Genomic DNA, 144179 nt, shown 5'->3' with positions numbered 1-144179 from the left:
GAATGCCAGAAATAAACCTTTCAAGGATCATGATTGGCAAAATTTAAACAGCCAGTTCAAAATTGTTTTAGAAACCTTTAAAAGCATTGCATGCGCCAGTATGCGGCGTGAAATCAGGTTGTTCGTCACAATTTTTTTTTAAGTTTAAAGTATTTTACGCATAGTAACCACGGAGCTTGTAAGTGCTCAATAAACTGCTTAACATTCAGTGATGATACAATTGGAAATTGGGGGAGGAGTTCTGCAGCAGAAGTTTGCAGCTGAGGAGCAGGTAGGGAGGTAGCGAGATATCGCGGGCGGGGGTGGGTGGTGGTGTCTAGTGGTGGTCGGGGGGCGAGATGGTTGTCGGGGCGGAGAGGGGGCAGTCGCCGATTGCAAGATGTGAAGCAGGTAAGCTTGTTGTGCCAGGGGAATCACTCCTGCTCCTCCTGGCCCACAAGCAGTGCTGTCAAGGCACTAACCTTATGGATCCAGCCCTTTTCACTTCCATTTACCTGCCAGGTTTCCCGAGTCCTGGAAAACCCAGCCAATATTAGTTAAAAATGAAAAGATTGTGAAAATGAAGGCACGCAGCCTCCTTAAATGCTTTTACCGACCGACCCGCCGCCTTGGTCGCCCGCGTCCCCGTCCTGCCTCTGTTAAAACCGGAAGAGGATGGGTTTGTGGTGGGTTGGGGTCAGGTTTGAAATTGTTAACATTTTAACTTCTCACCCGACCCAAACCCACCTGTTTAGGGGGGTTAAAATGACCCCCCAGTGGGTCTGTTGGTGGCCATTTCCTTTCACCCACCATTCCCTCCTTCCTACTGGTGAGCCTCTCCCCACCCCAATGTTCCCTCTGAGCTGTGTGCGTGCGCGGGCACGTAGCAATCTGGCAGGTACCGCGTAGGCCGCTCACAAGCTCTCAAACACCGCGCGTGTGCGGCCGCGGAAAAAATGCTACGGCGCATTGAAAAAAACTGGCCACGCGCAATTTTAGAGTGAACATTGCCCCACCCCCAGTATGAACAGGTCCTATTTCTGAGATGCCATCTGTTCAATTTTGGACCCAGTTTTTGGGTGGGCTGACTAAAATTTTTTAAAGCATGCACTGGGCACAGTTGGGTCGAATTTCTCACCTCCCAGACCAGTTGTGTCAGCGCAGGGAGATCGGGCAGGTAGGCCTTAGACTTCATTCTGGTCCGATTCCTAAGGAGCGCAATTTTCCAGTGGGGCTTTTTAAATGGGACACGAGTGCTCTCTCAGAAAACATGCGTGAACCTCAATCAGCTCCTGAAATGTATGCAAGTTAGTAGGGTCATCGCTGCAGTGGATGTTTGTGTGAGTTTCTTAATGGTTTGGTCTGGAGACACTTAAGCATGGCGATGGATTTCTTTTCCTCAGCTGATGAAAAAAAAAACTGTGTTGAACCTCGGCAAACAAACTAGCGGACAGGAGTGTGAATAGAAACAACCCTGAGCTAAAAGCAACTTAAGGAGTGCCTACTTAAAGTAAAGTTATTAAGTAATGGGATAGGCTGCCACCCAGTGCCTCAAATGTGAACTCAATGGAAAGAATTCAAAAAAGAAATGCACAGACTCCTCATTCACTGGGAAAGGGAATAATATAGCATTAAGGGAAGAGAATTACTGCCCATCTTCAGGCAGGTCCTGGTGAGCTGGAGCAGTAGATGTAGAATGGAGCCGCACTGGCACTTCACAGAAAATCACAGAAACCCCACAGTGCAGATAGAGGCCATTTCGGCCCATCGAGCCTGCACCGACACATATCCCACCCGATCCCCATAACCCCTACACCAACACATATCCCACCCTATCCCCGTAACCCCACGTATTTAATCCCCCTAACACTAAGGATCAATTTATCATAGCCAATCAACCTAACCTGCACATCTTTGGACTGTGGGAGGAAACCGGAGCACCCGGAGTAAACCCACGCAAACACGGGGAGAATGTGCAAACTCCACACAGACAGTCGCCCGAGGCCGGATTCGAACCCGGGTCCCTGGCGCTGTGAGGCAACAGTGCTAACCACTATGCCACCGGATTCTCCTCTGGAAATAGCAGTGGACGGGGAATATACCCGCCCATATTTGGGTGGCATATACAAATGAACTCTTAATGACGGAAATATGTTATCCGATGTATTCTCCAGCATTAATGCCTTAGCGACGCTGTGTGTCAGGGATGTTGTTGCAGAGGGAGCTTTCAAATTGAAATATCTGTGATAGATCGCGCAATGTAATGCAGGGAATTTTTAAACAATGTTAATTTTTTTACCTTTTTTTGTTGTTCCGAGTTCGTTTCTTTCCCTCACCGGAGTCAGGTGATCTGGCAGGGCCCGAAATATTATCAGGTACTCAACACAAAATCATTATTAGCCCTACTCTGGAAAGTCTCTGCACCTTTCCTCACATAAGGTCTACGAAGGCATTAGCCTTGACTCAGTGGTAGCACTCTCGCCTCTGCATCAGAAGGTTGTGGCTTCAAGTCCTGTTCCAGAGTACTGAGGACAGTATCTAGTGGACACTTCGGTGCAGTACTGAGTGAGTGCTGAGCTGTCTGAGGTGCGTGTTTCTGGTGAGACGTTAAACCGAGGCCCTGTCTGCTCCCTCAGGTGGATGCAAAAGATTCTAGGGCGCACCTTTGAAGCAGAGCAGGGGAGTGCTCCCTGGTATCCTGGCCAATATGTATCCTTCAACCAACATCACTACAAAAACACATTATCTGGTCATTATCATGCTGCTGTTTGTGGGAGCTTGCTGTGCGCAAATTAGCTGCCGCGTTTCCTCCATTACAACAGTGACTCCACTTCAAAAATACTTCATTGACTGTGATCCAGAACCAGGGGTCACAGTCTAAGGATAAGGGGTAAGCCATTTAGGACTGAGATGAGGAGGAATTTCTTCACCCAGAGAGTGGTGAACCTGTGGAATTCTCTACCACAGAAGGCAGTAGAGGCCAATTCATTAAATATATTCAAGAAGGAGTTGGATATATTTCTTAAGGCTAAAGGGATCAAGGGATATGGGGAGAAAGCAGGGATAGGGTACTGAATTTGGATGATCAGCCATGATCGCATTGAATGCCGGAACAGGCTTGAGGGGCCGAATGGCCTACTCCTGCTCCTATCTTCTATGTTTCTATGGCCTAGAAATTGGGTTGAGGCGCCAAACTGGCGCCAAGTTCGCCTGAGCGCAGAATTTAGCACAGCATTCGAGTCTTCAGCGATCGTCAGATATTCAGTTTCATTGCCCCTAGAGGGACACGGGGCGAGGCTCGAGGTGCTCCGCGTCCCTCTTAGGGCGCTGAAACTGAATATCGCAGTGCAACGTGCCGCAGCGCCACACGCTGTGGCACAGCACGCTGCGGTACTGCAGGCCTTCCTCCCATTGTTAAGGGGGAGGGGCCTGCAACAGCGCGAGCCCCGATCGCGAGTGCCGGCAAAAGAGCCCGGCACCAAGGAGAAGTGCCGGGCTCTCGGGAAACAGCCGGCAATGCCGCGGCGGGGGAGTCAGGAGGCCGGGGACGGAGGTGCTGGCAGGCGGCCGCCGAAAAAGGCGGCTGCCCCGCACCTCCACCTTAACTTGCGCTGCTGCCGGCACAGTAAGGCCCCGTGAACCAGGCGCGGGTAGCGAACGGCGCAACTGTGGCGTTCGCAACCAAATATCGAATGGGGCGCTGCGCACACCGATGACGCCATCGGTGGCGGTGCAGCGCAAAAGGCTAACGCCACCATTATCACCCCAACTCAATATCGCGGGAGGCGCAGCCAGTGGCGCTACAGCCACTGACTGCCTCTTTAGGCGCTAATAAGTGGCGCTACTCACCCAATTTCTCCCCCTATGTTTCTAAAGCACTTTGGGACATCCTGAGGTCATGAAAGGCGCTATAGAAATGCATATTCTTCTTTACTTGTGGTGTTATACTCGTGGCACTATGGTACCTCAGGACAGTGACCGTTCTTCGTGTGAGTTGACTGTGGAGGGTATCACAGCTGAGTCTGATCCCGTCTTGCGCCAGTGTCCGCACGCTGTCCAGAGGAGGTCACAGGTTACCAATCAGTGAAAGGACGAGCACCTGACTTTTCCCTCACCTGGCCCAGGGGTTCTGAAGCCAACTGCAGAACCCCAACGGCTGAAATAAGATAACTCAGCACATTCTCGGAATCAGGCCTGGGACCTTTTCATCATCGTGGCCCAGTAGTACTCTGAATAGCGTCTTTTTTCACGAGGCTATCGAGGGATCTGAACGTTCCAGACAGTATTGCAAGAGCCTCATTAAAACTTCAAAAAAAGATGCAACTTCAACAAGCCTGCAATTTCCTGAAGATTGCCTGCGTAATGTGCAGTCAGTGCTCTGGGCTCCATAAAGGTTGATCACAATGGAAGGCCGGTCTTGCCTTTGACTTAAAGCTGGTACAGAATTGATTCTCACGTAATTGCATTTTTTTTTAGTTTTTGAGTTCGTTTACTTTGCATCTTGTTGGGTGCATTTGTTTATTCTTTCATTTTTGACTTGGAAGGTGTGAGTATGGCAAGGCGTTCAATGGTAACTTGCACCTTGAATATGCGCCCTGCTCGGTACAGGTGTACATGAGATGCACTGTAAGGGTGCAATAACTGGGCACTTAGAAACTAATAGTAACATTGGGCAGAGTCAACATGGATTTATGAAAGGGAAATCCTGTTTGACAAACCTATTGGAGTTTTTTGAGGATGTAACAAGTGGAGTAGACAAAGGGGAACCGGTAGATGTGGTATATCTGAATTTTCAGAATGCCTTTGATAAGGTCCCACACAAGAGGTTGGTGAACAAAATTATGGCACATGGAATTGGGGGTAATATACTAGCATGGATTGAGAATTGGTTAACAGGCAGAAAACAAAGAGTAGGGATAAACGGGTCTTTTTCAGGGTGGCAGGCTGTGACTAGTGGGGTACCGCAAGGATCGGTGCTTGGGCCCCAGCTATTCACAATCTATATCAATGATTTGGATGAGGGGACTAAATGTAACATTTCCAAATTTGCTGATAATACAAAGCTAGGTGGTAGTGTCAGTTGTGAAGAGAATGTGAAGAGGCTTCAAGGGGGTCTCGACAGGCTCAGTGAGTGGGCCAGAACATGGCAGATGGAATATAATGTGGATAAATGTGAAGTTATCCACTTTGGTAGAAAAAACAGAAAGGCAGAGTATTTCCTAAATGGTGAAAGATTGGGGAATGCAGATGCTCAAAGGGACCTGGGTGTCCTTGTACATGAGTCACTGAAAGTGAATGTGCAGGTACAGCAAGCCATTAGGAAGGCAAATGGTATGCTGGCCTTCATTACAAGAGGATTTGAGTACAGGAGTAAAGAAGTTTTACTCCAATTATATAGGGCCTTGGTGAGACCATACCTGGAGTACTATGTACAATTTTGGCCTCCTTACCTAAGGAAGAATATACTTGCCATAGGGGGAGTGTAATGTACTCAACACACGGACACACGGACACAGGATGTATTCCTTCAGCCATCAACATGAGGCTTCTTTATTTATTTCCTTTCTCTGTTTACCCTCCGTCGCCCCCTACTGGGGTGGAGGGTAACTATCACCACACCTCCCTTTCTAAACAGACTTTGAATACTATTCCTTTACTATTAACATTTCAAATCACCTTCTTTCAAATCATTACTTTTTTACTGTGCTTAAGAAATAACAAACTCTAACAAACATAACATCTCTAATGCACAATGTATCTCTTCTTTTTGTTTTTGTTTTTAGAGAAACACGAATAATGCAAGCAGAGTAAGCTTGGAGGGACAAGGTGACAGCCTGAACCCTCCACCAAGTACCTCGGGGATTATTCTGACCCAATGAGGTGTCTTGGTTCTTAAGCTATTCATGTTGCAAAGTCCTGGAGGTATGAAGGAGGATTGCGGACCCTTTCAGGGTATCGTCTGGAACCTGATGGAGGTGGGGTATCCCCTGTGGGTGGAGGAGTTCCAGGACCTGCATCCCCATTGTAGTCATCGGGAATGGAAGGCTCATCAGCAGCGTCTGGGGGCTGCTGGGTAAGTGCGAGGTGTCTGCGGTTCCTGCGAACAAACTGGCCCTGGATATCAACCAGATACGATCTTGGGGTGTTGGCCTGTCCTCGCACAATGCCTCTTTTGCAGGAGTCACGTATCCACACATAGTAACCTGGAAGGAGTGGACACAAGGGCTTAGCTCTGTGGCGACTGTTAAAGTTGGCCTGTTGTCTTAGTTTAGATTGTTTGTCCTTGTCTGTAAAATTCTGGAGGTCGGGCCAGCCTGGGCATTGTTGTACTTTACGTTGTAGTTGACCGCTTAATCCAGGCCACCAGACAGAACACCTGGCTCGTGCTCTGCATTTTGTGATCCCTTGATGGCCATCATGCAGTTTGTCCAGAATGTCTTTCTGCATTGATGCTGGAATGACCAACCGGCACCCTTGTAGCAGCAATCCTTGTGCAATAGTGAGGTCACCTGAAACGGCCGCGTAAGGTCTAAGAGCATTGTCAAGTTTCGCATGATCTGGCCAGCCCTCACGGTAGTATGTGAAGACCTGACGAAGTAGTTCATCCATTTCCTGTTCTTGACGAATTGCAGCCAGGCGTTTCTCGGTATGGGCAGTGCAGTGAGTATTGAGTGTACATAATTCTCTATGCACTGCACCTCAGGGGAATCATCCACCGGCGGCTGGTAGGGAGCCCTGGAGAGGACGTCGGCAGTTGCTAGGCTCTTCCCTGGCACATGTGATATAGTGAAGTGAAAGTGCATGAGTCGCATCCGAAAGTGCTGAATGCGGGGGGACAACTCGTCCAGGTTTTTAGATCCCAATAGTATAAGGAGGGGCTTGTGATCTGTTTCGACCTGGAATGTCATGCCTATTAGGGAGTCTCTATAGCGCTCACACGCCCATGTAATGGCCAGGACCTCTTTTTCAATCTGCGCATAGCGCTGCTCTGTTTTTGAAAGGGCTCGTGAAGCATAGGCTACAGGGCACCAGTCAGTGTCAGGTCTCTTTTGTAAAAGGACTGCACCAAAGCTAAATGATGAGGCATCAGCTGACACTTTAGTGAGTGCATTGGGGTCATACAGTGCAAGGCCTGGTGGGGTGGTTAGCTCCGTCTTTATCTCAGTGAAAGCTTGGGACTGCTGGGGTCCCCAATACCATGAGGTCTGCCTGTTGAGGAGATCCCGGAGTGGCTTGGTTTTATCGGCTAGATGGGGTATGTATTTGCCCAAGTGATTGACCAGGCCCATGAAGCAGCATATTTCAGATACATTCCTTGGCGCGGCCATGTGTGCGAGGGCCTTGACTTTGTCAGGATCTGCTCTGACACCGGTCCCATCGATGACCTGGCCGAGAAATTTCACCTGCGTTTTGGCGAATTCACATTTGGAGTTAAGAGTAAGTCCAGCTTGCTGTAGTTTACTGAGAATTGCAAAAAGTCGCTGATCGTGCTGTTCTTGGGTTGCGCCAAACACCAACACATCATCCATTTGGCATAAGACACCATCAAGTCCCTCAAGGAGGCGGGACATGCGGCGCTGGAAATGCTCAGGGGCGGAGGATATTCCAAAGGGCAGTCTGTGGAAACAGTAACGTCCGAATGGCGTGATGAACGTGGTGAGACGTTTTGACTCCTCCGACAAGGGTATTTGCCAGAAACCAGATTGAGCATCAAGCTTTGTAAAAACCTTTGCATCTTTCAGCTGCCCCAGTGTGTGCTCCACGCAGGGTAAGAGATGCAGCTCTCTACAGACACTTTCATTGAGTTTTGTTAGGTCTACGCAGATTCTGATTTTTCCGTTGGGTTTTGGGACTACAACCATTCCGGAGCACTAGGCTGTGGGTTCCTCAACTCTTGCAATTATCCCCAGTTGCTCCGTGTGGGTGAGTTCCTCCTTAACTTTGGACATAAGGGGGAGCGAGACACGTCGGGGTGTAGAGAGAGCAAAAGGTTTAGCATCCGGCTTGAGGCGAATGTGATACTCCTCTTGCAGTCGCCCAATGCCTTGAAACAGTCTGGGGAACCGTTGTCTGACCTCCCGTTCGAGGTCCGTAGATACTGTCTCTGCTACTTGTGGGTCCAACCTGGACACCACACGCAGGGAAATGATGGCGGGGCGACCGAGGAGCGCTGTTCGTAGACCGCGTACCACACGGTAGGCCGTGTGACCACGGGTCAGCGTAGCTGAAAATTTTCCTCTGACATTCAACGGGACTTGACCAGGCCCCTGAAGAATCTTAGTGGTGCTCTGAAGAGCCTCTTGACCTAGGTCGTTGTAGAGGCACTCCAGGATGACAGTGACATCAGCCCCTGTATCGAGTTTGAATTCAGTCATGTGACCACACAGGCTTAGGGTGATAGTCCACGGCTGGTCCTGCCCATCTCCAATTGACCCCAGGAACGCTATCTCATTGTCGTCATCCTCTGATATTTCAGCAACCGCAGGTGTGGATCGGCAAACTGCAGCAAAATGTCCCTTTTTCTGGCAATTCCTGCAGCTAACATCTTTGGCTGGACAGATTTGTCTATTGTGTCTACTCCAGCCACACCATCTGCAACTCCGCTTTTGTGGTTGGAAATGTGTTCCAGTTTGAGTTCCAGTGCGAGGCCTCTGTACATATTCATGTGAGTCAGTTTGTCTTGATTTGGTAGAAAAATGTTTTTGGGGGGCTGATTGTCGGGGGGCACTTATGGTTTCAATGGACTCCTCCTCCTCATTACTATCTTTCCAAAGCATTGATTGCTGTTTCTTTATTGCTTCACTTTGGAAAACCTGTGTTTTTGCTTTGTCAACCGTGAGGTCTGGATCCATCTGTAATTTTTCAGAGAGTTTAAGATCCCTTAGTCCAACAACCAATCTGTCACAAATTAGTTTGTCCCGCATAGCTCCATATTCACAGTGTTCCATGTCCTATGAGCTCATATAGCGTTTTGATGAAGCTATCACCCGATTCCCCACTCTCCTGCACGCGCCTATGGAATCTTGCGCGTTCGAATATCAAATTCCTCCGTGGGATGAAATGATTAGACAACTCCGTTTTAACTGTGTCATAGCTTTTCAGTTGATCAGCCGTAATATTCCTGCACCGGACTATCGCTTCAGCCTCTGCTCCCATGGAATATAATAGCGTGTTGACCTGTTTTTCCTGTGACTGGCGATAGGGCCGGTGAATGGAGTTGAGGCAGAAAATCAGCCATGATCTCATTGAATGGCAGGGCAGGCTCGAAGGGCCGAATGGCCTACTCCTGCTCCTATTTCTTATGTTGTGTGAGGACTTAGTATGACTGAGCAACAAACTGGTTGACAAGCAACACATTGTGGCATGAAATCATGAGTAGCCTACCATTATATTTGGGTGGTCTTACCTCACCATAATCCTTACAGTTTGCCCAGATCCTTTTTTTTTATTCATTCATGGGATGTGGGTATCACTGACAATGCCAGCATTTATTGCCCATCCCTAATTGCCCTTGAGAAGGTGGTGGTGAGCCACCTTTGTGAACCACTGCAGTCCCATGTGGTGAAGGTGCTCCTACAGTGACTTTTTTGTAGCGGTCTGGTGGAACTGAATGGCTTGCTAGGCTATTTCAGAGAGGCAGCTAAGAGTCAACCACATTGTGGTGTGTTTGTTGACACATATAGGCCAGACCAGGTGAGGACAGCAGATTTCCTTGACTAATGGACATTGGTGAACCAGATGACTTTTTACAACATCCCGGTAGTTTCATGGTCACCATTACCGATACTAGATTTTTATTTAATTAACTGATTTTAACGTCACCAGCTGCTAGGGTGGGATTTGACCTCATGTCTCCAAGTCATTAGTCCAGGCTTGCTGGATTACTAGTCCAGTAACATAACCAGTATCCTACCATTCCCTTAATCCTGACAGTAGTGTACACAGCATTGAAACTGGCCCCCAACACCCGCTGTGCTCTTGAGTACCAAACAGGACAACTCTCCTTGTGCCTCCTCATGTCAGGCACCTCCACCTCACCTACCATGGAACGGAGGTCGGGCGCTGCACTGCTCCATCATTTTCCCATGACTCTGTTTCTTGCCTCCAGATCGGGGGTTTCCTTTCATTTCTGTTTTTGGTGGCACTTTTGGTGTTCCCGCTCCGTGCTTTCAGGCTTGGAAAAGCCTGGCAGTGGGTTGAAATGGCATTTTGAGCTTTTCAAAAGGCTACAAAAAAAATTTGCTCCTTATATGGCTACTTACCATGAAGTGGCTGCATCCTTTCGGAGTGCAACTAAAGCATGATCTTGCGGTCCCTCCATTAGGCCAGCTCCCTTGTGCAAGGCCAAAGCTGCAAAGGAGGCTATGAGTAGTTATGCAAATGAAATAACCCCACAAATTTGCAGGCAGTCAGCTCACTGACAAGTTGTCTAGCTTTGTGTATGCAGCTGGGCATTAAGCCTAAATTTAGCCTGGACCGCAAAATCAGCTCTTCCTTCTATTTCTAAAACTATATATTATAATCAAGAATTGTGGAAAATGTAGATTTCTCATTTATATCTTGCTACACAGCAGTGACCTCGGTGGCAACAATACATGACCCAGAAATTTGGGAGCGCTCATTTTTGGGCTAAAGGGGGATGGTAAAGGGTAAATACCCTGTGCCATAATGGTGCGGTCTGAGGCTTCCCAGATATTGGGCCTCGGACCTCATTATATTGGAGTAGGCCAGGCCCAACAGACCACAGGCAAGGACTGGAGAATAAAAGGTCAGCTGCTAGTGTCGCAATGGCCCTGAGGTAAGTGGATCCGAGGGTCGGGGATCTGGCAAGACAACGTTGGGCTGAGAATCTGGGCTGGGAGACTTGCATTTATGGCTGACAGGGCTCCAGGAGCTTTGGAAATCGGGGGTCAGGAGTTTGGTGGGGAGGGGAGCACTGGGAGTGTGAAAGATCAGGGGTTGGGGCTGGGAGCGTGGCCAATCGGGTGGTCCGCGATCAGATGTTGGTGGAGGAGGCTGGGAGGGGGAAGAATTGAAGGTTGGATGCAGTGGTGATCGGGAGGGGGGAGGGGGATTAAATGTGAGGTCGGGAGGAGCAGGAGTGCTTACATTCAGGTAAATTACTTACCTTCTTTGTTACAGGCGATCCCTAGGGCTAGTTTCCCCGATGGCACAGTCTGCCTCAGGGCAAACCAATCTTGGAGAGGGGACTTCAATCAGACATTAGGCCCCTTATTTGCATATGCTAAGGGCCTAACGTTTGCTTCAGGCATGGGTAAAGGACACCTCTTGTTTGTCCTTACCCAATATGGTGCGTGGTGTACTTCTGGCTGGAAGAATACACGGTTTTCCCGCACGCTATTTTGGGGCCTTAGGCATTGCACGATGCAATTTTAATGCCATTGTCTTTACATGGCCCCGCTCCGAATAACAGTACCAAAAATTGCTCATGTCACACAATGTAGAGGCTGGGCTGATAGGGGAATTAATCAAACCGGTAATGCATTTGGGGAGGGCTAACAAGGCAAGGGAATACACAATGAATGGTAGGACACTGAGAAGTGCAGAGGATCAGAGGGACCTTGGAGTACATGTCCACAGATCCCTGAAGGTAGCAGGACAGGTAGATAAGGTGGTTAAGAAGGCTTACGGGATACTTGTACGATAGCAAAATACTGCAGATGTTGGAAATCCGAAATAACAACAGAAAATGCTGGAAAAACTCAGCAGGTCAGGCAACATCCGTGGAGAGAAATTTGAGTTGAAGAAGGGTCCAACCCGAAACGTCAACTCAAATTTCTCTCCACGGATGTTGCCTGACCTGCTGAGTTTTTCCAGCATTTTCTGTTGTTCTTACGGGATACTTGCCTTTATTAGCCGAAGCATAGAATATAAGAACATGGAGGTTATGCTTGAACTGTATAAAACACCAGTTAGGCCGCAGCTAGAATACTGGGTACAGTTCTGGTCACCACATTACAGGAAGGATGTGATTGCACTGGAGAGGGTGCAGAGGAGGTTTACGAGGATGTTGCCTAGCCTTGGGGAATTTTAGCTATGAGGAAAGATTCGATAGGCTGGGGTTGTGTTCTTTGGAACAGAGTAGGCTGAGGAGAGACCTAATTGAGGTGTACAGTATAAAGTTATGGGGGACCTATATAGAATGGATAGGAAGGAACTATTTCCCTTAGCAGAGGGGTCGATAACCAGGGGGCATAGATTTAAAGTAATTGGTCGGAGGTTTAGAGGGGAGTTGAAGAGAAATGTTTTCACCCAGAGGGTGGTGGGGGTCTGGAACTCACTGCCTGAAAGGGTGATAGAGGCTGAAACCCTCATCACATTTAAAAAGTACTTGGATATGCACTTGAAGCGCCGTAACCTACAAGGATGCGGACCAAATGCTCGATAGCTCTTTGTCGGCCAGCACGGACAAGATGGGCCGAATGGCCTCCTTCTGTGCCGTAAATTTCTGTGATTCTATGAATATGAAGATTAACACTGGCAATGTAGCTGTGCTGCCTCAACACTCAACGTGACAGCCTCCTTTTCTGGCACGGTCATCGCGGAGCCCTTGAACTGATGCAGCTTGCAGGAAAGCATTGCTGGAAGTCCCCAGTGCGTGCAGTGTAAACAAATAGATAACTAATGATGTATTTAAATCACACTCAGCACACTTCTCTGGAGGTACAGCAGAGGTTATACTATTGTCAATCAGCCACCCTGTTCCCAGCAGGCTAGTCATTTAAGTACAGAACCTGAACAAGTTCATCAAAGTCATCTCGACAACTGGTGCAACTTAACTTTAAATTTTAATGTACGTCTTCACCTCGGTGTCAATATGCCTGAGTATACACATTTGTAATTTAAGATTTACAGAAATGCTCGAGACATTTTTCCTACATAATGAGCAGTATTTCACAACGTTAAGTCAGTAATCGCAGTTGAGACGACTAATCATGCACACTGCGTCTGAATAAGAGCAGAGCTTTGAATCGGAATGGAGATGCAGTGGGAGGAAAATGCTCCAGAGGGAATGTTACAGTGCACTTGGTGTTTGAGATCACTGCTTGCCAGCAAGGTCATGATTTACATGAAAGCATAAAAAGGAAAACTACAAACAGTGTAAAAATTAAATAAAAACACTGACTTCTGGAAATACATGGCGGCATCTGGGCAGTTTCAGGTGAGAATCCTGACTCTGGAGGAACATTAACCCACCTTCTCTCTTTCAGATGCTGACAGCCTTGCTCTGCAGTCTCACATTCTATGTAAATGAAAACGTGTTTAATTATTGTTACGTCCGTGTATAAGAAGACACAGACTGCGGAGAACGGTACAATAGATGTTTACTCAACATGGCTCACACTGCAACTGATCTGTACAGATTTCTACTCAGCGTTATATACAGGTGTGGTCACTGCCGGTACTACAGTATACATGAGCTGTAAAAAGTAGTTCCCCCCTTAAAGGTACATACATTACAATTATCAGTTACAATAGAGGCACAAGATCCCCTAAATGCCTTTGTTGCCTTCATTCCTTGATCTCCTTTTGATTTCTTGCATTGTCTTTAACATTTTCCCTGTTATTTCCACTTTCTCCAGCTTGCCACCTCGGGCCCCGACTGTCTGACAGAAAATGGCGAAACAGGGCGAGGTACCTTGGCTCTTGCCAATGTGTATTGCAAAATTTGAGGGCGTAACGAGAGCCACCTCAGGTCTCTCAAGCTCATGGGGGAACCATCCCAGCCACACATCTCTCAGCCTTGTCTCACTCAGAAAGCACTTTTCATAGGAGCAGCAAACTAGGAGCTAGAACAAGCAAGTTATCTGGCACAAGGGTGAGTCACAGTGTTAAGAAGTAGTTGTAGATGGGAAGAATGCACTTTTTCTGGCACTTCCTGGTGGATGTTGTTGCTTAAAGTAAGCATGGCTTGATGTCATAGAGTTGTGAGTTCATTTCTGTGTGTGTTTCCAACGTTTGGGAGTTGGATGATGGCAGGGGAAATGGAGACTTCTGTCTTATGAAGGAACTTGGCAGAAGTCTTAGTGAGGGATTTGAGTCATGAGAGCTGGAATGTTAGATTGTTACATGATGAAAGAATCATGGCAGCTCCCCGGGTATCTGGCATTAATATGTAGGATCAGCTGATTAACATCACACACTAGCTGCACATTGATGCGACGGAAGCCCTTTCTGTTCATAAAATAAAGAGGGCTTCCATCAGGGGGCTTTTGAGTGGCATTTCAGTTCCGACAATTGCTCTCTGCACATGTGAGAAGCCAGCCAGCCTATAAAACTGGATAGCTCTCGTTCTTTGCTTCTCCGATGCCATTGGGAAGGAAATGAATTGTGCAGGCCTCCTGAAGAGAGCATCATTGACCTTCTTGATGCAGCAGTCAGCTGCTAATGCTAATGTGGTACAAATCACCTAATATTGCCTGGAAGGGTCTAGATGCAAAGAGGTTTACAGTCCAGATGCAGAGACGTTGGTGACTTAGACTGGTATAGACAATGGTGAAAATGGGCTGCAGAGCATTGGTCAGCAGATATATTTCCCCAATAGCATCCAGGAGGAAGTGCAGCTTTCTGAGGATCAAACATTCAGAGGTCCAACGAAGATCTTCTTTGTCTGTACAACCTGGCGATAGACTTGCTTATGTGTAGGGAAGAGATTCTCACTAAGATGCATAACTCTAAGTGCCTCTAATCTGGCGTTGTTGCATATCCTCATCTTCCTCCTCTTCACAACACAAAATAAAGGTATTCTCATAGCAAAGTCCAGAGTGCTAAGCATTAGTAAAAGTAGCAGCAAAAGTCTTGACTCAACCCAAAGTACTTTAAAGAACATTATACATGCTGTGTCAGCCGTGGTTCAGTTGGTAGCACCCTTGCCTCTGAGTCAGAAGGTTGTGAGTTCTAAATCCCACTCCAGGGACTAGAACACAAAAATCTAGGCTGACACTCCAGTGCAGTACTGAGGGAGCGCTACACTGTCGGACAGTGCTGCCTTTCGGACAAGACATAAAACCGAGGCCCTGTCTGCCCTTGCAGGCGGATGTAAAAGATCCTATGGCACTATTTCAAAGAAGAGCAGTGGAGTTATCCCCAGTGTCCTGGCCAATATTTATCCCTCAATCAACATCATTAAAACAGATTATCTAGTCATTATCACATTGCTGTTTGTGGGAGCTTGCTGCTGTGTGCAAATTGGCTGCTGCATTTTCTACATTACAACAGTGACTACACTTCAAAAAGTACTTAATTGGCTGTAAAGCGCTTTGGGATGTCTGGTGGTTGTGAAATGTACTATATAAATGCAAGTCTTTCTTTCTTTCAAACAAGCACCAATTTTCAGTATGACCACACAAAGTGGGCTGTATATAGTGACACCACTGTTCCCGGCCAGAATGAAGATGATTGGATAATTCCCCTGTCAATCACGCCTGGTGACCACACTGCTGTGAGTGACTGGAATGGATTTGATGCACATAATTAGTATGTAACTATCCTCTACTCACTGGATTTTGCTGGAGAAATCACCTCTGCTTTTATCGGAGGACTTTGCTGTAGTTTCAGTCATGAGTTCGGTTTGCTGTAGCTCGTAGATATGCATTTTAAATAGACTCTGCGGACTGTTTGGTGTAGTGCGTTGTTTAAATAGACTACCTATGCTGAGTAAATAGACTCGATTTGTTGTAAAATACACTCTTTGCTGTGAGTCCGGCTGTACGTCTCGCCCTGCCTCCGACTCATTGGCTGACACAGTGCAGTCAATAGACACTCTACACTAAGTGGTCTCCTGAAAGCTGTAGCTACCTCAGGGATATTGCTGATTTACATGGGGAGGCAATCATTTCCATTGGGTATTCTTTGGGAGGAGAACATAGGTGCTAGCTTTAAAGAATCTATTCTGCTCTTTTTATCACCCAAATGTGCCTCAAAATAGGCAGTAACTCAGAGAAGAACTCCCCCTCTCCTCCATCTCTGCCTATGATGCTGCGCAGGTGGAGTGAGTATACTCACTCTCAGACTTTTAGTCGCTCTCGCTGGAGAAGTGCCTCAACCTGTAGTTCTACTAAGGAAATAATACTATTGCCACAAATTTACCCTTGGAAGGAAACCGCAGCCATTTTATTACATTTATAACCTGATTGATTGGCAATCAGGAATCAACACTCCACGTCGCATTATAATGAAATTGCACCATACCCACCAATAGGAGATTGTTAATATGAGATAAATTCTCACCATAGAATTGGTGTCTCCCATCATTTAACATTAATTTTCCCAAAGCTCAAGGAGCCGCTGTTCACAGGAAAACTCAGAATTTCTTTTTTTTTTTAAAAAGCAAAGGAACATCGCCTATCTCGCAGTTTAAACCTAATATCAAAGCGATTTCCCGGAATGTTGGAAGGACTAATGGCTCAGCTAAGAGATCCAAAATCCTTGCATATTTAAACAGAGAAATGTGATATCGCTCATCTACAGGAAAGTCAATTGACATCCAAAAACTGAAAAAAAAGATGAGTCAGGAGGGTGGTAGAGGTTAACTACCACTCGCAAAGTCATCATGCAACAATACTGTTTCAGCAAACCATTCCAGAAACAATTCAACATGAATGCTGAGACATGGAGGGAAAGTTAGTAATGTTTAATGTCAGGGTAGGGGCAAATATATAGAACACAGCCAATGAAGGGTCTGAAAACACACCCTGCAACCTTTCTGGTACAAGTGGCATTCGCTTTACCTCAGCTTGTTGGGCACCCATAGACAGCTTGCATGACCATATTAAGAGTTATATATTCAATAATGAACCAGACAACTAAAGTCAGTTTTGCCTGTTGGATATTTGGAAACTAAGCAATCCCAAGGCTAGATACAATTCATTTGCTTATCAATGTGTCATGTGCACACATAAGATAATCTATCTCTTCATTCAACTATTATTGCCTAAATTTTGACAGAAAGTGCCATTTGGCAAATGGTTATATTTTTTGGTGCATGCAAATCTCAAGTTAATATTTACTATATCAGAGGTGGCAGTTACATAAGATAGAGAAAAATTTTGTACATTTCTACAACTTGAGACTGTAAAGTTCTTTGGGAATAATAGGTTGATTAATGTTTCCCCGAACCTGCTTTCAGAGATGACCAAGGCAAATCCCTGAGGCGGTGCAGTATCTTATCCTTGCTCTCAGAAAAAGGTACAACCACAAAAGATGTCACACTAAAGCTGTCACAGGAACTATTTCCAAAATTGTGGAATAAATAGTAAACTGTTAAAAATTATGCTGCTGGGAGACGGGTGACGGAGTTTATCAATGATACAGACTATTCTTGGTGGATTGAAGCTAGTGGACCTGGTACTGTTGACGATTAGACCAGGCAAAATAATGCATCAGTAGATAGGTGATGGGTAGAAATATTAGGGCTGAATCTTCAAGTTTGCAATCTTGGCAGGGGACCTCACAGGCTTACACTCTGGCCACACTTACTGGAAAATCACAAATATGCTGCACAAACTCAGAACATCACCTCTCTGGTGTCGTAACTCCTGAGCCCTCAAAATCTGCAGAGATTCCAACGGATCTCCACCTTACGTTGGGCAGGAACCAACTGGAATGCCTGCAAACTCAGCCAGAACGTGCCAAGTCCCAGTCGTTGGCCACAGCTTCTGGGAGGGTCTTGTGGGAGCAACGTCTCTGTCCACACCAACAAGGCCATCAATGCAAGGGCACTGGACCAGGAGTGGGGATGGCCTAAGTCAGGAGTTCCTGCCCCTAGGCCCTCGGTTGGGACCAGCTGTTGTTTCAAAGCAGGCATGCCTGACCTCACCAGGGGTACTTGGCCAAACCTATGGGATTTTGCTGTTGTTTTTCTTTATTCGTTCCTGAGATGTAGGCATCACTGGCAAGGACAGCACTTATTGCCCATCCCTAATTGCCCTTGAGAAGGTGGTGGTAAGCCGCCTTTTTGAACCGCTGCAGTCCGTGTGGTGAAGGTACTTCCACAGTGATGTTAGGGAGGGAGTTCCAGGATTTTGACCAAGTGACAATGAAGGAACGCTGATATATTTCCAAGTCAGGATGATGTGTGACTTGGAGGCGAACTTGAAGATGATGGTGTTCCCAAGCGCCTTCTGCCCTTGTCCTTCTAGGTGGAAGAGGTCGCGGGTTTGGGAGGTGCTGTCAAAGAAGCCTTGGCGAGTTGCTGCAGTGCATCTTGTAGATGGTACACACTGCAGCCAAGGTGTGCCAGTGGTGAAGAGAGCGAATATTTAAGGTGGTGGATGGGGTGCCAATCAAGTGGGCTGCTTTGTCCTGGATGGTGTCGAGCTTCTTGAATATTGTTGGAGCTGCACTCATCCAGGCAAGTGGAAAGTATTCCATCACACTCCTGACTTGTGCTTTGTAGGTGGTGGAATGGCTTTGGCAGTCAGGAGGTGAGACACTCACCACAGAATACCTAGCCTCTGACATGCTCTTTATGTGACTGGTCCAGTTAAGTTTCTGGTCAATGGTGACCCCTAGGATATTGATGGTGGGGGATTCGGTAATGGCAATTTTGTTGAACGTCAAGGGGTAGTGGTTAGTTGGAGATAGTCATTGTCTGGCACTTGTGCGGCGCGAATGTTACCTGCCACTTATCAGCCCAAGCCTGAATGTTGTCCAGGTCTTGTTGCATGCGGGCATGGACTAATTCATTATCTGAGGAGTTGCGAATGGCACTAAACATTGTGCAATCATCAGCAAACATCCCCACTTTTGACCTTATAATGGAGGGAAGATCGTTGATGAAGCAGCTGAAGATGGTTAGGCCTAGGACATTGCCCTGAGGAACTCCTGCAGTGATGTCCTGGGGCTGAGATGATTGACCTCCAACAACCACAACCATCTTCCTTTATGCTAGGTATGACTCCAGCTAGTGGAGCGTTTTCAACCTGATTCCCATTGACTTCAATTGTGCTAGGGCTCCTTGATACCACACTCTGTCAAATGCTGCCTTGACGTCAAGGGCAGTCACTCTCATCTCACCTCTGGAATTCAGATCTTTTATCCATGTTTGAACCAAGGCTGTAATGAGGTCTGGAGCCGAGTGGTCCTGGCAGAACCCAAACTGGGCATCAGTGAGCAGGCTATTGGTGAAAAATTGGTTGTCAAATTCGCTGCTGCAATTGCCAACATTACAACAATAACTGGAACAGTTTTTCCTTCAAATCCTGTACGGCAGAGCTAAAAGAATCCCATGGAACTTTGCTTATATGGGCGAGTTGTGGTACTTTATATATCCAAGAGAAGCCAATGGTAATAGTAAATAAGCAAGGGGTTTTGTGAACTGAAACTGAGAACTAATCGATGAATAGTTAATTATGAATCCAGATTAATTGAGTAGAAATCAAGATATTTATTGCATCTCTTAATTAAGAAGTTTATCATTTTGAATGTGTTGTGTTTAGTGCTGCAACCAGCACAAGGATCTTAAATTTCCTCAAACGGTTCAATAGCTTCTCCAGAGCTCGGCTACAAATTGTGATTCTTACATTTGCTGCTGTCTAACAGGTAAATAATAATTTTTCCCCAGACATTTATTTATCTGAGGATTGACTGCAGAAGCCTTTTTGCATCACAAGAATACATTTAGTTAAGAAATACAAACTTCAAATATTTTAATTACACTTTCTGACGCATTTAAACACAGCCAATCAGTTTATTTATGTGTCGCTTAGCTCTCAGTCTTTAATTAGTTCCAAAATGTAAATGGTTTTTCTTTTTTCCAATTTTCTCTTTATATTTTAACCAATAAATGTGTATATAAGAGCAAGTTATTACCTAAATGGAGAGAAACTGCAAAGTGCTACAGTACAAAGGGATCTGGGGGTCCTGGTGCATGAAACACAGAAGGTTAGTATGCAGGTGCAGCAGGTGATCAGGAAGGCCAGTGGAATCTTGGCTTTTATTGCAAGGGGGATGGAGTATAAAAGCAGGGAAGTCTTGCTGCAGTTATACAGGGTACTGGTGAGGCCACACCTGGAATATTGCGTACAGTTTTGGTTTCCATATTTAAGAAAAGATATACTTGCTCTCGAGGCGGTTCAGAGAAGGTTCACTCGGTTGATTCCGGAGATGAGGGGGTTGACGTATGAGGAAAGGTTGAGTAGGTTAGGCCTCTACTCATTGGAATTCAGAAGAATGAGAGGCGATCTTATCGAAACATATAAGATTGTGAGGGGGCTTGATCGGGTGGATGCGGTGAGGATGTTTCCACTGATGGGTGAGACTAGAACTAGGGGGCATAATCTTAGAATAAGGGGCTGCCCTTTCAAAACTGAGATGAGGAGAAATTTCTTCACTCAGAGGGTGGTAAATCTATGGAATTTGCTACCCCAGAGAGCTGTGGAAGCTGCAACATTAAATAAATTTAAAACGGAGATAGACAGTTTCCTAGCAGATAAGGGAATTAGGGGTTACGGGGAGTGGGCAGGGAAGTGGACGTGAGTCTAGGTTCAGATCAGCCATGATCCTATTGAATGGCGGAGCAGGCCCGAGGGGCAATATGGCCTACTCCTGCTCCTACTTCTTATGCTTTTATATAAATGCTTATTTCTTTCTTTCCACTCTCCTTGTCTGGTACACACTTTATCACATATACCTCCATAGCTGGTGTTGTTGCCGTACTAGTTACTTTTGCTTTGCGGGGAAAGATCATCCCTGTTCTGATTTTGCTGAAGTGCCACAGGCCGTTCAATCTAGAGGCACAGTTGGTTACCTAGGACACCCAACATTTTGGCGAGCCCAAGTTCAAACATTCGTTAAGGATGGGTTCCAAATGCAGCATCCCTAGCTGGGAATCCAATGCTTCATTACTTGAGCTACCAAACTACCCTTTGAATATGTCTCACCCACAAAAACAGCCTTTGTGCTGTATAATCACGAACCCATGTAGCTCGCCCATAGATACAACCTATGTACAGTATAATAATTAACCCTGCAGATCACCCGCAGAAGCAATCGTTGTACAGTACACTGACAAGTCCTGTATCTCTCACGTGAATATATCCTCTGTACTAATCTGTATCTCAACCACAAACACAACCTCTATATTAACTTTGTATCTCAACTTCGTATGGTAACCCTCTATCCCAACCACAATTGCAGCCTCTGTATCAACCCCACATCTCACACGCAAACACAGCCTTTGTATTAACTCTCTTTCACACCCACAGACATAGCCTATGTATGTAGTAACCCTCTATCCCACCCACAGATACAGCCTATGTATTAATCCTTTATCTCTTTCACTCTATACCGTCTCTGTACCAACTTTGCATCTCACACATGGATACACCATTCTTAAGCTTTTGGCAGTTTCAAGATAATGATTTAATCTTTCTTACACTGAAACATAATTCATGACTGATACCAAAATATTTCTGTCATTCTGACCATGTAACAGTATGAGAATAGATAGAGTCATAACGGTACAGAAGGAGGCCATTCAGCCCATCGAGTCCATGCCGGCTCTCTGTAGAGCAATCCAGTCAGTCCCATTCCCCCGCTCTATCCCCGTAGCCCTGCAAGTTTATTTCCCTCAAGTGCCTATCCAATTTCCTTTTGAAATCATTGACCAGCTCCGCTTCCATCACCCTCGTCGGCAGCGAGTTCCAGGTCATTACCACTTGCTGTGTAAAAAATTCTTCCTCACATCCCCCCTGTATCTCTTGCCCAAAACCTTAAATCTCTGTCCCCTAGTCCTTGTACCATCAGCTAATGGGAACAGCCTTTCTCGGTCTACCTTATCCAAACCCATCACAATCTTGAACACCTCTATCAAATCTCCCCTCAACCTCCTTTGCTCCAAGGAAAAAAAGCAGTGGTCCTAACACTGACCCTTGGGGAACACTACTGTCTACCATCTCCCAGTCTGAAAAACAACCATTTACCACGACTCGCTGTTTTCTGTCCTTAAGCCAATTTCTTATCCAAGCTGACACTGACCCTCAATTTTGTTAACCAGCCTTTTATGTGGTACTTTGTCAAATGCTTTCTTAAAATCCATATAGACAACATCTACTGTATTCCCCTTCATCAACCTTCTCTGTTACTTCATCAAAACATTCAATTAGATTAGTCAAACATGATCTGCCTTTTACAAATACTCTCCTTAATTAACTTAAACCACAATCATTGGGATAAAGTTGGCTGAATTTTATCAATATTTTTTGGATGTTTTAACCTCTGTTTCTATATTGTATAAAATAGAAAGACCTTGCATTTATATAGCACCTTATCACATCCTCTTGCCATCCCAAAGAGCTTCACAGTCAATGGATTCCTTTTGAAGTGCAATCACTGATATCAGCAAGGTCACACAAATAACAAATGAGATGAATAACCAGTTAATCTACTTTTAGTTACGTTGGTTGAGGGAGAAAGCCTGACTAAGATAGCAAGTGAACTAACTGCCTGCTCCTCTTTGAACAGTGCCATGGGTGAGGCGGGGTGGGGGCAGCGGGGTGTTGCTTACATCCACCTGGGCTGCAGGCAAGTCCTTGGTTTAATGCCTCATCCAGAACATCTCTGACAGGGCAGCACTCAATTGATATTTTCAGATGTGCAGTGGAGTTTAAACCCCATAACCTTCTGACTCGGGCGAGAACACTACTAATGAGCTAAAGAGACAATTAATAACTTCATCAGATCTTCTTGCTGTCCACCTGGTAAATAACTCATAGATTTTTATTTATTCGCTTATGGGATGTGGGCGTCGCTGGCAAGGGCAGCATTTATTGCCCATCCCTAATTGCCCTTGAGAAGGTGGTGGTGAGCTGCCTTCTTGAACCGCTGCAGTCCGTGTGGTGAAGGTACTCCCACAGTGCTGTTAGGGAGGAAGTTCCAGGATTTTGACCCAGTGACGATGAAGGATCAGCGATATACTTCTAAGTCAGGATGGTGTGAAACTTGGAGGGGAACTTGGAGGTGGTGGTGTTCCCATGCCCCTGCTGCCCTTGTCCTTCTAGGTGGAAGAGGTCGCGGGTTTGGGAGGTGCTGCTGAAGAAGCCTTGGCAAGTTGCTGCAGTGCATCTTGTAGATAGTACACACGGCAGCCACAGTGCGTCGGTGGTGAAGGGAGTGGATGTTTAAGGTGGTGGATGGGGTGCCAATCAAACGGGCTGCTTTGTCCTGGATGGTTTTGAGCTTCTTGAGTATTGTTGGAGCTGCACTCATCCAGGCAAGTGGAGAGTATTCCATCACATCCTGATCATTATCAAGAATATGACTACATGCTACCTAAAGAGGAAAAATAACATTTTCATATGGAGGGGTGTTTCATTTATAATTTGCTCACAGATAATGTTCCCTTTAAGCTGGGCACGTGAGCACGACCGCTCAGTAATCTGTAAGGTCCCGCGCAGGCCGCTCACAAGCGTGTCCACTGGAAATGCCGCGCATGCTCAGAAATTTAAAGGGTCCGCCCACTGAAATAAACAGGCCGCGTGCAACGAAGCGCAGCTTAGAGGGAACATTGTTCACAGGTGCTATTACCGTGACAGGTTTGTCGGTTTCTTTTCTCCCTCCTCTCCATTTCCTTTTTAGGGATGACATTTGACTTACAGATTTGTTAAGCTGCCACAGCCTGGCTAGCAAACAGGGCTCTTTTTATACTATTTCACTGAATAAATATCAGATCAGAATGTTCTGCTAAACTAATGATTGTTAGCGTTTTTATTAACAGTAAAAAATGGCTCTGATGTAATCAGTAGCAACACAGCTTCTCCGCTGTGCGTCTCTGATAGCAGCTATTAGTTTATGACAGTGCATGCAGTAAAATAAAAGAGGCACTAAAATCTAAAGGTTAGACATAAAGAGTAGAAATATCCCAAACCAGCTGCACATCTGCTACCTGAGGATCTATAACAAGTAGCTAATATGACAGCAAGGGGGTTTCAGGTAACATATCAAACTGTCTGGGGCAGGGAGAGCCCATTTCAATGATAATTTCCCCTGAATGTTAGACCAGTAAAACATTCTTGTTTGAAAATTGCACACACCCACAAAAAACTACTTTTGCAGCGGTGATGTTTTTTTCTTAAGATGGCACTGCCTTTAGAAAACATTGTTGCATTTGAAATGTAACCGCATGCCTCTCAAATTTCCCTTCCTGTAGCGACAGATCAGAGTGTTTCTGGTAATGAACCGCAGCAAGGGGTAGCCCTCACTAGCCTACTTAAGTACGATAGTTGCGGACGCCATGGTGGAGCCTACGCACTTGTTGTCCCAACGTGTTGTGCGTGGACTGGTTTTATTCTCATGACTCCTTACACGGCGAGTTCCCAATCTCAGCTGCATTGTCTGGGTATAGAGGGGGAGGAGAGGCCTGGGTAAATGGCAGTTGTTTCCCTATAGAAGAGGAAGAAGAAAAAAATCAATACATGAGTGACCCTCCCTCAAACGCTGTTCTTATACAAATCCTAGTGCCTCACACCTGGTTCAGGTCACCTACCCTCCTTAGTTACGTTACCAGGAGAGTTATGGGAAAAATAAAATCTGGAAAATAAATACTTACATGCAGGCACAGGTCCAATATTTTCTCCTCCCATTTTATTTCCTCTCCTCATCTCCTCTCCTGCACGTGTTGAGTCTATTTGCTGGGGTACAGTTCCACAGGCATTGGGGTGCCCTCCAGTAATTCACCCGGAAGGCTATTCTTCATGTGGCAGTTTGACAGTGAGTGTTGGCGAGCTATTTTACCTGAGAGGGGAGTAGGAGGGAGGAACATCACAGCAAATCCAGACCCTGTCTGCACAGCAATCGTGAACCCTGCCGGTTGTCCTCTCCCTAACTCAGAGGTACCGCGGCCAATTGTAAACTTCTAACCACCACCCAGCTAACAACAACAACAACATTTATATTGTATTTGTATAGCGCCTTTAACGTAGTAAAACGTCCCAAGGCGCTGCACAGGAGTATTTTAAGACAACAAATTTGACACCCATCCACATAAGGATAAATTAGGGCAGGTGACCAAAAGCTTGGTCAAAGAGGTAGGTTATAAGGCGTGTCTTAAAGGAGGAAAGAGGCAGAGAGGCGGAGAGGTTTAGGCAGGGAATTCCAGAGCTTAGGGCCGAGGCAACAGAAGGCACAACCACCAATGGTTCAGCGATTGTATTCAGGGATCCTTAAGAGGGCAGAATTAGAGAAGCGCAGATATCTCGGGGGGGTTGTGGGGCTGAAGGAGATTACAGAGATAGGAAGGGGCGAGGCCATGGAGGGATTTGAAAACAAGGATGAGAATTTTGAAAAAGATTTGAAAACAAGGATGAGAGCTAACCCACCACATGCCAGGAATTGAACCTGCAACTTTCAGCTATTTACTGGATAAATTTGCAAAGCCATCCAATTGCATCTCCCCACTTTTAGACCCCTCCAAGACAACCTGGCTCTGCCAACCTGTAACTAGGCAATGTAGTTATTGCCTACAAATGATGTGTGGTAAACCACTGTTAACCTGTACATGCCTGTGTGGTAAACCACTGTTAACCCTGTACAAGTCCAGGCATGTCTCAGCCCCTGGCTCCACCCCTAAGCCCGGGTATAAAGGTGACTCACCACCCTTCCCCCGGGAGCTCTTAGGATGGATTCACTAGCAGAGGCATGCTCTAGTTCTTAGTCAATAAAAGCCTACTTCAAGTCCATCTCGTAGCCTTTGGTATTGTTGATAGCGCATCAATTTTATTGACTAATTTTCAACATGGAGCAAATCTTGAAGCCGGAACGTTTAGACCTGGATCCTCAAGCAGCAGATGCAGCCAATAACTTTGAACACTGGCTGAGCTGTTTCGAAGCCTTCCTGGAGGCCTCCAGCACTACTGTCACTACAGATGACGCGAAACGGCTTGTCTTGAACTCACGGGTGAGCCACCGAGTCTACTCGATCATCCGAGACGCCACTACTTACGCGGCCGCCATCGCGTCACTAAAGGGACAATACGTGAGGCCTGTTAACAAGGTCTACGCCAGACACCTCCTGGCTACCCGAAAACAGCGCCCCGGGGAATCGGGCGCTGAATATTTACTGGCACTGAAAGTCCTCGGCCGGGACTGTAATTGCAAAGCGGTGACGGCCAAGGAATGCACGGAAGACCTGATCCGAGACGCCTACGTAGCCGGCATCAGGTCCAACTATACTCGGCAGAGGCTGCTGGAACAGAGGGGGCTCGACCTGCAGAAGACGGTGGCCTCGCTAACTCGTTAGACGTGGCCCTCCAGAACATGGACGCCTACCCCCCTGACCGGATGGCCACGTGGATGCCACGGGAGCAGCCATCTTGGGACCCGGTAAGGCCACAAGCCGCCAGCAGCCCAACTACAGCTGCAATGACCAGAGGCCAGAAATGCTACTTCTGCGGCCAGGCCAAGCACCCCAGACAGCAATGCCCAGCAAAGGACGCGACCTGCTCCAAATGCGGCAAGAAAGGCCACTACGCGAGAGTGTGCAAGGCGAAATCGACCCCCATTTCCAGCAGCGCCGCGTGTGAACCGTACAGGCCACCATTTTGGACCCCACCAACCACGTGTGAGCCGTGCGGGCCGCCATTTTGGACACCACCAGCCGAGGGGGAGCCGCCATCTTGGACACCATCTCGGGACCAGGCCCTCGGCGCGGGCGAATACTACAGCGACCCACCGACCTCGACGATGGCCTCCATCACCCTGGACCAATCTAGGCCCCATCAACTAGCCAGGTCCATGATGAACGTAAAGGTAAATGGCCATGCCACAAATTGCCTTTTCGACTGCGGAAGCACGGAGAGCTTCATCCACCCCGACACGGTGCGAAGCTATTCCCTATCGGTTATGCGCACACGCCACCAGGTCTTTATGGCCTCAAAGTCCCATACGGCGGACGTCGGCGGCTACTGTGTAGCGACTCTGACAGTGAACGGCGTGGAGTACAGAGAGTTTAAATTCCTCGTCCTGCCACAGCTCTGCGCTCCCGTACTGCTAGGATTAGACTTCCAGTGCCATCTGGAGAGCGTCACGATGGCATATGGCGGGCCCCTGCCCCCACTTACAGTCTGCAGCCAGCAGAATTTAAACACGGCGCCGCGCAAAGTATGCAGCCTGTCCACCCTGAAGGTCAAACCCCCCCCGTTGTTCGCTAATCTCGCCAAAGACTGCAAGCCAATTGCTACTAAAAGCAGGCGGTACAGTGCTGGGGATAGGAGCTTTATTAAATCAGAAGTACAAAGACTCCTGAGGGAAGGGATTATCGAGGGCAGCACCAGCCCATGGCGAGCCCAAGTGGTGGTAGTAAAGACCGGCGAAAAACAGCGCCTGGTTATTGATTACAGCCAGACGATCAATCGATACACGCAATTAGACGCATACCCACTTCCCCGCATATCTGACATGGTCAACCAGATAGCACAATACCGGGTATTCTCGACGATTGATCTGAAGTCGGCATACCATCAGCTCCCCATCAGGCCTGAGGACCGCCAGTACACGGCCTTCGAGGCTGACGGTCGCCTCTACCACTTCCTCCGAGTCCCCTTCGGCGTCACCAACGGGGTCTCGGTCTTCCAAAGGGAGATGGACCGGATGGTTGACCAGAACGCGCTGCAGGCCACCTTCCCCTATCTAGACAACGTCACCATCTGCGGCCATGATCGGCAGGACCACGACGCCAACCTAGAAAAATTCCTCCGTACGGCCCAACGGCTGAATCTGACATACAACAGAGAAAAATGTATGTTCCGCACCGCGCGCCTTGCTATTCTTGGCTGCGTGGTGGAAAACGGAGTCATCGGCCCCGACCCCGACCAAATGCGCCCCCTCCTGGAACTACCCCCCCCCCCCACTGCCTAAAAGCCCTGAAGAGATGCCTAGGGTTCTTCTCTTACTACGCCCAGTGGGTGCCCAACTATGCAGACAAAGCCCGGCCCCTCATCAAGTCAACCTCCTTCCCCCTGACTGCAGAGGCCCGTGCGGCCTTCACCCTCATAAAAGAGGACATTGTGAAGGCCACAATGCACGCAGTGGATGAGTCCATCCCTTTCCAAGTGGAGAGCGATGCATCCGACTTCGCCCTCGCCGCAACCCTTAACCAGGCGGGGAGACCCGTGGCCTTCTTTTCACAGACCCTCCAGGGCCCCGAAATTCGACACTCCTCAGTCGAGAAGGAGGCCCAGGCGATAGTGGAGGCTGTACGGCACTGGAGGCATTACCTGGCCGGTAAACGTTTCACCCTGCTCACTGACCAACGGTCAGCAGCATTTATGTTTAACAACAGACAAAGGGGGAAAATCAAAAATGATAAGATATTGCGGTGGAGGATCGAGTTATCCACCTACAACTACGATATCTTATACCGGCCCGGGAAACTTAATGAGCCCCCAGATGCCCTATCCCGTGGGACATGTGCCAACGCACAAGTCGATAGGCTACGGACCCTCCACAATGATCTCTGCCACCCGGGGGTCACCAGGTTCTTCCACTTTATTAAAGCTCGCAACCTGCCTTACTCCATCGAGGAGGTCAGGACCATGACCAGGAACTGCCAGGTCTGCGCCGAATGCAAACCGCATTTTTATAGGCCAGACAGGGCACACCTGATTAAAGCCACCCGCCCCTTCGAACGTCTCAGCGTCGATTTCAAGGGGCCCCTTCCCTCCTCTGACCGCAACACGTACTTCCTCAATATTATTGACGAGTACTCCCATTTCCCCTTCGCCATCCCCTGCCCGGACATGACCAGCGCCACAGTCATCAGGTGCCTCCACGACCTGTTCGCCATATTTGGCTTCCCCAATTACATCCACAGCGACAGGGGCTCGTCGTTCATGAGCGACGAGCTGCGCCAGTACCTGCTCGAGAAGGGCATAGCCACGAGCAGGACTACCAGCTACAACCCCCGGGGTAACGGACAGGTAGAGAGGGAGAACGCAACGGTGTGGAAGACCGCCATGCTCGCCCTAAAATCCAAGGGCCTCCCAATCTCCCGCTGGCAAGATGTCCTCCCCGATGCGCTCCACTCCATACGATCACTGCTCTGTACTGCCACAAACGCCATCCCTCACGAGAAGATGTTCGTCTTCCCCAGGAAATCCACCTCGGGGACATCACTACCGCCATGGCTGACGTCTCTGGGTCCCGTCCTGCTCAGGAAACACGTGAGGAGCCATAAGACGGATCCCCTGGTCGAAAAGGTTCACCTCCTCCATGCCAACCCACAGTACGCCTACGTGGCGTATCCTGACGGGCGGGAGGACACAGTCTCAATTCGAGACCTCGCACCCTCAGGTACCACCCGAAACACCATCGATCACCATCCACTACCTCCACCCACCACCACTACCCATGACGCACCACCGGGGTGTCTACCATGAACTGACGACATGCCGGTGCCATCCCTACCCCGAGAGGACGACACGCCAGTGCTCCGTCCCATGCGAGAAACGGCCGCGGGCAAAGAACCGCCGCAACCGGCACCACGAAGATCATTACGGCAGACAAGACCCCCGGAGAGACTTTCGTATACGAACTTTTGAAACACTTCACCCCGCCGGACTCTTTTTTAAACGAGGGGTGAATGTGGTAAACCACTGTTAACCTGTACATGCCTGTGTGGTAAACCACCGTTAACCCTGTACAAGTCCAGGCATGTCTCAGCCCCTGGCTCCACCCCTAAGCCCGGGTATAAAGGTGACTCACCACCCTTCCCCCGGGAGCTCTTAGGATGGATTCACTGGCAGAGGCATGCTCTAGTTCTTAGTCAATAAAAGCCTACTTCAAGTCCATCTCGTAGCCTTTGGTATTGTTGATAGCGCATCATGATGTAGCCCACTCTTTTGAAAGGACTTTAGGGAAATCATTGGACGTATTAACTTATTTTATTATTACTTCTCAGAGCTGCTGCATCCCTTAATTGAATCTTTTTTGGGGGCTTGTTCCTGTGATTCAGTTTCTAAGTCGGTGCTGCACTTCAACTGACCCAGAGAGACTCACCCAGACATTGTTCTAACTTCTCTATCTGCAGGGAAAGCACTTATACCCAACTTGGAGACGACCCTGATGTTATGGACAAGTCTAATAGCACCTATGGGAAATGAAGTTTGCTCCACATTACAATTTCTTACACCACTGATTTCAAGCATTTTCCAGGTAACGTTTGGGGAATAGATTAAGGGTTGAAAAATGGTAGATAATTAAAGTATCTGCTGGAAGCAAATGACTGCGTACCTTTAAACAGTTAAAAAAAGCACTTATTTATTGTGTGAAAATTGCAAATAAGTAGAAATGTCGTAAAGATTGTATCTTGTAACATCGTTTGGTGTAGGTGTAATTTGGCTCTAAAGCTGAGCATTAAAAACATGCAGACACAGCAGGGAAGATGTGCCAAATGGAAAGGAAAGCAAAGTGATAACCATTTAAAACTCACCAATGAAACAATTAAGATGTAATCATCTTTGAACAGAAAGTGCAGCTATTTGAAGAGAAATTATCCCTCTTTAGTGAAGCTTGAAAATACTCTTTATTAATCCCCAAACATCAGTCCATCTGTCTGTCTCTGTGAACATCCATAAGGGATGGATAACAACTATGGTGCCTCAGCTATAAGGATACAGTTTGGTGAACTGATAGATGACTAGAAGTTAAAGCTTTTTGAATTTTTTTTCAAGGACATCAAGACTATTTATGTGTAGGGAATTCATAAAAAGGCCTTTCATGATTTTTTAAAATCAGATCTCACTATAGTCTACCAGTAATCCAATTTTGCAAAAATTGCTGCTTAATTTTGTTGCACATAACAACAATTTGCATTTATATTGCGCCTTTAATGTAGTAAAACATCAACAGCGTTATCAGGCAAAATTTAACATGGAGCCACATGAGGGAGTATTAGGACAGGTGACCAGAAGGTTTTAAGGAGGGTCTTAAAGTAGGAGAGAGAGGTAAAGAGGTGGAAAGGATTAGGGAGGGAATTCCAGAGCTTGGGGCCTAGATAGCTGAAGACGCGGCCGCCAATGGTGGGGGCGACGGAAATTTTAATTGATGAGAGATTGAGTAACATATTGATTTAGAGCACTGCCCTTTCATTCCTGGGGGTGATGGTTCCCATAAGAGGGCGATGGTCTGCTCTATCTGATAACTGGATAGCATGTTGTTTTAAAACATTGTTGTTTGACCTCTGAGTCCTGGGTTCTAATTCAGTAGAAACAAAAGAATGAAAGTCTTCCTTCGCTGATCGGGCACTAAATGGGGAAGTGTGATAGAAGACTGTCTGGTCTCCTATGGGACCTGTATTGACAACCGGCCAAGACATAAGAGAAATATGCGACTTCTTTGTGGATGGAAACTGAGTGGTTGAGTGGGTTTGAAACACAGGCCCCAATCTTATCTCGGTGGCAGGGAGGGAGCGGCGGGGAGGGGGTGGGGGTGCAATTTTGCAGTTGGGAAACCCAGAAGAATCTCCTGAATCCAGCAGTCCTTGCCTCCCTTTAGCCGTCGGGTTTCCCGAGGCCCGGAAAACTCGGCCGGCCAGGGTTAAATTTAAAATGGTGGTTAAATATGAGGCACGCAGCCTCATTATAACAGTTAAATGGATGAATCGCCTCCTGGGAGTGGGTTGGTTGCCCGCCCAACCCCCGCCCCCATCCGACCTCCTTTAAAACCAGAAGTGGGTGGGTTGGAGGCAGGTTGGGATTCAGATTTTTTAACACTTTAACATCCCACTCGATCCAAACCCACCCGTTTTTGGGGGTTAAAATTCCCCCATAGTTCTTCAACCTCTAACGCCTGGGGTTTCAATCTGTCCAGATTGAAGGAATGAAGATCTCCTCCCCTTGGGCCGGCTCCCAATCAGATAATATGTTGCCCTTTTAATCCTGCAACTTGGGTTCAAATCACACCCAGAGAACACAAGAGTCTCCTTTCTCTGACAGATACTGATAAGTCTGAACTTGGAAGTTTTTCAGACGAACTCACTTCTTTAAATAACTTGCTGAGAAACTCCCCCATGTAGGCAAGTCGAGAAAATGCAAGGTCGAATGAATGTTTTATCTGATACAGTTAGAACTTTTTCCTGAAGTTTTTTTGACATGCCTTAATTTTACTTGGAGACCCCCATACTTATCTTGGCACATGCACAGGAGCCAGGGCTATGATATGTTCATATACTAAATACATAATTGTGTTCATCTATGTTTGGTTTTATTCATTCATTGGATGTGGGCGTCGCTGGCAAGGCCAGCATTTATTGCGCATCCCTAGTTGCCCTTGAGACGGTGGTGGTGAGCCGCCTTCTTGAACTGTTGCAGTCCATGTGGTGAAGGTACTCCCACAGTGCCGTTAGGGAGGGAGTTCCAGGATTTTGACCCGGCGATACACTTCCAAGTCAGGATGGTGTGTGACTTGACTGGGAACTTGGAGGTGGTGGTGTTTCCATGTGCCTGCTGCCCTTGTCCTTCTAGGTGGAAGAGGTTGCGGGTTTGGGAGGTGCTGCCGAAGAAGCCTTGGCGAGTTGTTGCGGTGCATCTTGTAGATGGTACACACTGCAGCCATGGTATGCTGATGATGGAAGGTGTAGTGTATGTAACTGTTCTACCTTTAAGAGAACTATCGTATGTAACCGTTCACCTTTAAGAGAACTATTTTAGGTGTGGCACTACTTTATCTTGGCTGCTGTATACTGTAATACCGACGGTGACCACACCAGTATATAAGTGCTGTGTCAGGATTTATTGGGCAGATTCGCCCTGACCTTCGAATAGTAAAGCCCTGTTTAAGTTACTCTTGTAGTCTGTGTATTACTTCGCTATACAACCCACAGACTTTACAGTGGCGACGAGTTCGATCTTACCCTGCGGCAACAATACTTCTGAAGAAGTAAACGAGCGTCGAGAAGAGGCACCCGCCCTCGTCGTTTTGCTGAGAGAAAACTCGAGTCTGCAGACCAAGAAAGGAGGAAGATTTCAAACACGAAGTCTTCCATCAGCAACAGGCACGGATTGTCCCTTCTGCCACGGTGGTGAGTGAGCCGATCAACACGAGAAGCAAGTCGGCCACGGTGACTGTGAGTAAAGGGAAAATAGAAACAAATAAACGGAGGATAAGGGCGGTGCACTCGACCACGGTCGAGGGGGAAAGGAGCCGGACAGAAGTCGGGCCCAGAGGCGCTGAGACTGGGGCAGCGTGGAACAGAAGCCGCGGTACAAGCGGGCTGGGGAGCGTTGTGAGACGGCTAGACCGCGACGGCGAAAGAGGCCGGACAACTACCGCGACCACGAGGCGCTGCGACCGGGATCGTAAGGCGTGGGAAGATATAAAAATAAATAAGCCACGGAGAACTCAGCCACAGCCGGGGAGGAAAGCACCGGACTGCGAGAAGCTGGGAGGCGCGATTGGGGTGAAAAAGGCCAGACAGTGACTGAGGCCACGAAGCGCTGCGACCGGGATCGTAAGGCGCGGGAAGAGATAAAATAAATAAATCGCGGAGAACTCAGCCACAGCCGTGGAGGGAAGCACCGGACTGCGAGAGGGCTGGGAGGCGCGATTGAGAGCCGCGCGAGCGGGAGAGACAGAGCCCGAGCGAGAGCCGCGCGAACGGGAGAGACAGAGCCCGAGAGAGAGCGAGCGAGAGCCTCGCGAGCGGGAGAGACAGAGCCCGAGGAAGGCTGAGCGAGATCCAGCCCAGCGGCTGAAACTGTTCGCCGCCAACGGGTTGTACCCAGCACCGGCTGCCCTGCCGAGAGAAGGGAACGCGCTGAAGCCGACGCGCAGGCTGCAAACCCGAAAGCCAGCGGCCGTCGCCCGAGGGAAGCTTACCCCTCCTGCCAGGGGAAGAAACGCGGGAAGCCGCCAGTAGGCGGGGAAGAAGACAGAAGCAGGAACCGCCATTTTTAAAGTGGGCGGGGAAAGAAGATAAGCGCGGGAAACCGCCATCTGGAAAAAAAAAAGTTAAAGAATATTGTTGTTGTTTCTCAGGAAGAGTGTGAAGATGCCTAAGCATAGTAACAGCAACGGTTTCAATGCCGAGGTGGAAGACTGGCCCACGTATGTAGAACGCATCGAGATATATTGTACGGCTAATAAGATAGCAAATTATGAAAAAGCTTTAACCTTATTAAACTCAAAGGGTGCGAGGACATACGGGTTATTGAAGCATCTCCTATCACCAGCTAAACCGGCGGATCAGTCTTTCGATAATATTGTTGCTGTCCTGAAGGATCATTTTAACCCCGCACCGCTGATGTTAGCGGAACGATCTAAATTTTACGGGAGAACGCAACGAAAAGAGGAAAGCAACGCGGAGTACTTGGTCGAGCTGCGTAGACTAGCGAAATACTGCCAGTTTAGAGGAAATCTGACAGAGGCATTGCGAGACAAGTTCGTGTGTGGATTGTCAAAGGAAGGAACGCAAAAACGACTACTCGAAGAGAACGATCTTACACTTGATAAGGCTGTGCTTATTGCAGCATCGCACGAAGCCGCAGCGAGAGGCACGGCGGAAATGCAGCGGAAGACAGCGGTACTCAGTGTGGATCAAATGACTTCGGGTACAACGAAATGTTCTCGTTGTGGGAAGACAATACACGACCAGAACCAATGCTGGGTTAAAAACCAGGACTGTAGGAAATGTGGCAAGCTTGGCCACATAGCTAAGGTATGCCGGTCAGGAAAGAAGAACAACAATAATAAGTCACCGCAGAAGAAGTACAGAAAGGTACATGAGGTGACTGGGAAGAGTCCAGATGAACAGAATTCGGACTCAGACTCCAACAGCAAGGCACTGGGTAGTCTGAGGATTCATAATGTGAGTAAAGAAGCTGACCGACAAACTATCTGGATCACACTACAGATTGCAAAAGTCCAAGTGAAGTTGGAAGTGGACACCGGATCGGCGGTGACGGTCATGAATAAGCATGATTACAAAAAGTTATTCAAACATATTCCCCTACAGGATACGGAGATAGTATTGCAGACATACACGGGGCACAAAGTATACCCCATTGGAAAGAAGTGCCATGGAAGTGGAGCGAGGACTGTAAAAAGGCCTTTCGCAGAAGCAAGGCGTTGATTACCTCTGAGGAAGTGTTGGCTTATTTCAACCCAACGTTACCTCTTCGTCTAGCTTGTGATGCTTCCCCTTATGGAATTGGAGCAGTACTTTCACTCAAGTTACCAAATGGCTCGGAAAGGCCAGTCGCATTTGCGTCCCGATCGTTGACCTCCGCGGGGCGAAATTACGCTCAGATAGACAGGGAGGCCCTCAGCCTTGTGTGGGGAGTAAAGAAATTCAATCATTACCTGCAGGGCAAGAAGTTCACATTACTGACAGACCACCAGCCGTTGGTGTCCATATTCAACCCTAACAAGGCCGTTTCCACCATGACAGCGCAAAGGTTACAGAGGTGGTCCGTGTTACTTGGGGCACACCAATATGACATTGAATACAAAAGCTCCAAACAGCATGGAAATGCTGATGGGTTATCGCGCCTACCGTTGCCAGTAGTAGAAGAGGCGGCTACAATGGACCCGGTAGAAATGTTCCACTCATCCATAGTAGAATGTCTACCAGTAACCAATTCGATGATCGAGAATGAAACAAGAAATGACCCGACTCTCTCACGGGTCTACGATCTAACAGTGGAGGGATGGCCAGCACATGGCGAACCAACACTGCCAGCATTTTCGCAACGGAAAGAACAGCTGTCAGTGTGCCGAGGAACCTTGATGTGTGGATCGAGAGAGGTGATCCCACCCAAACTTCAGCATAAGGTGCTAAAGGAACTTCACGAGGGGCATCTGGGTGGAGTGAAAATGAAGAACCTAGCAAGAGCGTTTGTGTGGTGGCCAGGTATTGATGGAGACATCGAGGAAATAACCAAGAGTTGTCTAGGATGCCAGAAGGTCCAAAACGCGCCACCACAAGCTCCTCTGCATCCATGGGAGTGGCCCTCATCTCCTTGGCAAAGGGTACACATCGACTTTGCTGGTCCATTTATGGACTCAATGTTTCTAATAGCGGTGGATGCACACTCCAAGTGGCCGGAGGTAATAAAGATGTCCTCCACCACCACGGAAAAAACCATCACAGTATTAAGGACCATGTTTGCCAGGAATGGGCTGCCGGAACAGGTCATTTCTGATAATGGACCACAATTTGTGTCCGAAGAATTCAGGAAGTTTTTAAAAAGCAATGGGGTCAAGCACTACACGTCAGCCCCATACCATCCCGCCACCAATGGCTTAGCTGAAAGGTTTGTCCAGACCTTCAAGAAGGTCATAAAGGCCATGGGTAATGAGAACATCAACTTACAACATAAGGTAGATAGCTTCTTGTTGGCGTACAGGAATGCAACACATGCGGTCACAAATCAAACTCCCGCCATGATGTTTTTCAATAGAAGACTAAGATGCCGGCTGGATTTGATTAAGCCAAACGTCAGAAGGGACGTAGAGAACCGGCAATTCCAGGGCATGAATGAAAGGCCAACTAGATCTTTTCAGACAGGTCAACAAGTTTTGGCCCGGGACTACCGTACCGAGAAATGGCAGCCGGGAACTATTGTAAAAAGGCTAGGGCCGCTGCTGTATACAGTGGACATTGGTGACAGCATAATAAGGCGCCATGTTGACCAGATCATAGGGTCATCCACAAAGAGCCAACCTACTCCACAACCTTACACGGCTAATGTAGAAACAGAGATACCCAGAGCACCTACCTCCGATCTGGTAATACTGGAATCAGATGATCCTGACACTGTCCTTCAAGCTGAATCGGCCTTGCTGGAAGAACCTACTACCCCGCCGAAAACTACTACACCACCGAGGTGTTATCCGGACAGAGTCAGGAGACCTCCAGAGAGACTGAACCTGTGAACTGTTTTACATAATTTGTATATATGTTCTAATGATATGGTTAATGGGGAATAAGTATGTTGTAAGCTAAAAAGGGAGGATTGTAGTGTATGTAACTGTTCTACCTTTAAGAGAACTATCGTATGTAACCGTTCACCTTTAAGAGAACTATTTTAGGTGTGGCACTACTTTATCTTGGCTGCTGTATACTGTAATACCGACGGTGACCACACCAGTATATAAGTGCTGTGTCAGGATCTATTGGGCAGATTCGCCCTGACCTTCGAATAGTAAAGTCCTGTTTAAGTTACTCTTGTAGTCTGTGTATTACTTCGCTATACAACCCACAGACTTTACAGAAGGAGTGAATGTTTAAGGTGGTGGATGGGACGCCAATCAAGCGGGCTGCTTTGTCTTGGATAGTGTCGAGCTTCTTGAGTGTTGTTAGAGCTGCACTCATCCAGGCAAGTGGAGAGTATTCCACCACACTCCTGACTTGAGCCTTTTAGGTGGTGGAAAGGCTTTGGGGAGTCAGGAGGTGAGTCACTCGCCACAGAATACCCAGACTCTGACCTGCTCTTGTTATGTGGCTGGTCCAGTTAAGTTTCTGGTCAATGGTGACCCCCAGGATATTGATGATGGGGGATTCGGCAATGGTAATGCCGTTGAATGTCAAGGGGCGGTGGTTAGACGCCCTCTTGTTGGAGATAGTCATTGCCTGGAACTTGTGTGGTGCAAATGTTACCTGCCACTTATCAGCGCAAGCCTGAATGTTGTCCAGGTTTTGCTGCATGTGGGCATAGACTGCTTCATTATATGAGGAGTTGCAAATGGCACTGAACACTGACCAATCATCAGCGAACATCCCCACTTCTGATCTTATGATGGAGGGATGGTCATTGATGAAGCGGCTGAAGATGGTTGGGCCTAGGACACTGCCCTGCGGAACTCCTGCAGCGAAGTCCTGGGGCTGTCATATATATAGATCAGTATAGTTGTCTTGTAGCATTTTTTGTAGAAAACATATTCTCCCTTTTATTAAGTGCAGCGATTTGGACAGTCTGAACTTGGTCCCTACCAGGCATGAGCTGATAGCACAAAACTGTCTGATAAATCTCGACTAAATCAAACAATCTCAATCAGAATCTGAGGGTTTTGCTTTCAGCGTTAAGCTTAACGCTGGCCGGAAACATGCAATGGTCAGCAATGTTAGGAGTGCAGCAGCATGCTCACTTATCGCCCACTTCCCGACCTTAGAACTGCTATAAGAATTTTTACTTGCAGCAGTATTGTGCTGAATTCATGCGGAACAGCAATTAAATCAACAGTTGGGTATTTAAGAGTGCAGTGCCCATATTGCAGCAGCAGGCTATTGTCGGTTTGATGTGTTAATCTCTCTCGGAAGGAACAGGTGTTGCTGGAGAGGCTGCAGTGAGAAAACCAGAGATTTTTTTTATATATGTGTTGAGCCTCTTCCAGGCGAGCAAGAGGGATATCTGCAGCGTCAACCAATTTACTGTCCACAGCTGCATCAAGGATGTAACGGGTGCTTTATTCAGTAGGGCCAACGACTTCATTACTTTTGCCACTGACAAACAGAAGCAATGGGAGGCAGCAAAATAATTCTGCAGAACTCCTAGCTTCCCTGGAGCACAGATGGGTCAGGTGGATATGGTTCCAGTTCTTCCACAACTACAGTGGCACAGTAACTGAAGACTTCATTTATTCATAAGAACATAAGACGTAGGAGCAGGAGTCGGCCATTTGGCCCCTCGAGCCTGCTCCGCCATTCAATAAGATCATGCCTGATCTGATCTTGGCCTCAATTCCACTTTCCTGCCTGCTCCCCATAACCCTTGACTCCCCTATAGTTCAAAAATCTGTCTACCTCCACCTTCAATATATTCATGTAATATTGTTCTGTCTAGAATTTGTATGCTTTATTTTGAACGGGTTAATGACTCTGTTAAAATAGCAGACAAGAATTTGAGTACAGGAGCAAGGATGTCTTACTACAGTTATACAAGGCCTTGGTGAGACCACACCTGGAGTACTGTGTGCAGTTTTGGTCTCCTTACCTAAGAAAGGATATTCTTGCCATAGAGGGAGTGCAGCGAAGGTTCACCAGACTGATTCCTGGGATGGCAGGACTGTCGTATGAGGAGAGATTGGGTCGACTAGGCCTGTATTCACTAGAGTTTAGAAGAATGAGAGGGGATCTCATTGAAACATATAAAATTCTGACAGGGCTAGGCAGACTGGATGCAGGGAGGATGTTTCCCCTGGCTAGGGGGTCTAGAACGAGGGGTCACAGTCTCAGGATACGGGGTAGGACATTTAGGACTGAGATGAGGAGAAATTTCTTCACTCAGAGGGTGGTGAATCTGTGGAATTCTCTATCACAGAAGGCTGTGGAGGCCAAGTCACTGAATATATTTAAGAAGGAGATAGATAGATTTCTAGACACAAAAAGGCATCAAGGGGTATGGGGAGAGAGCAGGAATATGGTATTGAGGTAGAGGATCAGCCATGATCATATTGAATGGCGGAGCAGGCTCGAAGGGCCGAATGGCCTACTCCTGCTCCTATTTTTCTATGTTTCTATGTTTCTAAGAATATTATACGAAGGAGTTAATCATCCATCCACTAATATCAGCAATAATCATTTTTAAGCTATTGAAATTCAAATGGATAGTGTCTTATTGGCCTATTCTTTGATATCAAAGTTGATAGCTGCCATCGGTCCGTAATGGTATTGTTGTAGCTAAGCTAAACACAGTGAAGGTTTTTGCGTTAGAAGCAAATTTTGAGGAAATAAAGATTTCAATGACTCTTTGAACATCGTTGATGCTTTTTAGGTTGACCCAACCCAAACTAATCCACCTCAGCCTGATAGGCTTTTCCTTAATCAAAGAATACTTCTGAAGGTGCTTTACTTAAGCCTGAATAGGATCAGCGTTTGTCTATACGTAAATGGTTTGCGCTCAAATCTGTGAGGGACTGTCTTAAGGGATTTGATGATGTGCTTTACAATAGGCCAAACCTTGCTGGAGTGGGCGTTAGTTAAACTTTTCCCTGCACCCTTCGGCTTGAATATAATTTGCAGTGTAACCTGCTGGCAATGCAAGCTGATAATGGCATGGCGAGGGCAACGCGGCATCTGGGACCTTAGTGACTGACGGGACCAATACTGTATCTCCTTAACCAATGAGATTTAAGAATTGAGAATGAAACAGAGGAACGACGGAGAAGGAGGGTGAATTAGAGTCAAATCAGGTACAGACAGAGAGATAAAGAGAGGGAAAGAAAGATTGGATTAAGAGAGAGAGAGAAAAATGAGACAGAAAGGAAAAGTAAGAAAAAAATGTAAAATTTAAAATTTAGCATTTTTAAAATCGCTAAGAAGAATTGACTACATGCAGGAATGAGACTCAACAGTTTAAATTGTTTCCTTTCTGTGCTGAAGAGATTGACTGACATTGCATTCACAATTATACTGTTAAAGGGAACTTGTGCTGTTAGTTATGAGCGCTAACTTTCTGCGGTGAGTTAAATGAGCAACTAATGTGCCAATCCAGCAAGTTCTTAAAAATAACGGGAAGGTTGAGGGCGAGATGCCGTTTGTGCAAAGCAAACAGCGGAGTGGCGTAAATCGACCAGCAAGCTCTGAAGATTCGCAACTCACGGCGTATCTCTTCATCCCCTGAACTTACTGGCCAATTTATGCACTAATAACGGCTTGCGTCGTTAACACCTCATTATTTTTCCAGGAAGATTTGGCCCAATGTGTTTGCTGCTGCACCAAATCATTTTTTTTGGATTACACTTCATTATGCCACTGCAGCAAAGTGTATTTTTGAGCCATCTGATGGCAGTGTTCCAGACACAGAAGCACAATTACAGATGTTTTAAACAAACCATCCAAGGCTTGACAATAGTTTGTGTTTAATCTTGCCTCAGGCTAAGTATCTAAGCAGCCAAGTTCAGAACATTACAAAGATTTTGTAAAGTTATTGAGGCCGACCACTGCAAAGACATTTGCTTTACAATGTAGGAATTGTTTGAAAAAGAAAGGCAAGCAGTAATATGTTAAACCACAAAGAATGTCCCTTCCTAAATGGGATGGTGAAGCAGGAGCCCAGGTTCAGATTCAGAACTTTAATTTTCAGGTGTAACAACAGAAAATGCTGGAAAAACTCAGCAGGCCAGGCAACATCCGCGGAGAGAGAAACAGAGTCAACGTTTCAGGTCGAAACCCTTTGTCAGGACATGAATATATTTACTTTTCAGGTCCCCAGTTCTCAACGTGAAGCCGATATTTCGACTTTGCACAGCGGCCATGCTTCTTCACAAACTGTCCCAGCGTCTTTAGACACACAAAGGCCATGTAACCTCCTGAAGTAGAAATGATTATTAACGGTCAGCAAATGTGAAATTTGGATACAAGTAAATAAATCAGTAATTGCCCAGGTCAAACTCATTTGGCTTTGAATTGAAGATTGGCAGAAATGCTGGAGGGGATTGATGTACTTTGTAATATGGTGACTTCAGTCTGCCCAAATCTCTTCATTGGAAATGGAGAACCATCTGCCCCATTCGTTGAATAGAATTTCTGCAGCTGATCTTATGCAAGCCATATGTAAGACCATGTGTATCCAGTCTGTTGCCAGTTCAGGCCAGATTGGGACTATGTGTGTGCCATGAGTAAATGATAAGGTTATGAAAAGGATATAAGCAGCTTCATATGTAGGTTATGAACAGCTCATGTAGATGCTTTTTGGAGGTCGCAAGATCTTGATTGAGAACATTAAAAAAAAACATGGAATGAGAAAAGATCATTTTACCGATCGAGCCCATTCCTTCACGAGCCAAGTATAGTTTTCTGATAGGGAATGATAATACGATGGTGGATGCTCAGGTGCAGAGCCCTGATGCCTGCAATATGCCAAAGGTGCTTCACTGGGGCCAGCCAGCATGAAGTGTGCTGAGAGCCTAGGCATAAACGGCCGACACTGTGTGGGAGACGCATCCACAGAATGTCAGCTTGCTCATTTGGCAGCATTGAATCAAAAGGTTGTGGGTTTTGAACCTTGCTCCAGGACTTAAGCATCTAACAATTAATTGTCAGAAAATCATGTGCAGTTGGTGCCTAAATTTCAAATATGAGATTCCAGCCAGTGAGGTTCCCCACTGTGAGTGTAAGGTCAGAAAATTATCACTTTATAAGTCCATCCTATTTCCAGCCATAAGTACACAGCTTAGAGGAGATTCAAGATGATGGTTGAAAGGATTTTCAAAAAACATTTTGAGTGTTTTGATTAGTTTGTAATTGTTGTTAACTGCCTATTTTTGATTCATAATTTTTGGAACTTCATGACTGGTGACCTTCATTCCTGCTCGTTACTTTCTGATTGGTTCATTCCATACCTGTTCAATTATGATTTGCTGTTGTATTGTTAATATTATACTTGAGTCAACCAGGTGCAAGTCTGACACAGAAATGAGCATAAAGACGATGTGACACCTGAATTGTGAGGGCCAAAATGTACATTATACATAACAGCCTAGGCTTTCAACGCCACCCCCTTGATTTGGCATCTCTCGGTGGAGGAAGGGGTGGGAGGGAACGAGGTAGGACCTTCATCTCTCACAGAGATGCCACATTGCCTTTCTGGCCTTGGGCAATTATCATATTGGAGGCTGGTTCTCTGGATCCAGCGGAGGCTCACAGCAAAAAGGGGACAGGCTTTTAATGCAGCAGGCCTCAGCTGCGCCTTGCTTTTTTGGTATTTGCTTTACCCCCATCCAACACCATTGGCCCTGGGGAAGGCAATGCTGCATGAGTGCTTCCACATTCTCGGGTTACCAAAGGATTTCTACTTCCCCTTCCATCTCCTGTTAAATGCTGGAAGCCTGGGCCGAAGGGGTTACCTTTGCACCCAGCATTTGAATTGATGCCATATTTCCCTTGTTTGCATTCTATATTATTATACATCCCACTACATGGTGGATGTATTGTGCCCCAATGGAATTGGTATTTGGAAAATTGGGGAGGTGGGATGCGGGAGAGACACTTCAAAACAGTGACAAAGCCTAGGCCACTGTTTTAATGCAGATAGATGCTCTCCAGTCTTTACTCGGAGTCTAAATTAAATAATCTGTCTAGAATTACATTACCCATTTCTCAACAAAGTAACAGTGGCAAAAAAATGGTTCATGGTGAAATCACAGTCCATGCTCTGGGATGAGAGGAATGTCCTATGATGAGAGGTTGTGTAGAATGGGCGTATACTCTCTGGAGTTTAGAAGAAACACAGAAACATAGAAGGTAGGAGCAGGAGTAGGCCATTCGGCCCCTCGAGCCTGCTCCACCATTCAATGAGATCATGGCTGATCATCCAAACTCAGTACCCTGTCCTGCCTTCTCCCCATATCCCTTGATCCCTTTAGCCTTAAGAAATATATCTAATTCCTTCTTGAATATATTTAATGAATTGGCCTCAACTGCCTTCTGTGGTAGAGAATGCCACAGGTTCACCACTCTCTGGGTGAAGAAATTCCTCCTCATCTCTGTCCTAAATGGCTTACCCCTTATCTTTAGACTGTGACCCCTGGTTCTGGACTCCCCCGCCATCGGTAACATCCTTCCTGCATCTAGTCTGTCTAGTCCTGTTAGAATTTTATAAGTTTCAATGAGATTCCCTCTCATTTTTCTAAACTCCAGCGAGTATAAGCCCAATCGACCCAATCTCTCCTCATACGTCATTCCTGCCATCCCAGGTATCAGTCTGGTGAATCTTCGCTGCACTCCCTCCATGGCAAGAACATCCTTCCTCAGATAAGGCGAACAAAACTGCACACAAGGTGTGGTCTCACCAAGGCCCTGTACAACTGCAGGAAGATATCCTTGTTCCTGTATTTGAATCCTCTCGCTACGAAGGCCAACATACCATTTGCCTTCTTAACCGCTTGCTGCACATGCATGCTTACCTTCAGCGACTGGTGCACAAGGACACCCAGGTCTCTTTGCACTTCCCCTTCTCCCAATCTATTGCCGTTCAGATAATAATCTGCCTTCCTGTTTTTGCTACCAAAGTGGATAACCTCGCATTTATCCACATTATACTGCATCTGCCATATATCTACCCAATCACCCAACCTGTCCAAATCATACTGGAGTTTCTCAGCATCCTCCTCACAGCACACATGCCCACCCAGCTTTGTGTCGCCTGCAAACTTGGAGATATTACATCTAGTTCCCTCGTCTAGATCATTAATATATATTGTGAATAGCTAGGGTCCTAGCACCGATCCCTGCGGTACCCCACTAGTCACTGCCTGCCACTCGAAAAAAGAACCGTTTATTCCAACTCTTTGCTTCCTGTCTGCCAGCCAGTTCTCTATCCAAGTCAGTACCTTGCCCCCAATCCCATGTGCTTTAACTTTACACGCTAATCTCTTATGCGGGAGCTTATCGAAAGCCTTCTGAAAGTCCAAATACACCACATCCACTGGTTCTCCCTTATCTATTCTACCAGTTACATCCTCAAAAAATTCCAGTAGATTAGTCAAGCACGATTTACCTTTTGTAAATCCATGTTGACTTTGTCCGATCCTGTCACTGTTTTCCAAGTGCTCTGCTATTACATCTTTTATAATTGACTCTAGCATTTTCCCCACTACCAATGTCAGGCTTACCGGTTTATAATTACCCGTTTTCTCTCTACCACCTTTTTTGAATAGTGGGGTAACATTAGCTACCCTCCAATCCATGGGAACTGTTCCAGAATCTATAGAATTTTGGAAGATGACCAGCAATGCATTGATGCGCTATCAATTACTCATAAAAGACTGAGAGTTAGAAGAGTAACTAAAGGCTTTTATTAACAACAGAATGGAGGTCTGCCTCGCGTGGTCGACCGGTCCATGATACTAAGGGCTGGGGAGCAGTCACCTTTATACTAGGACCTGTGGGAGGAGTCAGCCGAGGCATGTCCAGGCATGTACACAGTGGAATACAAACAGGACAAACAGGAATACAAACAGTGGTTTACCACATTCACCCCTTGTTTAAAATTGAGTCCGGCGGGGTGAAGTGTATTAAAAGTTAGTGTATTGGAGTCTCTCCGGAGGTCTTGTCTGCCGCTGTGATCTGCGTGGCGACGGCAGGGGTAGTGAAGTTTCCGGCGTCGAGTCCAGCGTAGGCTGTGGCACAGGCGTGTTGTCCTCGTAGATGTCGAGCGGGTCGCGGGGCCCAGGCCTGCCGTCTGCTGGGGCTGGATATCGGATCGTGGGGGGGGGTGGTAGTGGGTAGTGGGTTACTGCGGCCCCCGAGGGTGCAAGGTCTCTTATGGAGACTGTGTCCTCCCGCCCGTCCGGGTATGCGATGTAAGCATACTGGGGGTTGGCGTGGAGGAGGTCGACCCTCTCGACCAGGGGGTCCGTTTTATGGGTCCTCACGTGTCTTCTCAGTAGGACCGGCCCTGGGGACGTCAGCCATGGCGGTAGCGATGTCCCCGATGTGGACTTCCTTGGGAAGACAAACATTTTCTCATGAGGGGTAGCGTTAGTGGCAGTGCAGAGCAGTGACCGAATAGAGTGGAGCGCATCGGGGAGCACATCCTGCCAGCGGGAGGTTGGAAGGCCCCTAGACTTTAAGGCTAGCAGGACGGCCTTCCAAACTGTCGCATTTTCTCTTTCCACCTGTCCGTTCCCCCGGGGGTTGTAACTGGTGGTCCTGCTTGTGGCAATACCCCTAGTTAGCAGGTACTGACGGAGTTCGTCGCTCATAAACGATGAGCCCCGGTCGCTATGGATATAGCTGGGGAAGCCGAACAGGGTGAAGAGGTTGTTCAGACATTTAATGACCGTGGCACTGGTCATGTCCGGGCAGGGGAAGGCGAACGGGAAACGGGAGTACTCATCAATAATATTGAGGAAGTACACATTGCAGTCGGAGGAGGGGAGAGGCCCTTTAAAATCGACGCTCAGGCGCTCGAAGGGGCGAGTGGCTTTTATCAGGTGGGCCCTGTCTGGTCTATAAAAGTGCGGTTTGCACTCAGCGCAGACTTGGCAGTTCCTGGTCATGGTCCTGACCTCCTCAATAGAGTAAGGCAGGTTGCGGGCCTTGATGAAGTGGAAGAACCTGGTGACCCCCGGGTGGCAGAGGTCATTGTGGAGGGCCCGCAGTCTATCGATCTGCGCGCTGGCGCAGGTGCCACGCGATAGCGCATCCGGGGGTTCATTTAGCTTCCCGGGCCGGTACAAGATCTCGTAGTTGTAGGTGGAAAGTTCGATTCTCCACCTCAAGATCTTGTCATTTTTGATTTTGCCCCTCTGCTTGTTGTTAAACAGAAAAGCAACTGAACGCTGGTCAGTGAGCAGGGTAAATCGTTTTCCGGCCAGGTAGTGCCTCCAATGACGCATAGCCTCCACAATCGCCTGGGCCTCCTTCTCAACAGCGGAGTGTCTGGTCTCCGGGCCTTGGAGGGTTCGTGAAAAGAAGGCCACGGGTCTCCCCGCCTGATTGAGGGTAGCGGCCAGGGCAAAGTCAGACGCGTCGCTTTCCACCTGGAAGGGGATGGATTCGTCCACTGCGTGCATGGTGGCTTTGGCAATGTCCTCCTTGATACGGTGGAAGGCTAAGCGGGCCTCTGCCGTCAAGGGAAAAGAGGTGGACTTGATCAGCGGACGGGCCTTGTCCGCATAGTAGGGGACCCACTGGGCGTAATAGGAGAAAAACCCTAGGCACCTCTTCAGGGCCTTGAGGCAGTGGGGCAGTGGAAGTTCCATAAGGGGACGCATCCGGTCGGGGTCGGGGCCGATGACTCCGTGTTCCACAACACAGCCAAGGATGGTGAGGCGGTTTGTGCGGAATATGCACTTCTCCTTGTTATATGTCAGGTTTAGGAGTTGGGCGGTGCGGAGGAATTTTTCGAGGTTTGCGTCATGGTCCTGCAAGTCACGGCCGCAGATGGTCACATTGTCCAGATATGGGAAAGTGGCCTGCAACGCATTTTGATCTACCATCCGGTCCATCTCCCTTTGGAAGACGGAGACCCCGTTGGTGACGCCAAAGGGAACCCTAAGGAAGTGATAGAGGCGGCCGTTTGCCTCAAAGGCAGTGTACTGGCGGTCCTCAGGGCGGATGGGGAGCTGGTGGTACGCTGATTTCAGGTCAATGGTCGAGAAGACGCGGTACTGCGCGATCTGGTTGACCATATCAGCTATACGGGGGAGTGGGTAGGCGTCCAGCAGGGTGTAGCGATTTATTGTCTGGCTGTAGTCGATGACCAGGCGCTGCTTCTCGCCGGTCTTAACGACCACAACCTGGGCTCGCCAGGGGCTGGTGCTGCCCTCAATAATCCCTTCTTTCAGGAGCCGCTCCACTTCGGTTTTAATGAAAACCCTGTCCCCGGCACTGTATCGCCTGCTCTTTGTGGCGATGGGCTTACAGTCAGGGGTGAGGTTAGCAAACAGTTGGGGGGGGGTGACTCTGAGTGTGGAGAGGTTGCACCTGGTGCGCGGCGGGCAGTTTGGAAGCTGCTGGCTGCGGACTGTGAGTGGGGGTAGGGGTCCACCGTACGCCATCGTAACACTTTTAAGGTGGCACTGAAAATCTAACCCCAGCAGGACGGCAGCGCAGAGGTCAGGCAGGACCAGAAGTTTAAAATGATCGTACACGGTCCCGTCTACTACGAGTGTCACCACGCAGTAGCCGCCGATGTCCGCTGACTGGGACTCGGAGGCCATAGAAATCCGCTGTTGCGCAGGCAGGACTGGGAGAGAGCAACGCCGCACCGTGTCGGGGTGGATGAAGCTCTCCGTGCTCCCAGAGTCAAAAAGGCAGATTGTATCGTGACCATTTACCTTAATGTCCATTGTGGAACTGGCCAGTTGGTGCGGTCTCGCTTGGTCCAGTGTAACGGATGCCAGCGTAGGGGTCGGTGTGTCGCTGCGGGTATCAGATGAGGCGGTGTCGGGGGCCTGCTGCGTCCCGGCTGTCGTCCAAGATGGCGGCGTCCATGATCCCCATGTGGCTGGAGGCGTCCAAAATGGCTGCTGTACCGGTGATTCGCACATGGCCGGGGAGGTCCAAGATGGCGGCCCGCATGGCCCACACGCGGCGCTGCTGGGGTTCGGGGTGGCTTTGGCCCTGCAGACGCTAGCGTAGTGTCCCTTCTTCCCGCAGCCCGAGCAGATCGCGTTTTTTGCCGGGCAGCTCGCTCTGGGGTGTTTTGCCTGGCCACAGAAGTAGCATTTCTGGCCTTGGGGCACTGCTGTCTGGCCTTGGGACACTGCTGCGGTAGTTGGGCCGTTGTTGGGGTGTGGCTGGGGTGGCACGGCGCTATGAGGCGGTCCTACCGTGTCCCAGGCTGTCATTCCCCGCGGCGTCCACGGTGCAGAGGAGTAGGCATCCATGCCCTGGTAGGCTGCATCCAACGATAGTGCGAGTTCAGAGGCCTTGTTGAGGTCGAGGTTACTCTGCTCCAACAGTCGCTGTCGGGTGTAATTGGATCTGTGGCCCGCTACAAAAGCGTCCCGGATAAGTTCCTCTGTGTACACGGCGGCCTTTACATCCTTACAACCACAGGCCCGGCCAAGCACAGACAGTGCCTGAAGGTATTCCACGGTCGATTCCCCAGGTTGTTGTTTACGACTCCCCAGGAGGTGCCTGGCGTACACTTCGTTCACTGGGCGCGTGTACTGGTCCTTGAGGAGCTTGATAGCGTCCGTGTACGAGGTCGCGTCTTGGATGACCGAGTACACTCGGTGGTTCACTTTGGAGGTCAGGACATCCAGTTTGTCCTCGTCCGATTTGATTGCTTCGGAGGCGGTCAGGAATTTTTCGAAACACTTAAGCCAGTGAGTAAACTTGGTGGATGAGTCCGCCTCCCGATGATCTAAGTCTACCACATGCATCTACTATTTCTAGGGCCACTTCCTTAAGTACCCTAGGGTGTAGATTATCAGGCCCTGGGGATTTATCGGCCTTCAATCTCATCAATTTCCTTAACACCATTTCCCTACAAATACTGATTTCATTCAGTTCCTCCCTCTCATTAGACCCTATGTTCCCCGACATCTCTGGGAGGTTATTTGTGTCCTCCTTTGTGAAGACAGAACCAAAGTATGTATTTAATTGGTCTGCCAGAATGAGAGGTGATCTCATTGAAACATACAAGATTCTGAAGGGGATTGACAGGGTAGATGCTGAGAGATTGTTTCTCCTGGCTGGAATGTCTATAACTAGGGGGCATAGTCTCAGGATAAGGGGTAGACCATTTAAGACCGAGATGAAGAGGAATTTCTTCACTCAGAGGGTTGTGAATCTTTGGAATTCTCTGCCCCAGAGGGCTATGAATGCTGTGTCTTTGATTATATTCACAGCTGAGATAGATAGATTTTTGGACTCAAGGGGAATCAAGGGATATGGAGGTTGGGCGGGAAAGTGGAGTTGAGGTCGATGATCAGCCATGATCTTATTGAATGGCGGAGCAGGCTCGAGGGGCCGTATGGCCTACTCTAGCTCCTATTTCTTATGTTCTTATGAATATGGTCATTGACCTGAACTCTGATTCTCTCCCCATAGATGCTGTCTGACCTGCTGGCTGTTTCCAGCATTTTCTGATTCTATTTCAGATTTCCAGCATCCGCAGTATTTTGCTTTTAAAAATGAACATCTGCATCTGCGAGGGTGGTGAGGCAGAACATTGAAGTGCCAGTGAGTCGTGCCACGGCTGAAGGGGAGACAGGGCTGAGCTGCACTCTTGCTGAGTTCCTGACACCAGTTTCAATGTTGTAGGGAGACACTAAGTAGTGATGAGGTAGTGAAGAATTAGAAGGGGCAATGTCCCAGAGCCACTGGTGGAATTACTCTTCACCTGTGGCAAATCAGAGGGGCAAAGGAGGTGGAAACATCCCATGTTGAATATTTATAATCACTTATTTTATTTTGATTACTTAGCTGCTATAGAGTGTGAGTATATACAGTATGATGAGGAGTCACGAAATGTAATATATACCTATTGCTAGTGTTGTCTACAACATTGCTGCTTGTGAGTTATTGGGCCAGTCTACTCAAAGGATATAAATCCTGAGCCCCAGGCTTTCACTAGGCATCCTCTCTATTCCTCGTATTTTCTCTCTCTCTCTCTCTTGCTCGACATTCGGCAAATTGGGGCAGGATAATGAGATGCAGCAATGAAATATGTTTAAAATGTTCTTGCCGGTAATTTATTGTACTAAAGTTTTCTAACATTTATTGAATATGGATTGATTTTTTTTAATAGAAATGCACTTCCAGATTAAAATGAGTTTAGCATTACAGGCTGCAATGTAAAACACTCATCAATGCAAAGTCCAATGGGGTCCATAGATTTTAATGCAGTGTTGAACAGTACACACTTAGATGGGGTCTATAGACTGCAACATAAATACTGAGGCCGAAATTTTCAGAGGCAAGAGCAGGTGGGTTGGAGGCGTGGGGGGGAAGTGAAAGTTGAAAAAATATGTACCCTCACCCCCAACCAGCCCACTTTCACCTTTCACTCAGGCGGGACGGGGGGTGGGCTGCCAACCTGCTGCCAAGAGGCAGGTTGGCAATTTACATATTATAATGAGGCCTGAAGCCTCTGCTTTAACCTGCTTTGTTGGCTTTACTGCAGGCGGCCGGGATCCCAGGGCTCGGGGTACCCGGTGTCTGCAACAAGGTGGCCTCAGCCTCGCGGAGCAATGCTTGTGGGGCCAGGAGGAGCAGGGCTGCTTCCCCCCGACCCCCCTCAAGCTCCGCCACCATCAGTCTGGCCCTCTCCCCGGGTTCAGAGATCCACAACCCCCTGCCCCCTCAGTATTCGACCACCCCTCTCCCCCTGCCAGGGCCTGCAACCCCCCGGGATCATGACTCGGCCCCTGAGTCGGGGAATCAGACCGCCCCCAGGCCTGGAAAGTCTCCCCCCCACCCCCCCTCCGGATCGCGACTCAACCCCGGGGTCGGGGATTGGAACCCCCTTGGGACTGTGACCCCCGGGGAACCGGAACCCCACCCAGCCATCCTGGGCCCGGCACTTACCCGTTGCTGTAGCCTCCTTCTCCGAGTTCCCCGCACGACTGGAAGCCAGCCTGTCAATCAGGCCGGATTCCAGGTGGGAAACCCGCCCCTGATGTCACAAACACACACTGTAGAGTTAAAACTCCACAGCATGCTGGGAAACTCAACCTTCTGGGTTTCCCATCGTCTCCCGGGTCCCCCCGCACCGTACGGGTGGGGCCGGGGAAAATCCAGCCCTTAGTGTGCACAGCAATAAGAAAGCACAATATGGAGTCCTTCACCACAGCAATCTGCTTTAGATTATAGTCTACAGACTCTTCAAAATCTCCTTATTGTACTGGCTTTCCTACTATATATAACTGCAAGGGGCAGAAATGCCCACTTTTACAAAATTTAGCAAAGTATGCGTGAATAAAATACAACAAAATTTGTACAGTAAAGGCTTACCTTGGAAATGGATTAATGGAAATTAGCAAAAGATAGGAAAAAATTGTGTTGTGCCTGTTGTGACCTTGTTAAAGCTAATCATGAGATGCTTGTGCATAATTACACAGTGCTTGGAGGCTCATCAAAATGTTAGTATTTAATACCAGGCCAGGCCTGTGTTAACATCAATAGCAGACACACGGGAGTCTTCCATTCCACTACGAGCAGCAGCCATTAGTGGGTTTGTCTTAATGAAGGAGGAAGAGGAGGAGCAGTTAGCCTGGGAGCACAGAGCGCATTGGAGATGCACACCAGCAATTACTACAGGTAGCAGGACCATTGAAGAGCAGAAGGACTATGAGAAAGAACTTGCATTTATATAGCATCTTTCACATCCTCAGGACATCCAAAGTGCTTCACAGCCAATGAAGTACTTTTGAAGTGAAGTCACTGTTGTAATGTAGGGAAAGCTGACAGTCAATTTGCGCAGAGCAAGGTCCCACACAGCAATGAGAAATAATCTGTTTTAGTGGTGTTTTATTGATGGATAAATATTGGCCAGAACACTGGGAGATCTCCCCTGCACTGCTTCGAATTGTAAAACAGGATCTTGTGTGTTCACCTGAGCAGCAGACAGAGCCATGATTCAACATCCTATCTACAAAACGACACCTCTGACAGCGCAGCATTTTCTCAGTACGGCACTGAACTGCCTGCCAAGATCAGCCACGAGCAGATCAGTTACTTCAGCAAGTGAAGGTTTCATTACCTGCATCCTCCGATTAACTCTGCAATTCAGCACCAATGCTTCCTATTGGATGGACTTATAAACATAGAGATATTTATCTGTTATAAATATAATGTAAGTAACGTCATTTTGTTGTGTATTAGTACATTTGCTGTAAGTGTATGTTTTTACCCTTCTGTGAGTTCATTAAGGTAAAGTCAAAAGCTGAGAAAAGGAAGATTTGCATTTATAAAGCGCCTTTCACAACCTCAGGGTGTCCCAAAGTGCTTTACAGCCAATGAAGTACTTTTTTTTAAGAGTAGTCACTGACGTAAGAAAACTACTAGGCACTTGGTCTAAGCGTTAAACAAGGCTTTAATCAACTGTTTTACAACATGGAGATCTAGTTGTGTCCTTCACTAGTTCCTGTAAAAGAATGTTCTGAGCAAGCTGGGCCCATGCCCGAATATTTATACTCTCCCTGGACAGCGCCACCAGCAGGCCACCCAGTATCATTTCATAAGTCATTTCCACATGAATGGCAAGATTCATGTCAGTCACTGTTGTAATGTAGGAAACGCGGCCCCACAAACAACAAGGTGATAATGGCAGATAATCTGTTTTAGTAATGCTCCGGTTTCCTCCCACAGTCCAAAGATGTGCAGGTTAGGTTGATTGGCTATCATAATTTGACCCTTAGTGTTAGGGGGATTAAATACGTGGGGTTACGGGGATAGGGTGGGATATGTGTTGGTGTAGGGGTTACGGGGATCGGGTGGGATATGTGTCGGTGCAGGCTCGATGGGCCGAAATGGCCTCTATCTGCACTGTGGCGTTTCTGTGATTCTGTTTCTGTGATTCTGTGACACCAGGGATAACTTCTCTGCTCTTCTTCAAAATAGTACCATGGGATCTTTTACACCCACCTGAGTGAGCAGACAGGGTCCTCGGCATAACCATCTCATTCGAAAGACGGCACTTCGACTGCACTGGAATGTCAGCCTAGATTTTTGTGCTCAAGTCTCTGGAGCGGGCTTTGAGCCCACTACCTTCTAGGCTCAGAGGCAGAGAGTGCTACCCACTGAGCCACAGCTGACGCTGCAGAGAAAACAGAATTTATCTCCAATGGACATGTGTCAGTACTAATGGTGTCTTTCGTTCAGTCTCTACGGGATCTCCAGTCACTTGTGCAGAGCTAAGTGATGCCTCTGAACTACCTCTGGCATGAGTCTCAACCAGCTGCTGCTGTGCTATTCCACTCATACCACTACAGGAAAGCATCTTTTCACAAGATCTAAGGATAAGACAGTGGGCTTATATGAAGTCTCTGAATTTTTCACTCATCGTTCCTGATCATTTTTCTATTCGACGTTTGAAGCTGGTTGTTACCACTTCTTGAAGTTTGGGCCCAAGCGTCCATAGCAATACTGGGAGCAGGCATCAGAAATTCTTCCACTGTATCTAGAGCTTGACGCATAGTGGCGTCCACTGCAGATGCTACTATTGGCACATGCTCAGTGGCAGACTGCAGTGTAAACAGGTCCTCAGATGATACCATTCGTTTGGGAGGTGGCACCGCATATCTGGTCACTTGGCTCTCCCTGACTATCCAGACCACTGTTGATTCAAGTGACTGCTCAACGTGGTCCTGCTTGTGTACCAGCATCAGCTGTAAAGCAAGCCCAGTGTCTCTATCCTCATGCAATTAGGGAGGGGCATTGTTTGGTCCTTCATTAGCAAGCACCAGTGCAACTTTTTCATCACCAGTGGTCATTGACTCATCCTTCACTTTCCCATCATTATCTAATGCTTGTGAAGTGTCTATATTTGTGCTCGAGCTTAATTCCAGTGTCTGTGGTGATGGATGCGCTGGTGAGTGTTTCTCCTACTTTATTGGTGGAAAATGACTGTGTTTTCCTTGCTCCATATAGACAACAGATTGTACATTACGAGTAAGTAGGCACACTTATTCAGACACGTACCAGATTGCCATTACGGGCTCTGTTACACTCCTATACACAATCACAATGTGAACACATTCGGATGATATATAGTAAAAATCACAGAATATCTGAATAATGTGGCTCGAGAACCCTGCACCTTGTGCTTCTGAAAAAAATCTGATTGCTGTCGCTTAAGGTATTAGGTCTGAAGCTCCTGCCCCATTTCAACTTTGGCATTAAACATGAGAGCAGCAGGGACTGAGACAGGATGAGTTGAATCATGGAAAATGCTTCCTGCAATATATTCTCTCTGCCATTTTGGCATGTATAATGTATAATCCCTACTGTTTTCACTTCCAGTACTAAATGAGTACTTTGCATCTGTCTTCACTAAAGTAGAGGGTGTTGCCAATGTCACAGTAAAGGAGGAGGTAGGAGAGAAATTGGATAAGGTAAAAATAGATAAAGGAGGTATTTGGCTCGATGGGCCGAATGGCTTGCTTCTGTGCTGTAACCATTCTAAAAAGGTTGGCAACGCTCAAAGTAGAAAAGTCAGCCGGTCTGGATGGGATGCATCCTAGGTTGCTGAGGGAAGTAAGGGTGGAAATTGCGGAGGCTTTGGTCACAACCTTCCATTCCTGCTTAGATATGGAAGTGGTACCAGAGGACTGGAGGATTGCAAATGTTACAACCCTATTCAACAAAGGCGAAAGGGATAAACCTGGCAACCACAGGACAGTCAGCCTAACATCAGTGATGGGGAAACGCTTAGAGACATTATTCCAGGTCAAAATTAATTGGCATTTGGAAAAATATGGGTTAATAAATGAAAGCCAGCATGGATTTATTAAAGGCAAATCATGTTTTATTAACCTGATTGAGTTCTTTGATGAAGTAACGAAGAGGGTTGATGAGGGTAATACGTTTGATGTTGTGTATATGGACTTTCAAAAGGCATTTGATAAAGTACCACACAATAGACTTGTTAGCAAAATTGAAGCCTATGGGATTAAAGGGGCAGTGGCTGGGTGGATACAAAATTGGCTAATGGACAGAAAGTAGAGAATAGTGGTGAATGGTTGTTTTTCAAACTGGAGGGAAGTACTGTATAGTGTGGTGTCCCCTAGGGGTCGGGGTTGGGACCCCTGCTCTTTTTGATATATATTAATGACCTGGACTTGGCTATACAGGGCATAATTTCCAAGTTTGCAGATGACACAAAACTCAGAAAAGTAAACAGTGAGGAGGAAAGTAGCAGACTTCAGGAGGATACAGACAGACTGGTGAGATGGGCAAACACAGGGCAGATGAAATTTAATGCAGAGAAGTGTGAAGTGATTTATTTTGGTAGGAAGAATGAGGAGAAGCAATATAAACTAAATGGTACAATTTTAAAGGGGGTTCAAGAACGGAGAGACCTGGGGGTGTATGTACACAAGTCTCTGAAGGTGGCAGGACAAGTTGAGAAAGCTGTTAAAAAGGCATACAAGATCCTTGGCTTTATATAAATAGAAGCAAAGGGCTGGATTTTCATTCAGAATTCGGGTTGGAGGCGGGACTACAACTTTCAGGGTTGTAGTCCCGCCTCCATCGCGATGCGGCCAATCCACGCGATTTTAACTTGATTGACCTTGTTGAGCCTGCCCAGCGGGCTCAGCAGGCCAATTAAGGGACACCCGGCAACAGGTGATGTCACAGACTGAAATTTCATCTGTCAAGACGTTTTGACAGATGAAATATCAGTGTTTCACAGCTGTTTGAAGCTGTCAAACACTGACAGTCTTACTTCTAACCTGAGTCCTTCTCCAAAGACTCAGTTAGAAATCTCTTCTGCACAGAAAGCTGCAGGCTGTCACTTTTGACAGATCGCAGCCATTCTGCTTTCTGTGCCGGTGAGATGAGGGACACCCGGGACCTAAAGAAAGGAAGGCTGAAAAGGTAAGAAAAGGTATGTAAAACTTATTTAATCACTTTAGACACACCGACATCTCGACCCCTCCAAGCCCTTCAACCCGACTCCTCCAACTTGGCGTGGTTTGGAGCCGTCAGGAATCCCACAGTTCAAGCTTAAAAATAGGGATTAGGCTAAAAACTGCCTGTTAACTACCTGTTAGTTTCGGGTAGGCGGGTCCCAGTGTGGGGCGGGTACCCGCCTCCTTTGAAACTGGCATGGAGGCGGGTTGGGGGCGGGATGGGGTCGGGACCCCCAATTTCGGGAATTTAACCCCCCGCACGCCTCCAATCCCGACTCCATGGCACACTGAAAATCGAGCCCATAGAGTACAAAAGCAAGGAAGTTATGCTAAACCTTTATGAAACATTGGTTCGGCCCCAGCTGGAGTATTGTGTCTAAATTCTGGGCACTGCACTTTAGGAAGGATGTCAAGATCTTGGAGAGGGTGCAGAGGCGGTTTACTAGAATGGTCCCAGGGATGAAAGACTTTAGTTACATGGAGAGACTGGAGAAACTGGGGTTATTCTTAGAGCAGAGAAGGTTAAGGTGAGATTTGATAGAGGTGTTCAAAATCATGAAGGGTTTTAATCGAGTAAATAAAGAGAAACTGTTTCCAGTGGCAGAAGGGCTCCCCGCCAGGCCAAAACTGCTGGATCGAAGGACAGAGGAAGTGCGGCAAGGTAAGTTCCTGCTTCCACCCGCTGACCAGGCAGTGATTCCTGCCGGGATCGGGCAGGATTCCAAGCTTGAATATTTAAATGAGGCCCGGGTGTCAAAATCTCCCTGGGCCTCGAAAGGCGGGTTTGTCGCTCGCTAGGCCCGCCGCACGTGTTGATTCCACCCCAACTTCAAATCGAGGTCAGTGCTTACCATTTTTTCTTCGATTTGTTCTTGGGATGTGGGCGGCACTGGCAAGGCCCCATTTATTGCTGATCCCATTTGTAGCAATTGTTTGTACAACTGAGCCAACCGTGCAACGTGGACGGGAGTCACGTGTAGGCCAGACTGGGACGAGACGGCAACTTTCGTTCCCTGAAGGACATTAGCGAAGAAGTTGGGTTTTTACAACGTGCGGATTCATTGAGTCCAACGTCATATGGTGGGAAATGAACTCACAAGATCTAGATTGCTCGTCCAGTTCAACAACTACTACAGCACCCCACCACCTAGATGACATAGTCCTACAGCTTGTCTCCTTCTTTACATATTTGGCCCTTCCTTCACCCCCTGCCCCCGCAACCAAGAACGCCATTGTGATCTCTTACAGTGTCCACGAGATCGTGCAGCACATTGTCACCGAAGTACAATGCTCTTGCCTGCCGATGAGCCATTCTGGATCACAAATACAGAGTCCACAGCTGGATTAACCAAGTTTGGGAGATTAGTACTGGTTAAGTGGCTTGTTAGCTGCATTACTGAAGGTGGATCACGACAGGCTGTTACTTGTTACTGCTAGCTAAACCTTTGAATACTGAGAGTTGCACATAACAGTTGTGTGTGTCCCCAGGTTTGCTTTTTAGCAGTTTATGATTAGTAAGAAAAAAAAACACTCATCCCTTGCATTGTTTGTAAATAAAATAACTCCAGCTCTATGATCTGTCCTTGTCTTATGGGTTGTCTTATTTTGGATTTAAATCATTTTCTTTGGTTGATCCTGATCCACTAAGTAATACAGGAAACTCTTTTTACCGGCACTTAAATAACCAGAAATCTCTCTTAACCGGCAAAATTCAGGAGTAGGTTCAGGTAAGTTTGACTTCATATTAGTGGCCGTGTAACCGGGGTTTCTGGATCTGTGGCCGTGTAACCGGGGTTCCTGCACCTGTTGCCATGTAACAGGGACGCCTGGATCTGTGGCCGTGTACGGGGCTCTTGTACCTTTCACTATACCTCTCTGTAATCCGGACTTTTTGATCAACCGGCACCACGCCGGTCCCGTCGGTGCCGGATAAAAAAGAGTTTCCTGTAATCTGGAAACAATGCAAGCTGCCATTTAAACTCTTTGGCCCCTTTGGCCAATGATTGCAAATAAAGAGGTCGGGGTACTTTAACCCTTACTCTGATGAATAAACAGGCACTCCAGATGGTTAGGGCAAGAAATCCTATGACCGGTACTTTAAGGTCAATACAGATTTACAAGCGTGTAAATGCAAGAAATGAATATTTGATGATAAACTGTTCCATTCCATAGTACAGCTAAGGCAATCACACTGCACAGAATAAGTTGATTGTCCGAAACCTAGAACAACCTCTTTTATCTTAGCCACTCAATCTTTGCAGTCAATAAGGCTGATGACAACTCTTCCCTTCTTGCTTGCAAACAACTGCCCCCATTTAGATGATGTCACAGATAATAGATGAAGCCATTTGTCATAATTATGTGTAAATCTCTATTAATTGGAGGGTCAAGGATCTAATCACATGGCATATCAAGGTCAGCGGAATGCACTGGAGAATACCAGACAGAAGTGCAGCAGTCGTGTATCAGAGAGAAAAACATCACCGGGGCTGCTTTAATACTTCTTAGCCAGGGAAAACATTTCACTCTTAAAACCGTCCATGCCTTGGTCTTAGGAATGAGATATAATCACTGTATTATATGTCTGTTCTTTAAACATTGAAATTCTTACTTCACTTGGAGATAGAATCTTTTTTCCTTCCTGTATTTTCACAGTGTTGTGTTTATGTTTGCTCACTGTGCGTTGGGGCTGCCCTGGAACCTGGCCCCAGAGCAGCTTCCGGCTTACGATCAGAGGTTAAAATGGGAGCTAAAAAGGAGGCAAAACTCTCCTCAAAGTCAAAGTGTAGGACCCGGAAAGCAATTATAAATAAATCCCTGAGGAGGCAGAAACAGAGTCCCTTTGCATTCTCCCCCAGTGTAATTGCTGTGTGCGAGTTGAAACTATCGCACTAATGAAATGCCAACAACAACAACTTGTATTTATATAGCGCCTTTAATGTAGTAAAACAGCCCAAGGCAAGGAACCGGAGCGTTAGCGCACAAATGTTGGCACCAAGCCACACAAGGAGAAATTAGGGCAGGTGATCAAAAGCTTGGTCAAAGAGATAGGTTTTAAGGAGCACCTTAAAGGAGGAAAGAGAGGTAGCGAGGCGGAGAGGTTTAGGGGGGGGAATTTCAGAGCTTAGGGCCTAGGCAGCTGAAGGCACGACCACCAATGGTGGAGTGATTAAAATCAGGGATGCTCAAGAGGGCAGAATTAGAGGTGCACAGATATCTCAGAAGGTTGTAGGGCTGGAGGAGATTACAAAGATAGGGAGGGGCGAGGCCACAGAGGGATTTGAAAACAAGAATGAGAATTTTAAAATCGAGGCGTTGCTTAACCAGGAGCCAATGTAGGTCGGCAAGCACAACGGTGATGGATGAACATGACTCGGTGCGAGTTAGGACACAGGCAGAGTTTTGGATGACCTCAAGTTTATGGAGGGTAGAAAATAAGAGGCCGGCCAGGAGTGCGTTGGAAAAGTCAAGCCTTGACATGGATCAGGGTTTCAGCAGAAGATGATCTGAGGCAGGGGCGGAGTCGGGCGATGTTACGGACATGGAACTAGGCGATCTTAGTGATGGCATGGATATGTGAAATTATGTTACTATACTAGATGAGAAAAAAACCAGACACGGTTCATTAGCCATATTGACTATTATTACTAACCCCTTCATAGACAGTGGTCTCCTATGTGTAGGGGGTAGCGGGTGTGGCACGTGCGCCCAGTCAGTTATGCCCCTGACTGTGAGCGGTTCGAATCGTTCCCACGCTCCTGGGTTCTAGACATCGGACTTAGGTACAAGCAGCGATACAGAAAACTCGAGTAGACAGGTGGTTTGGATGCATGCGAAAACCAAGATTTTATTGAACAGGAAAGTTAATACAGTCTTAAAAGAAGTTACCACTATAACATTACAGACAAATGCACTTATACAGGGAATGGGGAACACAAGGCACATCGAGGGAAAACAACTATCTTAACAATCCCCTTATCCTTATCCCACCCCCTATACCTAACTAGATTAAGCTATGTGGTGTCAGAATCTATGCTCACCAATCAAAAACGGGGTTTGCTCAATTCAAAACAGCGGTGGGGTTCGGGGTTCGCTCTTGGTGCTCTCTGGCGCCTGCCGTCGTCATGTGGTCTCCGGATGCTGCAAGGGCGTTGTCCAGGTTCGAGTACCCCAAAGTCAAAGACTCTGGTTGGGCACTTTACCTTGCAGGGATGGTTTTTCGTCGACAGCCGCCAGTTTGAGTTGGTGTGCAGATATTCGAAGGTCGGCTGAGGCTGAAGGCCCGATGATTTGAAACCTCCCCTTGTTTGGTCTTCTCCAGCCGGTCTGCCCCTCGGTGGTTTTCCCTTCTCCCCTCATCGCGTCCCGCCTCGCCTGGCCTGAATCTGTCCGTGTCTGCCCGACCCGGTGCCGGGGCAGTTCCAGATGGAGTGGGAAAAGGGCACGGGCAGAGGCCAGGAGGTAAGCATGGGACGGGGAAAGAGCGGCAGCCACGAGGGCGAGGGGCCCGAGGAGCAGCACCAGCACACCAACCAATGAACTCTACGGACCTCCTCCGAATGAACGAACTAGCTGCCCTAACTCTTCACGAACCTGAACCAACTCAATGCTACCTGGGGCCTTCAATTATACCTTCGTCGAAAACCCTTATCTTCACGCCAATTCAGGTTAGTTCTTTGTCTTAAACTTGGCGGGCTAGTTTAAACAATGGTAGCAATCTATACTGACGGTTTTTAGATGGCCGGTAATCGCATCTACCGGCCCGATAATTGACTTATATTGTCCTGAAAGTTCCTTGATGGGCTTGTCCAACCTTGATGGGTGTGTTAATCTGTTTCCGATAATGTATGCAGACTGTTTGATGGCCTTAACTATAGGCCTAAACTGCAATTAGATCCATCTCCAATTCAGTCCAATGCATAATTCAGAGTCCTGTCTTGTTCCAAAACACAAAGTTTCTCTTCACAGAAAACCTGCAGCCTTAGTTTCGATTTCTCCCAAGCTGTCTGCGCTGCAGAATCCATTTTGGAATCCCACAGGCTTTCTGCCACAAGGCACGGACACCATCTTGGGTACCCTTTTCAATTTAAAAATGTCCATGCAGGGTCCCTTTTTAATAATAACCTTCGGGGAGATGCAGAAATTTTGCAAATCTTACATATGTGCACAGCAATCCACATCGTGATCCAATAATTTGGTGAAACCATTAATGATGTTGTACTGGTAACATCTACTTTAGCACTGGGTCAAACATAGTAGTAGGCATTCATTGCGGGGTTTTTTGTAACAATAAAGGCGGAGGTTTAATGGTTTCAAAGCAGCTTCATACAAAAGCATAACATAATTTCACACTGAAGTCCTACTCCCATTTCCAAACCAGAGTCCCTTTTATAACATTCTTCCTGTGATCTGCTTTTCATCCATTTCCTACATCTATTTTTTTTAATGATTTACTGTATTAAATGTAAAGTTGCACGCTTCAATGGTAAATACAGATGTTTGCTAACTATAGTGAAATCATAAACATGTGTATAAAGAAGCGAGCACTTAATCCCCACACCAACGTCACTAAGATTCAATTTGGTGTAATTTTAAAATGTGATATTTTACTGAATGAAGAATATACTCTATAAGGTCAACTTTTTGAGGCTAGGCCTCTGACGGAGAACGTGACTGAATGGGAGCTCACGGCGCAGATAGAGAACGTAACATTTTAGGGCCGATTCTGCAGTCCATGCTCCCAGCCGCAAGACTTCGTGGGCGGGTGCCTCATCTCAGCTCGCAAAATCTACACGAGTTCGGATTGCATTATGCGGTGCGAGTAATAACAATTAATCTGTAACTGTGCGGAGTTCAGCAGGGTGAGGGCTACTCACTGTGTAACTGCATGGAGTTCCTGTTCATTTTGCAGAACTTACTGTGCCCAGAGTTCCTGTTTATTAGACGGGACAAGGATTACTTGCAGTGTAACATTATGTGGTTCCTGTTTATTCACCAGAGTCACTTGTTGTGTAATTGTGTAGAGTTCCTTTTCATTCAGCAGAGCAAGGGTAACCGCTTGGTGTTCCTGTTTATTTGGCAGGGTAAGGGGTAACACCACTCCATTATGTTTGCTCATTAAAGTAATGGTGTATGCTGGGCCTCACTGCTGCAGTTTACAGCAGTGTCTCTTGTTCATTGTATCCCAACATGTTAATGGATCTGTCCTGATAAGCTAATCAGTGGCTGTAACTACCTGAAGCGTGCTTTCAACTTGCTGATAAAGCCGCCAGCAGTGGCCTGCGACATCCCAGAGTCGGCTTCCCATTCACTCTAACTAAGACTCAGGGGCTCACTGTGAAAAGACACTGCAGTTATCTGGTTAGCTGCTGGTTATTGCTGTTCGAGGCTCCAGGAAGTCTATGAAGCTCAAACCAAATGTAAATATTGAAACCATTTTGAATCCTGCACATTCCTTTCTGTGTTCAGATGGCTGGGAATCAGATTATTTGGAAAGGCATGGTGCTGGTGGCATGATGATAATCACCAGCCCATTACTGGCACTGCAATAAACAGCTGGATCTCAAGGCAGATTATGTTGCAGAGAGAAAAAAAAAACATTCATAACATTTAGCAGCAATATTTTTTAAAATATATAACGACTTGATTTATTTATGTAAATATACGGACACACAATAAAATCTGTGGAAAATAAAGAATGCCTCATTTTTAGTCCAACAGTATATTACACAATAAGATGTGATGTATGGTTGTGTTCGTTCCTCTAATCATACTAATAGAAACATCGATCACAGCAATTTATCAGCAAATCTCTCGCTGAGAATTGCCCAGCAATCAACGCATCTGTTTTCCTTTTTAAGTTAAAAGGCTGTATCGGTGCATAAGGGATTAACTGGTGTGGGACAAGCTGAGTGCGCAGGTCCTGAGGGTGTCCCCTGCAGCACCGACGCCAATTTTGACGCCCTACAAATAAAAAAAAAACCCACACAAATGACATTGCAACAAGGATACTCGGGGTGATAAGAGTCAAGAGCGGAGCATTCACACGTCCTGAGGGTTTCTCTCCAGCTGCATTTCCAGATGTTTGCGGCACCCATGTGTTCTTGCAATCGCAGAACCAAAATAATTTTTTTTTTTAAATCCGACTTTCCATAGCGGGAGCGTCACGACCCGAGCAGCGATTGTTCTGACTTTAGGCTCTTTGCAAAAGCCAAGAAAAAAAAAGAAAAATTCCTAGATTCACTGCAAAGCTCCCTGCTTTTTTTCTTTCCTTTTGTTGAGTGAAACCTACAAAGCGAGTGAGTTGTAAGCCGAACAGTTCACAGATGTCAGTGAAATGTGGCATTTGTTTATACTCGCGAGGCTGGCTATAATTCACCCGCAGACATAAAATCATAAAATCCTCTTCGCCAAGGATGTCTGTGAACCATCCTCTAATCGCATCATATTTTTTTTACTTTTACACGGTAGCGTGAAAAGGAAAGACCAGCGCAAAAAAAAAACAAGAAAGAAACTGAAATGTCTGACTCGCAGGCCCTGCCATTTTAATCACAGTGGACTCCCTGCCTGGAAGCGATTCGGAGCTGCAGCCATTTCATGTATTAAAAGCCATTCCCGTTGTGCATTAACTCTTCAGCAGTGGATATCTCTCGCAACTCATAGTATCCCAACAGTTTTTTTTTTAATTTTCTAACGAGGTGCAAAGCTTTGATTAATAATTAATTGCGGTGCAAGTTAATTTAATCATTTAAAATCACAAGAGTATTTTTTAACTGTCTTTTCTTGGCAGAATAAGAGGTAGTAAATTTTAACAAACTATCTTGGTCGCATGTATAATGTAGCATTCCGCTAATGGACGTGCAAAGTGTTAACCCCTTCCCTTCAGGATACAGCTTTACATTTTTTTTACTAATACAGGAACTGAAAGAGCTGCCCTGCATATGAACACTCGTATTTTCTATATTTTGAAGTTGTTTTTCCTCATATTAACGCACTGTTGCTGCAAGAGTTATTTCTGATGTTATTAACCCTTCTGAGTCTGCGTGAGACATGACAAATGTCCTCAGAAAAAAAATAATCCACCCCCCGCCCCCAAAATAAAGTGTGCCGCTGCAGTCATGGTGTGATGCCGACAGCTGTTTAGCACACAAAGAACGACATCTCTTTGTATTGACGGGCAGCATCAACATAGGTTTATGTTGATTGTAAGGCGTCAGCTGTGGCTCAGTAGGTCGCGCTCTCGCCTCTGAGTCAAAAGGTCAAGTGTCACTCAGAGCCTTGAGCACAAAATCTAGGCTGACACTGAGGGAGTGCTGCATTGTCGGAGGTGCCGTCTTTCGGATGAGACGTTAAACCGAGGCCCCGTCTGCCCTCTCAGGTGGGTGTAAAAGATCCCGCGGCCATTATTTCGAAGGACGGCAGGGGAGTTCTCCCTGGTGACCTGGCCAATATTTATCCCTCAATCAACACCACTAAAAAAAAAATAGATTATCCGGTCAGTGTCACATTGCAGTTTGTGGGAGCTTGCTGTGTGCAAATTGGCTGCCACGTTTCCGATATTACAACAGTGACTACACTTCAAATGTGCTTCATTGGCTGTCAAGCGCTTTGGGATATCCTGAGGTTGTGAAAGGCGCTATAAAAATTCAAGTCTTTCTTTCATGCCATTATTTTGTAGAAGAGGCCCAAAGACTATATTGATGATGTGGTGGTTTGGGAGAGGGGGGGGGCTCCAACAGGGTACCCATGTGACAACTGTAGTATAATGATGAATTCCCATAAGTAGTAATAAATTCATTTAACATAATACGCTACTGCTAGAAACTGAAACTAAACAATAGGATTACCGTGAAGCTCATTTATATTTTAATTTTGTACCATTTTAATAATGTATGCATGGTACTAAATCAATGGAGCTCGTCAATTGATTCAATACTACACAAGATTGTACCAGTCTCATCTATCTATCTTATCTACGACACCACGGAATATAGTCACTAAAGTTTAGTGCGCAATTTTTGTAATGAAATTTTGTGCAGCTCTCACGCAGGGCATGGTGTGTACTCCTTCACAGCACGGTACTCTGAATGGGTTTAGGCGGACACCTAGAGGAGCAGATTTTGATGAGCACAGGGAGTGAAACACACTCGCTCTGTAAAGGCCTCAGGCAGGTGCATTAAAGAAGCACAGTCACTCTGGGAGGGCACAGGGTCAGCACCTTAAGGAAGCATAACGTTTCAATTTAGAGGAGCATCGCAAGACCACTTTTATAAAAAGCTTTATCTCACTCTGAAAAGGTACCAAGCAAGCACCTTCAGTAAGCACGTTCAAGTATAACTGTAAACGAAGGAAAGTCTCCATGGAAAACAAACAAAGAGGAACACACGACGTCCGGATGCTAATCAATATTTTTTCATATATCATCAGTTTCTAATTTTTCAGATAAGAGATTTATTAGTAACAAACAAATTCATTTTTGTTAATGGAAAGAACAGTAAATCCTCTTTCTCTATGTCTGTTATTTTAAATCTGTCCCAGGTAAAGGGGTTTCCGTCACACTTTGACTGGCAAGATGTCCATGCTCAACATTCTGCACCCATTTAGAAACATACATAGAAACATAGAAGATAGGAGCAGGAGTAGGCCAGTCGGCCCCTCGAGCCTGCTCCGCCATTTAATGAGATCATGGCTGATCATCCAAATTCAGTACCCTGCCCCTGCTTTCTCCCCATATCCCTTGATCCCTTTAGCCTTAAGAAATATATCTAACTCCTTCTTGAATATATTTAATGAATTGGCCTCAACTGCCTTCTGTGGTAGAGAATTCCACAGGTTCACCACTCTCTGAGTGAAGAAATTCCTCCTCACCTCAGTCCTAAATGGGTTACCCCTTATCTTTAGACTGTGACCACTGGTTCTGTACTCCCCCGCCATCGGGAACATCCTTCCTGCATCTAGTCTGTCTAGTCCTGTTAGAATTTTATAAGTTTCAATGAGATCCCCTCTCATTCTTCTAAACTCCAGCGAATATAAGCCTAATTGACCCAATCTCTCCTCATACGTCATTCCTGCCATCCCAGGTATCAGTCTGGTGAATCTTCACTGCACTCCCTCCATGGCAAGAACATCCTTCCTCAGATAATTTTGAGAGAGAGCTTCACTTACATCTATTGTGTTATGACTGACCTAGGACTGTATAATAGAGCAGCATGGGCGATGCTTGACTTGGCCTCCAGCTCATGGTATACCCGGTCTGTGAACGAGGTGGAGGAAGCTTCAAACCTGTGTTTAATCCATGCCGGACCTGACTGTGCTACAAGTGGAAAGTGTTCCAGTCTCTAGCAATGACTTCTCTCCCCCGATTAAACATTGGAGGCTAGAAATTTCTGCTCTGGCCTCTCGGGGGTGGGGAGGGGCGGTCACGTGGGGCCAAACTATCGCTTGAGCCCTGGGTGTGCCGCTGACCCCAAGCCACATTGTAGACAGGCACCCATTGTCGGCACATCTGGTGCTCTTGTCACAGTATAAATGGGCTTGCCGTGTTGGCCAGAGATTTAGAAACATTGGGCTGGATTTTGCCAGCCGAGGCGAGTTGGGGGCGGGACTGCTGCCTTCCGAGTTCTAGTCTCGCCCCCAGTGACGTATGACGAACCCACGCCATTTTCCCTTGATTAGCCTTGTTAAGCCCGCTCTGCCGGGCCGATGACCAATGACGTCAGCGTATGACGCTTCATCTGTCGGAAATTTTTTGACAGATTAATTGTCAGCATTTGACAGCTTTGAGAAGCTGTCAAACACCGGCAATCTCTGTTCTAAGGTGAGCCCTTGCACAAAGGCTTACCACGATCTCTCTCCTCAGCAGAAAGCAGATGGCTGCTGAATCTGAGAATGCAGCAGCCATTCTGTCATCTCTGCCGTTGAGATGAGGCACCTCCGGATCCTCAACGGTTGAAGCCTGCAGAAAGAAGCAAAGGTAAGGAAACTTTTTCCAAAACTTTACACTCACCTCTCATACTTACCTGTCCACACTTGCACCCATCACTCACCTCCACAGCGCACTTTTCGACCCCTCTCACCCTCGCAGACCCACTGCTCGCCTCGCCAACCCTGGCGAGGTTCGCAGCCGTCGAGAAGCCTGCACTTGCAGGCGTAAAATGGGGAAAAGCCTCAAAACTGCCTGTTAACTACCTGTTAACAGGCAGTTAATTGGCTCTAATCCCCTTCCCGCCTTGAGGAGACGGGTCCCCGCGCAATTCGGGGACCCGCCTCCCGGGAAGATGACACGGAGACGGTTTGGGAGCGGGGTTGGTGCCCACTTCCAGTTTCTGCCATTTTCCTGGCAGTCCCGCCTCCAAATCCGCCTCCTCAGGGCTGGTAAAATCTAGCCCATTGTTACAGATTCCATATTTTGAATTTGCCACCGTCTGTTCCGCGACCAATTGCAAGTGGCACCACTTCCACCAGGGTCAGGTCCTTGCACATAAGTAATTCATTCAGGCACACACAAGTAGAGCACAAACGCCAGCATGGCTAGGTTGGGCCGAATGACCTGTTTCTGTGCTGTATATCCTATGTAATCCTACGTCATATGTGATGGGGGCAACTGAGGCAGAACTTGCGAGAATTTTGACAGATGGCCTAACCCCGCCAGTCCAGTGATGTTTACACAGAGGGGACAGATGCAAGAAGCGTCAGCCCCGCCCTCCCCCCACTATCCATCGGACTTAAAAAACACACAAAGAAAGGGGCAGAAACCCAGAGGAATATCACGGTTTTAAACCGCAGTGAAAATAGAGCATGACTGAAAATGTAAATGTTACTTTCCATAACTAACAGGACCCGAGGCACAGGTGGTTCTGACATCAGATGACAACCCATCCGACTTCCAGTTTTTCTGATGGGATGTATATATTCGCGATTTGTTTCCTTGAAAAGCAATTGCAAAACCTTAATGAACTGTTAAAAAGAATGAACAGCCACCCCGTAAATGAAAGTCAGGGTCAATTTTTAATTTTAAACTGTTTATCCTTCTACACATTTGTGGAGTGATTGTTAAGTGTATAGTGCAAGCCTTTAATACACTTACTGTACAAAATGTTTTTATTAACCTTTGTTACTGCTTTAGCATAAATTTACTAGTGTCCAAGATTTTAAAATGTTTAAATTATAAACCCTGAAATTCTTCCACTTTAAAGCTAACCTTCTCTACTTATTGGCAAGTTAATTCCATCTGTTTCCAAGACTATTATTTTAATGAATCTATATTTCCAAAGTATCAGTCTATTCACTGAATCTATCCCAACATCTATTGATCCATTGAATCTATCTGTATGTCTACCTATTCAATCTCTCCACAAATCTACCCCAAATGTCCATCCTCTGTCCCCTTTCAATCCATCTACATGTCCACCCGTCAGTCAATGTATTGATCGAGTTAATGTTTTTCTGTCTCCCTCTGCTAGTTTGTCTATATAGTCTCCTGTTTGCATATGCAGTATTGCGCACCCATCTATCTATATATCTCTATCCCTCTGTCACCTTAACTTCCACTTCCTACAAACTACTCTTTCTTGGCCTACCAGGTCATGCATTTTTAATGCAGAAAATACAGCCAGAGGCTTGATTTCTCTGCATTGCGATTTTACTAAAACAATAACTATCAATCACATAAATTTCTTTCCTGAGACATAAAAGGCTGTTCTTGCCTAATTATTTTCCAGAATATTACTGCCAACCCTGCCTTTTCGATGGTTGGGTTACCGCAAATACCAGAGCACAGCTTAACATCGCTGAAGAATGAAAGCGTTAGGCTTTTTTCAAACATCACTGAGGAGAGAGATAAAGGACATTTCTTTCAGATAGCTCTGAATTGTAAGCCAAACTTTTCTGAAAAAAAAACGTGTTATGACTAAAAGTATCAGTGACTGACCAAGGCTGTGTGCCTGAGAGACACCGAGGGTGGCATTGTGCCATGTTGGTCCTGGGAACATGGATTTGAAGCCGACCCTGACTGAAGGGATGGTCGCCTCCTCTGCTGGCTGTAGGAGATTCCAATGTCTGATCTGGGAGTGCTCAAAATGGGAAAATTCTCTGTGGTGCAGCACTGTCATTCTCAACAGGGAAAACATTTGCAGGGCTATTGGGAAAGGGCTGGGGGAATGGGACTAATTGGACAGCTCTTTTAAAGAGCTGGCATGGGCATGATGGGCCGAATGGCCACCTTCTGTGCTGTATCATTCTATGATTCTATCTTCATTAGCACAAATGTTTACCAAAAAGAGAAATTAAAAAGGGCATTTTCTACAGTGCCCATGTGAGATGCTAGGGCCAGGACTGAAATACCTGGTAGGGTGCCTAACTGGCAAATAGCTGACACATGTCTGGCACTCCCATTAACAACAGGAGACCCGCAATTGAAAATTCTTAACATCTATTGCCATAAGTAGACATATTTATTCCATTATTCCCCATTGCATATTTCTTACAGCTTTAATCCAATATTAAACATTAATGCAAAGAGCTAGCATTAGGGCTGTTGTTTTATTTATTATATTAAACAGGTCCTGAGCTAGACTAGTTGAAGTAAAACAGCTCCTTGCTGTCCTTTTCATACTTCTTACGACCCAATGAATAATGCAATGTTTACAATCTTTGTGTTCATTGGGGAAAGGAGCTTAAATTGGAAAATTATACACATGTACTTTTGAAATATAGAGGGATGGAGTACGCAGCCAGTTACTGCCCCTTTGCTGCCCCTTCCACTGCCAAACCGTGGCTCAGCGAAGAGTGATTGGGTAAAAGTCTGCACTCTTCAACTACTATAAGGATCCTATGTGAAGTGAGCTCACTCCGCCTCAATCCGCTTCAGAACAGTACAGATTCACAGCAGAAATCTGCCCATAAATCAATGCTACCTGGGATTAAATTGCCACTCTCAGTCAAAGATAGCTCAGTTCCACTATGCTATATCTGACCTTCGTGATAAAATATTGTAAAGGGGGGGGTGGGGTGGGGGCTGTAATCTCCATCTTGATTTCTGGTCTAGCAAATCGAGGAGTACTTTATTGGGTAACGTGGAGGGAGCTTGCAATTGTTGTGCTGTTTATGACCTAAAAGTACGCGATACAGCAATATGGAGGAAACTTTGTTCATTAGGGTAGATTCTACAAAGTCGTGGTCCTCCCATGGAGCTTTGAATGCTGGGAGTTCAGGTACATGGTTTGCGACGGACAGAAAATCCTGTGGGGCCCACCAACCCCTGCACCCGAATCCCTCGCCGTGCAGCTCAGCACCAAAAGTGCAAACTCATAAGACCTAGTGTGCAGCACCGAGCTCACGAAATACATGGTTTGTAAATGCTTGCTGAACAATGGAGGGAGCTGTACTTGGCGGTTAACCCATGCAATGCCTGATCTGGGACTACTCGGGGCTGACACTGAGTGAAAAGGGTACCGTTTCTTAGCAGTGGCATCTCTTTCCATAATTCAAAAAAAAATTAAGTGAAAGTAGAGAATGGCTTAAAATGTAAATGCTACTTTGCATACCTACTGAACATAACGATTATAATCATAAAAAATAGGAGCCATCTGGTAGGCTCGGATATTTGTTCCTTAAAATGATCGAAACCATCCTCTCTATATTTCACTGTAAACCTAACAAGACTTAAAGAACTTTAATACCAAAGGTATCAGCAAAAAATAATGATGTGCACAGCAATCTTCGACAACCACAGTAGGCCAAGGTACGCCTGCTTATGTACAATTGCTAAGCTCTGCAGAATCAGTTCTCCAAAGAATCCCCTTCTGGTGGTCTTCACAAACCAGAATTGTAATCATAACATTTCTGCCAAATTAAAACCACTTCCTTCACAGAAAAGCTGCAGAGACTTGAGAAGCTTTTCCTTCGGAAAGCTGAAAAAACTCAGTCAGTTGATTGCACGTTAACAGTTTCGTCGTTGTCTGGTTTAACGGCCTCTCGCATTGTTCCACGGAAGCTCAGCGTAAGCTTGAGGAACAGCACCTCATCTTTTGATTAGGCACTTTACAGCCTTCTGGACTCAACATAGAGTTCAACAATTTCAGATCATAACCTCGGCCCCTATCACATATATATATTTACCAGCGCAATTCACACCCCATCTAGAGCCATCCTTTGTTCCTTAACCTGTCCCATTTCCACCTCCCCTTGATGTCTCTCAGTGTCTCTTAATCTCTCCTGCTTTCTATCCTATCACTGACCTTCCCTTTTGTTCTTTCATCCCCTCCCCCTTTTCCCAGCCCCCAAACTTGCTTTCCATTTCTTGCTTTTTTTCCAGTTCTGACGAAAGGTCATCGACCTGAAATGTTAACTCTGTTTCTCCCTCCACCGATGCTGCCTGGCCTGCTGAGTTTTTCCAGCGTTTCCTGTTGTTATTTCGGATTTCCAGCATCCGCAGTATTTTGCTATCGTATTAACTGTCACTGAGTTTGGGTGAGAAGAGGGAATACTGGGAAAGGTACGCTGGGAGCCCGATAGATTTGTATTTCATGGATTTAAGTGGATAATGAAGTATCAGTACAAAAAAAATCATTAGTCACACAGATGTTCAAGCTTCAGTTTTATATGTGCATGCCTTCTAAAAATTGTTATGGGTAATTGGCAAAATAATATAAGCAAAAGCAAGTGTGAAAGATTATTATAATAGTCACAGGACATGTGTAGATTTTGCTTGTGGGGTGAAGGCTTTTGTTCTTTCTGTGTGCTTCCTAGTGCCAGGAAGGGGATGACCTACCTGTTAGAATTCTCTACCCTAACATCATGCTTCCTCCAACAGCAGATGGGTGGCAGGGTGTGAGCTATTGACTTTTTCCTCTTGGTGCCATTGCACTGCCTCAGGTCATGAACCCCACTGTAGCGGGCATCACAGAATGCTACTGCTTAACACAAAGTTATACTTACCATGAGATGGAGCATTCTTCTTCTAGACCGTGCTCTATCTAAAAGGATGAGGTCCTCCTCTGTTTCATCATACTCTTTCCAGCATAACCTGGTGCAGCACGCGCTATTAACAGGATGGACACCTCTTGACTTAGCTGATGACAATAAGTTAGGTGGCACAGTAAATTGTGTAAAGGGGAGCAGAATGTTGCAAAGGGACATTGATAGATTAAGTGAGTGGGCAAAACTGTGGCAGATGGAGTTTAATGTGGGGAAGTGGGAGATCATCCACTTTGGACCAAAGAAAGATAGATCAGAGTAATTTCTAAATGGTGAGAAGCTGGGAACTGTGGAGGAGCAGAGAGGTTTAAAGATCCATGTATACAAATCACTAAAAGTTAGTGGACAAGTACGAAGAATAATTTAAAAGGCTAAAGGCTAGCTCAAGAGGGCTAGAATACAAAGGGGCAGAAGTTATGTTACAGTTGTATAAAGCTCTGGTTAGACCCTATCCGGATACTGTGTTCAGTTCTGGGCCCCGCACCTCAGGAAGGATATATTGACCTTGGAGGGGGTGCAGCGCAGATTCACCAGAATGATACCGGGGCTAAAAGGGTTATCTTATGAAAACAGGTTGCATAGACTAGACTTGTATAGAAGATGAAGGGTTGATCTTATTGAGCTGTTTAAGATGATTAAAGGATTTGATAGGGTAGCTACAGGGAAACTATTTCCTCTGGTGTGGGAGTCCGGCACAAGGGGGCATAACACTAAAATTAGAGCTAGCCAGTTCAGAGGTGATGCCAGGAAGCATTTCTTCACACAAAGGGTAGTGGAAATCTGGAACTCTCTCCCCAAAATGCTGTTGAGGCTAGGCCAATTGAAAATGTCAAAACTAAGACTGATAGATTTTTGTTAGGCTAAGGTATTAAGGGATATGGAACCAAGGCAGGTAAATGGAGTTAAGATACAGATCCCCCATGATCTAAATGAATGGTGGAACAGGCTCAAGGGGCTGAATTGCCGACTCCTGTTCCTAGGCTCTATACTGACCTATCTAAAAGGAATGGCACCCAGGTCTGCTTCCTGTGCTCGACGTACAGTAGGGTAGACACAATAGGGTAGATTTTCTGATTGGTTATGCCCAATAACTGGCCAGAGAACATAATGCCAAATCACCACCCATCTGCATCCAAGTTCCTGAAAACAATTTTCAATGGAGCGAGAGTGCCAGCCAACTCACCGCTGAATACATACAAATGAGGACTAAATGACATCATTTTGTTATGCACCATTCAGTACTAGTAGAGGGTTGCTTCTTGGCAGCAGCAACTTGTACCTGTAAATCTTCCTTAAAGGGTTTCATCCCAAAAGCTGAAAGCTGCTGCGTGATGCAGGTGCACGTAACTACACCGTGCAGGGTAGCCGCTTAGGCCTCGCTATATTTGCTCCTGCTCTCGATTATGGTTCGCTGCTCACAGGCCGGGATGTTGCGTAACAGGAGAAAGCAGGCATGAGCTGGAGGGGGGGTGGGTGGCCACAAAACATCAAGCCCTTGACTGCATTTGAAGAAGCCACCTTGCATGTCGTCAGGCTAGAGGATGTAAAGGGAGTGGGGGGGCGGTGGGGGGGAGAGCGAACAGTAGGGGATTTGGCACGTGTGGAACCATATTCCAACACAAAACAGTGCCTTCAGGCGAGGACAGGAGAACATTGGAGGGGGTGCAGGCGTAAAGACAGATTGCACTGCCCATACATAGGCTAATGTTAATTTGATCCAGAACTCAATTCCCAATAGCTGCATGGTCAGGTTATTCAGAACCATTCACAAGAAGAGGTTGTGTACATCAATAATTGCATGACCTTTCATAACATCTTACAAAATATCTAGGTCAAAGTTCAAATAGGAGTATAGATTTCTGTGCCGTGAGTTGCGCTATTTTTTATTTTGGACATAGGAACACACATTAAGTAGCAATGGCATTCCATGCTATATTAACATTTACTTAAAACTACGGCCAAATGACAAGGAACTCACGCACAGAGAGGCAATCCTCATGCATTGGAGACATTTCGTGACTTTTTGATTCCTGTTTTCCTGCAGCAGTTAAACACAATAATCTCGTAAACTGAAAGCACCACTGGAGGAAAGGAATTGAACAGCCCATTGTGGCCCTTCATGGCAGTATAACTCCAAAGTAAGTGCAAGCAATAACAATCCAAGAGACAATAAATGCATCCTTAAATGAGTCCCAAACTCTCTTGCACTGGGCTTTGTGACTGCCGCAAAGCATAATTAATAATGGAGCTGACTACACAGATATAAGCCTAGATATTATTGTTTGTGATATTTGCTTATGAGCGCTGGTATAATATTTATTTGTCCACTCTTTCAACTGAGGCGTTAACCAGTTTATTGTGAACAAGTCGGCGCCTCCATTACAATATCAGCTCAATGTCCATATTACAAACAGTAATTTTAGGCTATAAACTGTGCAGATACTATGCACCGAGACATAACGCATTCATACAGTATTTTCCTTCAGCTTTTATCTCACCTATGTGACCATTCCTCGTGTGCTTGTCAGGAAGTCACTTGTCCATGAGGGACTGCAAAGTGAGTATCAGCAGACTACTTAGCCGGGAGGAGGGGGGCATATGTCTGTGTGTATGTCTGGTGAGGGCAGGATTGAGCTGGCCTCTCACATCCTCACCAATCTTACATACACGTATAATTTTCAGCCAGATAAAAATGACAATGGCCCAGATATTCTGATCGCAGGCCTCCCACGGGCGGAGGACTGCGATCTGGAAAAATCTGCGCCCTTATCTGAGGGCTCCCGGGAGGCGCAGAGTTCCACTGTTGGGCCTCTCCAAACTGCCGGTGCGCAGGGCCCACGTATCCCAGAGGCGCATGCGGTTCGCAGCGTCCCTGGGATCACGTGGGCCATGGGGAGCCAATCAAAGAAGGGAATCTCCCTTCATACGCTTGACAGATAGACCTGTCAAATATACCAGGCGTAAGAATTCTAAGTGTTTTCTGCGGGCGGAGGGTCTCCAGAAAGCGGAACTATCCGCCCGCAGAGGCCCTGCTCCAGCACAGCCGGAGGATCTGTCAAGAGCTTTCTTGACAGATCGGAAATGCCGGTTTCCAGCACATTTCCGATGGCCCTACACACCCGTAGGGATCGGAATTCCAGCACCATTATTTGCCAACTGAGATGGCAGGCCATGTTTTGCTGTGTCCACTGGGCTGAGACTGCCTCAAATTCATTTGACTGGTGACCATTACAGTGGGGAACGAGAAGAGATTCTCATCCCATTCATTTGGGAAGGATTCAAACCCAGGTCCAGTAGTGAAAGGACTGTGGGTTTACTCTGGCACCCAGTTACGACAACTTGCATTTATGTAGCACCTATACCATAGTGAAACGTCCCAAGGCGCTTCACAGGAGCGTAATTAGACAAAAGAATTGACACCGAGCCAAAGGAGGAGTCATTAGGACAGGTCAAAGAATTGGGCTTTAATGATCTTCTTAAAAGAGGAGAGGTGGAGAGACGGAGAGGTGTGGTCAGGGAATTCCATAGCTGAGGTGGCCAGGCAGTTGAAGGCATGGCCGCCAATGGTGGGGTTACTCATGGATTGAAGGGTCTGGGATTTAGTAAAGGCTGCAAAAGTGTTAGACCTGGGAAATATTAGAAGGGAGTACCTATGTATAGTAATGGAGGTTGGAAGTAGCATCTGGGGTCCCAGTAAGGTCGCCAAACCTTCAGGATAGTCCTGGAGTCTCCAGGAATTACAGATTAATCTCCTGGACAATGCTGCGAGCAACCCAGGAGAAAAATCATCGCGGCATTATAAAAAATGATGTGTTGTTTTTAATTTTCTTTGAACACTTTTGCTTCTGAATTAAAAAATAATGGAGATGAGGAAAAAAGGCTGTTTGACGGGGGCAGCTGGAGGCTTGGGGTCATGTGATGAAACCTCCAAAAATACATCCAGAATTGGGAACTCTAGGCCCTATGCTGTAGGGGGAGGAAGATTGAGTTTCTCTCAGTCTGCTGGAATGCTTCCCAAGTTCATCCCATGGCCATTTTAATCCAATTTCAGATTTGAGGACACAACTTGCAACCCTGCAAGTCCAGATTTATCCTAAAACTCCTTCAAGATGACCAGGGGACTGGTGATCTGATGAACCTGCACTAATGCCAGTCTGGTGCTATACTCCCATGGTCCGCCCACCACTGCCATAGTCCCTTATACATACATAAAACATTGGCCCAAACTGGTGGGACTTACATTTCACAATGCCACTGACCCTATATTTTTAAATGGCCCGATGACAAATGCATTAACTGCGGGACGCATTTACCCATTCGCTGGAGCCTGATACTAAGTGCTGTGGAGAGAAAAAGAGATTTTTCTTTGGCTTGTCCTCCTCCTTAAATCATGCTTGGGTTGCCCAGACTAATGCAAAGATCTATAATCTATGATTAAATTAGACTAAGTAATAAGATATCATCCAGTTGATTGATTTCCCCAGCCACAGCACAGCCAGGCTTGTTTTGCAGGAAACTGCACCATTATTTTTTACGTTGATCCCTGTAAAAGGTATTTCCTTTACCACAAAAGCTGTCCCAATAATCTATTCAATTTAACATACATTTTCACCTCTTGCAGCCAAGATATTGCAATCTTCCTGGAATTCCAAATGAAAGTTATTACATTTTTATTTTTTACTTTAGAAAGTGTGCCTAAGGGACTAACCTCGGTTATTTGTCTGCATGCAATAGATTTTTTTTTTCAATTTATATGCACTATGGTAATTCAAGGCACAAATCTTCAAGACTATTGATCAATATAATAAACTTCTCAATGAACAGAACATTCATTATTCTGATGTTGGCATAACATGATCTATTACATTAACAATTATGTTAACCAAAGTTTAACCATTATTACCTTTAGATTACATATCATCATCGCTTCACAGACTGGTTTTAGAAAAGGTTATGGCTGATAAGCCGTCACAGGGTTTTAATATCAATCTAAAAAGTCCCAGGCGGAAAAGCAATTCAATTCACTTGGATTTATTTTAGCTTCCTGAGCCTTAAGAGCAAGTAGAAAGGGTTAAATGATGCCGGGTTGAACACCCCTTCTCTCCAGAAGTAATCATCTTCATTTTGTGCAGAGATTTGCAAATTTAATAAAAAGGTACGCACAATACATGAATTGGATTTGGTACTAAACTCAAGTTCCACTGATTGAGGAACAGGCCGCTTGTCATTTCTTTTTTAAACCATTTATAATGGAGTGAATTCTGCATGGGCTGTGTGCTGGAAGCTGATTAATCTGCGTTTTTAAACTGAAGCTAAGTAATCCACAAGATTCAACTCCCCGCTCACTTTGTTTGGAGGTTCTAACACGTTGGTGACACAACACGTTGGAGTTCCAGCAAGCTGTGCCAAGGAGTGGTGAAACACAATTACATCCCCACTATTCCATCACATGAGCTCAGCCATGTTGTTGTGGGGAGGTGATGAGTAGATACCAGGCACTTACACACAGAGAGGGAGGGAGGGAGGGAGGGGGAGAAAATTGGAGGTGACGTTATCCTAGCACCTCCTAGTGGCCAACTATCAAATAGCATCATGGAGAAGGTCTCTCAGCAATGGGAGCTGCACAATACAGAGTCTTCTGTTGGCGAGGGGAGGTGAGAGAATAATAAAGTCATTTTAAATTAAATTTGTATTGCCTATTTTTGTTCTTAAGATGTGGTGAGAAACAGAACAAGTTCCCTATAAGGCTTGGCAACAAGCGCTGTTAGATAAGGTATAATTCAGGTTAATGCAGGGTGAAGCATTATGTTTACAGCCTAATTCAATTAGCATCACTTTCACTTCTGAATCAAAAGCTTGTGGCTTCCCCCCCCCCAACAAAACTTGAGTACTAAATCTAGGCCGATACTTCTGTTCATTGCCGGAGGTGCTGTTCAGGGGCTCCAATTGATGTTAAAATGATGTTCAATTGATGTTAAAATTCCCTTGGCACTTATTGCAAAAAAGACTAGGGAGTTCAGGTCAACATTGCTCCTTCAGCAAGCGCCATCAAAAACTGAATAGCTGTTCCTTGATCTCATTGCTGTTTGTCAGACCAAAATGGCTGCCGCATAGTCACCGTACTTCACAGTAATTCATTGCATCTGAAGCTGTGACAAGGTGTAATATAAATGCAAGTCTTTCTTTCTTATTCTGCTGGGTAATTCGAGTGATAAAGTCAACGTGGATATAAAATTGAATTTTTCATTAACATTACCAAACAGAAGTAAAACTACACCCCAAAATATCGCCTGCCCATGAAACGTTATTGCTTACAGGCTTTTGAATTTATCAGTGCAGGCATAAATCTAACAGAAGTGTGCATTAATGCCATCTGGAGTCCGTCCGGTCTGTTCCGCCTCTTTACAATGTTGTAAATAAGCAATTTTTTTCTCATGCAGCACTTGCAAAAATATTTTTTGTAAATGTTTCTGATGCTTAAAGGTGAAGCGCATTCATTCCACTGTGTGAAGGACTATGATTCAGAGAAATACACAATACTATGAACAGAATTCTAATATTATTAATACAGAATATATTGGGTTTAAAAGACACAAGACTCAGCAGAGAAGGCTGTGAACAGAAATACAGGCTTCTGAGAAAAGATCAGTTGATAACAAAGTTGTAAACAAGCTTTGAAATGGGAATTAGTTAAATATACTAAAACAATGAAAGATTGAAGCAAACCATTGGTGCTTCCGAAAGGTCTACAGTTTGCAACAAACACAATGAGAAGACCCAGTTTAAAGTGTGAAGAGCTAACACGTAAAACAGAAATACAAACATTAAAAGAGGTATATGCCTTTGAAACATGACATCAAGTAAAGAAACCTGCTGGTCAAATAGTTTTATGTTAAACTTGGAAAACAGGAACCATAAGATTAAATATGCAACCAATTGAGATAGCTAGAAAACAATAAACACACAGTTAAAGTGGTTTTGATTTACATATTGTAAGTATAATACCAACAAGGACACTTTGAAGATATAACTTCAATAGAGACACCAAGCAATTACATTGTGTTTTTATTAAACTTGGATCACCACGGAGTCAAAATGTCTGCTAAAAACCAGTAAAGCCAATATTAAGAATTGAATGAAGAATCTTCGGTAAGAATGACATCAAACAGAAACCATAGCTGTCATTGTTTTTATGATGGTTTTTGAAACACTTAAAGGTAGAGAAATAATTATGCATGCAATAGTTGAATTGATAGTAAGATAGAAAGAATTCGAAAGAGGTATCAATAAAGATAATTAGCTGATATCAGCAGAGAACATCAAAGAAGAAACCACTGCCAAAAGGGTATAAAAATAAGACCTTTTTAACGGAAAAGTCAGAACTCGCTGAATGGGCAAAGCGTTTCTCAACTCTTCGGAGGCATCTCTGTAAGTCTTTAACTATGAGTCTCGGGAAGTCAAAGTGATTGATTTTGGTGGATGTTCTGGATTTAGAAATAAGTAAGAAATAAGAAATGTAACAAAGTAAAGATTTGAGAATAAGGATCTCTGAGAAATAAGAAATGTAAGCTAATTGTATTTTGAATTGGTAATATTGTGACTGATTCAACAGATGTTAACTGAATGTTGGCTCTTAAATAAAACTATATATTTTTAGAATTGTCTCAAAGAGTAAATCTGTATAAACTCGCGAACCCACAAATTCTGCACACTCTTTTGTAAGGAGTTGCAGAATTCTGGGGGTATTCCGGACCCTCATAATGTCTGGAAGGTTACATTCTAGTTCAACTTAGTAAAAGTACTACCTGGTGGACGGTAACATCATCAGTTATTCTGTTCCTTTAGGGAGAGATAGCCTGAACCTTTAGACCCATTTAAGCGTCTTATGAACTTTGGCTATCTCTAACTTAAGTTGAAGGTGAACGTCTGGGGAATACGCCTGATCTGGGATAGCCCAAAAGGGCCAGGACTGTAATTATCCCTTCAACTGAACTATCATAAAATTCTGAAGATCATAAAGGGAGATATCTATACACTTATTATTACATGGGTTTCACCCCATTATCCCTCATCACATTGCTGTTTAGAAGCAGCAACTAGTTAGAGGCCTTAGAACAATTACCAGGTAGAGACACTAATGTGCCACTGTTGTTGTGTAACGTGGATCCCTTTTGCCACAGATAATAATTGAAAATAAATTTGAAGCAAAACAATTATTAGTAACCATTAATAAACATGAGAAGATTGGCTTAGAATTTATTGGAGACTGGCGCCATTGGAATGGGGCACCTATGGTGCTAGATTTGTTCTACACCGTAAAAGCCTCAGGAAATGATGGCGGAAGCGAGTGACACCGTTTCCACACCCTGTCATAATTTCCTGGGAATTTTTGCGTTGCTCCGCCAACATCTTCACTGAAACCAGATACAATTGATTATCACAGCTCTGCCCCCAGTAAAGTTAATGGCCATCGCAAACTTCCTGGATTTACGCCAATTTTCTCACCGCACCAACTTAGACTGGAAACTAACAGTGCAGGAGAATTTATTTAAATTCGTGAGTTCAAAATAATTGATTAAAGTAAAATAAAATCTCTACTCTTCCTTGATATTATGAATTCTTAGCTAAAACCCATCAAAAGATTTCTTCATGATTGTGTGTTAGGTTTAGTATATATTGTGTGCACAGTGTATGAAGCGAGAGTGGGGGAAGAAATTTGTTTCGGCCCCTTTTTGAGCCTGAAAAGTCTCGGGAAGGTATTGGAATCTATAATTAAGGACAGAGTGACTGAGGACATAGGGAAATTTGAGCTGATTAGAGAGAGCCAACATGGATTTGTAAAGGGTAGGTCAGGCCTAACGAAGGTAATTGAATTTTTTGAGGAAGTAACTAAAGTAGTGGATGGGGGAATGTCTATGGATGTAGGTTATACTTCCAGAAAGCATCCGATAAGGTTCCATGTAAGAGTCTGTTATCTAAAATTAAAGCTCATGGAATTGAAAGCAAATTATTGACCTGGTTCTGAGTTTGTTTGGGCGGTAGAAGACAGAGAGTAGGAATAATGGACATGTATTCGAATTGGAAGGAAGTGACTAGTGGTGTCCCACAAGGATCTGTGCCGGGGCCTCAACTATTCACTATATTTATTAATGACTTAGATAACACAATAGAGAGCCTTATATCCAAATTTGTCGATGAGACAAAGATTGGTGTCATAGTAAGTAGTGTATATGGGAGCATAAAATTACAAAGAGACAGTGAGTGGACAAAACTGCGGCAGATGGATTTCGATGCAGGTAAGTGTGAGGTCATCATTTTGGACCAAAATAGGTTAGATCCGTGTATTTTTTAAATGGTGAAAAGTTAGGAACACTGGCGGTCCAAGGAGATTTAGAGGTCCATGTGCACAGATCATTAAAATGTAGCAAAATAACAACAGAAAATGCTGGAAAAACTCAGCATGTCAGGCAACATCCATGGACAGAAATTTGAGTTGACGTTTCGGGTCGAACCCTTCTTCAAAACTGGAAAGAAAAGATGGATCGGAGGCAGGGCTGCGATCGGACAAAAGAATAAAAGAAACAAAAGAAGTAAAAAAGAGACAATGAAAGCTGTTAGAAGCTAGACGAGATGGTAATAGGCTGAGATTGGGTGTAAAGTGTACTGGCAGGGCAAGGGATAGCTACCAGGTGTGAGAGTGAAACAAAAGGAAAGGGGGGGGGGAAGGAGTGGAAAAATTACAAGAAAAAATGAAATAGGGGCCGAGGTTATGATCTGAAATTGTTGAACTCGATATTGAGTCCGGAAGGCTGCAGAGTGCCTAATCGGAAGATGAGGTGCTGTTCCTCGAGTTTACGTTGAGCTTCCGTGGAACAATACAAGAGGCCAAGGACGGTGAGGTCCAAGTGGGAATGGAGCGTTGAATTAAAATGACAGGCGACCGGAAGCTCGGGGTCACCCTTACGGACTGAACGGAGGTGTTCCGCAAAGCGGTCACCCAATCTGCGCTTGGTTCGACCTGAAACGTCAACTCAAATTTCTGCCCACGGATGTTGCCTGACCTGCTGAGTTTTTCCAGCATTTTCTGTTGTTATTTCGGATTTCCAACATCCGCAGTATTTTGCTATCGCATTAAAATGTAGCAGTCAGGTGCAAACAATAATCAAAAAGGCTAATAGAATGTTAGTGTTTATATCTCGAGGGCTAGAATATAAAGGGGAGGAAGTTTTGCTACAGCTATACAAAGCCCTGGTTAGACCACATCAGGAGCACTGTGCACAGTTTTGGGCTCCGCACCTTAGAAAGGGATATATTGGCCTTGGAAGGGGTGCAGCGCAGATTCACCAGAATGTTACCAGGGCTCCAAGGGTTAAGCTATGATGAGGGATTACATAAACTAGGCTTGTATTCCCTGGAATATAAAAGGTTAAGGGGTGATTTGATTGAGGTTATTAGGATTTTGAAAGGAATCGATTGGGTAGATAGAGAGAAACCTTTTCCGCTGGTGGGGGAGTCTAGGACAAGGGGACATAACCTTAAAATCAGAGCCAGGCCATGCAGGAGAGAAGTTAGGAAACACTTCTTCACACAAAGGGTGGTAGAAGTGTGGAACTCTTTCCAACACAAAGCAGTAGATGCTAGCTCAATTAATAACTTTAAATCTGAGATCGATAGGTTTATGCTAGCCAAGCGATATGGAGCCAAGGTGGGTAAATGGAGTTAGGATACAGATCAGCCATAATCTAATTGAATGATGGAGCAGGCTCAAGGGGCTGAATAGCTTGCTCCTGTTCCTAATGTTCCTAACCAGAATGCCCATACAGAACCTGTGACTGCTTCTAAATGTTTGTACGGTGATATAAATAGATCAGCCCACTGTTCGTATTCACCACGTTCTGCACATTGCTTAAAAAAAATCCTTAATAACCACAAATAAAGCAGAAAATGTTTCTCTGTAATGACATTGATTAATATGTTGACGCAGATGTTTCCATGTCTGCAGGGACTGTTCTTAGCAGGTTCCCACTCATGACGTAGGCACTATAGTCTGAAAATTACAGTGAACGATGTTATTATACACGAGCTCGAGAGCCGTTTCTGCACTCCCAGTGGGAGATGCGCGCGCAGGGAGTGCATTGTCGGAAATTATGAGTGCACAGACCGTGATCTTCTGCCCGTTAAAGGCGGTGCACAAGGTGCTCCCTCTGAGCTTCGTTTCCCGCTGGGAGCACAGGAGTGTGGAATCAGCCATTTTATGCACTCATAAACTGGCATAGAGTACAAAAGCAAGGACATTATGCTAAACCTTTATAAATCACTGGTTAGGCCCGAGTTGGGTTAATAAATCCAATTCTGGGCACCACACTTTAGGAAGGCTTTGGAGTGGGTGCAGAGGATATTCACTAGAATGGTATTGGGTTGAGGGACTTCAGTTACGTGGAGAGACTGGGGAAGCTGGGCTTGTTCTCTTTAGAGCAGAGAAGGTTAAGAGGAGATTTAATAGAGGCATTCAAATTCATGAAAGGTTTTGATAGAATAAATAAGGAGAAACTGTTTCCAGTGTCAGAAGGGTTGGTAACCAGAGGACACAGATTAAAGGTAATTGGCAAAAGAGCCAGATGAGAGATGAGGAGAATTTCTTTTACACACAGTGAGTTATTGGCCCAGAAATTAGTGCCCCAACGCGCGAGTAAGCACCGTGTACTCACGCATGGGACCGATGGAATTGCCGGTTTTCTGCATGCGCGGGAAACCGGCATTTCCGATCCTCTGAACCAAGGGGTTCAGAGGTCGAACGCGTGCACGCAGGAGTCTGCGTGCGCGTTGAACTTCCTTTTTTTTTCCAGGTTTGCCCGTGCATGAAGGCCTCCACTTTATACACTTTAAAAAAGCAGACGTAAGGACTTAATTTTAAAAGGTAAGTGGTCTATAAATTAAAATTAGAATTTTTTTTCCACAGGTTTATTATTTTTAAAGACTTTACAGTAAGGTAAGTATTTTTAGCCCCAATTTTTTATAAAATTATTTTTTCAAAAATTTAAATTATTGTTTAAAATAGTTATTTAAAGTTATTTATAGTTCATTTAAATAGTGTGATTTTTAAAACATTTTATTTCAAGTTTAAGTACTGTTTTGGGCGCCCAGAGTTTTCATGAGTTTGACAGTTCTTACTGTCAAACTCATGAATGAACTTTTGCATCCTCCGATTGGTTGCCCAGTGCTCACGTGATCCCAGCCGACGCATCGCACTAAGTACGCCGCTGGATCACGCAAGCACAACGCGCCGGGAGCTGAACCGGGCCACAGACAGGAAATCCACGCAGGCCCAGGCTTCAACTGTCGGCGCACTAGGTAAGTGTAGGCCGGGGGCTTGCACCCGCGGGAAGCCCCCGACACGGATTTCTGGGCCAATATGATCTGGAATGCACTGCCTGAAAGGGTGATGGAAGCAATAGTAACTTTCAAAAGGGAATTGGATAAATAGTTAAAGGGGAATAAATAGCAGTGCTATGGGTAAAGAAAAGAGGAGTGGGACTAATTGGATTGCTTTTTCAAGGAGCTGACATGATGGGCTGAATGGCCTCCTTCTGTGCTGTACCATTCTATTATTCTATATCAAGTTACTCTACTACTTTAACAAATGGGTATTAGCCCATTTAAAATAAATAGGTTCAGCCCTCTACTAAAATAACACAGAGAGCTACTTGAAATGAAGATGTCAAGAATTCATATAATCACTTCACTCACAGTAATGTCTAGGCTCATAATATATACATTCCGCAAAAGTCCTTCAGGAGACTCGAGGGTAAATTGCACAAATGTGCGCTCCCACTATGGAGCTTTGCCTTATGGGAACTCATACTGAAGGTCAGCATGTCCCACGGGATTTTCCATCCATGTCCAAATTCCTAATATGCGCTTCAAGTGGACAGAAAATTCTGCAGGGCCCAAAATCCCAATATATGCTTCCAGTGGGTAAAGCTCCGCGGTGGGAGCACAAGCACGGGAAATGTAATCTTTGGTTGTCATTGCACGTGCCCTCATTTTCTGTCCTGTTATCTTCAAAAGGACATAAGAACCATTTGTTAGAACTCATGAGAATCAGGGAGTTTTCCATCAAGTAGGTTGAGTACTTGCAACAAACTAGTTAGCTCCAGCAGCCACTTAAAAAGAAAACTGCAACTCCATGTGGTCGAACACATAATGTGTTAAACCTCTGATGACATAAGAATTATACATCTAACTTCCTTTTGATTTCTGGTCACTGGGGACAATGAAGCTTTGTACCAATGCAGCAGAAACTGGAGGAGGGGAGAGAGTGTTCACTCCTGTGGTTTGTGGTCACGCGTGTGACTGTTAGTCAGCATAGCTCATTCACATGAACAAAGCATTGTGTGTCACTTTTTTCTTTTCTTTTTTTTTGAAGGCAGGTCTTGTTCATTTAACTTTTTTGCTTAACCTCCTCTCTTTCAGCTCCCTCTCCAACCTTTACAACTGTTCCTTGACAGAGAAGGTGAGCAAACAAGCTGCTATTGGGGCTCTGTAGGCATTAAGAAGCCCTTAATGTAGCCTGCAATTATTTTCCCGCCCAGCCCCCCGCACCACGACCACCATTTTATCTTCCTTTCTCCCTCTCTGCATGGGAGCCGCCTCTGCTCACTGCCTCCCCCTAATGGCAGGATCAAGAATGCAAGCTTATACGATGGCATGGGAGACGTTACAGACAATAAACCCACATTCTATCACTTTATAGATTCGCACATAATGGCACCAATCCTGCAGGTATATGGAGCTATCCGTTTAAACCTTCGGTGGTTTAATTTGCCCGTAGTATCCTGTGCAGGAGTCCATACGCTTATTCTGTCCACTTCCTTGTAGATTGGGTAACAGTTAGCATACAATTGAGCAGCCAATTAGAACTCATCGGTAATAATCCTGCTGAACCACTCATTAAATCTCTCAATAGGTAGGCAAAGGCAACACAAAAAAGTTATCAGTGGAATGCATAGTTTTGAGGGAGCAAGGCGATCGCGAGAAGCCCGCTTCATCGATGCAGTCCGACAGACTAACGTGGGAAATGTGAGCGAATGGTGAAGTGCTCTCTCTGGGTCATAAGGCAACCCACTCCTAAACAGAGAGCCCAACAGATGTGGGAGGCAATCGCGCAGGAGATAAACACAACCTGATGTACTTAGAAGGATGAGCAGAACAAGGCGTTGAATTTGATGAGCTAGTACCAAGGTATGCAATAAGGGTCAATATCAATTACCTTACAATATTATATGCGGGTATGACTCAATTATCTTACATTGGTAGAAAATTCTTTCCAAGGAGGTTGCAGGTGTCAGCTATGTTTGCCTGAATAGCTTCAAATAAGAGTATCATTGACCTTGGTGACCAGAACGGAATGCATTATTTAACTACAGCCTGGCCAGTGCACTATATAACTTCAGCATGTCTACTGATTTACTGTATAGCTAACATTCTGGTACTTGCCTGGACATGGTCAGTGTTGAGAGGCTACCATCACTTAGCCTATACCCTAGTTAGTTTGATATCATTTATTAAGCAAGCATGCACACCATTTTTAATTCCAATGTGCAAGTCTTGGAACTTCCCTGAATTCTACCTGCCCAGTGGCAAATATTGTCTGGGTCCTTCCTGTTAGCTGTGGCTCTGGATCAGTGGTAGCACTCTTGCCTACGAGTCAGAAACGTGGGTTCAGAGTCGCACTCCGGAGGTTTGAGCACAAAATCCACGCTTAAGCTCCAGTGCCGTACTGAGGAAATGCAGCACTGTCAGAGGTGCCGTCTTTCGGATGAGACGTTAGACCGAGGTTCCGCCTGCCCTCTCAGGTGGGCGTAAAAGATTTTTCTGTAATTTCTTAAAATACCAGTGCCTAGGGTGCTCCATGTAAAAATATATAATAATAGAAACTCTTCTGACGGGCATTTGAAACTCATGCTACAATTGCTAAAATGACTTGGTTACCTCTCCCTCCCTGTATACATCTGTTATGTATTGTGTGTTCTATTGTGTGTTCTCCTCCCACCTGTGGTGGCGCTGTCACAGGAGATAAATGGTTGGGCTTGCATAAGGCGCCGTCAAAGGTCAAGGCGATCGTGGAGGCCCCAGCACCCCAGAATGTGAGCCACTTATGTTCATTTCTGGGGCTACTTAACTACTATGGGAAGTTTATTCCAGACTTAGCAACATTGCTGAAGCCGTTACATCAGTTGCTATGTCAAGGCAAAACATGGAAATGGACTGAACTGTGCAACGAAGCTTTCATCCAAGCAAAGAAAGCATTGCTGAAATCGGAGGTCCTGACACACTTCGACCCAAAGCTACCCGTGCTGCTAGCATGTGATGCATCACCATATGGTGTGGGAGCAGTCATATCCCACATCATGCCTTCGGGTGAAGAGAAACCTATCGCCTTCACATCACGCACCTTGAACAAGGCCGAGAGTAACTATGCGCAGATCGAGCGCGAGGCCTTGGGAATCGTTTTTGGAATTCAAAACAAATTTCATCAGTACCTGTTTGGGAGAAGGTTCACACTCCTGACGGACCACCGTCCATTGACTTCAATCTTCGGGCCTCACACTGGAATTCCGTCTCTCGCTGCAAGCAGGATGCAAAGGTGGGCTTTACTGTTGTCAGGACACACATACGACATTAAATATCGCAAATCAGACTTGCACGGCAACGCAGACGGTCTCTCGAGGCTACCCTTGCCTGTTACTCCCCCAGAGCCTCGTCAGATAGACATCTTCTACTTTAGACAAGTGGAGGGAGCACCTGTCACTGCAGTTCAGGTGCGAAGGTACACCCGCAACGATCCAGTCCTGTCTGAGGTAATGGACGATGTCATTCAAGGGAGAGCTATAGGAGATTCTCCTAGTTTGAAACCTTATGTTTCAAAAAGAAATGAGCTCTCCGCCCAGGCAGGTTGTCTTCTTTGGGGACGCCGTGTCATCATTCCGCCACCTCTGAGGGAACCTATACTGCAACAACTTCATACAGGCCACAGTGGGATGGTTCGGATGAAGGAAATGGCATGAAGGTACTTCTGGTGGCCAGGTCTCGATGGGAATATTGAGGAGAAAGCCAAAACATGTTCCCCATGTCAAAGGGTCCGGAATGTTCCACAGCTGGCAACCCTACACCCCTGGGATTGGCTTGAAGGAGTGTGGCAGCGAGTACATGTGGACTTCGCCAGTCCTTTCGAAGAGAAGATGTTTATGGTGGTTGTGGACGCTCGTAGCAAGTGGCCGGAGGTCGCTGTGATGAGGTCTACCACGGCAGAGAAAACAATTGAGAAATTTGGTGAGATGTTCAGCCGTTATGGCTCACTGGAACAACTCGTAAGTGACAACTGTCCACAATTTGTATCACAGGAGTTTGCAACCTTCCTGCATGTGAATGGTGTCCAACACATCAGGCCTGCGCCCTATCATCCCTCTACTAATGGCCTGGCAGAAAGGTTTGTGCAAACTTTGAAGCACGCCTTGAAGGCATCGCAAGGTCAGGGCTCAATCCACCAACGTCTGAACAGCTTCCTGTTGTCCTACAGGAACGAGCCGCATGCCACAACCAAAACTTCCCCCGCTTCGCTCATGATGAAGAGGCAGTTGCGGACAAGTTTTGACTTACTCAAACCTCCAAGGGCAGAACAGGTTGTCCATTGTCAACAACAAGCTCAAGTTGAAAAGAGAGAGAAAAGAGCCAAAGAGAGACGGTTTCACCCTGGAGAGCACGTCCTAGCTCCAAACTACAACACTGGACCGAAATGGGTTCCTGCTACGGTGATGGCGCAGACGGGCCCTGTGTCTTACACGGTTGAGACTGCTGAGGACGTCGTCTGGAGAAGACACACAGATCAACTGTTGCTAGGAGCAGAGACAGCCACAGAGGCTCCAACGGCTGGTTGGCCTGAACTGTTTCCGGATGATACCGCAAACCAGCATCCTTTGCCACAGTGCTCTTCTCCAACACAGGAAGTCAAAGAGACTGTTCCACCTGTGCAAACTCCTGACTTTCGACTGACACAGGCACCTTCTCCATCCAGGCCTGTGTCAATGCCTACTGCTGTGGAAGCTAGCGATGACTGCCGGTATCCTGTCAGAGAGCGGCGGCCTCCAAGACGCTTGGATCTGTAGGCTTAGTGACTTACCCACAAGACTGGGGCAGAATAAACCCCAGGGTAAAGTCAGGGGTTGAGGCAGCCTACCTCTACCCTAGGTTCGTTGAGTGCATTGAAAGTAACTTACCTGTTGAGGAATAATGTGGACCTTCCATTTAAGAGGGGAGGAAATGTGATGTATTGTGTGTTCTCCTCCCACCTGTGGTGGCGCTGTCACAGGAGATAAATGGTTGGGTGTTCTCTGTTAAGTTTAGCTCTCTTTGTTCGGAACTTGCCAGAACTTCCTTTCCTTCCAATAAAGCACTTCATGTTTGAATCTCTGAGTTCTGAGTCCTAAATTGTGTCTAGGTAGAAAGGTACCGACACAACAACATCCACTCTAATTTCAGTGTCAGCTCCACTGCCTTCCTAAACTTGACAGCTACATGATCAATTTGAATAATTAGCTTTCACCAAAGTCAAACTGCTGTAGCTCAGGATAAATTTACCTGAGCCAATGTTCAAACATGCGCAACTATGAGTAAGAGATCACCTTATTTTCATAGGCCAGAGGCAGGAGAATAAGAACAAGATCTACTCCCAACTAGCATGTCTAATTCCTGTGGGTAGACCCACCTTGCTGGGAAAAGGCCATAAAAATAGGCTGGTGGGATTCTGGCTTTTATAAAGAGTAATTGAATATACAAGCGAATAAGTGACATTAGATTTGTGTCTGATATTGGTTGGATCACAGTGGGAGCGTTGAGTGCAGTTCTCAGTTTAAGAAGAGAGTAGAGTGAAGGATCACTGCAATCGTACCACCAATGAGATTTATTGTTATGGTGAAGGGCTTCAATCGTGTTTGTATGTAAAGGAGGGCAATTGTCATAGTCGCATCACCAATCGCTCCTGCCGCAGATATTTATTATTTTTGGTCATTTTTTTAAACTAAAAATTAAACATTACAAGAGAAAATCAAATTTGGAAAAGTTAATACTGATATTTCATTTTCAGATTGCTTCCAGCTATTTCAGGAGCTCAGCTTACTCTAAAATGCCCAATATGATAAAAACACCCCTTTAAGCTATGGAATTTAGCAGTTGCATTGTACGAAATTTTGCACAGATTTCCGATTAAAGTGACACTGATACATGTGGCGTTGCATTTGCTCAGTAAAGTGATTGAGATATTGGCGGGGGGGGGGGCGGGGGGGGGTTGCGGAGCATTCAACTAACACACAACATCAATGATCCTTATGTTATGATATTGACTGAGGTAGACAGCTTTAACCATGTGTTCATGTGTGAGTACATTTATGCTCCAGAGTAATTTAACATAACCAAAGAAATCAATTCAAATCTACAAGCTTTTCATTCTGTGGTTAATCTCTGATCAGCAACCGTAACAATGGCTGGAGTTAAATACTACTACAATCTTTTTTAGAGTTATAATAAATTGAAAATAGAAATACGTCGGACCAAAGAATGTGCTTTCTTGGAATAAATGCTTATCAGGTAGAAATGTTGAACATGTTTAATGATGTACTGAGAGGTTGATCCAAACCCAATAGCAATATTATCATTATGTACAGCTACATGGGCGCGATCTTGCCAGCCCTGGGGAGGCGGGTCTGCCGGGAAAATGGCAGAATCTAGGGGCGGGTGCCCATCCCACCCACAACCCGCCACCATGCCATCTTCCCAGGAGGCGGGTAGCCGACCCGTACGGGGTCCCGTATCCTGGAGGCGGGAAGGGGATTACAGCCACTTTACTGCCTGTTAACAGGTAGTTAACAGGCAGATAAGAGGATTATCCCCATACAAGTGCGGGCTTCCCGAAGGCTGCGAACCCCGCCAGGGTCATCGAGGCGAGCAGTGGGTCTGCGGGGTGCAAAAGTGCGCTGCGGAGGTGAGTGATGGGTGCAAGTGTGGAGAGATGAGTATGTGAGGTAAGTGGAAAGTGTTAGAAAAAGTTTGCTTACCTTTGTTTCTTCCTGCAGGCTTCAGCAGTGGGGGATGCGGAGAGTCTCGCATCTCACCGGCAGAGATGACAGATGGCTGCTGCATTCTCCACTGCAGCAACCATCTAATTTCTGCTAACAAAAGAGGTTTGATGAGTCTTGAATTCAAGAACTCATCAAACTACAGAGAATGTCAGTGTTTGACAGCTTCACAGAGCTGTCAAACGATGACAATTCATCTATCAAAAATTTTTGAAAAATGAAACGTCATACGTGTAAAGTCTGTGGGTTGTTTAGTTAATTAATACACAGACTACCAGAGTAACTTAAAACAGGACTTTACTATTCGAAGGTCAGGGCGAATCTGCCAAATAAATCCTGACACAGCACTTATATACCGGTGTGGTCACCGTCGGTATTACAGTATACAGAAGCCAACAAAGTAGTGCCACACCTAAAATAGTTCTCTTAAAGGTGAACGGTTACATACAATGGTTTTCTTAAAGGTAGACGTATACATACACTACAATCCTCCCTTTTTAGCTTACAACATACTTAGTCCCCCATTAAACATAACATATATTCAACTTCATGTAAAACAATTCACAGGTATAACCTATGCGGGAAACAGTTTACAGATTCAGTCTCTGCGGGAACAGTTCACAGATTCAGTCTCTGGTCTTGACTCGGTCCGAACAACATCTCTGTGGTGTAGCCGGTTCACATTGCTAGCGTGACTCATCCAATAGTCTTTCCCTTGACTTAACAGCTTGAACTTCCGTCCTGCTGAACCAGCAGTGCTGACTTTTACAAACAGCTGGACTGCCTTGGTAATTTTTCCTACTTGCCAACTGATTTGGCTCCCTTCGTAGGGCCCACGTACATGATCTGGTAGAAGTGATAATGATTTAGATGGTTATCACCTTCTGCTTCGTCTTTTTCTTTTCTGCTTCTTGGAGACTCTCGGGGCTCCCTTATCAGCTGCCAGCTGTAGCGCCACCATCTCCCTATGTTCCTTAGACTTTAAGTGCTTCATCCTGATTTCTGCACTTTGGGAGTTTTCATCACAAGCTGGGCAGACCAAGTCCTCGTAATATTCCGTGTCACTCAACGGGTCATGATAATATTCGGTGTCGTCCTGAACTAGTCTAGCGAGAGGGCCTGCTACTTCTTCCTTACCCAACTGGACGTTAGCCGACTGTTGTTCCCTCCCTAGACATCTTTCCTGAAGAGACTTCTTCATGCGTTCATATTCATCCCGCTCTTCCTGGGTTTCCTGCAAATCCTTCACTAATGACCTCATTTGTGATTTCAATACTTCCCCTTCCATCGGGGATTGATTGATCGGGCTATTCAATCCTTCTACTGGAGCAGCTGTTTCAACATTCTGTTGTTCACATAGACGTGATTCAGCGTACTTTTGGCATCCCAGTAAAATCTGTGTTGCAACCTCAGCTATTTCCATAACTTTTGAGAGCTCCGAACTCCTTCCCTTTGAAGATTGAAGCTCGTGTTCAGATTGTTCCCATTGCAGAGTCTTGTCCCTCAGCATATGAAGGAGTTGGCTGACCGTTAACTCTTCCACGGGAACACTGTGGATCAGAGTCTTCTCCATTTCATCCACCTTTTCCTCCAATGCTTTCACCTTCTTTTCCTCTTGTACTTTGGCTTTCAGCGCTCGGAGAAGTTGCGCCTTGATGCTCTCTAGCTCATGTTCAGGGGCCATTCTTACAGTCTCTGTGTTTCTTACAGTTTCCTTTTCTTCCACTGAAAGGATTCCCAGTTGAATCTGTTCTTCAAGTTGTTGAACCTCGGTCATTGCCGCCTCATATTTGTCTTGGGTTTCCTTCAATATTTTTATGAGTTCTTGGACATCTTGTCTTTCATGTTCTGCCATGTCTTTCACCTCTAATTTCTCATCTATGGATGGAACTTCTACCGATGAGTCTGTCTTGGCCTTGAGCTCATCAAGAATTTCCTGCAGCCTTTGGACTTCTTGCTCATGTTCAACCTTTAGTTGCTCATATGCTTCTACTGAAACTAGCTTTTCGGAGGTTGCCGAGTTAATCCCCTCCAGGATTGTAGCCTGGGCCTGTTCATACTGTTCCTTCAACTTCTCAAACTCTGCTTGTAAGGAGTCATAGAGAAGAACGGGAATAAAATCCTGGCTTCCTGAAGATTCCTCTTCATTTGCTCCTTCCTGCAAATATTCTAACTCCTGAACAGCATAAGGGAGATGTGATCGGTAATTGGTCACAATGGCTCTATGGTCGCTCTCTGCTTGAGCTAGCTGCTTCTGTTGTCTTTCCAGATTCTCCCATTCGGTGTCATAGAACTTTTTCATTGTTTTCATCTCTTGTTCGAGACGGTAACTCACTTGTTCTACTTGCTGTCGTAATTTGAAATAAAGTTGAGTCCGAGCTCGGTGTTCGTCAGTCATGGATATGTCCGTAAACTGAACAGACTCAGAATTCTCTGTCAAACTATGTTGTCGTTGTTCGGTGGAGTTCTGTTCTGAAACTTTGTTCTTCTCTGGAGCATAAGCCTTTATGCATGCCTTCGTTCTTCCAACCTTAGTCGGCAAGTCCATTTTAGCCTTGTCTTTCATATTTGGGTTGGTCTTATCGTCATCCGTTTCAGAATCTGAGCTGATTGTCTGCACCGAGTCCTCACTCGTTATGGCTTTTAGATAGTGCCATTCCATGTCTATTTTCTTGATCCACTCCCGTCCCAGAAGTGGTGGTCCTCCCTCAGGTAGTACGTATAAGTTCATTCTTGGGTGTTCTTTACCCCCATCTCTCACCTTGACTCTTATCTTCCCCATGGGGTATACTTTATGCCCCGTGTATGTCTGCAATACGAACTTGGTATCTCTTAAGGGTATATGTGAGAATAGCCGGTGGTAATCCCTTCGATTTATGACTGATAGAGCAGATCCAGTGTCCAACTCCATTTTCACTTGGACTCCAGCTATTTTTAGCATGACCCAGATAGTTTGTAGGTCAGCTTCCTTACTCACATTGTGAATTCTCAGACTGCCCAGCTCCTGGCCGTTTGGGTCTGAGTCCGAATTCTGTGCATCTGAACTCTTCTCAGCCACCTTGTGTACCTTGTTGTACTTTTCCTGTGATGGCTTCCTTTGGTTGTTGGTCTTCTTCCCTGACCGGCATACCTTAGCTATGTGACCCAGTTTGCCACATTTCCTACATTCCTGGTTCTTAAACCAGCATTGGTTCTGGTCGTGTGTTGTCTTCCCACAACGATAGCATTTTGTTGTACTCGAGGTAATTTGATCCACACTGAGTGCCGCTGCCTTTAGCTGCATTTCCGCAGTTCCCTTCGCTGCGGCTTCGTGCGATGCTGCAATAAGGACAGCCCTGTCAAGTGTAAGGTCGTTCTCTTCGAGTAGTCGCTTTTGCGTTCCTTCCTTTGACAACCCGCACACGAACTTGTCTCGCAATGCCTCTGTCAGATTCCCTCCAAACTGGCAGTGTTTCGCTAGTCTACGCAGTTCGACCAAGTATTCTGCGTTGCTTTCGTCTTTCCTTTGCGTTCTCGCATAGAATTTGAATCGTTCCGCCAACATCAACGGTGTGGGGTTCAAGTGATCCTTCAGAACAGTCACAATATCATCGAAAGTCTGATCCGCCAGTTTAGCTGGTGCTAGTAGATGCTTCAAGAGCCCGTATGTCTTCGCGCCCATCGAGTTTAGCAAGGTTATAGCTTTGTCATCTTCTTCTATTTTATTGGCCTCACAATAGATCTCAATGCGTTCCACATACGTGGCCCAGTCTTCTACCTCGGAATTAAAATCGTTGATTTTACCACGCTTAGGCATCTTCCTCTCTTCCTGATAACACCACGAATTATTTCTTTAAATTTTCTTTTATATTTTTTTTTCCAAGATGGCGGTTCCCGCGAAAATGGCGGTTTCCCGCGCTTATCTTCTCTCCCCACCCACTTCAATGGCGGTTCCCCGCTTCTGTCTTCTTCTCCGCCTAATGGCGGCTTCCCGCGTTTCTTCCCTAGCGGGAGGGGTACACTTTCCCCACGGGCGACGGCCGCTGGCTTTCAGGTTCACAGCCTGCGCGTCGGCTTCAGGGCTTTCCCTTTTCTCGGCAGGGCAACCGGCGCTGGGTACACCCCGTTGACGGCGAACAGTTTCAGCCGCTGGGCTGGCTCTCGCTCGGTTCCCCTTGCTCGGGCTCTGTCTCTCTCCCGCTCGCTCGGCTCTACCGGCGCTGGGTACACCCCGTTGACGGCGAACAGTTTCAGCCGCTGGACTAGCTCTCGCTCAGTCTCCCTTGCTCGGCTCTGCCTCTCCCGCTCGCTCGGCTCCCAATCGCGCCTCCCAGCCCTCTCGCAGTCCGGTGCTTCCCTCCCCGGCTGCGGCTGAGTTTTTATATCTTCCCGCGCCTACGCTCCCGGTCGCAGCGCTTCGTGGCTTCGGTCACTGCCCGGCCTTTTTCGCCGGTCGCGGTCTAGCTGTCTCACGACGTCGTTGCGTCTCCAGCCTGTCTGTACCGCGGCTTCCTTGCTCCACGCTGCCCCAGTCTCAGCGCCTCTGGGCCCGACTTCTGTCCGGCTCCTTTCCCCCTCGACCATGGTCGAGTGCACCGCCCTTATCCTCCGGTTATTCTTTTTACTTTTCCCTTACTCACAGTCACCGTGGCCAGCTTGCTTCTCGTGCTGATCGGCTCACTCCTCACCATGGCAGAAGGGACAGTCAGTGCCTGTTGCTGATGGAAGTCTTTGTCTCTGAATTCTTCCTCCTTTCCAGCTCTGCAGACTCGAGTTTTCTCCCAGCAGAATGACGAGGGCGGTTGCCTCTTCTCGACGCTCGTTAACTGCTTCGGAAGTATTGTTGCCGCAGGGTATGATCGGACTCGTCGCCACTGTAAAGTCTGTGGGTTGTTTAGTTAATTAATACACAGACTACCAGAGTAACTTAAAACAGGACTTTACTATTCGAAGGTCAGGGCGAATCTGCCAAATAAATCCTGACACAGCACTTATATACCGGTGTGGTCACCGTCGGTATTACAGTATACAGAAACCAACAAAGTAGTGCCACACCTAAAATAGTTCTCTTAAAGGTGAACGGTTACATACAATGGTTTTCTTAAAGGTAGACGGATACATACACTACAATACGCTGATGTTCTCTGTAACCGACTTCCCCTTAATTGACCTGCTAAGCCCACTGGGCAGGCTTAAGAAGGTCAATCAAGGGAAAATAGCATGGGTTGGCCAGAAGTCGATGGAGGCGGGACTGAAACCCGACAAGTGGGAGTCCCGCCTCCAAAAGCTCCCCATTGACAAAATCCAGCCCATATATTCACCTTTATAAAAGGAAGCTTGTTCTGATAGATTGCAATTCTCCAGTTATATCCAAATTAATTCATTAATGATGTTAATCTCCATCTTAGCAAAATATGAAAGGACATCAAAAGGGGAAGAGCTACATGTGTGCCAATAATGCTTCAGGCAGCAAGGTCTATCAGCCCTACTTGAACTTGGAGTTGTGCTGTGCTTTGAAGCAGGGGGCTACTTTTTATGGTATTCACCGAGACCTGTTGCAATTTTACCTGAGGAAAAAAAGCTACATATATGTTGGTCAGGCCAATAATATCTTCTAGTGATCGAACTCAATTGGGATAACATACATCAGGTAGGTGATTTCCCCTTAGAGCAGAGAAGGTTAAGGGGAGATTTGATAGAGGTGTTTAAAATCATGAAAATTTTTGATGGAGTAAATAAGGAGAAAGTGTTTCCAGTGGCAGAAGGGTCAGTAACCAGAGGACACAGATTTAAGGTGATTGGCAAAAGAATCAGAGGGAACATGAGGGGAAAAAAAACTTATGCAGCGAGTTGTTGTGACCTGGAATGCACTGTCTGAAAGGGTGGTGGAAGCAGATTCAATAGTAACTTTCAAAAGGGAATTGGATAAATACTTGAAGTGGGGAGAGAGCAGGGGAGTGAGATTAATTGGATAGTTCTTTCAAAGAGTCAGCACAGGCACGATGGGCTGAATGGCCTCCCTCTGTGCTGTATCAATCTATGATTCTATGAATATCAGTTGATCCAAGAATTGAATGGGGATAGTCCTGGGCATATGTCAAGTAGATCATTTTAAAATGCCTGTCATATGTGGTACATCATTCCAGTCTTGCTGAGGGTTAATTAGACAAAGATTTTTTTTAATTAAACTTCATTTCGAGAGGTCAATTAATATAAGTAATCAATTACAAACCCAAACAGGAAAAGCATCAAGCACTTACCAATTACTCTATAGATACTGTTGTTAAAGAATTTCTTTAAAAGGAAAATAAACGCACTAGTTTACATATTGGTGCAATTGTACATTTTCTTAAGGCAGGTACTTGCAGGAAGGATCATTGATGGCATAGTTGTGATTATTTGTACACTAGTTTTACACACTTCAGCATCAAGGTAGCCAGGAGGAGGTGGGGGAAAGCATCGGACAGAGACACACACATGTGATTGCCTCACTCCCTCCAGGCCATTTTGTTTTGGATTACTTTTCTTTCCCACAGTTAGTGATGTGCTCCAATTGTCTGTGCGACAAAGGGGATCCAAGACTGCTTGGTACATTCCCAGTTCTAGGCAGAGGTGAATGGCATATGTCCCACAGCTACTTACTCCACATGTCTGTGGAGGAGAGAGTAGGGCTTCACCATAGTGGGGTGATGCACAGTATCAGGCCCAGCAGGCAGACAAGTAACTTAACAACTTCCAATAGTACTGAGTCAGGGAGGCTGCAGCCTTGCATCAAGCAGGGAATAATCCCCAGCCATTGCCTCAGGCTAAACCAAACTGTTTGCAAACTTGGCATTTTATTCAATGTCATCGTCGCTGGGTCAAAATTCTGGAACTCCCTCCCTAACAGCACTGTGGGAGTACCTTCACCACACGGACTGCAGCGGCTCAAGAAGGTGGATCACCACCACCTTCTCAAGGGCAACTAGGGATGGGCAATAAATGCTGGCCTTGCCAGTGACACCCAGATCCCATAAGCGAATAAAAAAAAACCCCCAAGCTGAGCTTCTGACCTCATATCCTCTCCATCACAAAGACCGCCTACTTCCACCTCTATAACATCGCCCGTCTATGCCCCTGCCTCAGTCCATCTGCTGCTAAAACCCTCAACCACGCTTATGCCACCTCCAGGCTCGACTATTCCACTGCTTTCCTGGCTGGTCATTCCTCCACCCTCTGTAACCTTTAGCACATCCAAACCTCTGCTGCCTGTATCCTATCCCACACCAACTCCCGCTTACCCATCACCCCTGTGCTCACTGACCTACATTGGCTTCTGGTCCACCCAATGCTTCTAATTTAACATTTTCATTCTTGTGTTCAAACCCTTCATAGCCTCACCCCTCCCTATCTTTGTAAACTCCATAGCTCTACAACCCTCCGAGATCACTGCGGTCTTCCAACTCTGTCCTCGAATATCCTCAACACTCTTCGCCCCATCATTGGTGGCCGTGTGTTTAGATGCACAGGCCCCAAGCTTGGGAATTCCCTATGCCTCTCTGCCTTTCACTCTCTCTTTCCTCCTTTAAGATCCTTCTTAAAACATACCTCTTTGATTAAGCTTTTAGCCACCCCTCCTAATATCTCTTTCTTTGGGTTGGTGTCAATTTTTTATGATTACGCTTCTGTGAAGCACCTTGAGATGTTTTTCTGTGATAAATGTGCTTTATGAATGCAAATTGTTGTTGTTAGTAATAACACAGAGGTGGCACATTTATGAAGCTAACCAGTTAGAACAAATTATGACAAATGTGTGTACAAGTCTATTCTGAAAAGGTTTACCAGGAAGAGCTTGGTATGATGCAATTTGTGTTTGTTCAGAACGGATGAGACTGATAACTGCAATTTGGGTACCAGAAGGCAGAACCACATTTATGTTGTTTGGCTCCTGCCTAGTTGAATGGACTGCTAATGGTCCTGCCCAGAATGCCTGGATACATGCGCAGAGCCCTTTCCCCAACAGTTAGAAATTGAGAGAGCAGGAGCGATTAAACCAAAGCAGTGTGAGACCACCACCTCCAAGGAGTCTCACTCTACTTCACTTCAGAGTCAGGTCCAAGTTTTGTGTTGGTGCAGTGGTAAACCTGCACTGCAAGTGCACCAGAAGGAATGAACCAATTTAATTTAATTCCTGCATTACAGATAGCACATTCAGTCAGGTTACTAGCATCCTCCTGGAGATGGATGTGAGCCAGTATGCAGAAACAATGTGAACGCTGTAAGTCCTACCATTTATCACACAGATTGTCAGACCCCCAGCACTCTGGCTATTGATAGATTGGAGCCTATGGTCTACCTAATCAATAAGATCCCATTTAAGAGGATAAGAGTGTGCTGTACGCTCTCCGCCTGTCTCCTGTACTCTGTCATATTCTCTTTTACAAATTGCTCCTTTCCCTCCGCAACAAGATTCATCGGTGAATTGAAGAGTGATAGATTTTCAATAAGCTATCATCTGAAAGACAGGAGAGGGGACAGAGGTGAAGAAGTGAGATGAAGGGAGGGAAGAGGAGGTAGAGTGGAGAGAGAAGAGTTATCAGTTATGAAGGAAAGAGCAGAGAAGGAACGGAAAAATAGAAAATATATATTAAAAAGGATGGCAAAATAATTACCATGTAAAAACGAATGTGTGAAAATGTGCGAAAGTTTGCGAGGAAACAAGTGTTGCATTTATAAAGCACCTTTCATGACCTCAGGATGTCCCAAAGCGCTTTACAGCCAATGAAGTACTTCTGAAGTGTCGTCACTGTTGTATTAGGAAACACGGCAGCCAAAAATACGCACAGCAAGGTCTCACAGGCAGCAATGCGATAATGACCAGATACTCTGTTTTAGTGGTGCTGGTTGAGGAATTGATATTGGCCAGGACACCGGGGAGAACTCCCCTGTTCTTCTTCGCTTAGTGCCAGGGGATCTTTTACGTCCGCCTGGGAGAGCAGACGGGGGCCCTCGGTTTAACTCCTCATCCGAAAGACGGCACCTCCGCCAGTGCAGCGCAGGGAAGTGAACTATTGCCGATAGAATAACAGTAAAAATGACAGGAAAATGAAATGTAGATTTCAAACAGCTACATGTCATTTTCTATGGGCCAGTTTTCTATTGCAAGCGGGCGCCAGGTTAGAAATCGGAAGTTTGTAACGCTTCATTTTCCATCGATTAGTTTTAATAGATGGAACACTGTGGGTGCTAAGCCTACGATTTCCTGCCCTGCACTCCCGGCAAATGCTGTTCCCCTGGTGGGGACTCTGCACCGGAAATTTCAGCAGGCATTCTCCCAAAGTCCATTAAGTGTCAATTTGGGCCAGAAATTCGGGTCCCCACGGGTGAGTATGCGCTGTGTACTCACGCGTAGGGCCAACGAAAGTGCCGGTTTCGTGCATGCACTGCGCATGCGCTGGAAACCGGAACTTCCATTCCTTTGAAGGAAGGGATTCACAGGTCAAACGCGTGCGCCAGAGAGGCAGCACGTACGCCTGGAACTTCCGATATTTTTACAGGTTTCTCCGGGAGGGTAAGTCTCCAGCAGCTGCGCATGAAAAAAGCAGTCGCAAGGTAAGAGGTTAATTAAGTAAAATTAAAACATTTTTTCCACAGGTTTATCATTTTAAAATACTTTAAAGAAACTTAAGTTTATTTTTAGCCCCGTTAAAAACTTTAATTAATTTTTTCAAAAATTTAAATTTTTGTTTAAAATAGTTAATTTATGTAATTTATAGTTATTTTTAAAATGTGATTTTTTAAACATTTATTTGAAGTTTTAGTTAGGTTTTGGGGCCGATCTCTATTCATAGATTTGACAGGTCTTCCTGGGGATCCCAGGGGACGCTGCAAGCTAACTGCGCCCCTGGGATACGCAAGCACTGCACACCGGCAGCTGGAGGAGGCCCAGGATCAGAATCTCACGCGGCCCCACAGCACAACGGCAGGCGCGCTATGTAAGCGCAGGTCGGGGGCTTGCGCCCGCGGGAAGCCTCCGACCCGAATTTCTGGCCCATTAAGTATATGCGTAATATCCAAGAAATCAACTCATAAATCATTTCAAGGCTACAGATTATATTTTCCTTTGGCAACCGTTCAGCATATAACAGCACATCACAATGCTTTGTAGCCCAAGTCACAATTTCCTGGAGCACCCACACCAGTCTCTCACTGGTTTACTGAACAGTAGAGCCGCAATTTTACTAGGCCCCACAGGAAGCACAGGGCTTCAGAGGCAGTGGGGACATGTTGGAAAATTGAGCAGGAGACTGATGTCACAAGGCTCCCAATTTTCCGGCCAGTGATTTGGCCAAAAAGTGAGGTGGTGTTACCGGCATGCATTGCCACATCATTTAAAAAAATTAATTCCTGGGATGTGGGCATTGCTGGCAAAGCCAGCATTTATTACCCATTCTTAATTACCCTCGAGAAGGTGGTGGTGAGCCGCTTTCTTGAACCACTGCAGTCCATGAGGTGAAGGTACTCCCACAGTGCTGTTAGGGAGGGAGTTCCAGGATTTTGACCCAGCGACGATGAAGATGAGTGACTTGGAGGGGAACTTGGAGGTGGTGGTGTTCCCAAGTGGCTGCTGCTCTTATCCTTCTCGTGGTTTGGGAGGTGCTGTTGAAGAAGCCTTGGCGAGTTACTGCGGTGCATCTTGTAGGTGGTACACACTGCAGCCACAGTGTGCTGGTGGAGGGACTGAATGGTTAAGGTAGTGGATGGGGTGCTAATCAAGTGGGTTACTTTATCCTAGATGGTGCCGAGCTTCTTGAGTGTTGTTGGAGCTGCACCCATCCAGGCAAGTGGAGAGTATTCCATCACACTCCTGACTTGTGCCTTGTAGATGGTGGAAAGGCTTTGGGGAGTCAGGAGGTGCGATACTCACCGCAGAATACCCAGCCTCTGACCTGCTCTTGTTGCCACTGTATTTATGTGGCTGGTCCAGTTAAGTTTCTGGTCAATGGTGACCCCCAGGATGTTGATGGTGGGGGATTCAGCGATGGTAATCACGTTGAATGTCATGGGGCAGTGGTTAGTCTCTCTCTAGTTGGAGATGCTCATTGCCTGGCACCTGTGTGCCACGAATGTTACTTGCCACTTTTCAGCCCAAGTCTGAATGTTGTCCAGGTCTTGCTGCGTGCGGGCACGTATTACTTCATTATCTGAGGAGTTGCGAGTGGAACTGAACACTGTGCAGTCATCAGCGAGCATCCCCACTTATGATGGAGGCAAGGTCATTAATGAAGCAGCTGAAGATGGTTGGGCCGAGGACTCTTCCCTAAGGAACTCCTGCAGCGATGTGCTGGGGCTGAGATGATTGGCCTCCAACCACCACAACCACAATCTTAATATGTCAATTTACCTAAAATGCATCCCATGGTGAATCTCATGACTGTGGGCGAGGCTTCATCCATCACATTCTTCTCAACTGCTGATAGGGTTAGACGAAGAGGGGTTGGTGGAGTCTCGTGTGGAGCATAAACACTGGCATGGACCAGTTGGGCCTTGTTTCTGTGCTGTACATTCTATGTAATTCTAATGTAACCATGATCTAACTGAATGGTGCAACAGGCTCGAGAGGGTGAATGGCCTACTCCTGTTCCTATTTCCTAATTCACTAATGCCAGAAGAGATTAATCTTTGCTGCCTCCACTTCACAAGACAGGCTGCCCCAGAGTGTTATAATGAGTGGCTTGTAACAACAGTTTGTTATAACAAGGGGCTGTAATAACAATTTTGTTACAATGTGAGGTTTGCAACAACTGTTTGTTATAATGAGAGTTTTCTAATTACAGAGCTTGTTAGAACAAGACATTTGTAATAACAAAAGGAGGAAATGCTGGAAACACTCAGCAGGTCAGTCATTATCTGTGAAGAGAACCGACAAGTTAACATTCCCGGTGTAGACCCTGTGTCAAAACTGGAAGATATGCCGGATGAGCGGCACTTAAAAATGAGCAGAACAAAGGGAAGGGGAGGGGAGAAAAGCAGACACGAGAAGAAATAGAATGACTTATAAAGTGATATTGACATGAGACAATAGGAGGCATAATGAATGAAAGGAAAGATATTTACAGACACAGATAATGTGGGTACCTGAGGTGGTGGAACGATGAGGCAGGTATAAATGGAAGCCCAAAATAACTGCCAAAGCAGTCTCCAGTGGCCCAGGAGCTTGGGACAAGAAAAGAGCTGGTAGAAAACCAAGGATTGAGATCAGACCACTAGCACTAACCCCCGTCCACCCCACCCCTCCGAAACAGCACCCATCCCACAGTGTACCAACTTCCTGCCAATAAGAAAGTGGGAGCTATAGATAAAGTCTGAAGTTATTAACGTCAATATTAAGGCCAAAGGGCTGCAAAGCACGTACTAGAAAGATAAGGTGCTGTTCTGTGCAGTTTCATATTGAGAGGTTTGCAATAACAGTGTTTGTTACAAGAAGTATGCAGTGGCTGAAATGTTATGTTTTATTTGTCTTTTAAGCCAGTTGCTTCCTCTGTTCTCCCCTCCTCCTCTCCTGAAGATATTGACTCCTGCTGAGGCATGGTTCCACATGTGTCATTGGTCCTCTGGTACCTTCCTCGGGTGATCAGTCTTAATGTGCGAGCCTAGAAAGTGAGTGTTGTCAGGCTACTCAACCATGTTGGGGGAGGGGGGGGTGTTAGACAGCCACTAAGCTGATTCTGCCCTCGCCCAGCAATCTACCATGTGCTTTTCGGCAGAAGTCACTGGACAACAATCAGAGCATGGCTTATTTTAGAGGGAACTGTAGCATAATAGTAATATTACTGGGCTTGTAATCCAGAGCCCTGGATTAATGATCCAGAGACAAGAGTTCAAGTCCCACCACGGCAGCTGGGGAATTTAAATTCAGTTAAATAAATCTGGAATGAAAAGCTAGTATCAGCAATAGTGACCATATAACTACCAGATTGTTGTAAAAACCCATCTGGTTCACTAAACCAGATCTGGAAATCTTCTGTTGTTACCTGGTCTGGCCTATATGTGACTCCAGACCCACAGCAATGTGGTTGACTCTTAATTGCCCTCTGAAATGGCCTAACAAGCCACTCAGTTGTCAAGAAGGCGGCTCACTGCCACCTTCTCAAGGGCAATTAGGGATGGGCAATAAATGCTGGCCTTGCCAGCGATGCCCACATCCTGTGAATGAATAAAAAAAATGTTTTATCTTCACTAGCTTGAGGACGTTGAGGCATATTGCCCAGTTGCCACCCTGGTTGAGATCAGCCAACTTGATGCTGAAGAGGACTCAAATCTGGGACTTTCTGGTCTGTCTGGCTCAGCTACCCACTGTCTTCACCAACTGAAGCACTGGGGAAACTTGTAACTGAGTTTTTAAATAATGAGGTTACACTTCATTGAAACAATCTTACTAAAGGGATCCAAAACATAAGGAATAAATCCTAAACCCAGACATTGGCAATCTGGGCAAAGCATGCTGGAGCAGACTTCTTAGAGATGATTCACCAAATAAGATTTGTCTGCGTCGCGGAGCAGTCTGATCCAGCAAGCTCCCCAGTGCTGCAAGTGTCTTGTGTTTAGGATTTCAACCCAATGTTTAGAATCTCTTTCTTGTGGTTGGGTGCTTTGTCCTGGACTTGGGATTAACTGCGAAAGAGAAGGATTCAAGCAGTTCTGATGCTGATCCCAGAGGGAAGGCTGCTTAACTTTAGTCTGCAAGTGTTTTATTAAAAATAGCTTTGACTACAGCTGTGCCACTCATAAAAATCAATTACTTCTCACAAGGGCCACATCAGCCAGAGATCACAATATTCTGTCCATCACTGAAGAACTTATCTGTCTGTCTCCGAGTCAAGAGGCAGTAAGAAATATGGAAGCATTACAGACAATGAGGTATATTTGCTTCTTATTATAACATTTGCCCCCAATCCTGGCCCACTGCAATTTTCAGAGCAGTTATTATTAATGTGTCCCAAACTAATACTGCAGATTAATGAGTCTGGTAAGTGATTAATGTGCAGAGATTAAAGATCTGCTGTGATACACTGCACGAATTCATGATGAACTCCAGACCTCACTCTCGTCCCTCCCTCCATTAAGGTATTAGTTTTTCTGCCTTCATAGAGATGGGCTATGCATACCCCAATCTGACAGCTCTACTAACTCATCCTAGTTATGGTAATAAAACACCGAGCAGCAGCTGAAAAAGAGGACTACTCCAAACGTCTCATTTTCCTCATCCCCCACCTCCCCACCACCCACCCTCCTTTCAACCCTTCCCCCTCAAGAGCGAAGTCAACTTTTTGCTGTAGGAAGCTTCTACTTTTTCTGTCGTGGTCTAGTGCTTCATTATAGGGAGAGGTATATTATAGACAAAGTCAGCTCAATTTTCCGAACTCATTGTTGAAAAGGGGGCTATGTTAATTTGTTAAAGAGTGCGTCCTTATGTTCTATATTCACTTGAATGAAGAATGAGGCAAATGGTGCCCTATTGCCTTAACAAGAGAATTGCAAATTGAAGCATTACTTACATATGCTGAAGTATGCTGTGAGTGATTTTTTTTTTATGACTCAAGTTTCCTAATCCGGAGTTGGCGACTTTGAATACGTAAAAAATTAAATTCACTTTTTTTTTTCTTGAGCATTATTTGTAACCTCAGACAAAAATCGGAAAGCTTTATTTTCTGCCTTTGACGCCAGTCTGCCCTCTTGCCATGAAACTAACTCAAAAATGATACATCTTTCAACACCACAAATCCAAACTGGTTGGGACTGAACACGATGGAAATTAGTGATTTGATTGCCGTAGCAATTTTGCGTATATATGAAAGAAAAATGCATGTACACTCAATGTTTTTATAACAACTTGATTGTGGAAAATGAAAACACCATAGTTAATGGGAGAGGGATTAGATTATAGCTCTGTTTGGAGTACTGGTTTCATGACAAATCACAGCTTGGGAATTTTGTGTTGCAAATAGTATATGCAGGTAGTAATTTTTTTTCAGAATCATCTTGTGAATTCTAAATATATAAATGTCAGTCTTTACACTGCCACTAAGTTTCACATTAAATGCAGAAATGATTTATTAGACAGAATGGCTTTTCTATAGAATCCATTAAACTGGGGACAAGAGGCTGAATAACTGCATAAGTAACCAATGAAAAGCTGAATTTATAAAGCACCTTTAATGTAAAGTACACATGCCAAGGCCCGTCACAGATTGGGTTAAGGAAAAAAGACACCAAGTCCAAGGAAGGAAAGCATTAGGAAGGGTAATTAAAAGTTTGGTCAAAGAAATGGGTTTTGAGGAGGTTTTTAAAAAAAGTTAGAATAGCGAGTTACAGAGGTGGAAGGGTTTAGAGAGATAATTGCTGAGAAGAACAAAGGGGGCTCAAGGTTCTGCCAACAGGGGGACGAAGGGATGGGGTCAGAGAAAAGGAAGAGTCAAGGGAGGATATGCAGCTGAAAAAGAGTGCAGAGATAGGGTGGGGCACAGCCACGGGGGGATTTAAAGAGCAGGACAAGAATTTTAAATGTGAAACATTGGTGAAATAGGAAGCCAATGTAAATCACTAAGAATTGCAAGTGGGTGAGTAGGACTTGGTGCTTGACAGGGTACATGCGGCAGAGTTTAAGACCAGCTGGAGCTTAAGGAAAATGGAGGATGGGAAGTCAGCAAAGAGAGAGTTGGAGTAATCAAGTTTGGAAATGATGAAGCGCAGCTTATAAAATATTAAGCTTCATATTGTGGTGTTCATCACCTCAAATCACAGGTAGGAAATGCATGTCTTTTAATGCTTTGACATGACTGGATGATTATTTACAATCGGGTAGGCTGATAGACCACTCTAGCCAAGTTGTTCCAGTACAGCTACAACAATGGCATCTATCCGACAATGTGGAAAACTGCCCAGGTATGTCCTGTCCACAAAAAGCAGGACAAATCCAATCCGGCCAATTACCGCCCCATCAGTCCACTCTCAATCATCTGCAAAGTGATGGAAGGTGTCATCGACAGTGCTATCAAGCGGCACTTACTCACCAATAACCTGTTCACTGATGCACAGTTTGGGTTCCACCAGGACCACTCGATCCAGACCTCTATACAGCCTTGGCCCAAACATGGACAGAAGAGCTGAATTCCAAAGGTGAGCTGAGAGTGACTGCCCTTGACATCAAGGCAGCATTTGACCAAGTGTGGTATCAAAGAGCCCTAGTAAAATTGAAGTCAATGGGAATCAGGGGGAAAACTCTCCACTGGCTGGAGTCATACCTAGCACAGAGGAATGTGGTTGTGGTGGTTGGAGGACAATCATCTAAGCCCCAGGACATCGCTGCAGGAGTTCCAAGGCCCAATCATCAATGACCTTCCCTCCATCATCAGGTCAGAAGTGGGGATGGTCGCTGATGATTGCACAGTGTTCAGTTCTATTCGCAACTCCTCAGATAATGAAGCAGTCCATGCCCGCATGCAGCAATATCTGGACAACATTCAGGCTTGGGCTGATAAGTGGCAGGTAACATTCGTGTCACACAACATTCATGCCACACAGTGCGAGGCAATTATTATCTCCAATGAGAGAGTCTAACCACCTTTCCTTGACATTCAACGGCATTACCATCCTGCCTTCTCTCCATATCCCTTGATCCCTTTAGCCTTAAGAAATATATCCAACTCCTTCTTGAATATATTTAATGAATTGGCCTCTACTGCCTTCTGTGGTAGAGAATTCCACAGGTTCACCACTGTCTGGGTGAAGAAATTCCTCCTCAACTCTGTCCTAAATGGCTTACCCCTTATCCTTAGACTGTGACCCCTGGTTCTGGACTCCCCGACCATCTGGAACATCCTTCCTGCATCTAGTCTGTCTAGTCCTGTTAGAATTTTATAATTCAAGAGGCTCGACACCATCCAGGACAAAGCAACCCGCTTGATTGGCACCCCATCCACCACCTTAAACATTCACTCCCTCCACCACCAGCACACCTTGGCTGTGTACCATCTACAAGATGCACTGAAGCAACTCGCCAAAGCTTCTTCGACAGCACCTCCCAAACCTGCGACCCCTACCAACTAGAAGGGCAAGGGCAGCAGGCGCATGGGAACACCATCACTATCAAGTTCCCCTCCAAGTCACACACCATCCTGACTTGGAAATATCTTACTGTTCCTTCATCATCGCTGGGTCAAAATCCTGGAACTCCCTCGCTAACAGCACTGTGGGAGTGCCTTCACCACACGGACTGCAGCAGTTCAAGGCAGCGGCTCACCACCACCTTCTCAAGGGCAATTAGGGATTGGCAATAAATGCTGGCCCACATCCCTTGAATGAATAAAAAAATACTTGAAAGGGCACTAAGGGTCAACCATATCGTATGTAACGAGAGGCAGATTTAGTCCAGACTATGCAAGAGTAGCAGTTTCCCTTCGCTGAAGGACATTAGTGAACCTGTTGGGTGTTTACAACTATCCAACAGATTTTTTTGTGATTTTTTTTCTGGTCCACAAATTGCTAGATTTATTGAATTAAATTCCACAATTTGCCATCGTGGATGTTATACATTGTAGTCTGCTGTAGATACCTTCTTGGGTTCAGTTCATCAGTCACTCGCATAAGTGGATCCCATGCCATACGTATTAGAGTAGACTCACACTGACCAATGTCTAGTTATAGGATAGCATAACTCAGGGGTACAACAATGATACCTCCTTGTAATCTGAACTAAATATTCATATCTTTCGCAACTACCCTACAAGCCTCTCCAATCTTTTCAAAGGTAGGCTGAGAAAGCACCTGGTAAGACAAAGCCAGATATTAATTGGTAAACTGCTTTGTTTCACAGCAAGGGACAAAACAGTTATAATTGAATTATTAAGCGAGTCCAAGCAGTGCGACTGCTCTTTGTTTAATCATATAAAATAATGAAATTGCTACGCTTCCCCACATCCGTGGGTCATCTTACTTGACTTAAACAAAATCACTTTTAAACACACTCCTGCCTTCTCCTTCTGAGCCTGGTTAAAGTTTACTCTCTCAGCTTTCCTTTTTTTTAAACTTGACTGACCTCACAGCCTTTGCTGGTCCTAAGTGTCAATGAATGTTGCTGGCTCTGTTTTTACCTCCCTGTTTACAGCCAGAAGGAAAGGACTGCCAGACAACCCATGACAAGTGCCCAGGCCCAGAGATTTCCCAACATAATGGGCATTGTGATAAATCCAGAAAGTGGAACAAGGAACTCAAAGAGGCTAGATGTTAGAATTAGCACGAGTACTTTATTAACAACTGGGAAACATGTTTACAGACAGCCTGCATCAGCATCCTGGCATTCCACCTTGTGCTGACCTATACAGGAAGCAAACCTCTGACCTTAACAGGAAGCAAACCTCTGACCTTAGTAGCAGCATTGGCTACAGCACCACCTGGTGGATAACCTAAATCATAACATCCCAGATTACTATATCCCTCCCCCCTTAAGATTTCAGTATGAACTTCTTAACAAACAACCATTCCTGAGGGTCACATAAGGAGTCTCCATTCATCATGTTCCATACTTGACGAATCTAACAGTTCAGTATCAATCTCTCTGGTGGCTTGCGAGACCTTTGTGAATGTCTAACAGTAAAGTCCCTGCTTGTTTGTGGTGAAGCCACCAGCTGCTCCTGAGCAATGCTCAGAGTATCTGACTCTGCAACGATGGTTTCCTCTTGACGGATAGGTTCCTGTGGAATTATCTCTGTCCCTGGTGGTGGCACCACCGATGCACTTGGATAACTGGGGGCAACCCTGTCTTCAGTCATTGCATCTGGAACCTTCATTTCAATTTCCCCTTGTCTGGGAAGTATCTGATCTACATGTCTGCATACTACCCTACCATCTCCCAACATGACCTTGTATGATACTGGACCTGTCATTGAGTCTATGAAGCCAGGAATCCACTTTGGTCCATAACTGAAATTCCTGGTAAGGATCGCATCTCCTTCTCCAAAAATTCGGCTCTTTGTTCTTTTGTCATGGTTCTCTTTTTGTTTGTTTTGTCTGTTTTCCATTTTCCTTTTTAGGTCTGGGTGGACAAGGTCAAGAGTGGAGCGTAGTCTACGACCTAATAACATCTCAGCAGGAGAGAGTCCTGTGGTGGATTGAGCTGTTATTCTGTAGCTGAACAGAACCCATGACACTTTGGCTGCTAAACTCCCTTCTGCACTTTTTTTCATCATCTCCTTAAATGTTTGTACGGCTCTCTCCGCAAGTCCATTCGAGGACAGATGATATGGAGCCGAGGTCACCTGCACTATGCCATTTTTTCTCAAGAACTCTTTTGTCTCTGTACTCACAAAACAAGTGGCATTGTCACTCACCACGATCTCCGGTAGCCCTTGATTACTGAAGCTCCGACGCAGGCAGTCTATAGTAGTAGTGGCGGAAGCAGAATTTACAGGATAAACATCCATCCATTTGGAATGTGCATCAATGATTATGAGGAACATCTTCCCCATGAATGGACCCACATAATCTAAGTGCAATCTTCTCCATGGTTTATCTGGCCACTCTCAGGGGTGGAGAGGAGCCGCTGCTGGTGCCTTCTGGTGTTCCTGACAAATGCTGCATGTCTTGACTAGATTTTCTATCTCCTCATCTAGCTTTGGCCACCACAAGTAACTCCTAGCCAAGGCTTTCATACGCGAGACCCCAGGATGACACTGATGTAGTTGCTCTAGGATAGACTGTCATGCTGGCTGTGGAATAATCACTCGTGCTCCCCACAACACACAACCATCCTGCACACTCAGCTCTGTTTTCCTGACACTGTAGGGTGTGAAGTCAGCCCCTTCCGGATGCTGTGGCCATCCCCGTACCACATATTCTCGAACTCTAGACAGTACTGGATCTTTACCTGTCCATGTTCTTACTTGCCCTGCAGTCACAAGTGCCGTGTCAGTGTCCTCCAACATCAAAACTCTGTCCTCTGGAGCTGCACGGATAGGTGTGCCTGGCAGTGGAAGACGGCTCAAGGCATCTGCGTTCCCATGGTACTTGCCCGCCTTGTAGACGATGACATACTCATATGCCCTCAATGTCACTGCCCACCTCTGGATCCGGGGTGACACCATCTGTGGAACTGCTTTCATTTCTTTGAAAAGAGAGAGAAGAGGTTTATGATCGGTGCATATGGTGAACTTCCTGCCATATATGTACTTGTGGAATCTCTGTAATCCAAACATTACTGCTAACCCCTCTTTGTCTAACTGGGAATAGTTTTTTTCCGCTGGTGTTAGAGTTCGGGACATAAACCCTATTGGTCTTTCAGTTCCATCTTCCATGCAGTGTGAAAGAACTGCCCCCACCCCGTAAGGTGAAGCACCACAAGAGAGAATGATGTCTTTCTCTGCATTGTAGTGAACCAGCACATCCGACGACAGCATCAGTTTCTTGGACTGTTCAAATGAAACCCTCTGCTCCTCTCCCCACTGCCACTGTGTCTCCTTGCGCAGTAGTTTGTGAAGAGGTGCTAACACAGTTGACAAGTTTGGTAAAAACCTGTTATAATAGTTCAGCAGTCCCAGGTAAGCTTTTAACTCAGCCACATTTGTAGGAGCAGGGGTGCCCTGCAGTGCTTGTACCTTCTCCTTGAGTGGATGGAGCCCGGTGGCATCCACTCTGTGTCCCAGGAACACTGCCTCATTCCCCAGGAAAGTGCACTTACTCCTCTTGAGCCGGAACCCTGCCCTCTCCAATCTCTGTAGTACCTCTCTCAGAGTGCTCAGATGCTCCTGGTCGGTTCTTCCCGTCACCAGAATGTCATCCAGATAGATGGAAACATGTGGAATCCCTTGCAGTACACCTTCGATTGTCCTCTGGAAGATAGCTGGACTAGATGAGACACCAAACGGTAAGCGGTTATATGTAAACAAGCCCTTGTGTGTATTTATGGTGACATACTTCTTTGATTCGTCATCCAGTGTAATCTGCAAGTAGGCATGACTCATATCCAACTTTGTGAATTTCTTTCCTCCAGCCAGGTTTGCAAAGAGATCCTTTGTTTTGGGAATAGGATACTGCTCTAGTTTGGACACCCGATTGACAGTCAATTTATAGTCTCCACAGAGTCTTACCGAATTGTCCGGTTTTGAAACAGGTACTATGGGAGCTGCCCATTCCGAACATTTCACCGGCTCCAGTATGTTCTCTCTCAATAGACGGTCAAGCTCAGCCTCTACCTTTGGCTTCATGGCATAAGGCACAGGTCGTTGTTTAAAAAGCCTTGGTGGTGCCTCCTTGTCTACATAAATCTTAGCTGGGGGGCCATTAAATGTGCCAAGTTCCTCCTTGAACACACTCTCATGTTCACTCAACACTTCTTGCAAAGTCAACTGTTTGCCCACATCTATTTGATGTACTGCTCCCCAGTCTAATTTAAGTCCTTTTATCCAGCCCCGACCTAACAGGTTTGGTCCGGTACCCGTTACTATAACTACAGGTAGCTGTTCCACTGTGTCCCTGTGTTGCACGGTTACCTTAGCTGTACCTAATGTCGCTACTCGTTCACCTGTATATGTTTTAAGATGCAGGGAGCAAGGCTTTAACTCTGGAACTTTTGCATGGTTCCACAATTTTGAGTACTCTGCCTTGTTCATTATGGTCACGCCGCACCCTGTATCCACTTCAAAGTTCACCTTAGAGTCATTTACTGTCAGTTGCAATGTGATAGGAGCCACTTTTGGAATGTTCTCTAACATGCTATACATTATGAACATGTCCTCTTCTTCCTTAGCTTCCCCACTGATGTGGTGTGCTCCATGTTTTTTCACTTCTCTCCCTTGGTTTTGCTGTCCTCCCCCTTTTGGTTTGGATTCCTTCACAGGTGATTTCACCCTGCAGCTCGTTTTATGTGTCCTTGTTTCCCACACTTGTAGCACTTTTCCTCCAGAAACCAGCATTCACTCGCCAGGTGATCGCCCTTGCATCTATAACATGCCTTCACATGCTCACGTTGTGGTTTCTGACGCATGTTCAACTTGTGCACAAAAACCTGACCTGCAACTTGCGTAGCATTAGCCCTGTCTGAACCCTGTATTTCTTTTACATCTCGGTTCGCTGCCTCTATGGCTTGAGCAAGTTCCAATGCTTTTTCATAAGTAAGCCCAGTCTCGGATAATAATCTACGCTGCATTCGGTTGTCCATAATTCCGCAAACTAGCCTATCTTGCAGCATTTCCTTCAGGTTGTTCCCATAATTGCAATCTTGTGCTAATTTACGCAACACCGCTACATAGTCCATTACGCTCTCTTCCTCTTTCCTGTTCCTTGAATTAAACTTGAACCGCTGTACAATCTCACTAGGTTTAGGGTTGAAATGTTCTTTTAGCAAAGCCACTAATTCAACAAATGATTTGTCTCCAGGCTTTTCAGGACTGAGCAGATTCCTCATCAAACTGTAGGTTTGGCTTCCCACTGAACTAAGCAGAATAGCTTTCCTTTTTCCGACATCATTTATTTCATTTGCTTTGAAAAAATAACCCAACACTTCACAGTATTCTTCCCAGGTTTGTGCTTGAATATCAAAAGCGGAAACTGTTCCTACCATGGCAGCCATGCTCTCTTCCAGCTTGTAGCTAAGTTTAGCTCGTGATTTTGTTGTTCAAACGTCCCGGCAGACTTTTCTTCTTTATGCAGGGTCCTTTAGTTGCCTCGTCACCAAATGTGATAAATCCAGAAAGTGGAACAAGGAACTCAAAGAGGCTAGATGTTAGAATTAACACGAGTACTTTATTAACAACTGGGAAACATGTTTACAGGCAGCCTGCATCAGCATCCTGGCATTCCACCTTGTGCTGACCTATACAGGAAGCAAACCTCTGACCTTAACAGGAAGCAAACCTCTGACCTTAGTAGCAGCATTGGCTACACCACCACCTGGTGGATAACCTAAATCATACCATCCAGATTACTATAGGTATGAAGTGTTTACTGTTTACTGAAATAGGCTAACAAATTGCTTTTTTTTTTAAACAGTTTTTAGGGATAATGATTTCAGTGTGCAGCCCGTTAGTATATTAACCATCTTTTATCTCAGTTATGTTTCCTCTTAAAATTGTGCAAAACACTTGCTTTTGAAAAATGTAAAATGAACTCTTTTTCCACATATTTTCTGTGGAAAAATGGTCACAAAAATCCCAAATTTTGGCAGTGATATTTGAACTCACAAGCTCTGGGGTGCGAGTCCAGTACCATAGCCACTACACAAATGTATCTGGTTTAACCTTTCCACCACTGGTACACCATGGGTGCCGTATGTAATATCTAAAGGATACACTGCAGCAACTCAGTTAGCTTAATTTGATAGTACCTCTCAGCTCCATGACCTCTAACCTTGTGAAGGACAAGGGGAGCAACATCATGGGAACACCATTGACATAAGAAAACCACTAGGCACTTGGACTAAGCGTTAAACAAAGCTTTAATCAACTGTTTTACAACATGGAGGTCTAGTTGTGTCCTTCACGAGTTCCTGTTAAGAATGTCCTGCGCAAGCTGGACCCGTGCCCGAGTATTTATACTCTCCCTGGACAGCGCCACCCGCAGGCCACTCAGTATTATTTCATAAGTCTTTCTTTCATGAATGACTGATTCATGTCAACCATCATTTACAAATTCCCCTCCAAATCACAGAGCCTCCTGATTTGGAAATATAGTGCCATTCCTTAATTAACGTTTGGTCTCAATACCATCATGGTAGGAGCACCGTTACCACAAGGACTGCAAGGTTCAAGGGCAACTAGGATTGGGCAATAAATGTAACATTGGCAGTATCGCTAGGGAATAAAAATTTTTAATTAGTTTTTTTTTAATTAGCTCAAACCATTTCATATTTCTTTTTAAAATTCTGACAGTTCAGGATTGTCTTTAAAAAGAGCTGGGGTTAGAGGTGCCTCTTTGTGGTGGGTGGAAGTCCTGCCATACCACAAATGTGCACCAATTCCATTAAAGCAGAATATCTGGGCCATAATTTTGGATGTAAGATTAGTTAGATATCATCAGTATATACTTGATTTACCTTTGAAGGGCAGAAAGAAGCTTAGCAGAACTTTTCCTCAGGCGGTTAAGTGGATTAGGCAGAATTCATGACAGAATGCATTGGACGTGGTTCTTGAAAGATGTTGGCTTGATAGGTCAAATGGTCTTGTGCCATGCTTTGTTATTATGCAACGGGATAGGATAGCACACAGTCGGCATACAGAGTATACATGAGGCGAATAGATTAGATGCATTTAAGGGGAAGCTAGGTAAACCCATGAGGGAGAAAGAAATAGAAGAAGGTTATGCTGATAGGGCTAGACGAAGAGGGGTGGGAGGAGGCTTCTATGAAGCATAAACACAGTGGCCTGTTTCTGTGCTGTTCTTTCTGTAATTCATAGAATCATAGGAAGTTACAGCACGGAAGGAGGCCATTTCGGCCCATCGTGTCCGCGCCGGCCAACAAAGAGCTATCCAGCCTAATCCCACTTCCCAGCTCTTGTTCCGTAGCCCTGCAGGTTAGAGCATCCCAAGTGCACATCCAGTACTTTTTAAATGTGGTTAGGGTTCCTGCCTCTACCACCCTTTCAGGCAGTGAGTTCCAGACCCCCACAACCCTCTGGGTGAAGAAATTTCCCCCCAAATCCCCTCTAAACCTTCCCCCAATTACTTTAAATCTGTGCCCTCTGGTTATTGACCGCTCTGCTAAGGGAAATAAATCCTTTCTATCCACTTTATCGATGCCCCTCATAATTTTATACGCCTCAATAAGGTCTCCCCTCAGCCTCCTCTGTTCCAAGGAAAACAGACCCAGCCAATCCAGTCTTTCCTCATAGCTAAGATTCTTGCAAATCTCCTCTGTGATTCTATTAATCAACAGGCCACGGAATTACTGATAACACGTATAGGAAGGGTAAAGGAAGGGAAAGGAAAGAGAATAACATTACATCTGTAAGATGATAATTCAAAGGTTCCAGCACTTCAGAAACTTTTACCTTGCATATGACCCATGTTAGACATGACCTGGGGGTGTTAGATGAGCAATGCAATGTGATCTGAACTCTGGATTTAATCGGTGCTATGCTTGATGCTTCATTCTGATACGGTACAACACTTACATCTCTCACTTTGAGCACAAAATGCTAACCCCTCAGACAAAAAAGGAGGGGAGAAAACAATTAAAATAAGAGGGTCTTGCTCACTGACTGATGATCAACTTGAGAATAATGAGCAGGCAACAGTTGTCTTTTTAATGGTTTTGTCTGATTTTTCAACTTTCTTCTTCTATCTGAAATGCAAATATTTATTTTAGTATTCCCAATATTAAATGTATTTAGGCCATAATCAACTCATTTCCTAATGCGTATCAAGTGCATGCCACAAAACTGTCTAATATGCTGCAAATTGACATTAAATTGATAATCTCATAAAAATGGCCTGTGTGGGAAATCATTTTTTGATATAGAGTCATATGGTATTGCACCTGCTCACACTTCCGAAGGTATATTCATATCAATAATGCATGCACGTAAAGGGTGGGCAATTGTTGCAACCGAAGGTTGACAAGAATGAGAGCAAACAGCTCGTGGAAAGAGGAGCAAATTGGCTTACGTGGGAAAAATTCAGATTTCTTGACGGTGCATCACAATCATTTCACACATGTTTATGTAATTATCAAGAATGGGCCCTTGTGCCTCCTGGGCCGGAATTTTCCAGGGGGGTCAGCGGGCGGGATCGGTGGCAGGTCGGCTGGGAAATGTTGAATTTTTTGACAGCGGGTCGGAAACCTGCTGTCATCCCGCCACAACACGCCTTTCCCGATGGCGCGTCTGTGATCTCGGATCGGACCCGACCCGCAGAGGCGGGCGAACCAACTAAAGTAATTATTGGCTTGTTGACAGACCCTTAATAATGGTTTTAACCTCAACTTTTAACTTTAACTGCTCGCCCACGGGGTCCACGCTGCTCAGGGAACACGTCTGTTAACCTGAGGCGGGAGTTGAATGGCCATTGAATCAGCTGATTAGTTGACAGCTTGAAATGTACTATAAAAGCTCCCACCTCACAGCTGTTCACTTTCCAAGCACAGAAGCTATTGCTTACTCCATTTGGAAGACAGATTGAGTTTTATGCAGGCTGCAAGTGTTTTGAGAAAACTCTCCATCCAGTATCCCCTCATTGGAACAACCTCTCTCACCATTAACAGATTGCTTCTGTCATCTCAACTTCACCTGCCATCTATTCCATCAGCATGGTACCATTTATACTGTTTCACCTTGGTCCTCAGAATCAGACCACGATCAGCCCCAACAGAAGAGGACCTCCCTACGTACTGTGACTCCCTCCATAAGCATATGGAGGGAGTCATGGGAGAGCCTGGGTGCAGCCCTGCACTTTTGTGCAGTGATTGTCAGTGTTTGCAGCACCTCAATGCTGTAGAGCACTGATAGCACAAACGTCAAATGTAAGGTGGCCATGGCCCCTTTAAGGAAACCGGCTCAAGACGCGTCATGAATGACGTCACCAGGCCCGCTCCATCTAAGTGAGCCGGGAAATGCACTGGGCGGGCTTAACAAACCCCATTGAGGCAAGTTCATTTTAGGCAGTGGGATGGAGCCAGCAGCGGGGCCAGGACCCGCCACCGACACTGGCCGCACCAGACCTGCTGAGATGAGCAAAATTTCGGCCATGGTGTCTCAGCATATTCAGTCAGGGACTTTCAGGCAAAAGTCCAAAATAGTCAGATTTGGTTCCCTTTGCATCAGTATAACTTTGGATTTCAGCATAGATCTCTTCCTCATGGGAAATAGCTGTGAGCGAGCAGCCTAGTATAAGACAGTAGCCTAAGTGCAATCTCAGTTACAGTGCAGCCTGACACAATTCTTTCCTAAATGGGATCCCTATTAGAGAAAAGCTCGAGTAGAATCTATTGTTGAAAACCACCTAGTACAACTCCTCCATGAGTAATATTTCAGTGAGCATCCTGGTACAACTCTTCCCTGTTGAAATCCCTTTTAGAGCACAGCTTGGTAAAGTTTTTCCCCGAGCAGAGTCCTTGTGAAAGCATAGTCTGGTCCAGCTCTTCCCCAAGGAGGATTTGTGTTGGAAGGCAGCCTAGTACAGCACCTTGTTTGCAGTTCCCTAGTTGTATTAAAACCTGAATTGAGTTAGCAACCTCTGCCTCTGCATGGCTAACCTTGTCATTTTGAATAAAACATTTCATATTGCCAGGAATATGATAAAAAAAACTGAAGGGTATGAAACACAATTAAAATTAAATCTTCTTTCCGCAAAATGAAATGTTGACGGTCCAGTCATCCTCGTGACAAATGCAAAAAGAGAATCCTACATTAGGAATTGGAACTAATCCCATGCTGAATTCTAGAAACATGCCTCTTCTTTTTTAGATTATATTTTTTCTAATGAATCTTGGACCTCAATAGGGTAAAGGGGTGCAGTGCTGGCAACATAGAAAAAAAATAGGAGCAGGAGTAGGCCATTCGACCCTTCGAGCCTGCTCCGCCATTCAATATGATCATGGCTGATTCTCTATCTTAATACCATATTCCCGCGCTCTCCCCATACCCCTTGATGCCTTTTGTGTCTAGAATGTGTCAACACTCTCCCTCCTTCAACAACATCAACTTGCATTTATATAACACCTTTAACAGGAGCGTTAATAAAATTTAACACCGAGCCTCAAAGGGAGATATTAGAACAGGTGACCGAAAGCTTGGTCAAAGAGATTGGTCTAAAGGTGTTAAGGAGTGTCTTAAAGGGAGGAGAGAGAGGTAGAGAGGTTTAAGGAGGGAATTCATGTCAGCACCTATTGTCACCAAACAGTCGTAAATCAGGGTTAACATCGCCAGACGCAGAGTAAAGCTTTCCTACTCTGCCCCAACAATGTTATTCTAAAAATATATCTGTGGAAAGGTCCAACAGTATAAACTAGCATTTCCACACAAATCCACGCACAAGTTCAAATGCTTAGCCCGGATATGGTATCACAGCCCTTAGCCTCAAGCACAGAGCTGAGCTTTGGTTTCAATGCAGATCTAGCATGTGCTTTCAGCAAGTTTTCCTATTTATAATGAGGAAAGTTAAGATAGATGATGAATCAATTTGCAGTGAAGATTAAGGCTGTTGTAAATCCCATTGACTCATTCACTGATAGTTACCACTCATTGAGCTGACAGCCATAATCTGATTCATTTGAATGTTTGATCACAGAAAGTTCTCAACAATTCTCTAAGTTAAGACGAAGATGTTTACTGTGATGTTTGGTGGGTTTTGGAAAATCATTCTTATGGAAGTTGGCCATTTGATTTTTAAAAATTTATAATGTCAAATCAACAAGAACATGCATTTATATAGCGCCTTTAACAGTAAAACATCCCAAGGTGCTTCACGGGAGCGTTAACAAACAAAATCTGGGAATAGACCAATATCTTTTATGAGATCCCTAGTGAATAGCTTTCCCAATGAGCTAGTGGGTAAATCATAGACTATCCAGTAATTTATGCACAATCTGTTTTCCCCCAGTTATTTTTCATTCATTATTATCTTTGTCTGTGTGCAATGGTTTCTTGAGTTCTGACATTTCCAGTTTTCATTCCCTTCTCCCCCCCAACTGCCACTAACTACATCTGTTGCACATAGCTTATGCCTTTGTTACCTCTAAACTTCACTATTCCAACGCACTCCTGGCTGGCCTCCCACATTCCACCCTACGTAAACTTGAGGCCATCCAAAACTCACATCTAACTCGCACCAAGTCCCATTCACCCATCTCCCCTGCGCTCTCTGACCTACATTGGCTCCCGGTTAAGCAGCGCCTCGATTTCAAAATTCTCATCCTTGTTTTCAAATCTCTCCATGGCCCTGCCCCTCCCTATCTCTGTAATCTCCTTCAGCCCCACAACCCCCCGAGGTATCTGCGCTCCTCTAATTCTGCCCTCTTGAGCATCCCTGGTTATAATCATTCAACCATTGGTGGCCGTGCCTTCTGTTGCCTAGGCCCTAAGCTCTGGAATTCCCTGCCTAAACCTCTCCGCCTCGCTACCTCTCTTTCCTCCTTTAAGACGCTCCTTAAAACCTACCTCTTTGAACTGCCCTAATTTATCCTTATGCGAATCGGTGTCAAATTTTTTGTCTTAAAATACTCCTGTGCAATGCCTTGGGATGTTTTACTATGTTAAAGGCGCTATATAAATACAAGTTGTTCTTGTTGTCCACTAATCAACCTATTTTGTGCAAATATGTGCTGGTGCACTCTGTTAAATCTGATTGTTAAATTTCTTTGAAATTATTTATACAGTTGCCACAGTGACACAGAGGCACTCTTCTTTCTCCACTCCATCACCACCACCAGCACTCTTTTCCTCTTCCTCGTCCTCCAGTTCAGGCTACCACTCATCTCCATTTCCCACCTCAATTCAAACTGGCATTCTTCCCCCATCCCCTACTGCACCCCGCCCCCCCGCCCCACCATATCATGCAGGCACTCTTCTCCGTCTCCCACATTCAGTTCATGCTGGAATATTAACTCCTCACCCCTTCGATTCACAATGGTACTCTTCTCCGACCTCTACCCCATTTCATGCTGGCACTCTTATTTTTACCTTTGTCAGTGCCACAGTTGGCTACCCTCCACCCCTCTAAGTTGTTCCTGGATCCTAACTGTTGCTGTGCCTGCTCCTGGGGATTGAACACCTCTACACATTACGAGTGAGAATTCCTGATCTTGCTAAGCTATTGTATATTTTTACCTTAAATCTACGTTTTTATTGGAAAACTGAAAGGTTATCCTTAATGAAGGGATATTGTAACTTTGTTGTGAACAGTAAGGGATTTTTAAGCTAACATTATCTTATTTGATTAGATTTAAAGTCAATTAATTATTTTATACACGTTATTGTTTTTATGACAAATTTCATCCGTATAATACGCAGCAGAAGCTCTTCCAGTCCACTAGAGGGTGTCAACACTACTTCATGCACAATAGGCTTTACAAAAGATGTTACCTGTTTGACAGCCTTGTGACTCCACCATTAACGACTAGAATCTCTGACTTCCTCACATTCATTACTTACAGAGGAAAACATATTAACTGTGATCTATTTTTAAGCTATACACACATTGTTTCAGAATTCAGTGTGAAGAGTTAACTGAATTAGTGTCCATATAGAGTGCCCGCTGATATTTATATGGATGGTTTGGAATTAGGGTTACCTCCATTTTCCAATTTCAAAACTAGAAAGGGGGTAGGATAGTGGTAGGGCAGGGGAGTGGGATAGGGCTATGGTAGTGTAGGGAGTCGAGTAAGGGGGTGGGATAGAGATAGGGTAGGAGAATAGGCTAGGTGATGAGATGGGGTAGAGGGTGAGATGGGGTAGAGTAGGTGGTGGGATTGGGGTAGGGTAGGCGGTGGGATTGGGAGGGGGTAGGTGGTGGTATTGGGGTAGGGTAGGTGGTGGGATTGGGGTAGGGCAGGTGGTGGGATTGGGGTAGGGTAGATGGTGGGATTGGGATAGGGTAGGTGGTGGATTGGGGTAGGGTAGATGGTGGGATTGGGATAGGGTAGGTGGTGGGATTGGGTTAGGGTAGGTGGTGGGATTGGGATAGGGTAGGTGGTGGATTGGGGTAGGGTAGATGGTGGGATTGGGGTAGGGTAGGTGGTGGGATTGGGTTAGGGTAGGTGGTGGGATTGGGTTAGGGTAGGTGGTGGGATTGGGGTAGGGTAGGTGGTGGGATTGGGGTAGGGTAGGTGGTGGGATTGGGATTGGGAGGGGGTAGGTGGTGGGATTGGGAGAGGGTAGGTGGTGGGATTGGGATTGGGAGGGGGTAGGTGGTGGGATTGGGGTAGGGTAGGTGGTGGGATTGGGAGAGGGTAGGTGGTGGGATTGGGATTGGGAGGGGGTAGGTGGTGGGATTGGGGTAGGGTGGGTGGTGGGATTGGGAGAGGGTAGGTGGTGGGATTGGGATTGGGAGGGGGTAGGTGGTGGGATTGGGGTAGGGTAGGTGGTGGGATTGGGATTGGGAGGGGGTAGGTGGTGGGATTGGGATTGGGAGGGGGTAGGTGGTGGGATTGGGGTAGGGTGGGCAGTGGGATTGGGTTAGGGTAGGTGGTGGGATTGGGGTAGGGTGGGCAGTGGGATTGGGGTAGGGTGGGCAGTGGGATTGGGATAGGGTAGGTGGTGAGATTGGGATAGGGCAGGTGGTGGGATTGGAGTAGGATAGGTGGTGGGAGCACAGCTATGGCCCAGAAATGAGAATTTCCATTGCTTCTGACATGCTTTATGCAAAATTACAGCATCAGTACAGGAAATACACCATATATACAACAAGTGCAGAAATGCACAGGACTTACTGTGGTTATAATATAATTTCTAAGCTTTGCTTTACTTATAATGAAAATTCATTGAAACTTTAACATTAATAACATTTGCATGGACAGACTGGAAAATAATTGGTAACATGGATATGTATTTTAAATTTAGATTCGTGGTGTTGCAGTTACTATATTGAAATTTCCAGACAGCCTATTCAGAAAACAGCTAATCTGGTCCAAAACTCGACAGTTGTTAATCATATTCCTGGGTTGAGGGGATTGTCCTTTGAGGAGAAATTGAGTAGACTAGGCCTATATTCCTTAGAGTTTAGAAGAATGAGAAGTGATCTCATTAGAACATAAGAACATAAGAAAAAGGAGCAGGAGTAGGCCAATCGGCCCCTCGAGCCTGCTCTGCCATTCAATAAGATCATGGCTGATCTGATCGTAACCGTCAATTTACTATCACAGAACCATCTCCTGAATCTAACAGAATTAGACACACGAAATAGGAGCAGGATCAGGCTACACGGCCCCTGGGCCCGCTCCGCTATCCACAGGGCCATGTCCGATCCGAACCTGGTCTCATGTCCAAATTCCTGCCCGCTCCCCGTAACCCTTAATTCCCTTTACTTCTAGGAAACTGTCTATTTCTGTTTTAAATTTATGTAATGATGTAGCTTCTACAGCTTTTTGGGCCAGCATATTCCATGGACCTACCACCCTCTGAGTGAAGTAGTTCCTCCTCATCTCAGTTTTGAAAGAGCAGCCCCTTATTCTAAGACTATGCCCCCTAGTTCTAGTTTCACCCATCATCGGGAACATCCTCCCCGCATCCACCCGATCCAACCCCTTCACAATCTTATATGTTTCAATAAGATCGCCTCTCATTCTTCTGAACTCCAATGAGTAGAGTCCCAATCTACTCAACCTCTCCTCATATGTCCATCCCCTCATCCCCGGGATTAACTGAGTGAACCTTCTTTGTACTGACTTGAGAGCAAGTATGTCTTTTCTTAAGTATGGACACTAAAACTGTATGCAGTATTCCAGGTGCGGTCTCACCAATACCTTGTACAACTGAAGCAATACCTCCCTATTTTTATGTTCTATCCCCCTAGCAATGAAAGCCAACATTCCATTGGCCTTCTTAATCACTTGCTGCACCTGCATACTAACCTTTTGAGTTTCATGCACCAGGACCCCCAGATCCCTTTGTACTTCAGTACTTTCCAGTTTATTGCCATTAAGATAATAACTTGCTCTACGATTTTTTCTGCCAAAGTGCATAACCTCACACTTTCCAGTATTGTATTCCATCTGCCAAGTCTCTGCCCACTTACTTAGCCTGTCGATGTCCCCTTGCAGGTTTTTTATGTCCTCCTCACTCACTACTTTCCCTCCCATCTTAGTATCATCTGCAAACTTTGATATGTTACACTTGGTCCCCTCCTCCAAATCGTTAATATAGATTGTAAAGAGTTGGGGACCCAGCACTGACCCCTGCGGAACACCACTAGTTACTGATTGCCAGTCTGAGAATGAACCATTTATCCCAACTCTCTGCCTTCTGTTAGATAGCCAATCCTCTATCCATGTCAGAATATTACCCCCAATCCCATGATTTTTTATCTTAAGCAATAATCTTTTGTGTGGCACCTTGTCAAATGCCTTTTGGAAGTCTAAATACACTACGTCCACTGGTTCCCCTTTATCCACCCTATATGTTACTTCCTCAAAGAACTCCAGCAAATTTGTCAAACATGACTTCCCCTTCATAAAACCATGCTGACTTTGTCCTATTAAATTATGATTATCCAAATGTCCTGTTACTGTCTCCTTAATAATGTACTCCAAAATTTTACCTACCACAGATGTTAGGCTAACCGGTCTATAGTTTCCAGCCTTCTGTCTACTGCCCTTTTTAAATAAGGGTGTTACATTAGCAGTTTTCCAGTCTGCCGGGACCTTTGCTGAGTCCAGGGAGTTTTGGAAAATTATTACCAATGCATTCACAATCCCTACCGCCACTTCCCTCAAGACCCTAGGATGTAAGCCATCAGGTCCAGGTGATTTATCCGCCTTGAGTCCCATTATTTTACCGAGTACCACTTCCTTAGTGATTTTGATCGTGTTTAGCTCCTCCCCCCCTTTAGCCCCCTGTTTGTCAAGTGTTGGGATATTCTTAGTGTCCTCTACTGTAAAGACTGATACAAAATATTCATTCAGTGTTTTTGCCATCTCCATATTTCCCACCATTAATTTCCCGGTCCCATCCTCTAAGGGACCAACATTAACTTTAGCCACCCTTTTTCTTTTTACATAACTATAAAAACTCTTACTATCTGTTTTTATATTTTTTGCTAATTTACTTTCATAATCTATCTTCCCTTTCTTAATCAATCTTTTTGTTATTTTTTGCTGTCTTTTAAAGTTTTCCCAATCCTCTATCCTCCCACTAGATTTGGCTACCTTATATGCCCTTGTTTTTAGTTGAATACTATCCTTAATTTCTTCACTTAGCCACGGATGGCTGTCTTTTCTTTTACACCCTTTTCTTCTCAGTGGAATATATTTTTTTTGGAAGTTGTAAAATAACTCCTTAAATGTACACCACTGATCATGTATCGTCTTACCCTTTAATCTATTTTCCCAATCCACTCTACTCAATTCCGCTCTCATACCTTCATAGTCTCCTTTATTCAAGCTTAGCACGCTTGTTTGAGATCCAACCTTCTCACCCTCTAATTAAATATGGAATTCAACCATGTTATGGTCACTCATTCCAAGGGGATCCTTTACTAGGACATTTTTAATTAATCCTGTCTCGGTACACAGGACCAGATCTAAGGCTGCTTGCCCCCTGGTCGGTTCAGTTACAGAAATCACAGAAATCACAGAAACCACACAGTGCAGATAGAGGCCATTTCGGCCCATCGAGCCTGCACCGACACATATCCCACCTGATCCCCGTAACCCCTACACCAACACATATCCCACCCTATCCCCGTAACCCCACGTATTTAATCCCCCTAACACTAAGGGTCAATTTATCATAGCCAATCAACCTAACCCGCACATACTGCTCAAGAAACCCATCCCTAATACACTCAATGAACTCATTCTCAAAGCAGCCCTGCCCAATTTGATTTGTCCAATTAATATGATAGTTAAAATCCCCCATAATTATAGATGTTCCCTTATTACAAGCCTCAACTATTTCCTGATTGATACTCCGTCCAACAGAGTTGCAACTGTTCAGAGGCCTATAGACTACGCCCACTAGTGTTTTTTTCCCCTTATTATTCCTTACCTCCACCCAAACTGTTTCATTATCCTGATCTTTTGACCCAATATCATTTCTCTGTATTACAGTGATTCCTTCCTTTATTAACATAGCCACCCCACCTCCCCTTCCTTCCTGCCTGTCCTTCCTGATCGTTAAATAACCTGGTATGTTTAATTCCCAGGCATTGTCACCCTGCAGCCATGTTTCTGTAATGGCCACAAGATCATACCCATATGTAGTTATTTGTGCCATTAACTCGTCTATTTTGTTACGAATGCTACGTGCATTCAGATAGAGAACTTTCAAATATGTTTTGTGACACTTAGTTCCTGCTTTTGCTCTTTTTATTACTTTACCTTTTACTCCATACCTTCTGCCCCTTCCTGACACGCTCTGGTTTTTAATTTCCCCACTGCTACCTAAGTCTATGACCTTCTCTGTTGTCATTTTTATTATTTGCTCTCTCGGAACCTCCCCGCCACTAGTTAGTTTAAAGCCCTCTCTACAGCCCTAGTTATATGATCCGCCAGGACTCTAGTCCCAGCACTGGCCAAGTGAAGCCCGTCCCAACGGAACAGCTCCCTCCTGCCCCAGTACTGGTGCCAGTGCCCCAGGAAGCAAAACCCATTTCTCCCACACCAGTCTTTGAGCCACGCATTTAACTCTCTAATTTTATTTGTCCTAGCCAAATTCGCTCGTGGCTCAGGTAATAATCCAGAGATTATTATCCTTGAGGTTCTGTTTTTTAATTTGACCCCTAGCTGCTCATACTCCTTTAACAGAACCGGCTTCCTAGTCCTATCTACGTCGTTTGTACCAACATGGACCACGACAACTGGATCCACCCCCTCCCACTGCAAGTTTCTTTCCAGCCCAGAGGAGATGTCCTTAACCCTGGCACTGGGTAGGCAACACAGCCTTCGGGACTCTCGCTCTCGGCTGCAGAGAACTCTATCTATCCCCCTAATAATACTATCCCCTACCACTACAACATTTCTATTTACTCCCCCCTCTTGAATGGCCCCCCGTTCCACGGTGCTGTGGCCAGGTTGCTCATCCTCCCTGCAGTCCCTGCTCCTGTCCCCACAGGGAGTAAGAACCTCGAACCTGTTGGACAAGAGCAAGGGCTGCGGCTCCTCCAGCTCTACCTCCTGGATCCCCGTACCTGCCTCACTCGTAGTCACACCGTCCTGTCCCTGACCATGGGCTACATCTGAATTAATTAACTTCATAGGTGTAACCACCTCCTGATACACAGAGTCCAGGTACTTCTCCCCCTCCCTGATGTGTCGCAGTGTCTGAAGCTCAGACTCCAGCTCATCAACACGGAGCTGGAGTTCCTGTAGCAGCAGACACTTGTCACAGACGTAATCACCGTGAGCCTCAATGGGGTTCACCGGCTCTCACATCTCGCAACAGTAACACATCACCTGCTCCATTCTATGTAATTAATTAAATTTTTTATTGTTAGTTATGGACACCCTCTGCCCGATTTTAGATGCTAGTATCCCCTTTAATTAATTGGATTTAAATTAAATCAATCCCTCTAGTTACACCAGTTAAATGGTTTAGCAACAGTCACTCTGCACCAGAAAGGCCTTATTAACTGCAACCCACAGAGTTAAAGTTTGAAAAGAGCACCTAACACCCCACTTACCCTAACTCACACTTCCCCAAACTCACAGCACGCTTTGATGACTCGCACTCAGTGCTTGCTCGCACTAGGACTGGTCTTTTTATACTGTTTGTTTGTTTACAGTTAAATGAGTCACCCCTGCTGATTGGTTAGAAAACTGGTTTCCACTGCCTGCTGTGCCAATTTACTCCTACTGCAGTGTAACCTTGTTTTACTCTTCTTAAACCAACAGAATCCCAAATATTTAACTTTTCCCCTTTACTTAAACTGCTTAAGCAATCTTATCAAGAATGATTTAAAGAGAAATAACAATTTAAGAACTCTCACACTTACCCAAACTCACAGCACGCTTTGATGATTCGCACTCATTGAAACGTATAAAATTCTTATGGGTAGATGCAGGGAGGATGTTTCCCCTGGCTGGGGAGTCTAGAACCAGGCGTCACAGTCTCAGAACAAGGGGTTGTCTATTTAGGACTGAGGTGAGGAGAAATTTCTTCACTCAGAGGGTGGTGAATCTTTGGAATTCTCTACCCCAGAGGGCTGTGGAGGCTCAGTTGTTGAGTATATTCAAGACAGAGATCGATAGATTTTTGGATACCAAGGGAACCAAGAGATATGGGAATAGTGCGGGAAGGTGGAGTTGAGGTAGAAGATCAGTGATGATCTTATTGAATGGCGGAGCAAGCTCGAAGGGCCAAATGGCCTACTCTAGCTCCTATTTCTTATGTTCTTATGTATTGGCAATGAAGAACACTGATTAATCCTATTAGGGGCTAAGATTGCTGATAGTTTGACATAGGAAAACATTCCAAATGTTAAAGGCACTATATAGTGTAATGTATGTACCTTTAAGGGGGAGAACTACTTTTTACAGCTCCTGTATCTTGTAGTACCAGCAGTGACCACACATGTATATAAACCCTGAGTAGTGATCTGTACAGTCAGTTGCAGTTTGAACCCTCATTCAGTAAACACCTGTTGATCGTTCCCTGCAGTCTGTTGTCTGATTATTGAAGGACACAACATTAAGATACACGGATCTAACATTGGCGACGAGCAGAGTCGAACCTACCTGCAACTCTGCATCACCTCCCAGGGATTCGCTCCTGGAGAACAGTGGAAGGAGGTCGAGTCCAGAAGCACGGGCGTCGACCACGGGCAACCGCCCAGTCATCCAGCAGAGATTTGAGCATCGCAGGGGAGGCTGTCGAGAGCCAGGCTTGGCTTTCCAGTCACGGTGGTCCAGTGAAACGGGCTGGCAACAGGTACCACGCAGACCCTTCCCGGACAGCGGCGACTAGAGCCGACCGAGCGGCACAGAAAAAGACTGAGCAGCGTCGACGGGGGAGAGAGAGAGAGCAGAGCGCAGCCGGTGTTCAAGGGCTGAGCAGCGTCAACGGGGGAGAGAGGCGCGCAGGAAAACGCGAGGTGCTGCCATTGCCATGAGGACCACAGAGAGCGGCATTGGCAGCAGCGCAGGAGCAGCGCATGAAACCCACAGGGCGTCGCCATTTGCCACAAGGACCGCCGAGAGCGGCGTTGGCAGCAGCACGGGAGACGCCATTTTATGCCGCAGCGGGGAAGAAAGGAAAGCGTGGGAGACGTCATTTTAAGCCAGTCTAACCACACCCAAAAATGCCGAAGAGTGGCAGTATCACAGCGTTCGACAATGAAGTCGAAGATTGGACGACATATGTCGAATGCATAGAAGTATACTGCAAGGCGAATGAAGTGCCAGATGACAAGAAAGCGCTGGTATTGTTGAATTCAATGGGTGCAAAAACGTATGGCTTACTACGAAACCTAGTAACCCCAGAGAAGCCAGTAGAAAAGGATTTTGAAAACATAGTGTCAATCCTACAGGACCACTTAAACCCCACACCGCTGCTGATAGCAGAAAGATTTAAGTTTCACAAAAGGAACTAGCATAAAGATGAAAGTAATGCTGAGTATTTAACGGAACTACGCAAGCTATCGAAACACTGCCAGTTTGGAACGGGACTAGCAGATACTTTAAGGGACAAGTTTGTGTGTGGGCTTCAAAGTGAAGGAACCCAGAAACGGCTTCTATCAGAAAAGGATCTTATGCTGGACAAGGCTTTCAGCATTGCAGTATCACATGAAGCAGCAGCACAGGGCGCTGCAGAGATACAACGGAGACCGCAAGAATATGGCACAAATGAAATGTCATACGGAACAGTGAAGTGCTATCGCTGCGACAGAACAACACACGACCATAATGATTGCTGGTTCAAGGACAAAGTGTGCAGACAGTGTGGAAAAGTAGGACACATAGCAAGAGTCTGCAGGTCGGGAAAGAAAACCAGCAGCAAGAAATCTCCACAGGAGAAGTACAAGAAGGTACATAAGGTGATGGAGAGTAGTTCAGACGAACAGAAGAGTGATACAGACTCCGGAAGCAAGGAGCTGGGTTGTCTGAAACTACATAATGTGATCAAAACGGAGGCTCACCAAACTATCTGGGTCACGCTCAAGATAGCAGGAGTCCAAGTGAAAATGGAATTGGACACAGGATCAGCCCTAACAGTCATAAACCGAAGGGACTACAAGCGGCTATTCTCACATACACCCTTGAGAGATACAAAGATTGTTTTGAAGACGTACACGGGGCAAAAAGTCTACCCCAAAGGTAAAATAAGGGTGAACGTTACATATAACGGCAAGGAAACACCAAAAATGGACCTATATGTACTGCCAAATGGAGGACCACCACTACTAGGGCGTGAATGGATCCGGAAGATACAGCTAGATTGGCATTCCATACAAGCACTGACTATAGATGCCAAAAAGGATGACGACGTCACACCTGGACGACTGTCAAAAATGCTAACTGACGCACAAGAAGTGTTCCAGCAGGGACTCGGAACACTAAAAGGCATAACAGCAATGATCAAAATAGAGGAAAATGCAAGGCCAAAGTTTTTTAAGGCCAGACCGGTACCTTATGCGATCCGCCCAGTCGTTGAAGCAGAGCTGGAAGGTTTGGAACGTTCAGGAGTACTGTCCAAAGTGGACTGGAGCGAGTGGCCTACACCCATCGTTCCTGTAATGAAGAGGTCGTTGAGTAATACGCCTGGGGAACCAAAGAAGGTTCGCATCTGTGGGGACTTTAAGGTGAAAGTGAACCCAGTGCTTCACACTGTACAATATCCGCTTCCGCGGATTGAAGATATTTTTGCCTCGCTATCTGGAGGGAAACACTTCACTAAGATTGATCTGGCCCAGGCGTACCTGCAAATGGAGGTAGAAGAAGCCTCGAAACAGTACCTCACGATCAACACTCATAAAGGTCTCTACCAATAAAACCGGCTGGTGTTCGGGGTAGCATCAGCTCCGGCTATTTGGCAAAGGGCAATGGAACAAGTCCTGCAAGGGATTCCAGGGACCCAGTGTTATTTGGACGACATCCTGGTCACGGGCGAAAATGACAGTGATCACCTCGCCAGCCTGGAGCAGGTGCTCACTAGATTGACGGAATATGGGCTCCGAGCTAATCGCCCCAAATGCGAGTTTTTCCAGAAGCAGACCTCGTAATGTGGCCACGTTATTGATAAAGAGGGGTTACATAAGTCCCCTGAAAAGATTGAGGCAGTAGTCAAGGCTCCAGCACCGGAAAATGTGTCACAACTGAGGTCGTTCCTCGGGCTGGTGAACTACTACCATAAGTTCTTGCCGAATTTGTCTACCGTACTACACCCACTGAACACCCTACAGCAAACAGGGGTACCATGGAAGTGGAGTGACGAATGTAAACGAGCTTTCCAGAAGAGCAAAGCATTGATCACATCAAAAGAGGTGTTGGCTCATTTCAACCCAGCACTACCAATTCGGTTGTTGTGTGATGCATCACCCTATGGCATTGCAGCGGTGCTATCGCACAAATTCCCGGACGGCTCGGAGAGGCCAGTAGCCTTTGCGTCTCGGTCACTAACCTCAGCCGAGCGTAACTACGCCTGGATTGACAGGGAGGCCCTCAGCCTAGTGTGGGGAGTGAAAAAGTTCAATCACTATCTGCACGGGCAGAAGTTCACCTTGCTGACTGACCACCAACCACTTCTCTCCATCTTTAATCCAAAGAAGGGCGTTCCGGTAATGACTGCGCAATGGCTACAAAGATGGTCCCTTTTTCTAGGGGCGCACCAGTATGATATCGAGTATAAGGGCACGAAACAGCATGGAAACGCTGATGGGCTATCACGCCTGCCACTGCCTACTGCGGAGGAAGCACCAGCAGTGGATCCTGTCGAAATATTTCATTCGACTATAATTGAATGCTTGCCAGTAACTAACGCTGGTATAGAGAAGGAGACCCGAAATGACCCGACACTGCCTCGGGTATATGATTTGACGGTGAAGGGATGGCCAGCACATGGCGACTCACTGTTGCCAGCATTCTCATCCAGAAGAGAACAGCTGTCAGTATGCCAGGGGACCTTGATGTGTGGATCCCGAGTGGTAACTCCACCCAAGTTAAGGGAGAGAGTGCTCAATGAGCTTCACGAAGGTCATCTGGGAGGGGTGAAAATGAAAAGCCTTGCTAGGGCTTATGTGTGGTGGCCGGGGATCGATCAGCAAATCGAGGACCTGACAAAGAGCTGCTCAGGATGCCAGAAGGTCCAAAATGCACCACCACATGCCCCTCTACACCCATGGGAGTGGCCCTCATCTCCATGGCAATGGGTGCATATTGATTTTGCTGGTCCATTCGTGGACTCAATGGCCTAGAAATTGGGTTTTGGCTTAGCCAGGGCTTTAGCGCCGGAAGTTAGTGCCGGCGCTAAGTCCCCTGCGCGCGCCAAAAATTCAGTGGCGCCGCGCCCAAACGGCTGCCGGCGCTACTGAAGGGTCTTTGCGGCGGTACATCGGCGCTAACTGCCGTTTCGCGCCGCAATTCCGGCGCTGCGGCACCCGATGCGGTGCGGCAGGCTGGGGACGTGCAGGCCTCCTCCTCCCGTTAAGGAGGAGCTGCCTGCACCCGGCCGCGGCCCGCGCAAATCAGCTTAAAAATGAGCCCGGCACCTCGGACAAGTGCCGGGCTTGCATCTGTTCCGGGGGGGGGGGGGGGGAGAAGTCCGGGGAGGGAGCTGCGGGCAGGCGGCCGGCGGGAAAGTGGCCGGCCGCCGCGGGGCCTTTAATGCGCCGGCGCAAACTGGAGTAAGGCACCTCTGCCAGAACGTTGCTTGCGGCTGCCACGGGCGAGGCGGCCGCAACTCAATTTCGGAGTTCGGGCGGGTTACCACGGCAAACGGGACGCTGCGCACACCGATGACGTCATCGGTGCCGGCGCAGCGCTACCGGTGCAACGCCGATTTAGGGCCCCAGGGAATTTTTAAACTGGCCATAACTCTGGCGCTAGTCCCTCTAGCGCCTCAAAAGCGGCGCTAAGGCTAGTGAATTTCTAGGCCAATGTTTTTAATAGCCGTGGATGCGCACTCGAAATGGCCTGAGGTCATCAAAATGTCCTCCACCACCACGGAGAAAACTATTGCAGTCCTACGGACCATTTTTGCCAGGAACGGCTTGCCAGAGCAGATTTGCTCTGATAACGGACCACAGTTTGTGTCCGAAGAGTTTCGAAGATTTATGAAAAGGAATGGGGTACGGCATTACACATCCGCCCCGTATCATCCAGCCACAAATGGATTGGCTGAGAGGTTCGTACAAACCTTTAAAAAAGCAGTAAAGGCCATGTGCGATGATGACATTCCACTGCAGCATAAGGTGGACAATTTCCTGTTAGCCTACAGAAATGCGACACATGCAGTCACCAACCAGGCCCCGGCCATGATGTTCTTTAACCGAAGGTTGAGATCTCGTCTGGATTTGCTCAGACCAAATGTACGAAGAGATGTTGAGAGTAAGCAATTCCAGCACATCAATGAGAAGCCGACAAGGAGCTTCAATGTAGGGCAACCAGTCTTGGCCCGCGACTACCGAACAGAGAAATGGCAACCAGGAACAATATGCACACGGCAGGGGCCACTAATGTACACAGTGGATGTTGGGGAGAACATTGTGAGACGCCATGCTGACCAGATCCTAGAGTCACAGGAACGAGTCAACCCCATGTCTCGGCCATACGTACCTGGTGAGGAACCCGACGTACAGGTCGCACCTACCTCAGAAACAATAGCATTGGACTGACAACAGGGTGTTAGAATCGCCTCCGCACCAAGAGTGAGATACTCGGGAAAGGCGTTATCCAGAAAGAATCAGGAAGCCTCCCCAAAGACTGAATTTATAAATAGACTATTTTCAGTTAATGTTGCATGTTAAAAGTGTTAATTGTAATTAGTTTGATATTTAATTGTTAAATGAGTGTTATGGTACTGTTAATCTAAAAGGGTAGGAATTGTAATGTATGTACCTTTAAGGGGGAGAACTACTTTTTACAGCTCCTGTATCCTGTAGTACCGGCAGTGACCACACCTGTATATAAACCCTGAGTAGTGATCTGTACAGTCAGTTGCAGTTTGAACCCTCATTCAGTAAACACCTGTTGATCGTTCCCTGCAGTCTGTTGTCTGATTATTGAAGGACACAACATTAAGATACACGGATCTAACATATAGATACAAGCTGTTGTTGATAGAGAGCAAAGATGCACACTTCTCAATGGTCCTGTTTTAATTTGAACTTCCTAATATTAAACCACGCTGGTGAGAAAGCAAAGTGGGAGCGGGGTGATGGTATGCAAGAGGTTCAGACATATGATTAGATAACTAAATATAGTATCTGGATGGCTACATGCATTTCAGAACATTTTGTTTTTGTGTTTACACGGGAATATTTTATGATTGCTCTTTTTATAACTGCTTCTTACAAATAAATCATTCATTAGGATTTATCCTTGGCCCCCCTCCTATTGCTCATCTACATGTTGCCCCTTGGCGACATCATCTGAAAACACAGCATCAGTTTCCACATGTACACTGACGACACCCAGCTCTATCTCACTACCACTTCTCTTGACCCCCTCCACGGTCTCTAAATTCTCAGACTGCTTGGCAGACATCGAGTTCTGGATGAGCATAAATTTTCTCCAATTAAATGTTGGGAAGACCGAAGTCATTGTTTTCAGTCCTCGCCACAAACTCCGTTCCCTAGCCATTGACCCCATCCCTCTCCCTAACATCTGTCTGAGGCTGAACCACACTGTTCACAACCTTGGTGTCATATTTGACCCTGAAATGAGCTTCCGACCAGATATCCGCAGAATAACAAAGACCGCTTATTTCCACCTCCGTAACATCGCCCATCTCCAAACTTTCCTCAGCTCATCCGCTGCTGAAACCCTCATCCATGCCTTTGTTACCTCTAGACTTGACTATTCCAACGCACTCCTGGCTGGCCTCCCACATTCCACCCTATGTAAACTTGAGGTGATCCAAAACTCGGCTGCCCGTGTCCTAACTCGCACCAAGTCCCGTTCACCTATCACCCCTGTGCTCGCTGACCTACATTGGCTCCCAGTTAAGCAACGCCTTGATTTCAAAATTCTCATCCTTGTTTTCAAATCCCTCAATGGCTTCGCCCCTCCCTATCTCTGTAATCTCCTCCAGCCCCACAACCCCCCAAGGTATCTCCACTCCTCTAATTCTGCCTTCTTGAGCATCCCTGATTATAATCGCTCAACCATTAGTGGCTGTGCCTTCTGTTGCCTAGGCCCTAAGCTCTGGAATTCCCTGCCTAAACCTCTCCGCCTTGCTACCTCTCTTTCCTCCTTTAAGATGCTCCTATCTCTTTGACCAAGCTTTTGGTCACCTGCTCTAATTTCTCCTTATGTGGCTCGGTGTCAAATGTTTTGTCTTATAACACTCCTGTGAAACACCATGGGTCGTTTTACTACGTTAAAGGCGCTATATAAATACATGTTGTTGTTGTTATATTAAAAACCAACACCATTGGTGAATTTTCTAATGTAGTTTGAATCGTAGCGAATTAAACATTTTTGTAAATATGCCAAACATTAGGATATTTTTTGTGTAAATGTTTCTAAGTGAATCTCGGTGCATAAGAGTCTTTTGTGCTGAAAATCTGTGTATTAATTTGTTCAATAAATGACTTCACATTTTACAGTGTGTATGAAAACACTTCCACTTTGGCTTGGATCAGTTACATCGTCAGTTCCCAGGTGGGTGGCAACTGCAAGAGGTCTGTGTAGCCAGTTGTTCCGCTGAGCAAATAACGCAGCTCAAACCATTAAAATAATTGTTTGAAGTTTCAGTCCTCGGAATAAATTTATTTTGTGAATTTTATTTGGATGTTCTCAACATGTTTTGACTGCTTTGAAAATGAATATTGCCAAACGTTCTTCCAAGTTTAAAAAAAAAATTGATATTTGATCACAAACACATGCAAAATTCCCCTCCCCTCCACTCCGATTTTCTCCTTTCCGCTTCTTTCCTGAACATAGTATCAGGAGTAGGCCATTCAGTCCCTCGAGCCTGCTCCGCCATTCAATTAGATCATGGCTGATCTGTACCTCAACTCCATTCACCCATCTTGGCTCCATATCCCCTAATACCTTTACCCAACAAAAATCTGTCAATCTCAATCTTGAAAGCTCCAAATATCCTAGCATTCACAGCTTTTTGAGGGCGGGGGGAAAGAATTCCAGATTTCTGTTACCCTTTGTGTGAAAAGGTGCTTCTTGATTTCACTCCTTAAACGGCCTAGTTCTCATTTTAAGATGATGTCCCCTCGTTCTTGATTCCCCATAGTTTCTCTTGAAGATGCTGACTCACGCTGGGGTATGGTTCCATGGGCATTGGCTGCTCTCTGGCATCTCACTCAAAACGGCACTCTTCGCGTGTGAATCCAGCCAGAAAGTGTCAGCAGATGATTTGACCACGGGGGGCCCCAAAGAAAATTCGGATCCTACCTCAACCAACAGTCCAAATGTGCTTTCCCAGCAGGGGTCACTAGTGATCAGGAACGAGAACGCAAGCTGTTGAACCGTGATCAAAGGTCATTCCAGGGAGGAGGCAGAAGAAGACTATTTCCTTATTTCAATAAGTTTCCCCAACTTAACAGCGTGAGTAATACAGATTGTTAAAGTAGCCAACAGCTGGCCTTTTCCTTTATATTCCTGTCCAGCGCCTCCCCGTTCTTTATGAAATTACATAACCACCTAGCACAACCTTGTCTAACTTTCCAGGACAGAGAGAATGCGAGACAGAATACGACAGAAAAATAAAATGGACTAAGATAGCGACCTTTACCCTCCCCAAGCCGGGTCTGACCTTGTCTGCTTTGTTGTTTTATTGCATGCTCACCTTCATAAAGCCTGGCACTTATTCACAAGTTATGGAATCCAATTCTTTTAGGATGTCAGCTTATTCAGTTACGTTATACTATCAAAATATTATTTCAGACCTGAGGCACAATCAAAATATTGAGGAAATATAGACAAATTAAGTTAGACAGGCAGCAATAATAGCATGCATATGGGAACCAAGGCAACCAAGTGCTGTGTTAATTGTGAGATTTCCTTTAGAAAATTCAGCCGCAACAGCCAAAGTTCATACAACAACACCCACTCCAGAAATATCGAGAGAGGGAAGCAATCCTTTATTATTAATGGTGAATAAAGTAGGAATAAGTTTTTCTGATCTGAAGTCTGTATGTGTAAGTGAATAAACTTGCCTGAGTTAGCAAGGCCTTGGGCAAAGTATTCATAATTATCCCAGTGGAATACTCTGTGAAGTTCTCTGCACTTCGGAATGGCTGAAGTTCAGCAGTCAGTAGAAAGGGGTCATTCGCTTGTAAATCGCATCACATATCTGTTCAGTATACTGTGCGGGAAGCAGAGACCCCAATTTTCCAATGACCGAGAACGGTCTGTTCTGTGCCTTTGTGCTTAACCCTCTTTTATTTGCAAATGAATAACTTCTTCTCAAACAGACAGCCTCCAGCCCATGCTCTACATTTGGGAAGCTACAGTTTTGAATTGATCAATGTAATAAAAATAAAGATGCACAGTGTGCAGCTTTTAAGCAGCATAGTTTCTCAAGCAATTGCAAACAGTAGTGTGAAGCAGCAGGCTGTCATTTCATAATAATTCCATCCCCCTCTTTGGGCCACCGTCTCAGGATGAACCAGACTGTTCGCAACCACGGCATTCTATTTGACCCCGAGATGAGGTTCCGACCCCATATTGTCTTCATCACCAAGACAGCCCACTTCAACCTCTGTAATATCGCCCCCGCCTCAGCCATGCTTTTGTTACCTCCAGATTCGACTATTCCAATGCTTTCCTGGCCGGCCTACCCTCTTCCACCCTCCATAAACTTAAGCTGATCCAAAGTTCTGCTGCCCGTATCCTAATTCGCACCCAGTCCCTTTCGCCCATCACCCATGTTTGCTTATCTACCTTGGCACCCCATCCCCAAACACCTCCATTTTAAAATTCATCCTCCTATTCAAATCCCTCCATGGCCTTGCTGCTCCCTATCTCTGCAAACTCCTCCAGTTCTACAACACTCCAAGAATTCTGTGTTGCTCCAAATTTAGCCTCTTGTCCATTCTCCCTTCCTTCACACCACCAGTGGTGGCCATACGTTCAGCAGTCTGGGCCCTAAAGCTCTAGAAATCCCTCCCTAAACCTTTCCACCTCTCTCTGCTCCTTTAAGAGCCTCCTTAAGACCTATCTCTTTGAACAAGCTTTTGGTCACCTGTCCTAATCTCTTCTTCTTTGGCTCAGTGTCAAATTTTGTCTGATTTTATGCTCCTCTAAAGCACCTTGGGCTATTTTACTACGTTAAAGTTGCTATATAAATGCAAGCTGTTGTTGTTATAATGTTTGACACGAGGAAAAATCTAAAAGTAAAATACTTCGTAGTGCAGTGGTACCAGAACTGGAGTATAAACACTCAGAATCATAGAGTAGGGATGAAAATATGTTTGATCTGTATTCCACTCTTATGCCAATCTAAGTTGAGGAAGAATCTAGTGGAGGCTGTACGGTCTCTCTAGGGCAAATCAGAGGGAAGAGCCACACCCAAGCCATCCTTGGCAGCTACTGGTGGCTGGCTAAAGAAGCATTAAAGCAAGAGGTAATCAGCCAAGGTATCAAGGCTCCAAGGGCCCAAAGTATGAATCATTTACAAAAAGAAAAACGACATCAACAAAAAATGCTTTAAAAGGGCAACATTCCCTCTGTGCACAGTGAATTAGAACCGTGTCTGATTTGAATTCAGCCATGACAGAGAGAATGAAGGGCTCCCTTCAACAGTTTTTAACATTTGTATTTTTGGGTGATTTATCTGGGGATGGGGGGAGGGGCTCATTTTGAGAGGCTCCCATAGGTGAGGAATGGAGTTCCCCTCCACTCTATTCATGTCAGTATAGCACGAGCTAGGTGCAGGCTACTCTACCTCAGCAATGTGCCTTAAATCTAATCTCAGAGCAGGACCCCTTACCACCAAGGTGAAATTTCAGTTTTGCAAACCAGCCACCCTTGTGGGCTCCATGATGGAATTTGCCCGTGTAATGCAATTGGTGCTGATTTATGGATAACGTTATGTTATGGGCCTACACCTACAATGAGTTCCCAACTCATTTCACTTCAGACTGCGGTAGCTGACATAGGAACATAGGAACTGGAGTAGACCATTCAGCCCTTCGAGCCTGTTCCACCATTCAATGAAATCATGGCTGATCTGTATCTTAACTCCGTCTGCCCGCCCTGGTTCTATACCCCTTAATACCCTTGCCTAATATCAATTTCAGTTTCAAAATTTTCAATTAACCTAGCCTCAGCAGCTTAAAGAAGCTGGCAGTGTAAAGAGACTTGATCCCACCAGCTTGGATAGAACTTCAGCGGGGATTGCAGAGGTGAAAGGACAGTCCTTTAATAAATGCACCACCACTTCTCTCTCTCATAACTTTTCAAGAATCTTAAGTGACATTTGGTTGAGGAAGATTTAACTCAGTCGATTGGCCATGAATCCACAGCACAAAACCTCCATCACAATTAGCATAATTGATAATATAAGATTCTTTAGACCTACCCCAACCTTTGATATAGTACTCGGTGTTTATGGCTTTCTCATTAATAGAGAAACAATATAAAGCACCACGTTCTATAAAACACTTTTTGTATAGCTTCTAAAGACAGATTTATAGATAGGTTTCTCTACGCAATTACAGTACGTTAAGAGAATTCAGATCAACATTCTCTTTGTAACAGTGTCATTACAATGGAGGAAGTTAACAAATGAGACTGTAACACTCAGCAGTTGAAGCCTTCGAGCAAGCAACAGGTTGGTCTATATTTTAAAGCACTAAGCGGTAACATGTCCTTACTCGCAGTGCTCCCACTATGCAATAACGTTAATCCTACTTTGGGCAAATTTCTAAATGGTAATGCTATCCATATTATACATTGAAAAGCACTCAAGAATTTTTATCCTCCCACATAGTGATGGATATCTGGAATCAGACTCCGGGTAGAATTAGTTGGTGTGTCTATTAACCGCCTTCAAAGCGAGCTGGTTAAATAACCAGTTTGGAATTGATTGAAGGTAATCAGGATGAGTACAATGATAATCAAATGCTGTGTGGACCATGATGATTCCTAAGCTTCTGGGACCATGGGAATGTCATGCCAATTTGAGGATGATTAATGTAGGGTGTGAGGTTAGATATTCTGGAATTTCAGTCTATGCATGAAGTTCATGGTAAAATTCAAGTATTTTCATCCTTACATTTGCAGATGGTGCAATCAGTGTGTTTAAAACCTTGCTGTGTTTTGTTTTTCTTTAATTCAATAGCTTACCCTTATAATGAGTCATTTCCACCAGATTCTGTTAGGCCAGGGTTAGGGACAGGCAGAGGGGGAGAAATTGAGTATAGCCCCGTTTGGGGCGCCAGCCTCACCAGGGCGCTAAAAGTAGCGCCCCGGAAGCATTCGCGGCCGCCCGCCGGAAAGTGAGTGGTAGCGCCCCAAAGGGAAGCGCGGCGCTACTGGAGGTGCCCCGCATCCCTCTTGGGGCGCTGCGACTGAATATTGTGGCGCAACGTGCCGCAGCGCCACATGCTGCAGCACTTCGCGCTGCGGTATTGCAGGCCTTCCTCCCCTTCTTAAAGGGGAGGGGCCTTGTGCAGCGCGCTCTGGGGCCCAGCTGGGCCCCCGAGGATCGCGAGTGCAGGCAAAAGAGCCTGGCACCGAGGAGAAGTGCTGGGCTCTTGGAACGCAGCCGGCACTCCGTGGGGGGGGGGGTTCAGGAGGCCAGGGACGGGAGCGCAGGCAGGTGCTGGCAGGCGGCCAACAACAAAAATGGCCGCCCCGCACCTCTCCTTTAATTTGCGCCTCCCCGGCCGCAGGTAGGCCCCCCTGAACCGGTCGGACATAGCGTCCGGCGGTAAATCAGGGAGCGCTTCCAAATATCGCGGCCGGGGCATCAGCGGGGCGCTGCGCACACCGATGACGTCATCGGTAGCGGCGCAGCGCTAACGGCTAGCGCCACCACTAGCGTCCCGCGGAATTTAGCGGGAGGCGTTGACAGTGCCGCGCCCGGGCGCCAGTTGGCTTGCGACCCACTTAGCGCCCTCTTAAGGCGCTAACGGGTGGCGCAGCCAACTGAATTTCTTCCCCAGAGTCTCTATCTACAAGCCAAATTTCTTAGAAGGATGGCTTTAGGACACATGGTGAAAATAAGGGAGAAAAATGTCACTGGGGCTCCCTCAGTGGTTCTCTGAGTTTATCCAGTGAGCAGGTGAACCCTACAAGCCAGGAAGGACCCAGATTCAATCGCCAGTCTCTGCTAAATTAACTGTTCGCAGACTGGATTCCCATTCCTGAATGCCATCCGGTGACAGGATCAGGTTTAACTCTGTTGGTGGTCGAATAGTTTTCCAATGTTCATGCAGGAATAAGAGAAGGCTGAAGGATGACCTAATAGAATTGTTTAAATTATGAAGGAGATTAATAGGGTAGGCATAGAGAAGATGTTTCCAGCAGTGGGGGAGTCCAAAACTAGGGGCTATAAATAAAAAATAGCCACTAATAAATCCAATAAAGAATTCACAAGAGACCTCTTTGCCCAGAGAGTTGTTAGAATGTGGAACTTGCTACCAAATGGATGTAGTTGAGGCAAATAGTAGAGACGCCATTAAAGGGAAGCTAGATAAGTACACGAGGGAGAAAGGAATAGAAGGATATGCAGATAGGGTTAGATGAAGTAAGGTGGGCGGAGGCTGGTGTGGAGCATAAACACCGGCATCAACCAAGTTGGACCGAATGGCCTGTTACTGTGCTTTAAATTTTATGTAATTCTATTTAATAATGGCAACGCACCAGATGGTGACTGGTGTCTATTTAAATTTTATTAGTAGGGAATCAATGCCTTCGGGACAGAGACAGGATAAAAGAAATTGGCACAATAAAATGTATTAATGATTGCGTAAAAGAGAAAGCATTAAATATTTTGAATCTGCATAATTTAGAAAATGAAAATAAGTTTTTTTTTCCTTTCAGGTGATATCATTGAGTTTGTTATTTTCCTACTTCCTCCAGCATTACATCGCTTGTCTCTACCCCTGCCTCAGCCCATCTGCCGCTGAAACCCATATATTTGCTTTTGCACCTTCAGACTAAACTATTCCAATCCTTTTTTGACCAGCCTCCCAACCACAGCCCTCCATAAGCTTCGGCCAAAATTCTGCTGCCTGTATCCTATCCTGCACCAAGTGCTGCTCGATGACCTACATTGGCTCCCGGTCCTCCAACGCCTCAAATTTAAAATTCTCATTCTTCTGTTTAAATTCCTTCATGGCCTTGTCTTCCCTATCTCTGTAACCTCCTCCAACCCTACAATCGCCCCCCGAGAACACTCCATTTTTCTGACTTTAGGTCCCATGCTGTTGAATTCCCTGTCACAACCAGCCTGCCTTTCCACCTCCCTACCTCTTTTAAGGCCCTCCTTAAAGCCCAGCTCTTTGACAACTCCTTCTAGTATCTCCTTTTTCTCGGTGTCTATTTGCGTCTGATTCTGCCCCTGTGAAGTGCCTTGGGGATGTATATATATGTTAAGTGCAAGTCCTTGTTCTTGTTATTTATTTTCTCTCCAATCGAGATTAACCAGAAGCATGGATCACCAACATACTGTAGTTTCATTTAACGCATTGTCAGTGAATATTACAGCCGGACAAAAGCAGAGGATGTTTCAGCAATATGGTAACAGTCGTCACTACTATGGTATGATAGCAGTCAACAAGGGCAGCCTTCGGTCACCTGAGGAAAAGAGTGTTTGAAGACCAGGACCTCAAACCCAACACCAAGCTCATGGTCTACCGAGCTGTAGTAAAACCCGCCCTCCTGTATGCTTCAGAGACATGGACCATGTACAGCAGGCACCTCAAAGCACTGGAGAGTTACCACCATCGCTGCCTCCACAAGATCCTGCAAATCCATTGGCAGGATAGGTGCACCAACGTCAGTGTTCTCGCTCAGGCCAACATCCCCAGCATTGAAGCTTTGACCACGCTCGATCAGCTCCACTGGATGGGCCACATTGTCCGCATGCCCGATACGAGACTCCCAAAACAAGCACTCTACTCGGAGCTCCGACACGGCAAGAGAGCCCCAGGTGGGCAGAGGAAATGACACAAAGCTGGGTGGACGTGTGTGCTGTGAGGAGGATGCCAAGAAACTACAGGATGATTTGGACAGGTTGGGTGATTGGGCAGAAGCATGGCAGATGCAATATAACGTGAATAAATGCGAGGTTATCCACTTTGGTGTCAAAAACAGGAAGGCAGATTATTATCTGAATGGCAATAGATTGGGAGAAGGGGAAGTGCAACGAGACCTGGGTGTCCTTGTGCACCAGTCGCTGAAGGTAAGCATGCATGTGCAGCAGGCGGTTAAGAAGGCAAATGGTATGTTGGCCTTCATAGCGAGAGGGTTTGAGTACAGGAACAAGGATGTCTTGCTACAGTTGTACAGGGTCTTGGTGAGACCACATCTTGAGTATTGTGTGCAGTTTTGTTCGCCTTATCTGAGGAAGGATGTTCTTGCCCTGGAAGGAGTTCAGCGAAGATTCACCAGGCTGATACCTGGGATGGCAGGAATGACGTATGAGGAGAGATTGGGTCGATTGGTCTTGTACTCGCTGGAGTTTAGAAGAATGAGAGGGGACCTCATTGAAACTTATAAAGTTCTGGCAGGACTAGACAGACTAGATGCAGGGAGGATGTTCCCGATGGTCGGGGAATCCAGAACCAGGGGTCACAGTCTAAGGATAAGGTGTAGGCCTTTTAGGACAGAAATGAGGAGGAATTTCTTCACCCAGAGAGTGGTGAACCTGTGGAATTCTCTACCACAGAAGGCAGTAGAGGCCAATTCATTAAATAAATTCAAGAAGGAGTTGGATATATTTCTTAAGGCTAAAGGGATCAAGGGGTATGGGGAGAAAGCAGGTACCGGGTACTGAACTTGGATGATCAGCCATGATCGCATTGAATGGCGGAGCAGGCTCGAGGGGCCGAATGGCCTACTCCTGCTCCTATCTTCTATGTTTCTATGTTTCTAAATGCTTCAAGGACACCCTCAAAGCCTCCTTGAAAAAGTGCAACACCCCCACCGACACCTAGGAATCCCTGGCCCAAGACCGCACAAAGTGGAGGAGAAGCATCCGGGAAGACGCCGAACACCTTGAGTCTCTTCGCCAGGAGCAAGCAGAAGCCAAGTGCAAACAGCGGAAGGAGCGCACGTCAACCCAAGCACCCCACCCACCCGCCCCTTCAACCACCGTCTGCCCCACCTGTGACAGAGACTGTAGGTCCCGCATTGGACTCATCAGTCACCTGAGAACTCCTTTT

Source organism: Somniosus microcephalus, chromosome 13 (assembly GCF_052327205.1).
Source record: "Somniosus microcephalus isolate GS21.2 chromosome 13, FLI_Smic_1.0, whole genome shotgun sequence".
NCBI lineage: Eukaryota > Metazoa > Chordata > Chondrichthyes > Squaliformes > Somniosidae > Somniosus > Somniosus microcephalus.
The sequence above is the reverse complement of the archived record's forward strand: the minus strand, read 5'-3'. Positions refer to the sequence as shown.